Source organism: Vicia villosa, linkage group LG5 (assembly GCF_029867415.1).
Source record: "Vicia villosa cultivar HV-30 ecotype Madison, WI linkage group LG5, Vvil1.0, whole genome shotgun sequence".
NCBI lineage: Eukaryota > Viridiplantae > Streptophyta > Magnoliopsida > Fabales > Fabaceae > Vicia > Vicia villosa.
Window position 1 is genome coordinate 131698907 of NC_081184.1, and position 144179 is coordinate 131843085.

The window sequence follows — 144179 nt, forward strand, 5'->3', positions numbered from 1 at the left end:
CAATACACGTAGCTTTGGCATCTGACAAACCCTGAAAAGGAAAAGATGGCAAACAAAAGAGGGTGAGTGCATTATCGGTTCGGAGGCAAACGAGGTTATCTCTAAAAAAACAAAAGAATAAAGAATTTAAAAGTAAATGAATGAAGAGTACTCAGCTTGGCATTTGCCCTGACAGGGTTGGTGGGCAAAGGTTTGCCTGAAGCATTGACTCTGACCATTAAGAACTGAAAGAAGAAACATCAAGGCGTGAGTGTATAGGCAGTTCATTGTCATTAAAAATAAATCCTAATTAAATAAAAGGCAGAAAAATATTTAAATAATTAAAGACTAAAACTTAGCTTTTGAATTCGACGTGGCGCATAGTCGGAGTGTATTGGAAAAGCAAACCTGAAAAGGGACACAGAAGAATAATAGTTCAGTGTATGAATGATCCTTGTAAACCCTGATTAGGGCATAAGTTAGCCATGGTTAATAGAACGAAATAATTGTTGGTTTTCAACCCAATTAATTAAATCGGTGAAAAATAAAATTTCGATTAAATACCTAACCCTAATATATATTTTTATCAATTAATAAAAAAAAACTTTGATAATTAAATAATTAAATTAATTCATTTAATCAAATAAAAGATATTATTAATATTTAAATATATTTTTATTGTTTTCTATTTTTATGAAAAAGAAGAAAATTATAACAATTTTTATGAGAAGAGAAATATTAAAAAAGAGTTTTTAAAAACAAAAAAACAATATATGAATCAATAAACTATGAAATTAAAAATAAAAAGAAAATTAGAAAAAAAAACTCAGCTTAGATTGGGTGTGATGTGCTTCTGAGGTCTCATGGTGGAGCGGTGTGCTTGGAAGCGTTAGATTGGCATATGTCCTGATCTGAGGGTGGAAGATTGAGGGTGTATCGCGGTTAAATGAGGTTGCGCGCACATGATCTGCAAGGAATGCTTACCATGGAAAATAAACAAAACATCTGTGCGAGGCAGGAATCGAACCTACCCCCTCGCACTTACGAATAGGGCGCTCTTCCACTAGGGCTCTGATGGTTCGCTGTTAATATAGTGAACTTAACATATCATATACACAAAGTAAACGATAAAATTTGAACCAAAAACTGCGCGCCCGCCCTTCTTCATCTTCCTCGTGGGTATGCTGGAAAATGCAGAGACTTTTACCTACGGTTCCGGTGCGTGGCCATAGCATTACCTCCTTCAAACCTGCAAATTAGTGCCAAAAAATACCAAACGACAGCCCAGAATAAACATAAACAATCATGCGCATACAATGGGACCATCAATTTGACCCAGAATCGCTACATGCTAGTTTTCCCCAAAATCATGAATACAAACCCTAGCCATGGTGAATACCTGTTCCTGCGCTCAAACTAAAATCGAAGCATACAGTAATGATATAAATCATGTTAGGAATACAACTGTATGATCAATTCATGCTAAAAACGTATGTAACTATGAAATCGAAAATCAAAAGTATGAAGGAAAAGAACACTGTTATTTCATGTTTCCAGATGCTTCGCTCGTTTTCAGGGGTATGGATCGGTTCAGAGGATCACTAGGAAGCTATTAGATACCTTTGCATAAGTGGAATCGGACTGGAAATTGGTTTTCCATCTCCTTGAATGTCACGTTTTTTCTCCTTCTCTAGGGTTCATGAGGCTGCACCAATTCGTCCCCTTGTATCTGCAATGTTTGTCCTCTTATAGGAGAGTGCTTTAGGGTTGATAAAAATAGAGAAAATCTTGAGTGAATCTCTAATTTGCCATGAGAAAAATTGATTGGAAATTTGTTTGAAAATTGATTCCAAATTTCTCTAATTTTGTTCAATAATTGATTCTCTCATTCCAATCATCACTTGGCCAATTTAAAGAATATATTTGATTGATTTAAAATTAAAGCAAATAATATTTCCTATTTATCTTACTATTTTATGAAATTTATTTATGATTTAGATGAGTAAAAATCATAGAATAATTAACAAAAAAAATAATATAAAATAGGGAAACATGTCCTTTGGGTCGTGCGTGGGCTCAATATGAAGATTAGATAAAGAGAATATGGGCCCATTTGGAAGTAATTGGATTTTTGGACCTTTTCTTGATGAACCATGATCAATTCTTGATCAAATGGTGAATGATGCTTCAATATGAGGATCTTGACAAAAAATCAGGAGTTTTGACTTTGCTTTGACCACAGTTGACCTTTTGGATCAATCGGTCGACTGTTGACTTTCTGAACTTTTGAGCGACCAGAACTTTGAGATATGTCTTGATACTTGTCATGGAGGTAATGTGAGACATGTTGAGCCATATGAGATGCTTGGAGGCCATTGATTCAGTGATTTTCCTTTGAAAGAATCAAACCCTAGTTCAGAGCCTTTGTATAGGAGAATGTGTCTTATGAGTTTTGCGCATTGATCTGATTTTGAATAGGAGAAAATGTATGGGCAAATTTTGGGGTATGACAGTATTCATACAGATAACCGAACTTCCTTAGGAGGGAAGAATGCCGTTGCTAAACAAGCTTACACTGATTGGGTGAAAGATAGAGTCAAGGAGCGCCTATTGCCTTTCCCGAAGGTTAAACCATTGTATGAACAACCACCTGAAGTTTTAACTGCCACCGTGCCAGCTGAAGACTATACCCAGGTACATGTGGAAAACATCCGGTTGCGTGAGAAGGGGCAAGATGCTAAGATAGAGTACTTCTTGGTGAATCAGAAAAGGGCTGAATTAGCACACGAGGTTAAAATGTTGAAAGGAGGATCTTCCAGAGTTCAAAAGAGGACTAGAACTGAAAGGGGTGAAAAAGCTACCGCTATCATTGTCGAGGATAACGAGAAGATCATAAAAAAGGCCATAAAAGAGGCAGAAGAGAAGCTCAAGCAAGAGTACAGAGAAGACTTGAAGGCCTACAAGCTCCAGTTAGAAAAAGAGACTAAATATCAGCTGAGGACTATGAAAAAGAAACTGGAAGATGAGACTACTCAGAGAATAGCAGTCGAGACACAGCTGAAAGGAAGTCACCTCCGCTCCGCTCGACTAACAGAAGAGAATGTCAAGCTCAGAAATCAAATGGCAAATATGGAGAATGCACCTGAGAAAGATTATCTCCCAGAATGTAAAGGATGTGACGAACTTAGGGAGTGCTGCAAGAAGTTGGATGGGCATTTGTTTCGCAAAGATGAGGTGATTCAAAGCCTTCTTAAAGGAAAAGATCGAGAAGCAACCAAGAAACTGTTTGATGAAACTAAGAAGTGGAGTGACGAGCACTTCAGACAAGGAGGACCTCTGTTTTATGTTCAGATGGATTGATGTTTGAGTTTGTATGTCTCGACCACCACCAGACTTGTTGGATGGGGTCTTTTATTTCCTTTGTTGAACTATCTTGTTGATGTATGGCTTGCCCAAGTTTAAATTTCTGTTATGAATGAAAAAGAACTAGTTTCTCTTGATACTTATCTTTTGTCACGTTGTTAGCTATTCTGAATCAATATTAAATCTTGGATACTCTGAAAATGGCACATCACGTCATACGCACACATGCACTCATGCATTCACATTATCACATTGCATTTTCAGGTTATTGTGCAAGAAACTAATTGGAGTCCCTTTCAGCTCAGATTTCTGCTTCAACGACAAAGCTGACTTCCTTTCATCCTTACCGCACCAGGAACAACGAGAAGAGAATCATGGACCAATTCGAACAGAATCAAGCTGCCCTCCGTAGGGATATGGATGTTATGGGGGAAAGAATGACCCAACTTATGGAGACTCTCCATGTCGTTGTCCAAGGACAAGAAGAGCTCAGAAAGAGCGTTGCTGGATTGATCAAGGATACTCCTACCAACTCTGCTGATGGGGGAGTAAAGACCAAGGAGATTCCTGTTGAGGGGATACCAAAGGTAGTGGACGACCACCATGAGGTTATTGATCTTGAACATGATCTTACTGCTGAGTTGACCGAAACTGCTAAGATGTACCAAGCTCTCGAAGAACGCCTTAAGGCCGTTGAGGTTGCTAAAACTTCGAGTTTCGATACCGCTGCTTTGAGCTTAGTACCTGGAATTGTTATTCCACCGAAGTTCAAGGTGCCAGATTTTGATAAGTACAAGGGAATTACCTGCTCGGAAACTCACATTCGTTCTTACTGTCGTAAGATGGCCGCTCACGCCGAGAACGAACCTCTGCTTATGCATTTCTTCCAGGACAGTCTCACAGGAGCCCCGTTGGAGTGGTATATGAAACTTGAGAGGGCCAATGTTAGTACTTGGGGAGGACTTGTTGATGCCTTCTTGAAACAATACCACTACAATACTGCTATGGCTCCTAGCCGCGCCCAACTGCAAAATATGTCACAAAAGTCTGAAGAATCTTTCAAAGAATATGCCCAGAGGTGGCGTGAACTTGCTGCTCGAGTTCAACCTCCTCTTCTTGACCGAGAATTGATTGATCTGTTTATGGGTACTCTGAAAGGGCCGTACCTTCAGCACATGGTTAGTAATACTTCTCCGTCATTCTCAGATGTGGTCATCATTGGTGAACGGGTTGAGAACTGTGTAAAAGCTGGTACCATTCAGGGTGTTACTAGTCCTAGCAACTCAAGTGGTAATGGTAAGAAGCCGTATTCTGGGTTTGTGAAGAAGAAAGAAGGTGAAACCAGTACTGCTTCAGTTGACCAAGGTCGAACTCCAATATACTCTGCTGTTCCACCTCCTTACTACCCGATGCCATATGCTGTTCCCAATCCGTATGCCCCTCAGGCATACGCTGCTGCATTTCCACAACCATGGATGGCACCCCAACAGCCTTTCGTACCACAACAACAAGTTGCTGCTCCTCAGAATCGTCAACAGAATCCTAGGCCCCAAGGTCAAAGAGCTCCACAAAGGCAGAGGTACCCCGATAGGCGTATAGATCCGATTCCGATGCCATATGCCCAGCTCCTTCCCCAATTACTTGCTGGTCAGTTGGTGCAACTCCGTGAAATGGGCCCTCCGCCTAGTCCTCTTCCTCCAGGATATGATGCTAACGCTCGTTGTGAATTCCACTCAGGCGCTCCAGACCATACGATTGAAAAGTGTAAAGCGTTAAAACACAAAGTCCAGGATCTTCTCGATGACAAGCTCATCTCGTTCACTCTTACTGGTCCTAATGTGCAAAATAATCCTATGCCTCCCCATGCAGGTACGACCAATGCTGTTGAATTGTGTGACGAACAAATCCTGGTAACTGATGTGAATGAAGTCAAAATGCCGCTTGCAATTGTCAGAGAGTTCTGTGTGAACTACATGACTTCTGTTTGCAGTGTTCTTCTAATCCAGAGGAATGTGCCAGATTGAGGGAAGAGATCCAGAAACTAATGGATGAAGGCGTTCTTAGGGTAGAAAGGGTTATCCCTGGTGAAGATGTGGCCACTTTAGAGATCCCTTACTATCCTGCTGAGGTATCAAAGACTCAGGACACTTCTTTGGTCATTCATGCCCCGAGTACTCCTCTGTTTATTCAAGCTCCGAGAACTCCGTTGGTTATTCAGGTACCAGATGCCTCTCTGACCTCTCCCACCTCATCTCTCGTTCCCTCTCCTGTGAGTAATTCTAAAGCTGTTCCTTGGAGTTATAATGCTGTGTATATTCGAGGGAAGAAATATGATTGTCCTCCAGTGGGTAATTCTAGCATCACTAATATTACTGGCACTAGTGGCATTACCCGCAGTGGGCGGATCTTTGCTGCCCCTCCTCCGCCTCCTAAAGAGACCAATAAAGAGACTAGTGCACAAACAAAAGGAAAGCAAGTTGCTGTTGATTCTCCTGTAACACGTAATGCACAAGAGGCCGAGCAACTCTTGAAGATCATTAAGAAAAGTGATTACAAAGTGATTGACCAACTTGATCAGACCCAAGCCAAGATCTCCATCTTGTCTCTCTTGGTACATTCTGAAGCTCATCGTGATGCTCTGATGAAAGTTCTGGCTTCCGCTCACGTAACTCAAGACATTACCGTGCCTCAGTTTGAAGGGGTTGTGACCAACATTGCTGCTGGTAATTGTTTGGGTTTTTCTGATGATGAACTTCCACCTGAGGGTAGGGCACATAACAAAGCGTTGCATATCTCCGTCAAGTGTCTGGATGCTGTGTTGTCTCGAGTTCTGATTGATACAGGTTCTTCTCTTAATGTGATGCCCAAGACCACCTTGTTTAAGCTGAGTATGGATGGGATTATGATGAGACCATGCACTATGAGTGTCAGAGCGTTTGATGGTTCTAGAAGGTCCGTAGAAGGGGAAATTGACCTGCCTGTCTTGATTGGCCCTCACATGTTCTATATTGCCTTCTATGTTATGGATATACGTCCTTCATACACTTGCCTCTTGGGTCGTCCTTGGATCCATGCTGCTGGGGCCGTGACATCTACCCTCCATCAGTGTTTGAAATTTGTTGTGAATGACAAGGTTGTTGTGATCACTGGTGAAGAGGATTTGATAGTCAATAATCTGGCATCGTACCGTTATGTTGAAGTGGAGGGAGAGATACAAGAGACACCTTTTCAAGCCTTAGAGATTGTGTCGGTCGATAAACTCCCCGTGGTTGAGAATAAGAAGGAACTCGGAGCACCCCTCTCGTCTTTAAATGATGCTAAGGCCTTCTTAGAAGCTGGTGCTCCCCATAGTGCCTGGGGCAAGCTGATTGATGTTCATGAGAAGCGAGACAAGTATGGCCTTGGGTATCAACCATCCTCTTCTACTCAGCTCAGCATAATTCCTGGAAAGAAGGTGATTCCCCCCATTTCTCAAGTGTTTGTCAGTGCAAGCACCAGTTCTGGAAGTCAAGTTCTCGCCGTGGATGATGATGATGAAGAAGATCTCTCCAAATTCATTTGCCATGCTGCGCCTGGACAGGAACTCAACAATTGGACTATCTTGGACATCCCTAGAGTCACTTTCATGGAGATGTAATTTTCTTGTTTCGATAAGTCATATGCTTCGCCCTAAGCATTTTGACCATTTGTATAAAGAAGGGCCCCCCATGTTGTTTCAGTTTGTTTAATATTGAATGAAAATCATATCTTCGCATGCAATTACTGTTCCATTTCTTTCACTTTTTGTTTTTTTTTACTTTAAAAACTTTTTCAAAAGTGGCAAAGCTTTCCTTTTTTTCCTTTTTATGTGTTGCATTCTAAGGCATAAATCATCCATCGTGCAGATCTGGCTCGAATTCCATCAAAAATGATAATGTTACAGTTCCACGTCCTGATATCCTTGAGAATCCAATTGACCAAGCTGATGAGGATAGTGGAGAAGATTGTGAAGTCCCTGAAGAATTGGCAAGACTTTTGAGACAAGAGGAGAAATCTATTCAGCCACATCAAGAAGCCATAGAAATCATCAACCTCGGTACAGAAGAAGTAAAGAGAGAGGTCAAGATAGGTGCCGCTTTGCAAAGTGAGGTAAAGGGGAGGTTGATTGAGCTGCTTCGAGAGTATGTTGATATCTTCGCCTGGTCGTATGAAGACATGCCTGGTTTAGACACGGATATAGTTATGCACAGGCTACCACTCAAACCAGAATGTTCGCCTGTAAAGCAAAAACCGCGAAGAACTCGACCTGATATGGCTTTGAAAATCAAGGAAGAAGTTGAAAAACAGTTGAAGGCTGGTTTCTTATCTGTGTGTGAGTATCCTCCTTGGATTGCAAACATAGTACCTGTTCCTAAGAAGGACGGGAAGGTACGCATGTGTGTTGACTACCGAGATTTGAATAGGGCAAGTCCGAAGGATGATTTCCCTCTGCCTCATATTGATGTGCTAGTCGACAACACTGCTCAGTATTCGGTGTTCTCCTTCATGGATGGTTTTTCTGGCTATAATCAAATAAAGATGGCTCCTGAGGATATGACCAAGACTACTTTTACCACTCCGTGGGGTACGTATTGTTATAAGGTGATGCCTTTTGGTCTTAAGAATGCTGGTGCAACATATCAACGAGCTATGGTGGCTCTTTTCCATGATATGATCCATAAAGAGATTGAGGTGTACGTTGATGATATGATTGCAAAATCCCAAACGGAGGAGGAACATTTGGTATACCTTGAGAAATTGTTTGCTCGTTTGCGAAAATTCAAGTTGAGGCTTAATCCAAATAAGTGCACTTTTGGAGTGCGATCTGGAAAGTTACTTGGATTCATTGTGAGTCAACGAGGGATTGAGGTCGACCCTGACAAAGTAAGAGCAATACAGAATATGCCAGCACCAAAGAATGAAAAAGAGGTCCGAGGGTTCCTTGGGAGATTGAATTACATAGCCAGGTTCATTTCTCATCTCACTGATACCTGTGAACCCATCTTTAAACTACTGCGCAAGAATCAAGATATCCGTTGGGATGATCATTGTCAAGAAGCCTTTGAAAAGATCAAGCAGTACCTCCAAGAGCCACCAATTCTCATGCCTCCGGTTCCTGGGAGGCCGCTCCTTATGTACTTAACTGTGCTCGAAGGATCTATGGGGTGTGTGCTGGGCCAACATAACGAGTCTGGTCGAAAAGAGTGCGCCATTTATTACCTGAGCAAAAAGTTTACCGATTGTGAATCCCGTTACTCACTACTCGAGAAAACTTGCTGTGCTTTGGTATGGGCTGCTCGCCGACTGAGGCAGTATATGTTGACTCACACCACTCTATTGATCTCCAAAATGGACCCGATAAAGTACATCTTTGAAAAACTGGTTCTTACAGGAAGATTAGCCCGATGGCAAATGCTTTTATCAGAATATGATATCCAGTATGTCACACAGAAGGCCATCAAAGGAAGTGTCCTTGCAGATCATCTTGCTCATCAGCCATTAGAAGAGTATCAGTCAATGAAGTTTGACTTTCCTGATGAAGATATCATGAAACTGGATGATAATGAAGGACCCGAACCAGGAGAGCGATGGACTCTCACGTTCGATGGTGCATCAAATGCTATGGGCCATGGTATTGGGGCAGTTTTGACTTCTCCTCGTTAAACTCACATCCCTTTCACAGCTAGAATATGCTTTGATTGCACAAACAATGTCGCAGAATACGAAGCTTGCATAATGGGCCTCGAAGCAGCCATTGATATGACGATCAAGATCCTTGAGGTTTATGGGGACTCTGCCTTGGTTATACATCAAGTAAGAGGTGATTGGGAGACACGACACCCCAATTTAGTTCCTTATAAGGACTATATCTTGGAGTTGCTGCCCGCTTTCGAGGAAATCACTTTCAATCACATCCCCCGAGAGGAGAATCAATTGGCAGATGCTTTGGCTACTTTGGCGGCTATATTCAGAGTTAGCTCCCCTAAAGAAGTGCCAGATATAAGGATCCTCCGTTACAAAGAGCCTGCCCATGTATTCCCTGCTCATTGTCTCACTACTGAAGATGTGTATGATGAAAAGCCATGGTATTACGACATCAAGAGGTATGTTGAGAAGCAAGAGTATCCCGAAGATGCTACGATTGGTGATAAGCGAACGCTTCGAAGGTTAGCATCCAAATTCTTCTTGTCAGGAGACGTCCTGTACAAAAGAAACTATGATTCAGTTTTGCTCAGATGCGTGGATAGACACGAAGCAGAATTGATCATGCGGGAAATTCATGAAGGATCTTTTGGAACTCATTCCAGTGGACATTCTATGGCCAAAAAGATCTTGCGAGCAGGGTATTATTGGATGACAATTGAAAGTGATTGTTATGTGTATGTGAAGAAATGTCACAAATGTCAGTGTATGCTGACAGAATTCATGTTCCTCCAACTCCTCTGAATGTCCTGACGTCGCCTTGGCCCTTTGCTATGTGGGGCATAGACATGATTGGACGGATAGAGCCACAAGCTTCAAATGGACACAGATTTATTCTTGTTGCTATCGACTACTTCACCAAATGGGTTGAAGTTGCTTCTTACAAGAACGTAACCAAGCAAGTCGTTACTCGCTTCATCAAGAAAGAGATCATATGCCGATATGGGGTTCCAAACAAGATCATCACTGATAACGGGTCCAATCTTAATAACAAGATGATGGCAGAGTTGTGTGAAGAGTTCAAGATTGAACACCATAATTCATCACCCTATCGGCCAAAGATGAATGGCGCAGTCGAAGCTGCTAACAAGAATATAAAGAAGATCGTCCAGAAGATGGTCAGAACGTATAAAGACTGGCATGAAATGTTACCGTTTGCTTTACACGGCTATAGAACTTCTGTTCGTACTTCAACTGGGGCAACCCCCTTCTCTCTTGTTTACGGTATGGAGGCCGTACTACCTGTCGAAGTGGAAATTCCTTCGTTGAGAGTCTTGATGGACGCCAAACTCGATGAAACAGAATGGGTTCAAACGAGGCTTAATCATCTCAATCTAATTGAGGAGAAACGCTTATCTGCTATCTGCCATGGCCAGTTGTACCAAAAAAGGATCAAGAAAGCGTATGACAAGAAAATTCGGCCTCGAGAATTCCACACAGGTGACCTAGTCGTAAGGAAGATCTTGCCAATTCACACCGATCCAAGGGGCAAATGGACTCCCAACTATGAGGGACCATACATTGTGAAGAAAGCATTTTCAGGTGGTGCCTTAATCCTGACAAAGATGGATGGGGAAGACGTTCCGCTTCCAGTCAATTCAGACTCAGTCAAAAAATACTACGCATAAAAGACCCGCTAGGTCGACGTACCTAGGCAAAAATAAGGGCATCCCGGCAAACCAAAAGGGTTTGGGCAAAAATTAGGGATAAAACAAAAAAAAAAGAGAATAACCCGCTAAGTTGAAAACCCGAAAGGGCGACTTAGGCAAAAAGGGGCATCCCGCTGGATTGAAAACCCGAAAGGGCGATCCAGGCAAAAGTTAGGGATCGAAAGCGAGAGGCTGCAGTCTGAATATCTTTCACAAAGACTACTATACGCCCTTGACAGAACGGATGGATCAATCCAACCATTACCCTTCTGAAGCAAAGCATTGAGAGGATCGAGGATATGGGAACTGTAGCAATATCAGTTTTAATGGAAATCCGAGCATTTTTCTTTGCCATTTTGCTCTTTGCATTTTTTATTTTCCTTTTCGCAACTACCTCATTTAGGAGTTGCTTCCTTGTACAGAAGCCTATTCACAGGCATTCCATCAATAAAATGATCTTTTGATGCAAAAGCTTTCTTTCTTTCTTTTCATTTTTTGCGCATGCGAGGTGTGATTTAATTCGTTATTAAACATTGCATTGAAAGCATGGGGGCAATAATCACAAATTCAAAACGAAACATGATGTTACATAAACATAAAAGTGCTCTAAGGGGCACCATTTGCACCCAAACGTTGTTTTCTGTGCAGGTTGCAGGTTCTAGCCGTCATCTTGGCTCAGGATATGTCACAAAGGTCGTCATCATCCCGCATGGAAGTTCCAGAGTATGATTCATCAGTACTGGTAAGCATGGGGCACCTGAAAAGGTCCATATCCCTCTTCAATATGGCAGACAAAGAATGGCCCCCAAAAACTCATGATTCCCCAAGCAGTATAGGATGTAAGGAAAGTCGAGCAAAGTCACTTCCTCCCCAGCAGAGCTGTATTCTAACCCTCCACACAGTTGCCAATAATCTTCGGTACTATGAGGTTTCCAAACGCCCATCTACAATGGCGCCTCAAGATAATAAGCAACGGACCCCAATGGTCTTGCTCCCCTATCACACCGATGCCTTTATTTGGCACTTTTGCATATAGAATCCATTGCATACAGCATTGCATCCTCAAAGCGTAGCATATCCATTAAAATGGAGCATTACGCCATAGAAAAATTCAAACATGCATACAAAGCATAAGCCAGATAATACAAATCAACAGTCAATCAAGACAATGATACATTCCCACAAAAATATTGTCCTTACAAATTCCAATTGATATCTGCTACTCCATTACAAACCTCCTCCACCCACGGTGCCGATGCTTGGTTTTACCAATCCCCAATCCCCAGTCTGAGTGCTTTCAATAATTTCCTTGTGGATCGTAGGTCCGTTGACCTTATCCTCATCTTTTTCATTCTTGTGGATCGTAGGTCCGTTGACCTTATCCTCATCCTTTGCGTTCTTGTGGATCGTAGGTCCGTTGACCTTATCCTCATCCTTTTTCATTCCTGTGGATCGTAGGTCCGTTGACCTTATCCTCATCCTTTGCGTTCTTGTGGATCGTAGGTCCGTTGGCCTTATCCTCATTATCCTCATCCTTTTTCATTCCTGTGGATCGTAGGTCCGTTGACCTTATCCTCATCCTTTGCATTCTTGTGGATCGTAGGTCCGTTGACCTTATCCTCATCCTTTGCGTTCTTGTGGATCGTAGGTCCGTTGACCTTATCCTCATCCTTTTTTATTCCTGTGGATCGTAGGTCCGTTGACCTTATCCTCATCCTTTGCGTTCTTGTGGATCGTAGGTCCGTTGACCTTATCCTCATCCTTTTTCATTCCTGTGGATCGTAGGTCCGTTGACCTTATCCTCATCCTTTGCGTTCTTGTGGATCGTAGGTCCGTTGACCTTATCCTCATCCTTTTTCATTCCTGTGGATCGTAGGTCCGTTGACCTTATCCTCATCCTTTTCATTCCTGTGGATCGTAGGTCCGTTGACCTAATCCTCATCCTTTTTCATTCCTGTGGATCGTAGGTCCGTTGACCTTATCCTCATCCTTTTTCATTCCTGTGGATCGTAGGTCCGTTGACCTTATCCTCATCCTTTGCATTCTTGTGGATCGTAGGTCCGTTGACCTTATCCTCATCCTTTGCGTTCGTGTGGATCGTAGGTCCGTTGACCTTATCCTCATCCTTTTTCATTCCTGTGGATCGTAGGTCCGTTGACCTTATCCTCATCCTTTGCGTTCTTGTGGATCGTAGGTCCGTTGACCTTATCCTCATCCTTTTTCATTCCTGTGGATCGTAGGTCCGTTGACCTTATCCTCATCCTTTGCGTTCTTGTGGATCGTAGGTCCGTTGACCTTATCCTCATCCTTTTTCATTCCTGTGGATCGTAGGTCCGTTGACCTTATCCTCATCCTTTGCGTTCTTGTGGATCGTAGGTCCGTTGACCTTATCCTCATCCTTTTTCATTCCTGTGGATCGTAGGTCCGTTGACCTTATCCTCATCCTTTTTCATTCCCGTGGATCGTAGGTCCGTTGACCTTATCCTCATCCTTTTTCATTCCTGTGGATCGTAGGTCCGTTGACTTATCCTCATCTTTTTCATTCTTGTGGATCGTAGGTTCGTTGACCTTATCCTCATCTTTTTTCATTCTTGTGGATCGTAGGTCCGTTGACCTTATCCTCATCCTTTGCGTTCTTGTGGATCGTAGGTCCGTTGACCTTATCCTCATCCTTTTTCATTCCTGTGGATCGTAGGTCCGTTGACCTTATCCTCATCCTTTGCGTTCTTGTGGATCGTAGGTCCGTTGACCTTATCCTCATCCTTTTTCATTCCTGTGGATCGTAGGTCCGTTGACCTTATCCTCATCCTTTTTCATTCCCGTGGATCGTAGGTCCGTTGACCTTATCCTCATCCTTTTTCATTCCTGTGGATCGTAGGTCCGTTGACTTATCCTCATCTTTTTCATTCTTGTGGATCGTAGGTCCGTTGACCTTATCCTCATCTTTTTTCATTCTTGTGGATCGTAGGTCCGTTGACCTTATCCTCGTCTTTTTCATTTCTTGTGGATCGTAGGTCCGTTGACCTTATCCTCATCTTTTTCATTGCTTGTGGATCGTAGGTCTGACGACCTTATCCTCGTCTTTTCCAATTCTTTGAGTCGTGGATCTGTTGATCTCACCCCGATTTCGAAAACATATCATTCCTAATTAACCACAAGCTCCACCAAGTAGCCAACCACACACATCCTTCCTTGCCTCTTTTTACTTTCATATGATTGCTAAAAGAGCTCCACCTCCAAAAGATTTCTTTAAACCCACCGGCCTTATAATCTATCAAACTAATCCACTCGATCATTTCCTTCCAAACCGAACCCGCAACACAACAAGATAAAAGAGAATGGACTGAAGATTCACCGACACCATCACAGAAAACGCAAGAGAGGTTGTTAGAAGAAATACCTCTAAAATCTAATAAATATTTTGTCGGTAACCTATTAATAAAACATCTCCACCCAAAAGCTTTGATTTTAAGCGGAACCTTCGACTTCCAAATCGAAACCAAAACCTCGTCATAAAGATTTGAAGGGCCTTGGGGATGGAATCTTCCGTTGAACAACTTGTAACAACTAGTGACCGAGAAGCCACCTGTCATACCCCAAATTTGTCCTACCCTTATTTATCTGGTTTACAGTCTCTGAGCATACATCCGCCTAGGTCATGTCACTGCATACATGCATATCATTGGTACCAATCAAAGACTAGCGAGAAAGAGCTTTTATGGTAAGGGATTTCCTGCCAAACATGAGGATCTGAGGTCTGGAGACATTCGTGAATCAGTGGTTTTCTCACCTTCAAGTCAAGGCATTGGTTGGGAAGTACAAGCTTGAGGTTCATCTGATTATCCTGAATTAGGGTTTCTTTGACCAAAGTCAACCAGTTGACTGTCTGGTCAACATTTAATCAGGAACGGATTTTATGAGTGAGAAGCTTTCATATTGACCATGTGGACACATTCGTTTGACTGGATTTGACTGGAAAAGATTTAATCGGGAATTTCATCAATAATCAGAGAGAACCAGAACAGTTGACTTTTGGGTCAAAATCAGAAGATTTATTCAAATATTGACTTTTGGTAGAAAATCAGTCAAGAAAAGTCAAAGAACGGATAAAATCAGGAGTTTGACAAAAAGTTGCCAAAAATAGAAAAATGACAAAAATGGAAAGTTTTCATACTTAGAAATTTTTTTTGCACTTCAAAGCTTGGTAAGCAGTCCACTTCATCATCAGTTTACACGTGGAAAATGGCATTTTTTGGAAAAATTCTCAACATCAAAGTTGTTCCCCTCATGGAGGAGAACAACTTTGTAATTGGACACTTTTTCATTTGAAGCTCGGATCAAGAGATATTGAGGTTTGAAGTTGCTGAAAATTCATCTGATCTAGGCCACAATTCAAGTCACAAACCAAGTCATGACCTGGCATTTCATCGAGCACATAGTATGTCAAATCTCAAGCCAATTTTAGAGCTCTACAAAAATTCCATGGAAGCAAACTTGGTATGCTTCCACTCTTTGCCATGACCTCTATGTAATAAAACAAGAATTGAGCCAATTGGTTGAATATGGAATCAGTTATGAATGTTCAAAGTCAAGCCCTTGCCATGTTACACACTTCCGGAAGCGCAAGCCAGAATCCTGAGTCACACGCATGCATTTGATCAAACACATGGTGTGCTGACTTTGAAGCTAATTGTAGAGGCCTATAAGTTTCCATTGAGGTCCAAATTGATATCAAACAGTTCCTTGCCACGCCCTCTTTGCAATGATTCAAAGAGTGGTGCAAGTGGTGTCTTAGAATGTGAAATGCATGAGTGCAAAGAGGGCACCATGAGTGGAGTACAAGAAGCAGTCATGAGCCTTGAATTATCCAGCTGCAGCATGTTATACGTACATTGGCTCACCAAGCATTTCCTCATATCACCATGCAAAAGGCTGCACACGTGAAAGGCATGAGAATGGTTACCACATGGATACAAACTTGCTCACTAAGCATGAGGAATGCTATCCTACATGAAACCACACCATAATCAATCTTGCACCCTCACCATATAAGCAAAAGTTCTTCACGAATTCAAGGCTCTCTCTCATTTTTTCAGTTTCATTCTCTCCTCATTTCACTCCCTCGCCATCGCAACCCTTTTCTCTCTCATTTTCTCTCCATTCTCCATCTCTCAACACTCACCACCAAAACCACCGTAACAACCCCCTTCAACAAACTCCTTCATCATCAATCCACCACCATCAACCTTCACTCTCCAAATTCAAACTCCATAACCAAAGCTCTACCACCACTATAACCACCCTCATTCTTCATCGTAACACCACCAGAACCAACCTCCTTGATACACCAGTCGCTTTCCTCATCATCACTTTCATCATGCACTTCTCAGATTCTTGAACAGGATCCAAGCGCCACTCTAACGTGTGGGACCTCTGAGCATTATTTCTGGAAAGGTGAATTCGATTCTGAAGCTTAACTCGCGTCACCTCGGTCTCGCGTTCATCGTAGAAGGAGCTGCGGAGCTTTACTCTCGTTCTTCGTTCGAGATTCGTCAACAGGTAAGTTTTCGGATCTTTCTTTAGCATCATAACGCCAACATGTGCATTTATAAGTATCTGAGCTGGTTGTATTCTCTCTGCGTTCTGTTTGGTGATTCCGGAGATGTGATTCCATCGTGTATGTGGTTCACATGTTTAGATTATGTGCTTTAGCTCTATGAATGCGTGTGAGTTTAAAATCGAATTTAGAATGATTCTTAGTGATTTTCTTGAAGTTAGGGTTCATGAGATTCGGTTCGGTTAGGTTGCTAGAGTAAGAATTAGAGGAAAACAAGGCTAGATCTGGAATCTATGAGAAAATCCGAGTCAGGTGTTGTTGCTTGTTTCAATTTCTGGGAGAATCAAGTATCTCCGGCGTGGTGAAGTCGCCGGAGAAGATGATCGGAAAATGGATCTCCGGCGTGAATTGTAGGTGTCACTAATGCCAGCGCTGACGTGTCCGGTGTGTATTTGGCCGTTACTCCCATTTTGCTGGAAAGGTTGGTTTTGTTCATGTGATAGGAACGTGAGGTGGCTAATTCTGATTGGCCACGGGATTCTTTTGTCTTATATGACTTAAATATAGCTTGACCAATTGATACATGTTTAGTATGGTTCTATGTCACGCTTATTTCATGAGTAATAGAAATAACATGCAGATAATGATAAAATGAAAGAAAAATGAAATGGAATCAGAGTGATTGGGCCACACGCTAGGGCCTTGGAAGAATTTCTAAACCGTACCCCCTGTTAGTTGATGCACCACGCATTCCTGGGTTGGGCTTTAGCGCCCATGCTTTATGCACCTCCCCGTAATCAGGCCCAAGCGTGCTACAACATGAATCCAGTTCTTGCTAACATTGCTAATACGCCCCAGACTTAGGCAGATTTTGCAAATGTTTAGAAATTGTATTTCCTCATAACTTTTGTTCCATAAATCATTTTTCCATGAAATAAAAAATGAACAAAAATATGTTTTAGATAGTTTTATGTGTGTAAATAATTGTAATGTTTTCTTAAGGATTTTTAGAACCTTCTTGCTATTTTAAATAAATCATTTACTTTGGTATGTTCATGTTTCCCTTGATTTCGCTAGGTTTTGCAAAATAATTTCGTTTAACACCTTAGGATCAGAATTCAACCACCAATTTTTGTATGATTGCTGTAGACTAACCCATGATGTTGTGTATAAAAAATGAACTCCTAATTCTTTGTTTTGATTGGTATTTGGTTAGTGTTGTTTGACTCGATTAACATGCGTTTCTAATAGATACTTGTGACGTTTGTGCTCTCCAATTGAAATGCATTCATGCAATAATGTTGGTTCCTTTTTGTACATATAGATAGGTATGTTTAGAGGTCCTAAGACCTGGAATTGAAAATTTTAAATCATGTTTTCCCATTTTACTCGATTTTTCTTTATCACATGTAAATAACTTGTTTTTGGTTGACGATCGCACCGTAACTTGTACAAATGACCCGTAATTTTGTGTGAAACTCCTTGGCATGATTTTGTGATTGTTTAGGCATCTAGTAGAGGCTATTTGCTACTGACTTGCACCATTTGATTACATGTTTCTAACTTCATTCACGATTTGAAACCGTTTAGCTAGTATTAACCTAGTGTTGTCTAGTTTTAGTTAGAGTTTTGTATTGCTTCATGCTAATTGACTAATTTAGATTAACATAGGATATTAGAACTAAATGAATGAGTTCGCTACTGACTTCAAGCCTAGATCATGTGTTCACTTTTTTTTGTTTTGATTAATTGATGTTTGTCCGCTAATTGGTAAGTAATGACGTATGCGATACTTTGGTAACTTCTTGTGGATATTTTTGTGTGATACCGTGGTGCTTTTGTATTTGAGTTGGGACATTCAATCCCTTGTTTTGCTACTGACTTGGGGCCTCTTTCTCCCCTTTCCATGCTTAGCCTCTCATTCCTTGCTTTGATGTTGCTTACTCCTTACTATTGCTTGCCATGTTCCCTTAGACTCTTCCTTCTTTGTTAAGAGGAATTGAGATAGGATAGTTATCCTCGACCTTAGGGCCATTTGTAGATTAGAATAACATAGATTAGATTTAGAAATAGTTCCCTATTGCATTCTTTTTCTTTTCAACTCTTTAAAACATTAATAAAAGGAAGATGCGAATCACATTAAGCAAGTGATAGAGAAATGAGTGGGATTCATTCCCTAATCTATTTCTCGATCGCTTAGTGGCATAGAAACGAGTGGGATTCATTCCCTAATCTGTTTCTCAGTCACTACTTAATGGGAGAGAAACGAGTGGGATTCATTCCCTAATCTGTTTCTCAAACATTAATTAATGGGAGAGAAATGAGTGAGATTCATTCTCTAATCTGTTTCTCAAACATTACATAATGGGATGGAAGCGAGTGGGATTCATTCCCTAATCTGCTTCTCGATCATTATACATTTTATGTGATTCGAATCGTGAAGTAAATTCCCCTTAAAAAATACCCAACCAAAAACACTTTAAAACACCTAACAATGGTTCAAATTAAAACAAAGTAGAGAAAGTGGTGAGTGGCCCGGTATTGGGAACTGTTCATCACTCATCTACCCTAAAAGACACAAACCAAGCATTTCTTTTTCTTTTGCCTCGTTGGCACCTAAGGGCAATGTCATTTCCGTTCGTACGCATCGTAGGTCTTCCCTTATGCAAGAACGTGAACGTTGACTCCGCCCAATTAAAAAACACAAAAACAAACAGAAAATCTTTAGCCGAGCTACGGTAACTCTGATTCCTGAAAAGGATACGTAGGCAGCGGGGTAGGGCCCGTGCGAGTACAATTCTTTCTTTTCCCTACATTTTGCATTCATTTCGCATTTAGACATAGACATAGTGTACACCCTTTAGATAGAAACAAACATAGGTGGATACCATCGAGTACGATGGGCGCGAGGGGTGCTAATACCTTCCCCTCGCGTAACCGACTCCCGCACCTAGATTCTCTGGTCGCAAGACCCTGTTCCTTCCTTTGTTAGGTTTTCTGATATTCCTTTCCCTTATGGGATAAATATATTGGTGGCGACTCTGTTCATTTTTTTCGCGAGCGTGCGACACCACCTACAACATTAGGCTTCCATTCCAACTTGTTCTTTATATCTGCTACAGGGGAGACTGCTAACAGTAGGTTGTGCAACACCGTCACCGAGCAGCATCTTTCTGGTAAAGCCATGACAAAATCCTAAAGTTTCACAATCTCCACAAGCCATCGAACTACCCTCCCATTCCGGCTATCAACACATCCTGTAACATAGAAAAAGAAAACAACAGAGGAAACATGTTCTTAAGAATACCCACATCCAACCAAAGCGAGTGCCAAAACAAAATAGAATAACTATTTCTAACGCATAATCTATAGTTTGAAACGAATATCCCCTTCATAAGCTTCTTCTCCACGGAATTAATATCCAACCACTAAGAAGTTTTGAAAATTTATTATCTTGGTAGCCCCCTCCATTCACTACCCGCAACTTAATGTCTCCATATCGCACCCTAAATATATTATACCATAACCCAGCTGATCCACTTAGCAGAGCTTGGGCGCGCTTATGCAATCAAAATTCAATAACCCAGCTGCAAGCGGACAAAAACATAGGCGAACTAACTTTTTGAATCCGCTTAGCGGAGCCAGCTTGCTAAGCAGATGCTGAAGACAAATCAGATATTTTGAGGTGTCCGCTTAGCGGACCTACTTTTTAGGAACTTGTGATTAGGCACATGAGATGATATTTTTGGGGGTTTTTACTTACTTTTAACATAACACACTTTGTAATAGAAATTAGGGAAAAGGAGAAGAGAGAAGAAAACCATATTCAAGTGTAATCTTCAAGATTTCTAAGCATCTTTCTTCATCTTTCTTGAGTTGGATGCTACTAAATCTTGGTTTGTTGCTTGTTTGCGAAGCTTCCATGGCTATGGAGAGCTAAGTTTCATCTTGTGTCAAGATTAGAGGTAGTTAGTTTGTAAATATATATTCCTTTTAATCTTTTGTGTATGAACATGTTAATGATTATTATATGGTGAATATTTTGTTATTCATGTCCTATTTGTTGCTTTGGATCACTATTGAGAGATATGTTTCAAATCTTGACCTAAAGGATATTCATCTATCAATAAACAAACTCTAGAGATAGATTTGTGAGTTGATAACCACTTGTATCGAGTTTTTAAAGATTATCATGTTGATTGTCGGCATGAGAGATTATATGACGGTTAATATGATAACATTCACGATATTGCTTTCGAGATAAACAGTATCGAGAGGATACGTGGTTGTATTAATCATTAATAGGTTCATCTACATGATCATTAGAGTACATATGAAGCAAACTAATGAACACTAATCTTGGCACAGTTTTCTCAAATCGTTTTCAAACCCTATTTTATTGTCTTTATTTACCTTTAATGCTCTTTACATCTAATGTTACCAAACTATTACCCCACCTTAGCTCAAAATACACTAAACTGTAGAACGGCGGTAGTATCACATCAATCCTTGTGGAAACGATAAAGGAAATACTTACCCTTTTAACAATTCCCAATGCCTCTACTCGTGGTAATATTACCTATATGATTTCGCCGCCTCCTTTATTTCTTAAACCTATGAAAATATTTGTTATTAGTATCCCATCGTTTAGCCACTCCATCATTGCTTTTTGGATAAGCATATTTTTCTTGATCTTAAGATTCAACCAAAACCTACTATTTGCCTTTATTTTGATAACTAGAACTTCCTCTCCAAAAAGATCAATATCATCTGCTACGTTCAACTCTCTAACTCCTTCCTCCACTTCTAAATCGATCTTACCGAAAACTATTGTGTCCCGCCATTTGTGCCTAACTTTAAGTAAACGAAGTTTCTCCTTTACAACATAATCACCTCGTCTAACTACTACCATTTCTTTCAACTCATTCTCGATGAAAGAAATGAAGTCCTTACTAGAAAACCATTCGTTGTTAAATTTAAACAGTTTAGGGCCCCAATCTTCTCTATCCACCACCAACCAAATGGGGCAATGATTCGAAACATCTCTCAAACTAATTAGTTGACCAACCACTCCCCAAGTACTTACAATATTTTCTGCCATAAGAAACTGATCGATCCTAATTTTCGCCTTCCCATCCCAATTATACCAACTATACTTCTTCCCTTTGCACGGGATATCAATCAACCCATTGTCTTCAATAAAAACTGAGAACTCACTTCATTCCGCCTTGCATACAAAGACCTCCCTATTCTCTCCCTCCTATTTTTTACTGCGTTGAAATCTCCTCCTATGACCCACTCCTCATCTTAAAATTTGTCTTTTAACTCCAGTAAATTTTTCCACAATTCACGTTTCATAGAGAAAGAACAGGCAGAATAAACATTAACAATGTAATAGAACGAATTTTTCCATCTTACCTTTACTCTCATGAAACCAGCGCCCCGAAAGTTGCACACCACCTCAACAATGCTGACTTTCCAAAGAATAAGTAACCCTCCTAATAAACCCTCTAATGCGGTAAAATAAAAACCGACTTCTTCCGACCATCAAAAACTCCTGACGATAGAGTTTGTCAACGACGCTAGTTGTGTTTCCTGAATGAGAAATATGTTCGCCTTCCCCTTAAGAATAATGTTACCAATTCTTCTTCTTTTGACCTTGCTTCCTCCTCCTCTTATATTTAGAGATCCAATAATCATTGGAACAAACAATTATTCTCCTTCCCTCCTTCCTTTCTCCTCTTATCTTCTCTATCCATATCCTATAATCTCTTTTTATAATCCCTCTTCGAATTCGACGCCACCACTGCTAAATTAGCTATAGCCTTCCATAGCATATCTCTCAAAATCAGACCGAAATTTCCCTAGAGCTTGTAATTTCATCTAAGGATATCTGAATCCACCGAGTTCTCTCCATGATAAGCCGAGTTAAAGTTATTCCCTCCCTGCTTCGAACCAGAAGGAACAGAAGAAAGAGGATTTAGAATCTTTTCTGGGCCTTCTAAAATACCAGGATCGAAAATAAATCGCTTGCTGGTCTTCAAAACTTTTTTTTGGGCCTCAAATTTTCATATTTCAAAAGCCCACCCACTTCCATAAAATTTTAAATTTTTATTTTCTTCATTGTTTTCTTTCTGATCATGTGGGCTCAGTATCATGCGCACTAATAGACTTAATACTGCACCTAACTCTAGTCCCTACAGAAGTTAACGAAGAATTCCTTTCTCATGTACTCCTGCATTTTCTTTTGTTCTGACTCGTCACCTCCTTAGCTAAAACCAACACTTCATCAAAAGTACCTAAGAGCATACACATCGGTGAGTGCTACACTAATTTCAATGTAAATGTGTAAGAGGAAATGAATATTTTATTATCCAAGGGGTGGTTTACCAATGCTACCGTAGTCAAAAAAAGTCACGGTGCTTTAATTGTTTAATTTGCCTTTTACATATACTTCTGAGTATGCAGTAGGGTAAGTGAGACCCAATTTAAACTTTTGTATGGATGGCATGGATATTTACAAAATGTAGTAGAGTGTCTTAAATTATTAAAAAATATAAATAATTAGATGGGATCCATTTAAGATACTAGATTGGGTGGCATGGATGTGGATGCTCTATCTCTTCCACGTTTTCCTCCTCTCTTGAAAAGTTTCTATCACATTCATCTGACATTCTCAAACCCTTATCAACATTCCCCGTCATTGTATCCTCCGCCCTATTCTCCTCCCGGGACTCCCCATCCTAAAACAAAGAAGATCTATGGCTTCCGAACTCCTCCTCCCCACTAAAACTATCCCCTTTATGAGTCTAATCTTTGTTTGAGCTTGACGAAATAGACGCCTTTCCTTTAATGTTAGATTGATCCTTAGATAAATGAAGAGGACCAAAAAATCCTCCCTCAAAACAAGTTGGAACTCAACTCCATCGATAACTACCTTCAAAATTTCTTTCAGAACAAAAGCAGCAGGGACTCTAACCAGAACCTTTGTTATGTCCATGTTAGTGCCTTTCAGCGTATTTTCATCGGCACAAATGTAAGAACCAAAAGAGTTTTCCAACTTCTCAAAGAATTCCAGACACCATGCGTGACATGGTACCCCGTAGAAACGAATCCACGTTACACAAACTTTGTCTACATCGCTCTCCTACCAATGTCTAACTTCGCGAAACCATTTTTCCACCTGGAATTTCCCTCACTAATCAGATCGAAGATCACACCTTCTTCCGCCTCTTCTAACAAACACAGATTCTCCCTTAAAGGAATCACCTTAATAGAAAAAAATCCTTCCATCTCAAAGCTTGTTTGTATATTGTAAGTCGACCCCAGAAAAATAGCCACACCAATGAATGTTTTCTTCAAACGATCTCTATCTTCTGCCTTCAAAATGAAATCTATCACAGGGGACTCCTCATGTTGGAATGCCGAAGGCCCATTCGAAATTGCTTCCGCAAACAATTTTGAACCCACAAATCCTCTCTTTGCCGCAAAAACTCCTCTGCCCCTCTGACAATCTTATTCCTTACGAAACCCTATATGCCTCCCATATTTATCTCCCGAACTCGTGCTCCTCCATTCCTATCAAACCTTGGAGGGTTGCCATGTATTTTCTTGCCATCAATGAGAATGTTATCCAACTTAATAGCTAACAACCTCACATTTTCCACGTTTTTTAACCTAGTGAAACCATATCTTTTACCCAACTTGTTTCTCCTCGGTGGAATCCCCACATCCACCGATGCAACCAAAGAGTTCATAAACATCATAAGCCCTAATCCTATCAGGGAACTCAGAGAAGTAAATAAAAGAAATCTGTTCTTCAGCCTCTTTCAAAACTCTCCTAACCGAAAATGAATCCCACACCTCGTGACAAAATTTCGGAAGTCCTTCTTGTTAACTGATTGTCACTCCATAAGAATAAGTAGAAAACAAAACCCAGAAGAACCAGATGAGAGAAATTAAGAGTGTTAAAGACCCCATGAATCTCCAATTTATAAAATGTTTTGACATTTTTAGTTAAGAAAGTAACACTGATGTATAATTTAGGATAGAATATAATGAATGTTAAAAAGAGGAGAATTTCTTTGGCCACCTCCCAACCTTCTAGCTCACCTCTGGTGAAAAATCCAGAATACCCCTGACTTCGAAAATGAACTTCCGAAATGCAAGAAAAAGGTGTTTTCGGAGATGCATCTCCGAAAGCGCCTTTTTTTTAAAAAAAATTTGACTTATTTCAGAAATACACTTCCGAAAACACCATTTCGGAAGTTCATTTCCGAAATACTGCGCGTTTTGCAGATTAAGCAAAACAGCCCCCTCCCCCTAATCATTTACCCTAATCTTCTTCCAAACTCACACCCCAAGAGATTTTTGTGCAAACCAGTTCCAAGCTACCTCAAAGGCTCCAACTACTTGCTCTATTACATTCAAAAGTCCTCAAATCCATTCAATCGGTAAGCATTTTGATTTTAAGATCTATGATTAAAATGTATATTAGGGTGTTTACAAATAGCAAAAAATGTATTAGGTTAGGTTTATACTGATATTTAGGATGTTTAGAATGTGTAGACATAGGTTTGATGTTTGGTTTTGGGGTCTGCCATGGGAGTTGCAGAAAACTCCATCGCAGGGGTGTTTCGGAAGTTCATTTCCGAAAACACCTCCATCCCAGTTTTCGGAAATGAACTTCCGAACTGTATCAGAATTTCAATTATTTTTGTTTCTTCTTTTGTCTCGCATATTAATCGATTTCAGTTGTTTACAAGAACATGTCAGGCAACCAACCAGCACGCATCAGACAGGGGAGAGAGTCTCAGACTGCGTCGGCTAGACGCGAGCGGGCGGCGGCGCAGCTGGCGTCGACCCAGGGACGGGGGCAGGGCCGGGGACGCCGTGTGCGAGTTCCCGTGGACGTGGGAGAGGGTACATCTGCTTCAGGATCTAGGAGTCGGCTGGCTCGTGTATCTTCTTCCCGCCAGCGAGAGGAGGAGGAGGAGGAGGTGCCATACCACGAGCCGGAGGGTGTACCGGATGTTGACCCTCCAGCCGGGGAGGAGGATGAGCAGAAGGATGGCTATCCGGGAGGGCCCTTTGACACTTCCGTGCTGATTCACTACCACGATCACGTCGCTTGGTGGATCTGGGAGGGAGAGGTATTTTTTTAATTTAACCGTTTATTTGTCACCATTTTTTATAATCTAACCGTTTATTTGTCGCTTATTTAATATATGTCGCTTATTTGTTTTTTTTGTAACAGGAGAGAGCCGCTGAAAATGGTCAACCACGCCCGCAAGATTTTCGGTCTGTTTAAACCAGCAGCTGAGTGGTTTAACGACCATGTGCGAGGTTCAGGGCTCAGCGGGCTCTGCATGACGGGGTACACCACGATCAGCACCGGCATGCAGGGGGCATTAGTGGAGCGCTGGCACAAGGAGACGTCCTCTTTCCACTTGCCGGTTGGGGAGATGACGATCACCTTGCACGACGTGCAATGTCTTCTCCACCTGCCGATTAGGGGGCCGCTGTTGACCCACTCCAAGATCCAGAGGGTGGAGGCCATTGAGTGGATGATGCTCTACTTGGGCATGGAGCACGAGGTTGCTCACTATGAGTGTGCCACGACTTCTGGGCCTCATGTCCGGTTCACCACACTGAGCACTTATTTTGAGCACCACCTGGACGCGGCTGCCGAGGCTGAGGGTGTGGGTAACGAGCTGTTCACAGAGTATCACCGCGGCTGCACTCTCCGGTGCTGGTACATGCATGTGGTAGGCGCTGCATGCTTTGTGGATAAGAGTGCCAGGTACGTCCACGTGGCCTACCTCCGCTACTTCATGGACCTGGATACCGTTCACCAGTGGAACTGGGGGGCAGCTACTCTGGCATATCTCTACCAGAAGCTGAATGAGGCCTCCAACTAGAGGACGAGGCAGTTGGTCGGATCCTGCACACTGCTTACGGTACGTTTTATTTTAATACATTATCGTATTTATTTATTTATTTATGTTTCGTATTTATTTTTAATACATTATCGTGTTTCTGTTTCAGAGCTGGATCATCTCCTACTTCTCCCGCATCCACGGCTTTCACATCGATCCTGCGTACGTGGACGCCATGCCCAGGGCCGCCAGATACGCTCTCCAGAGGGGGAACGATGCGGTGGGACCATACCGTCTGTACTTGGACCGCACGATGCACAACGACGTCACCTGGAGGCCGTTCGTCGACTACGCTCAGATTGTCCCCTTTGACGGCATTGCTCTATATTCAGGCTGGTTGGCATGCGGGACCGGCATCATGGTCCGGTATCTCCCTGAGCGGAGCATGCGTCAGTTCGGATTCGTGCAGCGGATACCTAGGTCACCCTTTGAGGCAGCTCCCGACACAGTGACCCGAGTGCAGCTCACTGCCATATGGGAGGACTGGCAGCATCATGTGGTACCGCAGGAGTACCGTCTCACTCGGGTCACACAGGACTGGCACAGTGAGGAGGGGTACGTCACATGGTTCTACCGGGTGTCCCATCCTTTACTGAGACCCGACGTTCCCGGCGCTCCTAGGCCAGCACATGAGGAGATCCTGGAGAACCAGCAGGCCGAGGATGACCACGCCATTGATCTCCTGCCGATTTGCCAGCGGATAGAGATGCTTGGGCGGGACGCCTTGGACCGGGGTGTCGTTCTTCAGGGCGGTCCAGATGCAGTCGCCGTGATGGAGGCGATCGTCACTGATGCGGGCCGTGCGGCGGGGTACAGGCGGCAGAGGAGGGCTCAGGGTGAGAGGGTTAGGCACACCCAGTAGTGGTCGGGTTTATTTATTTTTTGTTTTCGGATTGTATATTGCGCACACTATTACTATTTGGTTCGGCTTGTATATATTATTTGGATTTTATTTATCGTATTAGTATTTTCTGTTTATCTGTTGCTTATTTTATTTGGCGTTTGCGTTTAATTAAAATGCGAGACTGTTTAAGAAATAACATAAAAAAAAACACAGTTTCTGCATAATTCGGAAATAAACTTCCGAATTCACCCATGAGGTGTTTTCGGAAGTTCATCTCCGAAGACACCCCCCATGAGGTGTTTTCGGAGATGAACTTCCGAATTATGGAAATTTTTTTAAAAAAAAAACGCTTCGGAAGTTCATTTCCGAAGCAGGGGTATAATTAAGTGGTATAATTAAGTTAAGAATACAAAATTTGTATTTAAGTAATACACATCCGTGACATTTTTATTCATATTATTTTCAGCATAACTTTCTTAGTTTAATTTACAATATTGCAAACAAACACAACCTGGACTTTTGTTCAATCTAATTAAAAATATAATTCATCAGTATATGTAGTTTGTGTGTTCCATACTTGGTATTGTTACCATTTTAATTATTTGCACTGATTGAGTACACTTTTTGAAATTGATATCATGTTTTTGGTGTTGTTGTAAGGGACTCCCAAATCACAATTGAATTTTAATTACTATACTTAGTTGAAATAATATTCTCCAGAACAATATTTTACTTTTATTATCACTTTTTCACCCTCTACTATTCATTATTTTTCTAACCGTGTATGCGAGGCTAAGTCTCAGGTGGACTTCTCTTTTGGTGTAGAAATCAAAAAGACCGCTTATGCAAATCAATGAGAAAATCGACTAATGAAACTTAGAGAGAATTCAGGTTCCACTACTTCCCATTGAAAGAGTTTAGATTTTAACTTCTGAAGTTATCAAAGAAAGTGGAGATCCTAGAGAAGGTGGGGATATTTAAAATCATAAGAAGAAGGGGCCATAGAAATATTATAGAATATGGAGGAAGTTGGGTTTTAAAATTGTCTTCTCTTTTGAAATAAGAGTTCCTTGGTGAGAAGTATGAGTATCTAGATATTACAAGTGTAAGCCTAAATTGTTAAGAATTCCCAAGCAATGCAAAGATGCTATTATGTGGTCCATTGAATATCTAAACAACACACAATTTACATGCATGAAACTTTAAAGGAATATGACCAATACTTTGAAACATAAGTTGAATAGTGCCCCATTGTCACATCTCCTAATTGGCCTTTACCTTTTGAAATTATGTGTGATACATGTGACAAAACTGTTGGAGGTACTTATTGGCTGAATAAATTATAAGTTGTTGAATTTGATTTATCATGCAAGTTATGTTTTAAATGTGACAGAACTTAACTTTGATTATTAATAAATAATTCTTTGCTGTTGTTTATGATTTTGATAAATTTAGATATTACTTATTATGATCTAAAGTTATTTGTAGACGTTGGCTATGCTGATTTGAGGTATTTTGTTTTCTAATCAAGAATCAAAGCCACGATTACTCGTGTGAATATTGTTGCTACATGTGTTGGATCTAAAGATACGATATAAAAAGGGATCTTGAAGCTATATTAAGTCTCAATTAAAGTGTTGAATAAATGATGAATCAAACAAGGGATTTTGAAGTTTCAAAAATTATGAAAGAGAGGAAGTGTGAAAGTTTGTCCGATTTATGTATGAGTTATTAGTGTATTGTAAAGGTATAAGAGTAATTCTCAAATTATTAAGGCAACTCATACACTCACATGAGAATGTTTCTATACCTCTTATAATTTTCTAAAAGACATTAAAACCTATGTAAGAACCATCAAGGTTCATGTAGAATTGACCAAGAGTGTTCCTAATCATTTTGTCAATATTTATACATTTTTTACCGATTAGAAACCTAATCCAATCAACTAGAGCAAAGAAAAAATCTTCTTAATAGATTATAAATACTCCTATTCGTTTATGATTCATAGCCTTTGTATGGTTTCTATTTAAGGATTAGGGTTATCTTCATTTTGAAGCCCTGTATCAATTAATCCTCATTTCAAAATACATCCGAAAACGTATTTGAAACAGTACTTTATCACTTTTTACTATCCCTAATTTATCTTTTTTATTTTTTCACAAAGTTGTCTTAGTGCTTAGAGAGTGAAAAATATCTGAGAGATTCTTGTTGAGCTGATGTAGTGATTTTCTTGTAAATTTCTCAATAGGGATTTGTCTCTTGTGTAATATCTTTGAAAGAAGTTATTGTTTGTGAGTTTAATTAGTTAAAAAAATTGTTTGGCTCTTGAGATTAGCCTATAAAATTACTATTTAGTATTAAGTTTACCCGTAAAAATTTTGTTTGGTTCCGAAGTTCATTCTAGTCTAAAAGTTCTATTCGGTTATGAGATTAGTCTGGTGTAGAATCTCTTGTTGGGATTGGGGATTAGTCAAACTAAAATCAGTCGTTTGGTTGTAAAAATGTTCGTGGACATAAATCGCAAGAAAAGTTCACATCTCATCTCATATAGTGGAAATTTTCAAGAAAAAATTCTTGAGAGCAGGAGTTTATCATATGGTTAGGCCAAGTCTCTATAAATCGGTCGTGCATTTATTTTTCCCTTATATATTTGTATTTCTGTTTTTTATTTCATCTCTACTTCTCTTTGATTTTCTTTTATTTAACTGTTCTAATGTTTTATCTCTATGTGATTTATAAAATTAATTCAAATATTTTTATAGATTAAAGTTTTTATAATTAGACATTCTTTTTCAACTTACGCAAATCACCATCACCACTCGTGTTTGAAATCCCTTGTACAACACATCTTAGCCATTCCAAGTGAGCCTTTGTTTGCTAACTTTACAAACTACATTTAGGTAAGATTGATCAAGAAAGATTTATGAAGTCTCATGGGCCTATTAGACAACATTAAAAACACATTTAAGTATGTCTACCTATCGAATTGTTAATGGTAAAACTTTTCAATTACCTTAGAATAGACAATTTCTCTTCCCATCATTGTTATCATTACTATACGAGATGCATCCTTGAAAATTCAAAAATAGTTTGAGATAAATTCAAATATGCATATCTAAATTCACTAAATCTGTTTAATTCGGAAATACACCTCTGAATAAACTTAAGATTAATTCGGAGACGTACCTCAAACAATACCATTTGTTTCAATATTAACTATGTATTTTAATGATAATTAGTTATGATTTACTCTATCCATTTCACAATAGGTATCCTCTTTGAGATTTTCACACTTTTTTAAAAAATGATTAATTATGTTAATTTCAATGATAAAATGAATAACCTTATTAATAATAGGTTGTGGAGTAAATGTATTAAAATATAATAAATAAATGTAAGTTAGGTAGAAAGAAATAATAAATATCACATTGATATTTTAAATAGACAAATAATTTGAGACAAATAAAAATAGGAAAGATGACACCTATTATGAGACGGGGGGAGTATTATGCATGAGTTATTAATAGTAAATAAATAAATGTTTATATGTATAAGATAAAATATTAATTTTGGTCTCTTAATTATAACCTTAGGTTCATATTGATTCCTTAATTTTTTTTTGTGTCATCTTGATCCCTTAATTTATAAAATATTTTATTTCAGTCCTTTTTGTCGAATTAAAGAAGGATATAGCGAGTGATTTCAAAGTTTTTCGTCGCTAATTAGATAAAAATGACTAAAATAAAACATTTTAAAAATTAAATGACCAAAGTGACACGAAAAAAATTAAATGACCAATCCAAACTTAAGAATATAGTTAAGCAAGCAAAGTGAATATTTTGTCTTTGTACAATTACCTTAAAATAATTGAAAGATATATATTTTTTATTATTAAATGTCTAACTATCTTACATTAATATATCCTAATCCTAATCCTAATCTAAGCATTAAGAATTATCCACACTCTTGCATTCAGAATTATCCACACTCTTCAGAAAACAATCAAGGTGTCAAGTTTATGATCAAACTTAACACCTCTTCTAACATCGGCGTAATGGTCCATGTTTCTCTTTGGTGGTTGCGAACATTTTATTCTTTTATATCATAATTTTCTCTTTTTTTGTTTCTTTAGTCTTGTGACTTAAAAAATAAACCATGAATAAAATAAATACAAAAATACAAATTAAGACTTGATTGTTGTTGTATATAATTTTTTTTTTGGCATAAAAAGCAGAGACACTAACATAAAATATTTATTTATTAATTATGAAACAAAAAATAATATTATATGTATAAAAAAGTTTTTCATTGGAGAAGTATCAAAAGTTTTTTATGGTATAAGAATTCAAATGAGATGAGATGCAATGCAAACTAAAAAGAACTCGTGATGAAATAATAATTGGTTAAGTGGCATATGCTATGTAATAGTAGGGATACAGTTTACTTTAGGTCTTTTTTTTTTTTTTGCTTAATACTTTAGGTCATTTTTTGAAATCACATTTGCACTTTCTTTTTATTAAATATGCCTAATAACTATCTTACATTAATATTCAAGCATCCTAATCTAAACATTTACCACAGCTATCAACAATAACAAAAGCTTAGGTTGTTACATATGTTGTTGACTTCGATGTCGTATAAGGATACATGTGCAAAAGTACAGGGGTAAAACTTCCATGCCAAAAATTTGAAGCTCAACAAACATATATATTACATTCCTATAAATTACAATAGCTGTTGCCCTCTCAAGAGTGCTTATGATACAAAGTCTACAAGTGGTATATAAATTAAAGATTCATGTAACACAGAAGCTAAATGGCCTCTTAAAATATTACGTAGCCCACAAGTGACTAATATCATCACCTTATCAAAACATGAAAATAAAAAGAAAAAGAATTTAATGCAAGAGTGAACCTTGTTTATTAGTTTTGCTGTTGATGCACCGCATATTGAAGGCCTTTGCTTTTCTAATACGGCGAGAACTGCAACGCAAATGAGTCGCTTCGTTGAGTGTATAAGCTGCATTTTACTTCGGCTTTAACCCCAACTGCTTTAATTCTTTGATGATAAGGGAGAACTTGAATGTTTTCTTCTCTTCGCTTCAGGTTCTCCTAAATGCAAGGAAACAAAATTGTCTTCTTCAGGTTCATTCTTAAGTTCAGAGAGACTCTTGAATTCCGAGTCTTCTTTTAGGTAGCTTTGATGAACTGGAGATTTTCCTGCATAACTTGTCGGTATGAATTGGTGTTCTACATTTGGAACTGTTTCAATCTCGTTTTTTATATGAAATTCACAGGGCCTTAATGATGGTTTGACTATCTTAGATGGTTCTTCTTCTACCGGAACTTGTTGCATATTCAAACAAAATGGCTCAAAGCTCTCTTCAATCTTTTCTTTTATTGGCACGGTGGGAGATGATTCTCCATTAGAACTACCAATTCCGACAGTAGAACCGTTCTTGTGCTCGTGCGCCGCAGCTAAAATACAACCGAAGAAATGGAAAGTCAGCTGAGGGTGTTCAGTGAATAATTAACCGGTTTGGAAATTAAATGTTACAGAAACAAACCTTGGAGTGCTTCATTTGTTGTTACGAGATCTAGTTCAAGGAGATCAAGAAGCCTGCCAAGGTCAACACCACTTGTCCAATTCTCAGGGGGTTGACCAACTCTTAGTTTCAAACGACCCCGGTTAGCTGTCCCTCCCCAAATAATGCCAACGGGGCGTGGCTTCTCCCTATTCTGACCAGTTAATAGAATGAGGCTTCCACTGTCGCCTTCAAGATCAAATGTCTGCTGATTCTCACCGACGACAAGAAAATCAGTGAGAAAACAAATACCTTTCTCATCATTATACTCGAGGGCGTAGGCCATTATAGTTCCTGTAGTCAAACCAGAACTTCTTCCAACTTTAATCACTTGCCTACCAATAAGACTGTTGATTGGAGACTGCAAATCTATGACGTGGACTTCACCAATATCACCCACACCTCTTATAGATGTAATCACGTTGTTCATATTAAAATCTTCTGCGAATGGGATGAATGCACCATCAGCTCGCACAAATGTTTCTGCAAGATAACAAAATTTTGAAAACATTAGAAAGAGTTTGACAATCCATTGTGAAAAGATACTTATTCAAATCAAAGTAACATACTATTTGTCTCATTATAAGGAACATAAATTGCTACTAAGTGTAACATCTTCAAGAGTAGGAGAGAGGAGGGCGGAAGAGTTAGATTTAGAAGCCGATATTGGAATAGTCACATATTCGGCATTTATCATAGAAAACAAACTGGTCTGGTATTTGCTGTAGAGCAAGTGCAGAGCAAAACTTTTGGAGTATTCAGAGCAGATTTTATCCACCTCAAGAGCTAAACAGTAGTACAACACTTTCTCAATAAAATAATTATCTGAAAAAGGTAAATATTGTATTCCTCTTATTTACAGCAGGATTCTATTTCTTAAGGCTTTGCTTAGGAGTTTGGATGGGATGGGAGGAGATGAATAGAGAGAGAAAAATAGATAAATCTTGAACTTAGGGAAAGCTCTAAACAGGAAGATCTTTAACTTTACCGTAAAACCATACTTATTAAACCCAAAGCCTATGTCATTAGGATCAAAAGTATGAATTCTGAGCATTCCCTCAGGAAAAATATTAATGACGATTGCAATTTGAAAACAAGTTACCTGGGTTTGTTCCAGCAAAAATGCCGTACCAAAGATCATCGGTAATAAACGATGTTGCTCTCTCAACTGCACCAAGATATACACCGGGTCCAAGACTGGGTGGCAATGGATGAAACATCTTCTGGTTTGGATAGTCCAAATCAACAGCGACATGTCGATTTGTAAGAAAACCAACTTCTCGACTTCCTGTTCGGCTTCTAACTATAGCACCCAAGGTTCCATATGTTTCTTGACTTGCAACCTTCAAGGGGAAGAAATTAAAAAAAGTTACAAACAAAAAAGAGGAAGATTATCACCAAAACTTGCATTAGAAGTTGATTCCTGTGAGCAAAATAACCTGAGAACCGGAGCCAACACATGAATCGCTTCCCCTTAACCCATCAGCAAGCTCCGTATATAATTGTTCTTTAGGAGTTTGTGCAGGTGCACCATAATAGGAGAACTCCACGACATCCACGTCGCACCAAACACCTCCTGGGCCCTGTTTAGATAATTAAAAAATGATTTAAACTTCATCAAATAGAAAAGATTCATCAAAGATTAGACAAAAATATAGAGTTCCTATATGGCTTTAAGATGCTATTTTTACAGATAACTGTAATTTATAATCAGTTAAAGTTATCACTAATAAAGCAGTTGTCTTGTTTTCCAGCAACCTAAAAAACCTATCAATCAAATTAAATTACTAAAAGAAAAGAAGAAAATTTGTGTAGTGTATAATAGTGAATAATAATTGAATTGAAAAATGTAATAAGAACCACTAAAGCCATGTAGAAACCTGCAACATAGCCAGAAGAACCAAAATTCCCCACCTCAAGGGCAGCAGGTAGGCACTGAACATGGTTGAGCCATTGCCTATGAACTTTATGTGCAACAAAGACAAGAATCGCTGGAATATCAGTCAAAACACCTCCTCTGATCCGAAATCCAATTGCAGTGCCAAGACTGAATCGCCGTAATATCTTACTATGAAATGCCCTAATAGTCATAAGTTCAAGCAAGGTAGTAGCCTGTTGTCCTGTCGGCAAACGACCCAAGGTTTCAGGTAGCACTCCCTTTTGAAGGTTTCCAAAATAGTTGGCCCTGTCTTCTGCTGCGTCATTCCAGCGACTCAAGGTGGGCCAAGAAAAGTAGGCCGCATTGCTCTCAGAATGCTGAACACCAACTGCAAAAGTTTGCAACTGTACAGGGCTGGACGAAGGATTACGATGACCATAGTAGTTTCTTTCCAAGTCCAGGGATGACTCCTCCGATTGAGTTGATCCAGAATGGTGAACAACTCTCAAGTCCAAACGATTCCGATTCATCTGTCAGCTCTCCTACATCACACTAGTGTAGCTTCTAATCAAAAACTCAGATCCAATTACGCAAATCAAAATACACCATTTCATGTTATGCTCAAATTTAATTGACTTTTCAATCAATAAAAAAGCTTCAACATAGGTGGATAAACAAAACCTAACAAGAAATAGGGTTTCTGCAGAATAACAACAAACAACACAGAAAAGCAAAACCAAACCCGTTTTAAACTGGAAGCTCCAAATCAAAAGATAGGAAAAATACAAACTATATTTGACATATAGATGATTTAGCAAGTTTATCTGTTGCAAAGACCAACCCAACTCTAGAAATTCAATTTCAGTAACTCATATGAAGAGATACACATAAAATAAAAACTGTCAAAAATAGCAACACTTCAATAGCAACTAACTGAAAAATTAGTACAGTTTTTTAGCAAAATCCTCAAGTAACACATACAAACCAAATCCATAAGAAGAAAAGGTTAGGAAATTTACAAATCCTTGTACAGTATACAGAGGAGAGCCAGAAAGTGGTCTCAAAAAATGGGTATCCAAAACCGGAACAAACAACAAACAGTATGTGTGCAAGAGAAAAAGACAAATGAAACGGAAAACACGGTTTTGATAAAAAGTTGAATAAAGAAACAAAACGCAACCCATTAAAAAGGGTAGTGAAAAGAAGCAATCTTGCAGGTAGAGATGGAGAAAACTGACCGGAAGGCAATGTTGTTGGAGGTAGAAAAATGGTGTGGAAGAAGAGGAGGTTGAAGGTTTTCATGCCCTATGTAAATTCCCTTCCAATCATTTATCAGAATAAGATTTGAAGAGAAAAGGGAATCAGAGTTGGATATGGGGCATTCCCCTCTTTAGTGTTGTTGAGAAAGCAGTGAATCAGTGATAGTGATGATGATCATGACAATATTTGTGGATTGTGAAGAAGCATTCATTCATTAATTATTAATATATCTATATATAGAGTTTTTTTTGGGATAACCAATTTTTGAGTGTACAGGGATTGCATATAGGTTAAAAGTTCATGACCAAAATAGACATTTATTAAAATTTGGTTTATAGGTGAGTTCTGCACTCAAGTAGTTTTAGTCCCCTTCCGATGGTAGTTGTGAGGACCAAATCGTGGTCCTTTCTACTAAGTTTAGCGTGAATCACCACTAAATCAACTAACTATTGGTTATTATGTTGCAATTTTTTTTATTGATTTTATAACTTTTTTTATTAATTTATAGCAATTTTATAAAATACATTAAATAATACTACCTCCGTTTCTTTATATAAGAGACAATTCACTTTTTTAGGTTATTGAATGATCTATGTATCTGGTTTGTATATTGACTAGATGCATTATTTATTCAATGAATCTAGAAAAGTGAATTATCTCTTATATAAAGGAACGGAGGTAGTATTTAATTTATAGTTTCATATTTTTCTCTCTATTTTATTATAATTACTTTAAAATAACATTTTATGAATTTTAAGAATTTGATCTAATTATGAAAATATGGGTAGGTAAAGTAAACTCATCTTAGAATGTTCTTTGAGTTTAAAAACTTTTCATCTTTGAATTAGGGCACTAATTTTGTATTCGATGAAAGTATAATATGTAACAATCTCTTGTACTGCAGGGTTGTTAGATGTTTTTAAGATTTTTGTGTTGTTAGACCAAACTCAAGAAGAATAGTGAAAGGCTATATATATATATATATATATATATATATATATATATATATATATATATCAGTGTTTTTGGGTCAAAATGAGTTTTCTCTCAACCTTAGAGTTGTGGTATTTTGTTTTTGGGTCAAAATGAGTTTTCTCTCAACCTTAGAGTTGTGGTATTTATCTAATTCATTTTGGGTTAGAACTCTAGACTCCAAGTAACAATAATCATATTTCTCAAAAACGTAGGGAATGAGTGGTTATTCCTTTATTATTTTGAAGAACGTGCCCCTCATTTTTTACCGCCTATTAAGTTGTTACTGAGTATGGACATGCTGCTCCCCACGTTCTCACTAGTGGGCGAGTACCCCGGTCAAAGGGTGACTATTTTAGATTAGAGACGCTCGTTACGATAAATGGGCGAACATTGGAAGCAAAAAGTGATAAGAGACCTACTTTGGGCGAGGGGATAATCCGCTTACTATTAGTGAACAATGATTCGCCTCCTGCATTGTCTTTGTAAATATATGAGTATACAATCGCTCAAGCACAAGGCATTTTAAGTGGAAAAGTAATTTAGTATTCCCTTTTACGAAGTTTTAAGTGGGCCCGAGAAAGACTTCAAGCTGAGTCTCCCAAGAGAGATGTTAAGTTAATTTCCTCATGAGAGACTTTAAATTGAATCTCTTACGCGAGATTTTAAGTTAACTCCCTCATGTGAGACTTTAAGTTAAGTCCCTCTGGCGAAACTTTAAGTTTAATTCCTCAGGAGCGACTTTAAGTTAAGTCCCTCAGGCAAGACTTATTAAGTCCTTCAGGAGAGACTTTACGTTAAGCACCTCATGTGAGAATTTAAGTAAGTCCCTCAAGTGAGACTTTCAATTTTAGTCATTACTTCTTGTTCCGCAGAGACCTTTTCATGGTTGTCAAGTACTTATATTTCTCCTAAGGACGACAAGGAGTTTTTAATGGAAGTCTAGCATTTACATTGCCTCTTGAGGGAGGCAAGAATATTCCAATGGGAATCCAACTTTTATATTGCCTTTTAAGGGGGTAAGAATTTTCCAATAGAAATCGAGCTATTTAGATTCTCTTTTGAAAGTGGAGAGGATTTTCCAATGGAAGTCCATCATTTAGATTGTCTTAGAAATGAATTAACCTGATTTGATAACATTAACAATCGATTTTTTAAAAACGTTCGTACATTGGTTGGCCAATCGTTATCCTAAAAAAATAACAGAAAAATAACTAAATGTAATAATATCTTAGGTTAAATGAGTCTTATGTCCTTAGGATGAGTTACATGTTTAGTTCTTTGAGCTTGTAGGCTCCGTGAGGGAATTTCTGACATATGTGATACGGACCCTCCTAGTTGTGTTGCACTTTTCCTTGTTGGGCTGGAACCACCATTTTCCTGAGCACGAGGACGCCATCTTGCATTTCTCTCAAAACTACCTTCAAGTTGTACCTTATTATCACCCTTTGTTTAGTGTTGAATTCCCTAATGTTGGTAACATTCCAGGTTTCATCGATTAGGTCAGTTGTACACCTAAGTCCTACCTCGTTTTCCTCTTCATTAAATTGAGAATTCATCCAAGAGAGTGTGTCAAGTTTGACATGTAAGAAGGCGTCAATATCGTAAACCACGATAAATAGAGTCTCTAGTGGTTAAATATGGAGTGATGTGATAAGACCATATCACTTCATGAATTTGGTTGAGTTCACCTACAACAACAGTTTCCATTCTAGTATTGGAATGACACAGTTTTAGGTTCTGTACGGTAGTAGATGTATGACACATTTGTGTTGGTCTGATTCAAGTGAAAATGCAGTGCTTGGACCTGAGATTGTTCAGCAGACTACTGAGAAAATCAAGATGATTTAAGAGAACATGAAAGTGTCATAGAGTCGCTAGAAGAGTTATCATGATAAAAGAAGGAAAGCTCTTAAGTTCCAAGAAGGAAACAAGTGTTCCTAAGAGTCACTCTAGTGATAGGTGTTAGTGCTTTGAAATCTCGAAATCTCACATCGCATTTCATTGGTCCTTATTAGATTTTGAAGTGAGTAGGAGAAGTGGCCTACATAGTTTCTTTATCACCGTCTCTTTTAAATTTTCACACTGTGTTTCATGTGTCTCAACTTCGGAAGTATGTTCCAGATCCGTCTCATGTGGTTCAAATGGATGATGTGCAAGTGAGGGATAATTTGACTGTTAAGGCATCTCCCTTAAGACTAGAGGATCGAGAGGTGAAACACTTGAGAGGCAAGAAGATCGTCTTGGTGAAGGTTGTTTGGGGAGAGCCTACTTGTGGAAGCATGACGTGGGAGCTTGAGAGTCAGATGAAGGAATCTTATCCAGAGCTATTTCGTTCAGGTAATTTTCGAGGGGAAAAATTCTATAAGTAGGGGAGAGTTGTAACACCCGAATTCAATTAATTAATTTAATTTAATTTAGTTGCATTTTATTTAATTATTAAGTGAAGTATATGCTTTAGTTTATTTTTGGTGAGTATATGTGTAGTATATGGCATGTGGTTGGATTGGTGAGAGTAGTAAAATTACTTAGAGTTTTAATTCATTTTATAATGAGGAGAATAATTGACATAGTATAAGTATTAGAAAAATAAGGAAAATTAGGAATAATAATTAATTAATCGTATTTTGATAAAAATTTTATTTAAATTAAAATCAATAATAAAATAAGAGAAAATAGTAGAGTTGGAGCTGAATTGGAAATAAAGAGAGATTCGGGGATAAGGAGTTGAGAAGGAAAGACAAATTTAGGGCATAGTAAAATAATTTGAAACATGACAATTAGGTTGAAATAAAAAGAAGGTTAGGATAGCCTAAGTGTGTCAGTACGTGAAAGTGTGAACTTTTGGGAGAAAAAAAAGGCTAAAGATTATTCGTCACGTAGATGGTTGTATAGACGGTCTGGATGACGGCTGTCACCCAGTTGACAGGTTGACCATCATGTTGTCAGTAGGAGCGTTTTGAGCTTATGTTTCAGATTTTCTATGTTATTTTGTCGTGCGGTCAATATATGGTTCTGTTTTGGGTGTTTTTAAGTGAAGTTAATTGATTAATATATATATATATATATATATATATATATATATATGATTATCATAAATCAATTATGCTATTTTACGATGTTCTGAGCTTTTGGTGGATAATTATGTGATGTGTGCTTAATTATGATTATCCTGTTGTGGTGGTAGTCCAGAAGGGGGATTACGTGTTGTTGTAGTGCATGATTGTTTATAATTAGAAATATACTGTAAACATTGTTATTGTTGTTGCATCGATAATATGCCATGCATCGTATTGTGTCTTGTTGTGAATGAGGAAAGTCATAAGTTTAGAAGGGGGACGAGTGACTTAAGGTGTTACGCCTAGCGTGTGAATGGTGGTCCATCAGTGTCCCCTATGGCTGACAGATAATCCCACCAATATAGCATCCATTCAAACTTGAGTAAGAATCGTGGTTTTATTCTTCTTTGTTGGGGTTTCACCCTTTTGATCATTTGTAACATGCGTACCACTAGGGTGTATCATCTTATCGTGGGGAGAAAGGAGAGAATGTTGTACATATTGATTCCCATCGACCACACCAATGATCCTTCTGCACCAAATTTTTTAAATAACAAGTTTAAGCTCGATAAGAAGATGACGTCTGATGGTGTTTTGTCTTGAAATCCTCCCTCTTGACTGAGCACAAAGGGGGTACATACAAATAGGGGTGTACGTGGTGCGGTTTGCGTCGATTTTGAGGCAAAAACGTATATGCTCCATAGATACATTTACTTGTGAATGGTTTGGTTCAGTTTTAGATTATTGGTTAAACAATAGATTTTACCCGATATAATTTCATGCAGTTTAATTTGAATCGATTTTTAGATATCTAAATTACAAACTATTTTTTTTAATATTATAAAAGCACTAAAATTAATAAATTTAATATAATATTTAATATATAATATAATAAAAAGTAATATTATAAAACGAGAATGATTGATTATGGTTGAAACAAATGAAATATTGAAAATAAATACATTAAACTAAACTATAACTAGTATAAAAAATATCAACGAATAATAAATTATTGCATTATATCATACTAATAAAAAATAAATAACTATGAAAATATAAACATAAGGTTTGATTCTGTTTTGAAAAATCAATATGAAATACGATATGAATCCGACAATTTTCAAAAAAAAAAGATATCCTAACACATTCATATTTGGTTTTTTGAAGTTTTTTTCGATTTTTTGAATCGATTTGCGATTTTTATTTTAATACATTTGAGTGTAAATAAGAGAAAGAGTAATATTTTTAGGTTTTAAGAGTGTTTACCTTGATTTTACGTTTGCGGACCCATACAGAGGTTCAATTAGGATTTATGGAGACTAACAACTTTTATTTCAATTGTCACTGTCCAACTAGACAGATGTCAGAATATAATTTGTTATGTTATCTAAAGGTCTTCATTGAATTCTCAGCCTAGATCAGGTGTTCTTCTATAGCAAGCTCATACTTTCTTCAAAGGTCTAGAACATTATTTTGAGTGGTTGTCATAAGACAGAAGTTTCATCATTTGACGTCATTATCCTGGCATTATTTAGAGAATATTGTCATAAATATCTCCACCTTACTTAATTTCACGCTTTTGAGCCAAGATTCATGGATAAAACCAAATAAGAGACCATCATGATCAATTATATTGAGCTGTGTTTACCAAAATTCAATATCCTAATGAATTGATTTTCTTTCGAGTTTGGTACCCTCTAATTTTTATTAATTATTTTTAATTTATCTTTTTAATTTGATCAATAAAGAATAATATTATAAAATTATACATATTCTTTATATAAAATTTATACTAGTATTTTAATTTCTATGAAATATATAATATGACTTATATAATTATGAATGAAGAAAGTTTTTTATTTTAGATAGATTGGAGAAATTTGATGAGAGAAGACATGGGCACTTGAAAAACAATGTGTTGAATGGATACAAATTATATTTATGAATTCTTTTGTGTGGGTGGGGTTTTAGGGGCCATCCCTGTTTGCTCCCCAAAAGTTTCACATCTTTTCAAACAAATAATTCATTTCCTATAAAATATAATTCAAGCTTTCTACTGTCAAAAGAAAACAGCCTAGCCAAACCCACAAAGAAAAAGAAAAAAGTGAATCCCCTTATAGTTTTGTCTCCTCTTCTTTGTAGACATCGTGCTACTAGATGTTTTTTCATCCAAGTTTTTCTCATAATAATTAGAGTTTGAAATTAGACAAAACCAAATGTAATTTTTTTTTTTTTTGGTAGAAAATGAGAAATAGTTTCATTAAAAAAAAGCAAAATAATGACAAAATGATTGGATCAAATCAAACCAAACTGTTTTCTAATGTTCCAAATTCCAATTGAGGAGTCGATCTCAAGCACATATTCATAAGAGCTTCTCCAGCGGCAGTATCTTGAAAAGTTCTCCAGCCTGGCAAACGAGTAATTAATATTGAGAGCCATTGGAGTTGGCCACTTTGGCAAACCGTGGTTTCAATATGCAACGATGATAAAAGCAGCTTTTTATTAAAATAATAATAAATCTTAAAATGGGCCATTATTAATAGCTTTTTTTATTTTTTTTAACACTTTATTTGAATTAAATATTAATATATGAGATAAAGTTGTGGGACCCAATATTAGTTTTTTAGAGTTGCACCATTGGATTGAAAATTGAGTGAGTTGCTTCAAGATGATGTGGTGTAATGGGTCCCACAAAAAACCCAAAAATGGGTTGCACCATTGGAGGTGCTCTAAGTGTCCACGTTTCATTTCCATGTTGGTTTTGGAGAGGACCACTCTGATGTATTTTTTAGCTTCGAGTAAATATTGAGGTCAAATAAAAATCTTATTATAATTTCATATTTAGATATAAATATGTAAAATAGTTTTTTGTTTTTAATTTATATAAAAATATATCTTCATTCTTATAAGTATACCTCAATTTGTTTTTTTACGCGTGTTCTTATATAGAGATAATTGTGATAAACGATGTCAAGAACAAAGTATAATAGAGAATTAGGGAAGACAAGAAGATAAACAAGAAGAACAACAAGGATTGGCTATAACTGCTATTATTTCTTTTTTTCTTTAAATAAGATTACAAGTTACAAGAATAACAAATAACCCTCTCACCCTAAATTAGGATTTGTAGTATGCAATGATGAGAGACTAGTATGCTATTTATAATAAAATCTAACATACTAAACTAATAGACTTTTTCACAAATACCCATTACAAACCAACTTAGGGTACAAGCTAACTTAAACAATTGGAAATTGGACATCACAAACAAACCAAATTCGAAATACCAACATCCCTAGCATTTTGATACCCACATACTAGAACACACTTCGACTACAGTATGTAGGTCTTCGACACAATCTCTGTCGAACCATAAGCTACCATTCGACACACTAGAGTTCGATCCAATTCTCACAAATCTCCACCTTGGAACAAACTTTATAACATCAAAGAACAAACTAACTTTCTTCATGCAGATTTATCAATTTCATACAATGGAAAAACTTGCAACTCGACAATGTCTTGGTAATCATATCAGCAGCATTGTGATCTGTCAAAACCTTCAGCACTTGGACTTCTCCACGCTCGATTACTCCTCTGACGAAATGCAACCTCACATCGATGTGCTTAGTTTGCTCATGATATGCTGAGTTCTTCGACAGGTGTATCACATTTAACAACGATACCTCGACCTTGAAGTTTCAGCTCCTTTGCAAAACCTTCAAGCCACAATGCTTCTTTCACAGCTTCAGTTAGGGCATTATACTCCGCTTCAGTGGTTGATAGAGAAACAACCTTCAGAAGTGTTGCTTTCCAGCTAATTGTTGTGCCAAACATAGTGAAAACATATCCCGAAATAGATTTTCTAGAATCCATACAACCTGCATAATCAGAGTCGACATATCCTTCGATTACTGCTTTACTATCTTCACCCAAGGCTCCACCATAAATTAGGACCCTATTAGAGACTCATTTATGTATCTTAAAATCCACTTCAATGTTTGTCAGTGAGTCTTTCCAAGATTCGCCATATACCTGCTTACAAGGCTTACTGCATATGCTATATCGGGTATAGTACAGACCATAGCATACATCAAAGAACCAACTATATTAGCATATGGGATGCTATTCATACATGCTCTTTTGACATCAGTACTGGAACACTGATCAATACTTAGCTTGAATTGAGGGTTTGTTGGTGTCATGACAGGCTTTGAATTCGGCAAACCAAACTTTTCGAGAATCTTCCGTAGGTATGCCTCTTGAGATAAGCATAATTTTGAATGCTTTCTATCTCTTCGAATGTCAATCCCAAGAATTCTGGAAGCAGCTCCCAGATCCTTCATGTCGAACTCCTTATTGAGTTCAGCCTTCACCATCATTACATCTTCGACATTGTTGCTTGCTATGAGAATATCATCCAAAAAAGCAACAAAATAACAAATAAATTACCAGGTCGAAATCAAAAGTAAACGCAATGGTCGAACTGACTTCTAATGAAACTTATGTGTGTCATGAACTTGTTGAATCTCCTATTACACTGTCGAGGAGATTGTTTCAGCACATATAAAGATCTCTTTAGCTTGCACACATAATCTTCCTTCCCTTTTTCGACAAACCCTTCAAGTTGCCTCATCAGGATCGTTTCATCTAGATCACCATACAAGAACTCAGTCTTCACATCCATCTGTTCCAGTTCAAGATCAAACTATGCCACCGTGGCAAGCAACATTTGAATGGACCTATGCTTCAACACAGTAGAAAACACATCATTGAAGTCGACACCTTCTTTCTGAGTGAAACCTCTTGCGACCAACCATGCCTTGTATCTTTTTGACACAACTCCTTCGGTTCCTTCCTTAACTTTGAAAATCCATTTATAGCTAACTAACCTTGCTCCATCAGGTTTCTTGATCAGTTCCCAGGTGTGATTATCATGAAGAGATTTCATCTCATCATCCATGGCCTTCAGTCATTAAGTCTTATTTTAACTCCTCATAACTTTCTTGTAGTCTCTAGGTTCTTCGTCTAGAACCTCACTTGTAGATATTAAGGCATAAGCTATGAGATCTACATACCCAAGTCTTTGAGGTGGCTTGATGACTCTTCTTGACCTATCTCTTGACAATAGGTATTCATCGACAATTTCCTCAACTTCCTCAGCATCTTCTGCTTCTTCTTCGACTTCATCAGGGATATAAAATTCAGCATCAACATGCTTCACCTCAACAGGAATCTCTACTTGTTCCAGCTCTTCGTCAGATGTTTCTGGATTTAGACCAACACCATCAGTTTTCTTAAAAGCCATTTCAGCTTCATTAAAAACTACATCTCGACTGGTGATACTCTTCTTGTGACCTGGCTCTAGGCACCATAGCCTATAAGCTTTGACTTCTTCAAGGTATCCCATGAACAAGAATTTCAGAGCTCTAGGTTCGACCTTGTCTTGCCTAATGTGAGCATAGGCTACGCATCCAAATACTCTAAGTTTGTCGAGATCTGGTGGATGTCCCGACCAAACTTCTTCAGGTGTCTCATATCTAACGCGGTCGAAGGACATCTGTTTATCAGATATGTTGCTGTCAAAACAACCTCAGCCCATAAAACCTTCTTTAACCCAACACTAGTCAACATGCATCTAACTCTCTCCAAAATAGTTCGATTAAACCTTTCAGCCAAACCATTTTGTTGTGGAGTACCTGCAGTAGTTCTATGCCTTGCAATACCAGAGGCAACACAAAAACTGTCGAATGCCTCATTGCAAAACTCAAGGCCATATTCGGTTCTCAACCTCTTGACCTTCCTGCTGGTCTAATTTTCGACTAGAGTCTTCCAACTTTTGAAATTCTCAAAAGTTGCATCCTTAGTCTTCTGGATGAATACCCATAATTTTCTAGAATGATCATCTACTATGGATAGAAAGTACCTCGCTCCTGAATGTGATGAACACCTTGTAGGCCCCCAAAGATCAGCATGGATGTAATCAAGGGATCTATGTGTTCTTTGTTTGCCTTTTTTGAAATTCACTTTGCAAGATTTTCCAGGTACACAGGGTTCACAAAACTCCACCTTTTCGACTTTGTCTCCACCAAGCAGATTTTGTTTCCCTAATTTGACCAAACCCTTTTCACTGACATGGCCCAATCTCATATGCCAAATTTTCGTTTTCGACGAAGGTTTCGTGGATGCAACATTTGTCGAACCACTTACAACTTCAGCCTCAAGGGTATACAACCCTTGCTTCTTCACGCCTCTCAAGACTTCCGTCGATCCCTTCGTTACACGGATACTTTTCTCTCCTTGGAAAGCGTATCCTTTCTTGTCGAATTCACCAAGAGAAATCATATTTCTCTTCAAATCAGGAACATACCTGACTTTACTCAACAACCTTATTGACTCATCATAGAGCTTGAATTTCACATATCCAACACCTGCAATCTTATAAGCTTTGTTGTTTCCCAGCAATACAGATCCATCATCTTGATCACATAATTCCTCGAACAAGTCTTTGTTTGGAGTCATGTGCCAAGTGCAACCTGAATCCATAATACACTCCTTACTCGAGTCACCACTTGAAACCACAAGAACATCAGATGATTCGAAATCATCTTGAACAATGGTAGTGTTGCCATTATCCTTACCTCCATGATCTTTCATGCGTTCAGGCCACACCTTTCTTGTGTGACCATCCTTCTTACAATGATAGCATCGAATAATAGATAATTCGTTGCTGTAAGACTTCTACTGACTTTTACCTTTATTCTTGTCGAACTTAGCATCCTTTCGCAATAATTTTCCCTTAACAGCCAAACTTTCACCAACCATCGAAGGTTTACGCTCCTTTCGTTCATTCAAGTCCTTATAATACAAGGTTGATTGAACTTCTTCAAAGGTCAGGGACTCCCTTCCATACAAGAGAGTTTCTTTGAAGTGAGCATGTGAATGAGGCAAAGCACACAACAGTAACAGTGTTTTATCTTCATCATCGATCTTTACGTCAATATTTTCAAGATCAAGAATTAGCTTGTTGAACATATCCAACTGCTCAGCCCACACTTTGTCTTCAATCATCTTGAATGAATACAAAGCTTGCTTCAGGTAGAGTCGATTTAAGAGTGATTTGGTCATGTAGAAACTTTCAAGTTTCACCCATAACCCTGATGCCTTCGTCTCCTTTGATATCTGTCGAAGAACCTTATCACCAAGGCTCAACAAAATTGCGCTGTGTGCTTCCTCGATCATGGTCGTCCTCTCTCTTTCCGCTAACTCATCGTCCACAGCCTCCGCTCCCTTCAACGCTTCCATACAACCCTGCTGAACCAGAAGGGCTTTCATCTTCAAGCGCCACAGACCGAAAATGTTTACTCTAGTGAACTTTTCAATCTCATACTTTGTGGAAGGCATCTTCTCCACGCTCACCGCACCAATTTGTTGTGAAAAACGATGTCAAGAACAAATTATAATAGGGAATTAGGAAAGACAAGAAGATAAAGCAAGCAGAACAACAAGGATTGGTTATAACTGTTATTCTTTCCTTTCTCTTTAAACAAGATTACAAGTTACAAGAATAACAAATAACCCTCTCACCCTAAAATAAGATTTGCAGTATGCAACGATGAGAGACTAGTATATTATTTATAATAAAACCTCACATACTAAACTAATGAGCTTTTTCACAAATACTCATTACAACCTAATTCTCTCTCTCTCTCTCTCTCTCACACACACACACACGCACACAAACACACACACACAATATGTTCTTTTATATTTTAGTTCTTACGAAATTTGTCTATTTCAAAATTAGTTCTTGTAATGTGTAAAAATATTTATTTTAATAATTTATGCTACTTTTATTGGCGGCACAGAAATCAGTATTCATATATTATAGTGATCGGTTATAATATAAATATGATTCATGATATCCTTACACTAAAAAGATACACATGTATCCTACACCATATCAAATATGTGAGTGCTTTAGAATTATTTTATACTTGTAATTATTTCAAGAAATTAATAAAATATTAAAAAAGCAAAAACACCGTATATAATACGGTGTAATGTCACAATTAAGTGTAATATACAATATTTTTGCTTTGTTTAATATTTTATTAGTTTCTTGATATAAGTACAAGTATAGAATAGTACTAAATCATTTACATAATTGCTACAGTGTAGAATACATGTGTATCTTTTTAGTGTAAGAATAGCATATCTCTATAAATGAATACTAGTCTAAAATAAGATAACAAAGTCTAAAATCAAAGTAAGAAATAGAAAGCCCCACTTGCAAACTCACTGTGTGTATTTTTAACAGTTATTTAAGATTCGTTATAATTTATCGAGTAAAAAAATAACTTATAATTTATGGTTTCAATTGTGTCTAATTTAAATAATCATAAAAATAATTGGGTGACTAAATTTGCTAGTCTAAAAATTAGGAAACAAACCTATATTTTGTGAGAAAAATTTCCAAAATATATTTGAAAATATGCATTGGTTAAAAAAGATTTTTTAGAGAAAATGTGCAATGCTTTACCATTGATCAGTGTAATCATTCCTGAACAAAAAAATTTTAAATAGTTATTTTCCTTCATCAAGTAACATGAATTTCTCTATAAATAAAGATAATTTGTAGACTTAAAAATATACAAAAATCACCATATTTCAAGTGCAAAAAATTATATCTAGGTCATTCTTTTATTTTTCTAGTGCGCGAGAAAAAAATGAGAGAATTTTGTTCGATAAATCATCATTGATCAATATGCTTAATGTGAATGTGCGATTCATGTTAAGGTTTCCAAAGTATCCTGAAGGGGATTCGCTGGTTAACTCATTTGTATCCAATTTGCCTAAATTGGTGGGGTGAATCGAACCTAAAGCTTAGTGTAAACACACACTTTTGAATATATTATGTGCAACTTTTATCGTATCGTTTTCATTTTCTTCTTGTCCATATTCATGTTAAGGTTTCCAAAGTTTCCAGCGATGCATCTAAGGAAGCATTTGATCTTATATTCGCGCAAGACTCTTCTCCTCCCTTATTCTTCACCTTTCTTCTACTTCACACTCTCAAACTCTCTCAATCTCAAAAATCAAAATCCGCTAAAGTTGTTTTTTTTCTCGAGTTCGGCAGTAAACGTGTGCATCAACTATCAACATGTTCCAACAACTTCAAAACTCAATTTAATCGATAAGTTTTTGAGCTTTGAATTATTTTAGAGTATTTCCCGTAATAGAGTTTGAATAAACTTTTAGGTGTAGAAATCATTAGTTAGTTTTAGAAACATATTTTAGAGACAATGTAGGTATTATTTGATGTGTAAAACGGATGATTAAAATGAGGTTTTATAGTAGATGGAACAGTGACAGTCTGACAGATGCCATTGTTGTGTCATTGAAGTTTCAGACCTTCCGTAGGTGCATCTACAAAACAAATGAAACGTTAGGTTGTTCTGTAGATGCGCCTATGGAACAATCTCAATTTTTTGAAATGTTGGTTGCTTTCGTAGCTATATCTACGGAAGATATCCGTATTTACACCTATAGAGGTAATTTTTTTCCTTTTTATAACTAAATTATATCTAACTCAATTTTATTTGTAATACAATGCAGACATTATGTCCGACTAGTCCGACCGACTTATGCGTGGGAGGGTTGGACAACATACCTATGTGCGACGTGCACGGATGCAGGTAGTCTCACAGGTGACAGATGGACCTGATACATCTGTTCCAGTAGAGGTACCTGGTACACCGGTTCCAGCAGAGTGGCCTTGGGATGATGGTAAGGTTTCTCACAGACGCCCTCCGCCCGCAGACATCGGCAGAACACTTCTTTTACTCCTGTGCCACCTCCGACCGATGCTGGATCTCCCGTGCCACCTCTTGATGGTATTGACCCGTAGCACGAGGAGGCTGATGCGAATTAGGAACTTGTGGTGTACCTAGGTGGTCCATCAGATTTATCCCTGTTGACAGGGTATGCAGATCATACAGTCAGACATGTCTGGGACGGAGAGGTAAATTTCTTAGACTTTTTACTTATTAATTTTTTGTCCTCGTTAAAAATTTATTTCTAACTTTGCTTATTATTAAAGTATTTTCTTTCGAAAATTTCAGGATAGGCATCCGCAAAAGTTCTACAACCACAGCGGGAAGGTTACCGCTCTACAGTAGCCTAAGGAGTCGTGGTTCCAGGATGTCCTCCCAGTTTTTAGGCTGAAAGACCTCTGTCAGATTGGGTACTGCACCATACATAATGGGATGCTAATGGCATTTGCAGAGAGGTGGCACCCAGAGACGTCGTCATTCCATCTGCCTCGTGGTTCCAGGATGTCCTCATAGCTTCTGGGCTGAAGGACCATCGACAGTTCGGCTAATGTCAGATGATACCTCGCAACCCTTCCGTCTCCACTCCTATCGTCATTACTCGTCGATAGACAGATGAGGTCTTTGTAGACTTTGAGCATCACATGATTCCGGACGAGGCTTGGGCGACTAGGACAGAGGTAGACTGGAGGTTCGTCGACGGGTACATCACTTGGTATTTCACGGTGTCACACCCATACATGATCCCCACAGTAGTGGGATCACCATCCAGACCAGCCCATGAGAAGATCTTGCAGACTCATGAGTCTCAATTGGACCACACTGACGAAGTTCTTCCTTGCTGTCGTGAAATAGCTGACATGGCGCGGGCACGCATTGCTGATGGTTTCTTTCCTATGGGGTCTGATCACAGGCGTATACTGGATGAGATCATTCAGGTGGCAGATGAGACATTTTTGTACTGTTGACATCGTGCCATGACAGGTGGGGCACTTGATGGTAGAGGCAGAGTAGCCAGCAGACGACGTGGTGGACGCAGAGGCAGAGGAGGGAAGAGGATGTTGTCCATCACACACAGTAGTGATGCATGTGATTTTATTGATGTCTGTATTTTGATTTTGTATTTGATACTATTTGGATGATTTATACGATGTATTCTTTCGGTATAGTATATTCAATTGCCTTTAAATTGCACTACTTTGATGTACTATAATTTGATGTTCCATTTTTGTTAAAAATATTGGAGTTTAAGAGTGAAATGTAGTTGATTTGAAAATACAACATAAGGTTCCGTAGGTATATGCTTCCATAGATGTATTACGGAGAAAACTAAATTTTATTAAAAAAAAATTCCAAATATATATCAATGAAATCAGGAGGCATAATTAAATTTTTTAATTAAAATATATAAAAATATCAAAGATTCAAATTTATACAATTTAGAATAAACAACGACAACCATTTATCTCTGTCTCACACACTCTCTCTATCAGTGTCCAATCATCCATTATCCTCACATTATCTTCACTTTATTAGTCACATCATATTTTCATTTTCAATCATCAAATCATAAATTATATCATTCAATTCGTGTAAAATTATCATAGCAAAGACTTGTTTGTTCCATCTATATGTTTACCTACCAGTGCCTACCTACACGCATAGCTGTTATTAACAACCAAATATTTAGCATAATATTCAATTTTCATAATCTCTTTTCCATATAGTGATTAGCCAATAATCTCTCATTTATCAAAATTATTTATAATGTTAGAATTGAATGAGCAAATAGCTAGGCTGTATACTGTACCAGCAATAAGATATCCTAGGATATGCCTTTAAAGTTTTGTATTTGGCTATTTGCCATATATGAAATTTATATATGTTTATGCACTTGTCTTTATTAGGCTGATGATTATTTTGAACAGATTTTGTGAATCCAAATAGAAGAAAAGAAAAAAAAGTATATTTCTCCTTAGTTCTTGCTCAAAGGAAAAGTTCAAGAAAGCAATAATTGGAGTGGTAGAGATAGGTCCACCACAATCTGGTCTCTTATCACCGCATGCTAATATGGTCATATGCACTATCAATGGACCAATGGGATCTTAGGCTCGTCTCCTCTACCGTGTGCATTCATCGTCCACTTTCATGTGTCCACATTGAAACCAAGAATAATACTCTCCACAATTGATTTAGTAACACAATGTGAGTCAAATTCTTCTCGAGTATACTAGGATATAAGTCACCAATTCTCTAGACCGAATCAAAATAGACTAGAACACACTAGAAATGAATAATTGGATTTGTTCAGCTAGGGAAGGAGAGATATCGGGTAAAATTGTGAGATAAAATCTTCAACGGTGGAGTAAATTTTTAGTGCGGAGGATAGGAGAATGACCTGCGAGGTTAATTATCTAACGCTTAAGTCAGTGAGTGAGAGAATAAAAAGTAATGTGAGAGTGAAAATGAATTTGAATACTTGAAATGACACGTTTTCCTACTTATATAATATGAGTGGTTAAAACCATTCACGTGAGAGGAGGCGCGTTGTGTGGGGTGGTCGCTGGATCTAATTAGACAGTAATTTACGCGTCTGAAGGGAGGAATCTTTTGCTCTTTGTGGAAGGAGTGATTGCCTACTCCATGTGCTCTTCACTTGATGTCGCTTTTGAGCCTTTCGCTATGAGTCTTGCAAATAGTCCAAAATAAAATTTTATCATCATATTTCATTTTAATAATGTCACTAGTTGAAGATTGTGGAACCACAGACAAAAAAAAGTGCGCAAAGAATTTGAGATAGCTGAACATGCCAGGAACAAAAGACAACAGACCAAATGTGAGATGTCATGTATCACAAAATAGAAGGAACACTCATGAATGATCCGTGTAAGTAATTGAACGTGTTAATATTTTCTGTATGAAACAATTTATGGTCACCATAATAGTTTCTTCTATAAATTGTAAATTATTCCAGACACTCAATCAATCAAACAATTTTACACACTTTATCTTCCTTATTTAATGTATTTTTTAGGCTATTAAACGTCCCTACATCTTGTACTTAACACTCTCGAAAATAGTTAAGTAAATCATAATTTAGGACATAGTTTTTTCCTTTGTGTAATCCATTAAAGACAAAGGAATCACTGTGGGGAGCTACTACACTACAACACGGAAGGGCTTTAAAAGCGCTTTTTTTGGCCTTTAACAGCGCTTTAAAGCGCTGCCAAAGCCAGCGCTGGCGTAGGCTACGAAAGCGCTTTTAAAAGCGCTCTGGTAGACCCCCCTATAAGAGCGCTTTTTCCAGAAAAAGCGCTCTGGTAGACCCCCCTACAAGAGCGCTTTTTCTGGAAAAAGCGCTCTGGTAGACCCCCTATAAGAGCGCTTTTTCTGGAAAAAGCGCTCTGGTAGCCCCCCCTACTAGAGCGCTTTTCCAGAAGCGCTTTGGTAGGTTGATTTTCTTTTTCTTTTTATTTGATCTTTGGCAGCGCTTTTTGTAAAAAAGCGCTTTAGTAGGGGGGACCTTTAAGAGCGCTTTTTAAAAGCGCTGTCGTTGCTAAATGAGATATTTTAAAGTGCAGCCTATAATTTCAGCCTCCTAGATCGACCTGTAATATTTTCGACCTGTAATATGTTTTCAACCTGTAATATTTTCGACCTGTAATATATTTTCGACGATGTTATTTCAGCCATCAGTAAGACAATATATATACTATTATAATACCATTATAATATCCAAAATTATATATATATATATATATATATATATATATATATATATATATATATATATACATCATTACAACATCAATAATATTATAGTTCAAATCGACACAAATCCTACATGAAAAATTGCTTAATATAAAATTGACACAAATCTTCTTTGATTTCTTCCAACTTAAGCTTCGGGTACGCAGCAGCACGGAATTCGTCAAGGTACTACAAAACAAAAACATAATATGAATGATATATTTAGTTAAATGTAATAAATTATATGAAATTATCTTAAGTTATAAATTCATACCGTGAGCGGAATCTCTAATTGATTCGCCTGAAGGATTTCTTTCATATACCTCAAAACAAAGTATCCGCAATCGTAACTGTTTCGCTGTTGCGGACACTACATAGAAAAACAAATAAGATTCTATAGTTGTCTTGTTTTATCAAGTAGCATAAATATTATAAGCAAAATTGTGAAAAATAATGTACCTGCACTTGGATCCATGTAATGTTGTTTGATTTAGTCCGGGATACCTGTGCGTCCCGTTGACTTCGGAACACTTGTATTGATCTAATTAACAAATATATAAAAGCATATGTTTAGATCAATCTCACAAATAAGTAAATATATATATATATATACACGAATATATATTTAGAACGATCTCACTTACAAATCAACGATGTCCTTCATAGCCGGATAATTGGTCCATTCACCATTTACCGAATTCAGATAATACACGACTTCTCTTATAGGGTTGATGGCAAGCAGCAACCAGTGTGCTCTATAAATTAAAACAATAGGTTATATGAAAATTTTGCTATACACAAAAGAAACAGAGATTAGATGTACCAAGAATGAGAAACTAACCCTACTGATCGGGTATTATACGCCCAAAGATGCAGACTTTCTGTATTGCCGGTGGACATGAATCTATCGACTAAGTACTGTCTAACTGATTCCGGTTCCGAAGCAATTGTCATTCCGCTGCAATGGGCGGAAGACACGAAACGGAATCTGTTAGACAATGCAGTCCCGCGCAACACTCTGTCATACAACAACCTTAAATAAAAACATAATAAACATTAGATTATTTTCATTGAAATGTGTAAATAAATTATATTGTGGGACTAATTAAATAATATATCGGATGAGTGAATATTACCGGATGTATGAGTGCATATTACCGACGCCTAGTTGATCATGCCTAAAAATCTCTTCCAAGTCATCAATTGTAATATGTGACTTGAATTCAATACCGAAGACACTTTCATCCATATTGATTTCACGTAAAGCACCATCCTTCAAATCGGACATATCAACCATTGTTGCGAGTGTCGACCGGTATCGAGGCACAAAAGCACCGCCTTTTTTTGCCGCTTGCTTCGGAGGACCAGTGGGTGGTACGCTACGAACCTGCTGCGTCACTTGTTGTGACTCCCGAGGGGATGCCTAAAAATCATATAAGTTAGGTAAAATCATGCAGATTTAGATTCAGATTATATATTAACACTTTAAATGTACCTCTTTTAGTGATGCAACAGACTCCTCCTCCTGTAAAATTCCTTTACCCTTAATTGCGGGTTTTATAGGAGCAGTCTAAAATTAAAATGTAAAAAATAATTAATAAACGGTTTAGAATTGACATTCGAAAACTAAATGATTCATAATCGTTTTCAATATACCTCATCACTAATGGTAATGAGCTCCGAGGGCCATGCAACAAATGATCCTATTGCATCTCGCAGCAATGTCGTCTCTGAGACCATGTCAGGTACCGGTAGCATCGCATCATTATCTAATACAACATCCACCGATACTTTTAGGTGTCCATCCGGGAGCTGTCTATGGTGAAGTAAATCTCCCAAAGTGTTGTGCACTTTTCCCTTGCCAACTAGTCGATAATTCGGTGACGATAAGTATAGTTGGCAAGATGAAATGCCCTAAACCAATAGTAAATATAAAGTCATTATCATTAATAAAATAGAACAGTTTGTAAGGAAAAAAATTATAATTACCTCGGGAAATTTCCTTTGATAGTTGATACTAGCCTTATCACTAGTTTCTTTCACCGATGAAGTGTTGCACTTATCTCTCATATACATATCTTTATCTCTTTGCAATTCAGAGACTTGTGCTTGCAATTCCGCCAATTTTTGCAACACTTCTTCATTGGTAAGATTTGATCTTCTCCTAGGACTCTTGTAAAAAGAGGTTGGAGTCACACCATGACCCTTACCCCTCACCCGACCGGGATACTCAGGAGCATCTAGTGCTCTACTAAGTACGCTCCCCTCACCGGTGGATGCCGATTGCGACAAGGTCTCCTGTAATTCATTTACATTAAAAAATCATTTATATATTAAAAAACATTTGATTTAATTAAAGACACAGTATTATACTTACACATTCAGTAAAAACTCTCTGAACTTCGGGATCGACAGCTTGATTCTTGCCCACACGAGCTTCCCTCCACAACACATGTTCAGGAAGTGAGGTTTCCTCACTTTTAGTCTCCTCTAACTATGCATTGACACAAATGATAAAATCGTCAAATAAAACACATTTAGACAATTAATTAAAACGCATTTCTATTTACTTACAATTTTATCCTCCAAGCGTGCATATCCCAAACGCCCTTTTTTGTATGGATATGCGGGTTTGGATGCTCTCGCACTATTCGTGGCACTCCTTCTCCGAAAATCTTCATCTCTTTGCTTTACAAACTCAGCCCAATCTTTTTCATCAATGAAGATCTCATACTTTTTTGGCCGTCCCGGTGCCTCTTCAAGAAAGTTTCCATCTTTATCCTTAAGATAAGTGTTTGTCAAAAAAGCTTTCCACCCTCTATATCTTTTGCCGGCCAAACCAAGTATGTAGCGTCTACGATCATCTGGTATCTCAAAAGTCCTCTGCAAAAAAACATACGCATAATGTGTTAGTATAAGTAATTTAAACAATTTATCGTCAAGATAATAACAACAATTAACCATATATGATATATACCTGAAGCTCGTCCCAAATCGCTTTTTTTTCCGCATCCAACTCTAAACTTTTCAGATTCCATTTAGCTACGGATACCGGAATATGCATACGAACAAGTGTACCAATATAACTTGTCAACTTTGCAGAATTAGGACCAATTGCTTGTTTTTCAGAATTCCATTCCAATCGGTATACTAATCCTTGGTCTCTATGTCGAATGATTCCCTTCATAATGGTGATGCCTCGTGCAACTTCTTTTGCTTCAGTATCAGGTGGAGCATTTGTATCCGGAGCATCTCTTTCTTGAGCATCTCTTTCTTTTGAGTTTTCTTGTGAGTTTTCAGGTGGAGCATCTCTATCCGGAGCCATTGAACCTGTATCAAACAAACTAAAGCACATTAGTACACTATTAATAAGATAACAATCTATACAAGTCAAATGGAAGTCAAACCATGCATGTACAAGTAAATCGGAAACGAAATCGGTAATGTCTAACATTAATGTCAAATGTATTTTCATAACGGGGCAGCATTAATGTCTAACAAAATAAAGAGGAAAATACACTCAACTCCCTTTAGATTTAGCTAAATAACACAAACATCTTCTTTAACTTTCAAAATACAATAACCGTCCTCTATCGTGATATCGTGTTATTTAGAGAAATCGGAAGAATTAACTTATGTGAGTGATAGAGAGTTGAGCCTGTATCCAGAAGAAGAAGCAAGCAATAGAAATATAGTGACTTTTGAGGAACATGTAATTTATTTTTATGTTCCCCACCTTGCCATAATTATAAGACATAATTTCTTTTCTAATTCGTGACTTGTCGGAATTCTCAAATTCGTAACACTTATGTAAATTCTTAGTTTGGCCTCTCTCTTATGACTCTATAACTATAGCTTCATACTAATTATGATTGACAATTAAACAACACTCCTTTCATCTAAAATCTTCATTAAATATTATATCTTCAACAGTTGACATTACTAGCTTTTCATTTAGATACTACGTTAAAATAATGCTTTAAGAACACTCCTTTAAGAGTGTTCTCTTTTACATTACCATCTTCTCATTCTAGATTAATAGATTTACGATTTGAATCTTTAGATGATGGACTAATGATGGTTTAAGCTTCTATTCAAATTTAATTTTACAAAACTACTATTTTGCGAAAACAAGAGTTAATATTACACAACATATCAGTGTAATATCAGTGTCAGCCTTAGAAGTTAGAACAAAATTATCCATACAATTAGTAGAAGTTCCAACCATGAAATGAAGAAAAATATTCATACAATTATACAACATATCAGTGTCAGCCTTAGAATTTAGAACAAAAAACTACTTGGAAGACTAAATTCAGAAACTTATAATTATAACACTGCAATTCATATGGAAGACCAACCCAGAAACATTGATTACAGTTATACAATTTAGAATCGATGAAAGAAACTCATAGGTAGTGTGTATCGGAAAGCAAATAGTGAGCAACATAGTGGGAAGACTTTACCTGAACAGAAGCAGCAAGAAGATGTTGATTTTGACCAAGAAAACCCTAAAATCCCACAGAACGGCGTAGCAGCGGCGGCGGCGGCAGCGGCGGCTAGTTGGTTTGAGAGTGAGAGTGAGACGACGACGGAGGGACGGAGGAGTGGCTGAGACCACGGCGGAGGGAGTGAGAGCGAGGAAGCAGAGAGTGTGCGTGAGCGAGAGGAAGAAGAAGACGAGTACGGATGTTTTGTGTTTCTGAATGAAATAGCGTGTTTTAATTTTATGAAAATTTTAAAAAGGGCTACCAGAGCGCTTTTCAGAAGCGCTTTCATATGCCCCTTTATACCAGCGCTTTATTACTAAAAGCGCTTTTGTACCCACCCCCTATAAGAGCGCTTTCAAAAGCGCTTTCATACCCACCCCCTATAAGAGCGCTTTTAGAAAGCGCTTTCATTACCCCCACCTATAAGAGCACTTTTCTAGCGTGATTTTTAATTTTGTTTTTAGCCAAACCTACCAGAGCGCTTTTGGGCAAAAGCGCTTTCGTAGCTGCGCTTCTAAAACTTAAATTTGGCGTAGTGCTAGTTGATCTTGAACAAGGTTAGGTTGTTTTTACATTCGAAAAATTGATTTTCAAGATAATGGTGATTGATTACCTTTATGAATTCAATTTAGTTTTTTTTCAACTTCACTTATCATTGTCGATTTTATATTGATAAAAAAATATTAGGAAAAATACAAATTATTTTTTTAGCAGAATAGACAAGAATCACTAATAGAGTTGCGAAGAAAGATTATGTATTTTAATTGTGTGAATAGAGTACGAGTAGCCCTTACAATATTTTGAGTTAGTATGTACTGACATCACAACTTTTTCTAATTATATTAAACAAACATGATTGTCTCTTGACAAGAAAAAAATTGTTGTTACGGGAAGCATCCAAGTCATCCAATTAGAGAACACAATGACAAGCATATAGGTGATTTTTAACATGATTAAATTTAATATGTAAATAAAGTTTGTACTTTAAAATAATGAATAACAACACATTATTGTGTAGCCGTCTTAGCTCAGCTGGTAGAGCGCGTGGCTTTTAACCACGTGGTCGTGGGTTCGATTCCCACAGACGGCAAAATAATAAATATTTTTATATTTTTAATAGAAATTTAAGGGAGCGTTTGTTTCATGAATTCCAAATTTATTTTTAGGAATGTGACTTTAATTTTTTGTATTCCCATATTTGTTTCAAATACTTATAAATTATGTCTTGAAACTTTTTATTATTAAAAACTTAATTTACATTTGTTTTTTTTTTTCAATGTAAAAAGATGAGAATCTTATATTTTCATGGGAATAAGATGTAATCAGCAATAACTTCTCATTTCTATTTATTTAAATTCTTTGCCATTAGTTGTTAGGAGTTTCATAAGAACGAATAGGAAGAAAGAGTCACTATCACTCGCAAAACTACTAATGCTCTTATAACTCCCAAATACCCATATTTCTAATAGCTACTCATTCGCATGTTCAATATTTCTCATGAAACACAAATACATTTTAGACAATTTTCTATTATTTGAAGACTTTATCATCTTATCGCTCTCATATAATTCCCTAATGATTTCCATTAAAGAGGAGAATGAGAGAGAAAAATTAAAGGCCTATATATATGGATAGAGGATTGAGAGTTGAACTTAGTAGAGCTTAGAAGCAAGTTCACTATGAGCTTGAGGGAGGTTTAGATGAAATCTTGCAGGAGAAAATATCCAAAAAAATGGAAGAGTGAGGGGTGAACCCTTCTTTATAGGGATTTGAAATCTAGGCCTAGGGATAATTATGTACATCAGCGATTCAAAAAATGAAAGGCCTAGGCCTAGTTATGTTTGAATTTGTGGTATATAATATGATGGAATGAAATAGAATAAAGTGGTAAATAATGTAATTTTATTGTTTGGATTAGTAAATAATGGATAAAGTAAAATGAATGATGGAATATTTTTCATCCAATCTTCCATTTTTTATTCCATCCAATTTGCGGTATAGACAATAAAATAAAACATTATTAATAAAATTCTCAGACAATGAAGGGGCTCTATATCCATTCCACTCGCTTAATCTCATTTCATTATATTTCATTTTGTTTTGTTCCATCAATTCAAACATAGCCTAAATATCCCTTAATCTTACACGTAAGTTTTTTTGTTATTACCATTATAAATTTCTTGCATCCATAAAGGTTTAATATAAATTTGAATTTTGGTTTTTATACAAGAATATATTTCAGAATTTACATATTTTTTTTCCTTTAAATTCTTATTGTTTCCATAGTTAGTCTGTCAATCAGTCCAACTACATTTAACTTAGTCATATATCTTGTTTTTAACTTCACCTAAAACATTTTACTTCATCTTCTAACATCTCAACATTGATATTTTAGAATTCAAAATTAGTTCCAGATAATGATAAGTGCCATAGAGAGGAAATAATCTGTAAAAACTTGAATACTTCTAGCAAAGCTCTAATAACCTTTTCAGATGCAAATGAGGTAGTATATCTGTATGCATGATTTGATACAAGAAAAATGCTCATGACATACAGATTGTATCAGTGCAAGCCCAATTACAGATACATTATAACATTAAAGTATACACACACTATTTTATTCCTTCCTCAAAGGATGAGAGTTTCTGCAACATTTCAACAAAACAGTCCCTTAAAAGAAACTGAAGTTTCACATCCCTTATTACAAATTTGACAAACAAACAACCTAAGCAGAAAACTTTTCTCTGTCGTGAGGAGCAGAATAATCGATATTTGGCCCGACAGGAATGATTCCAAATGGATTGATAGAAGGATGACTTCCATAGTAATGTAACTTGATATGTTCCATGTTCACTGTTCCACTAATGCCAGGAACTTGGAAAATGTCTTTGGTATAATTGAAGATATTCGGGTATTCCCGCAGTAGCTTCTTGTTACACTTAAAATGAACCACATAAACCTGCAATTACAACCATACGACTAGTTACCCAAATATCAAAACATTGGAACTTAATGCTCATAGATTACCGATTTGCATAATACACACAGCATGAAACTTTCCTCACACATATCAGACACTTTACCTCGTCAAATCGAATGAGTGTGACAAACAAACGAATGTCTGCTTCAGTAAGCTTGTTGCCACATATATAGCGTTGCTTGCTTAGTATATCCTCGCATTTGTCCAAAGCTTCGTATAATCGGCTAACAGCCTGCACAAACAACGAAATGAACACACATTCAAATTTGTAATGAATGTAAACGTTAAAGTATGAACTACGCCTAAAATTTTTAAAGATACAGCTACATACATCGATGTATGGCTCCTGTTTCTTTGCAAATCCACATTTATAAACACCGTTGTTTATATCATGATATGTCCACTCATTCGTTTCATCAATCTGGGCTCTCAATTCAGATGGATACAAGTCCAGGGCGGGATTCTCTGCGATATTGTTGAATTCAGTATTAAACATGCGGATTATCTCCGAGCTTTCGTTGTTAACAATTGTCTTGAGTTTCTTATCCCACAGAACCTGTGCAGATCAAAATCCATTAGCTAACAATAAACATCTGTTGAGCAAAGCAGATCAGAAAAGATAAGAAAGAAACAAGTCCATTCTAAAGCGAAAAACCTACCGGAACAGTGAATTTTCCGGTGTAATTTGTACTTGCAATTTCGTAAAGCTCTCTAACACTCTTTGCTCCATTCAAGGGATCGGGTTCAGCTCCAAGAACCTCGGTATTTGATTCAGGAAAAACCCATCCCACATGTTCATCAGATTCTTTTGTTCTTCCCCATATCGGTTTAACCGCCTGTTAATTAAACATGCAACATATGAAATTTCTAGGATGAACTATTGAAAATTGAAATCATTCTACTAGCAAATATTAAGCAAAAAAAAACCTACGGACCGAGAAACTGATGGCTTTGTCAAGTCCTTTGATCTTCAAATAAGCCAGGCATCTGCAAGCCCAAGGACAAGCATATGATATGTAGAGATGATATCTTCCTGACTCAGCTGGAAATTGGGAATTAAGATCCCTCGAAACGAATTGCCGGAATGTGGAAGCAGATCTCGCGAATGCTCCCGAGTCGGATATCTCATCCAATGCAGATCGCGCCATTTCAACGATATTCTAATGCTAATCAAAAGAGATTTTAATCAAGAATCACAAATAGCACAAAAAATACTAGTAACACATTTTGTTCCGTTTCAACTTTCAGGTGAAGCTTTTATCTTTTGGACAAGTAATAAATATCATGATAAGTTCAAATTTGAACTTGATTATAAGAATCTCCAATTAATGATCATATATTGGAATCAATTAGTTAGTTAATTTTCTGTGGAAGTTGAAAATATCATCAACCCAATAAGAGATTTCATAACCTAATTATCAAATCAATTATACCCAGAAAAGCATATAATATGAATCTGTGATGAGAGCAAATAAAAGTCAACAAAATTGACATGCATTAATAATGAATTTTAACAAGAACATGGTTATTTATTGTTATTGCAACCTAAAAGAAAGAGAGAAATAGATGGTGCAGTGTTATTTCTTTACCTTGTTGTAGTTACAGGTGAAGCGGTGGGAGAACAAAGAGAGTGGAAAGGAGCTTTTGGGGAGGAGCAGTGATTTTGGACAGAACATGCTTTATGTAAAATACAAGTAAAGTAAAGTTCCAATTGTGAAACAAAGATAGAAAAAACAAATTTAACACTACCTGTATATTGGACAGATTCAGAATTCCATCAATAAGAGGACAAAAAAGTTAATAATAAATAATGAAAAAAATTAGGTCTTGATAATTAAATACAAATATTAAAACTCAATAAAGTGTTAATTGATTAAGTAGTTAGTAGATTAGGTTGATGAAAAGAGAATTATTCAAAGCAAGGTTGGCTAACAAAAGAGGAGTTGATAGAAGAATTTGTAGATAGTATATTATCTATTGGAGATTCCGGATGAGTCGGAACAACGGGAGCAACGCTCTAGGACACAAGACAAGAAATATCACATCTCCACCCAAAATCTTAAGATATCAATTATACGAGTCTACCTTTTTTATAAATCCAAAGAATTGAGTTGTATTAGCTTATACAAGTTAAGGAACCAAGTTGCTTTAGAGATCAAATTGATTGGCTCCGAAGGTAATTATTAAGTTACTGGACAAAGATGTATTTCAGCCTAAAAGAAATTTCTCAGGGAAACTTAGGAACATGAGAAAGTGATCGAACGTGGGAGCAATTAGCTAATAACTATTGATAAAGATCTCCCCAATGTTTAGGCTTCCGACATATACAACAAAACATATACAATTATACATTTACTTGAATAAATTAATATTAATATCTTGATCTTATTTCTTCATTGACAAATAAAATATATCAGCTACACCCAGTTCCATCAAAACCATTCGGTGGTGAACCACTACATATTAATACATTCTACAAGGTTAGTTGTAACATATGAACATTCCATAACTGGCCATTCTCTACAAAGCTTTCACTATATTGTAGTGCTTTTAACAGAGGAGTTCAACTCATTATTCATCTATAAATATACAACATAATTGTACAGAGACATGGAAAAAAGTATCTGTCCATGACTAGAAGACACCATATGAATAGCTGCATTATGACTTCAAGGCAACTTTGGGATAACTTGGCTTTTACAGTAACTCCAAGCATCGGATACATGTATAATTCATAAGCCTGGCCACAAGGCTATCTGGTTCTGGGATGAGAGCAGAAGTCAAGCTGTTCCAAAAGTGAAATGTCAATGACTCGCGTAGTATTTTTTCAAGCAAAACATCTTGTTGTGCTTTCTCCGACTCAGTTGCTGGTGCAAGGAAGTATCTGTTTGCAGGTTTATAATTCAGTTAAGGAACGAGAGCATAAAGGCAAAACTAAACAAAAAGACAAGGTAGTGTTATTCTCCAAAGTCCAAATTAGAATTGAATGCATCCACAAGTATTTCTAATCAACCTTATCTCAAAGTATATTCCTAACCAACTGAGAGAAATGTCAAGTTACCTTGTAATGTCCTGAGAATTGATGGGGAAGAAGATATGAGAGGGTTCCTCGTTCAAATCCAACCGTTTAATAGTGTTGTTCTCTTCTCCTACAGACTTTCGTGCAACCCTTGTCAATAGATCAGCTCCATTCCATCTCAAACTGTTATCGTCATATGTCATGTAAAACTCTTCCAAGCACTTCTTTATATACAGACTGCATGAAACAAAGAATAGATTTACATAATGTCCCATACTAAACAAATAAAATTTATTACATTTTCCCCTACCAATCTACCATTCAAATTCAATTGGTTATAAAAGGGCATTGCAGCACACAATTTAAATCATAAGGTTCATAAATTAATGTCAAACTTTTTAAATGATCTTTTTGAACCTATGCATATTTGTAAAATTGTCATTGGCTATATCTAACGTTCAAGTTCTCACTAATTAAAATTTCATATTCAAAATTTACAGCACCCATTTAACCTCATATTGATGCTAATGAACAAAATCTACTTTCCAAGCTCTACTCATGTAGGTTGGAAACTGTTTCTCATGAAAAGTGGTTTTCTTTGTTGTGAAGAGAAAAAATCAAACAGCATAGTCAACATAATGGAAATCTTGAATTATTAGCCAATAAGATTTCAGGAAAGTGTGGTATAGGTCCCTGATCCCCATACTCATAAGTGGAAAAATACAGAATACACAAGCTGTTGGAAATATGTGCAATTAAATGAAAGTCTCTATCTACTTAGGAAATGGAGAAGATTACGACTCAATCTCATACTGGAAATTGTTTCCAACTACAAGCCAACTAAGCCCCGTCTCATTAACAAATAGAAAACATTCTGGCATAATAGGAACCACACTAACAATACCTGTGCCTTCCAAAAGCCATCACAGCACCATTCAAAGAACTTCCAGCAGCATGTTCCTCTATTCCAACAGAGTTATTAAGATAAGAAATTGGCTTCAAAACTATGATATCAGAGTCGAGATAGATCCCACCATACCTGATAAAACAGAAAACAATGTTAATGCATTTTCCAATATGTTAACAAATGAATAGTATTTTCATTGCCGAATTGTGGAAAATAGAAAATCCACCATGTGAAATTGCAAATAAAGTTACGAACAAATAGTGAAATCTGTGTAGTGGTGGAAATAAGTCAATTATATAAAATGAAAAGACATGTTGCATACACATCACGGATAGGAGTCATGTTAACTAACTCTCAATTTTTTCTTAATTTAAAACTCTAAAATTCTATCCTTTTGCTGCCACGTCAGGTAGGAGAAACTAGAATAGCAAATGCTAAATCCCTAATAGCATTACTAGGATAGTGGCAAGGTTTTCATAGGGGATTTCTTAAAATCCGCTATATTTCAGCATCATAGCGCCGCTATTTGACAAGACTTCAAGGAAAATATTCAACTCCTACAGCAAAGCTGAAGTAAACACCATCCATCCACAAAATCAGCTTACAGTTACAACCAAGCAATCGATACCTACTAATACAAGCCAACACAACAAGGAAAACTTACTTATACAGAGCTGCGAGACGAATAAGCTCACTGTAATGAGTGGAATAAAACTTTGTCGTTCTCCACTCAAACCAAACAGAAGAAAAAATGTCGGCAGGTGTACCCTTGAGGAGCTGGTCAAGATTTGGCATAACAACCGCAACTTTGTAACTGAGAAAACAAAACCCTTATTCCTTAGCAAAAAAATGACCAAATTTAAACAACAAAAGCAACTACAATGCAGCAGAACATGAAATTGAAAAAACAACAAAAATTACCCATCCTTAAGAAAGCTATCTTTGAAGAAATCAAGCTCAATTGTTTCGGAGAAAACCACAACACATGCATCAGGATGGTGAAACAGCAAACTCTCGAGACCACGCTGATACCGAACTGTGAACATCCAAGGAGGTGAATTCCACACCATAAAAACCCTCATGACGCATTTACCCTTTCTGAAGAACGAATCCATGAAGTCATTAAACGATAAACGCAATGGCAAACCAGGAAAATAGCCCCAATTATTCCCATCAGCATAAATATGCTGATGACGATTCAGAAACTCAGCAGCATCACTATTATCATTCAAAGTCCTCCGTTCCGTTCCACCTTTCGCAACAGTTACTAATTTACCATTGTTATTAGTGTTCTTGCGAGGCGAAAACGAAAACGGAACTCTCTTGAACTCATTGATCCACCATTTATGGAGAATCTTGTCACCTCTAGTGAGTGTAGAGACACCTACAGAGTCAGGATCTTGAAGAAGAGGATTGAGCATTGGATTGAAAGCTTCGAAACTGGATTTCAACATTTTGTCTTTTCTGAGAAACACACTTTTCTTGTCAAACCATTCACCCCAGACTTCTCTCAGGGAAGATGATTTGAGAAGAAGTAAATCCTCGATTGATGTAATGAGTGTGGCTTTACGTCTGATGTTATCGTCTAGGGGAATGTCATCGGAGGTGAAGGCGGACTTGGAAGGATCTTCTGAGAAAATGGTGAATTCATCGGTGGTGGTGATGGAGTCTGAGAAAATGTGAGGGGATTTGAAGGATTTTCTGATGGAGGATGTGATGGGATCGAAGAAGTAAGAGGAAGGATTGGTGTGAAGAGTTTGGGATTGTTGTTGTTGCTGTTGTTGGTCGAGGTCGATGAAGTCGAGTTCGTCGATGGGATCGGAGGTGGAGAGATCGGAGTCGTCGGTGGTGTCGGAGAGGAGAGTGCGGGGGTTGGACGGGGTGTCTGAGTGGGAGAGAGAAAGACGAGAGTAGAGGAGAGAGACAGAGAGAAGGAGGAGGACGGCGGAGATTACGGCGCAGAGATAGGCGCCGTAAGGGGACCGCCGCCGGGATCGCAGCATTGTTTATTTAAGTCAGCTGGAGAAATGTCTAAGTCAGCTTGGGTGTTTTTTTTTCTCTGTATTTGGTCTGTTTTAGTCTTCACTGTCACTCTTCTTTCGTGCCGGGATACTGCCGCTCTTATGCCAAGTCACTTTGCATCATATTATCAGGCTAAAGCATTTTTGAGATTGTTATTCAAAGTAGCTATCTAACTAGCTACTAATATGTACACAATTTTGTTCACTTTACTTATGGTTGACTTAATGTGTCAATCCTTTTGAGGCTTTCTTCGGATTAAGGTTGGAAAATTAGGTTTATCTATAATCTCTTGCCTAATTATATCCATCAAAACTTTAGAGTCATTATAAACCATATGATTTGTGATTCTCTATTGTCAACCTAGTTCAAAATCATGCAATATTGTACACATTTTTGTAGTGAGCACATCACACAATCTAACTTTCCACGCTTATTCCATAACCCAATTTTTTAAGGAATCTCTTAATAATCTTTACACCCAACGGTAAAAGTAAAACACTTGCAAGTATAATCACAATTGAATTTAATTCAATATCAACAAACATGTTAGATCTCTTGTCAACTCAAATTATTTGTCTTTTACACATGATTTTCATTCTTGATCTCCTTCATCATATACATGACATTTTCTATTGGGTTGTGTTATGAATAAGGAAAACAAAATCACAACAGTAGCTCATGAGCAAGGACACTTGGCACAAGATCCATCCCCCAAGGAAATTAGGAGGGGCGCGACAAAGAAATTTCATAACAGAAAATATTCCAAGAATTTTATTAAATAGATCAAGGAATGACAATCACTTGCAGGAAATGAACTAATATTGACATCACTCTCTCCTTATAAGCCTTCTTAGCTTTTGTACTTCCATTTCTTCAATTGTATTTTAATTTCTCTAAAGTAAATTGTACTGTTGGTTGTGAAATTTAATACAGTTTATCACTTGGGGTTCTCTTGTTTTTTTTTTCTAAAATTAAATCATAACATTTAGTGCTTTTATCTTCTTACTCATGGTTGATAACACTCAGATGAAAGGGTAGATAAAAGGGTTGGAATCTGCTATATTAAGGAGATTAACGCTATTTTGTAGCAATTTTGTGAAAAATCTAACAACGACACAACGAGTATATGCATTTGAGAAACCTCAATAAAAACACGTTTTAATCCTGTGGAGAACCATAATACTTTATGGCATGCTTTTTAGTCCTTTGGCGGCGGATCTCGTTCTGGCAACTCTTCACCACCGTCATTTCAAGTGCATAATATTAAATTAGATTTTTCCATATTTGATGGATTTGAAGCAATTCCTTCAAATAGCCCAACAACATGGAATGATGCTCTCTGAAAAGAAAAGTCAATTGGACAAAACATAAATTGATTTTCTAGGAATGAATTTCTCCCAAGCAAAATATCAACCTCAGTCCCATATTGCTCAAGAATTGTTAAACTTTCCTAATGAAAATCTCAGAGTTAAGCAAATTCAGCAATTTCTTGGTATTATTATTTAGAAAATTTCTTTGCCAACCTCCCTACCTTCTAGTCCACCTCTGGTGAAAACCCCATACTACCCCTGACTTCGGAAATGCATTTTCGAAAATGCAAGAAAAAGGTGTTTTCGGAGATGCATCTCCGAAAACGCCTTTTTTCTTGAAAAAATTGTCTTATTTCGGAAGTTCATTTCCGAAAACAGTATTTCGGAAGTTCATTTCCGAAATGCTGCGCGTTATGCAGATTTATCAAAACACTCCCCCTCCCCCATTCATTTACCCTAACTCAAATCAAAAACAAGCAAAGGCGAAAATTTGTGCAAACACACTTCCAAGGCTGCATCAAGGCTCCAATCACATTGCTATACAACATTCAAAAGCCCACAAATCACTCAATTTGTAAGTTTTAAATTTGTTAGATTCATTATTCAAATGCATGTTATTTAGGGTTTCAATTGCATAAATGATATATGGACTGGTTGTTAGTAGTATTTAGGTTGTTTAGAAGCTTTTTGAATTGGTTTTATGTTTGATTTTGGGGTCTGCCATGGAAGTTGCAGAAAACTCCATCGCAGGGGTGTTTCGGAAGTTCATTTCCGAAAACACCTCCACCCCAGTTTTCGGAAATGAACTTCCGAATTGTATCAGAAGTTCAAATTTTTTAGTTTTTTATTTTGTCTCGCATATTAATCGATTTCAATTGTTTACAGGAACATGTCAGACAACCAACCAGCACGCATCAGACAGGGTAGGGAGACCCAGACTGCGTCGGCTAGAGAGGGTAGGGAGTGTCCGTTTTAATTTGCAAGTACTTTATTTTTAACGCCTTTGTTTATTGTGCCTGTTTCTTTGAAGTTTGTGTGCATGCGTTCTGACTTCTTTGATGGCGTGTCGCTGGTTTCCAACGTCTTTGTTCTTTAATGACTTGTCTGTTTCCCAAACGTTTTTGTCCCCTTTCTTCTTTTATAAAAGGAGGTCTCATGGACCTTTCTTTCTTCATTTTTACGCAGGAATGGGTGGCGCTAAGGGAAGAAAGGGTTCTTCAACCTCGTGCTCTCGCGGAGTGAAGGAGGTGAAGGAGGTGAAGGAGAAGAAGAAGGTTTTGACTGGTTCTGCTTCTCGTCTCCTGGGGGTCCATGGCTCGGACGTGCAGGCTCAGTCTTCAGGCGTGAGAGTCATGATCAACGCTGATGGTTCTGAGACTGAGTGGGATGAGGATTGGTATAATTATCTTCATTCGGAGGAGTTCGCTCGTCGGGCAGAATAACGTGTTTTTGTTTTGTTTGATGTGTATTTTGTAACGCTCGTCGGGCAGAATAACGTGTTTTTGTTTTGTTTGACGTGTTTTGTTTTGTTTTGTTTTGATTTCGGATTGTATCTTTCGCACAGTGTTTTTGGATTGGATTTATCATCTTAATATTTTCAGTTTATCTGTTGCTTATTTTTATTTGGCGTTTGCGTTTAATTAAAATGCGAGACAGTTTAAGAAAAAACATTAAAAAAAAACACAGTTTCTCCATAATTCGGAAGTTCATTTCCGAATTCACCCCCATGAGGTGTTTTCGGAAGTTCATCTCCGAAGACACCCCCCATGAGGTGTTTTCGGAGATGCACTTACGAATTATGGAATTTTTTTTTTAAAAAAAGCGTTTCGGAAGTTCATTTCCGAAGCAGGGGTATTTTGGGATTTTCGCTGGGGGTGACCCCCATAGGGAGGTGGCTAAAGAAATTTTCATTATTTATATCAGAGATTTCTTGTTAAAACTAGCACACGAGTCCTCTATTCCAAATGCTCAAGAAAAAAAACCCACCATGGGAAACAAAGTAAACTGAAGCAGTAAAAGCTTTGAAGAAGATCGCACAAACTCCACCTACCTTAAAAATCCTGGGAAATGGGAAAAGAATCCTGCAAACTGATGTCAGTGATCATTATTGGGGAGCCATCTTAATAGAAGAAATTGATGAGATAAAGTATTATCGTGGTCATGCTAGCGATCAATTCAAAGAATCTGAAAAACATTATCATACCACTTATAAGGAAGCTCGTGCAGTTAAAATGGGTATCCAAAAGTTTGACTTTCACTTGAGAGGCCTTCAGTTTGAAGACTAGATGGATAATTCCTCTTTTCCTAAGATCCTTGAATTTAAAAATGAGATGCCTCCAGATCCTCAAACTCTTAGGCTCAAATATTGGTTTTCCATTATGATTTTACTGTAAAACATATCAAAGGAAATCAAAATGTGATCCCTGGTTTACTTTACAGGCTTATGAAACTCATCCAGATCATTACTACCAAACACACTTTTTCTCTGATTCTTATGGTCAAACCCCTACCAACACATGCATCTACGACTAAGAATCTTCCTCCGGGGATAGATTTGTCCTCCTCACCATCCAAACTCAAAGAATATATAATAAATAGTCTTTTTTAATTCATGACTAAGAATATAAGAAGGAAACTACCATATCGTACCTCTTACTTCCCAAACACACCTTTTCTTCTACCATTCATAATAAACCCAAATTTAAATTTATAAAAAATCATTTATGGTATCTTTGGTGTGCGGTCGATTTATATATTATGTCTGTTCTTGACCCAATTGAAGTCATACATAACCACATAATGGATCCGAATAACCACAAGTCTTTAATCTGGACTGCTCTAGAATGGTATTCTCCATTGGGATGGTAGAGAATACAATTAAAACAAATCTGAGACGAAGTCAAGGAAAGAAGATTAGCCTCATAAGCTATTAGCAAACTCTACACAGTTTTCTTCCTCCACCAGCCATATGAGATAGATCTCATAACTAAGCTTCTCATTTGTAAGAATTATGTTGATCTATGGTAAACTAAACTATAACTAAGCTTCTCATTTGTAAGAATTATGTTGATCTATGGTAAACTAAACTATTGATGATTATCCTCCAAGTTTAAAAGTTACAAGGGAAATAATGGATTATGTCAATTTCATTAATCTTCATGATCATAAAGAAATCAAAGTCGATACTACCTACTTACGGAAAAATTAGGATACGTGAAATTGAAAAAAGCTGCTCGGGTCAGGCTTTGCAACAGAGACAAAATTCTCCAATGGAAGTAGAGCCATCGAAAAGTCGTGTGGAAGAAACCCTAAGGAAAATGGAGGATTACATGTGGCAGTATAAGTCTCCTCCTTATCCAGATTATTTTTTTGAAGAATACTTATCCGATCAAAATATGTCTCAAAGTCATGAGTCTATCTTTAAAGACTAATTGGACAAGTGTCTCTTATATGTCACAAGCATGTTTATGAATAGTGGTGTTTCATCTTTTTATGTAATAATAATACAATAATGAATCCATAAATGATAAGTGTGTCCGACTATATCATTAAGCCTAGATCATTACAATGATTACAAACTACAAGCTGTATTACTCGAAGGGGACAGTTTCCCCACTACTGATATATGACAGCCGAATAAGATCAAATAGAAACCACAAAATGGCTGAAGAAACCAACCGACATCTTGTATTCAGCAGCAACATTTCTTGATATTCAAGGAGAACCATTTGCCTATTTCTTCTTATCATGTAAAAGGATAAAAATTTGAAAAAAGCAAACTGCCAAGAAGAATATATGCTGCAGAGTATGCCCATACCAGGTATCCCCATCTATAGTACTTTGCAGGATATGTCATTATATATGAAGCAAACCAATAAAGAGGAGGGCTGGCAGACAAGAAACGAGTTGCCACCTGTTAAATGTGAAATTCACAGTATTAAATAATTGAAATACCTCGGCCATTCTGAAGCAACCAAACGATATTAAAGGAATTGACTAAAGATGTAGTGGGTAGTAAAAGTGGGAAGATAGAAAATGGAGGAATGGAAATGAAAGGGGTATCTACAATTTTTCCGTGTTCAAACAGTGTTGTTAAATGGAAGTCATGGCATGGCCGGTTTTTTGACAACCGCCATAGGCAATTTATGAAGGAATGTCCACCTTGGCGGTGCTATTACTATAGGCTGCAATGCATGTTTATATGGGGGAATGTCTTCATTCACGACCAAGGATATCCTCATGTCAAGTTATCTAAGCAACATTCAGGACCATGCCTCAAATATAAGATTATCTAACAAAAGTTTAAGATGAAAATCGTCTGTTTCTCATAGTAAGTAATATGGTAAACAGAAGCAGAAGTCAGCAAGACAGATGGAACTAACCTGTACATGCATGACAAGAAAAGCAGTGCCTGCCATGAATCCCAAGTGCAACACAAACGGGAGAACAGATGCAGACAAGTATCCCTGCCCTGCTGCTGGCTCGGACTCTATGGGAACATTAGAGACATCCCCTTTGATTACGTTTTTCCTCCTCCTAACATTGAAATGTTCTGTTATGGAGTGAATAGTGTTATGCAAAGATAGTGATAGAATACATATGCAAATGCAAGATCAAAATTCATATGTGCTTGAATCAATGCTGTGATGGCGGTCCATGACGGTAAGCCAAAATCCCGCCACACCGGCCACTTCGCAGCCCTGATATAGAGGATTATGGTGGGAAAACACACAATATCGGCTGATATTTACCATACAGCGAGCCCAAAAACAGCCACGTACATCCGCCATAGCGGTTGAATGCAATATAGAATAATGTATTAAGATTAAAGTGTAGCTTATAAGTGCAAGCAGGCAACAATTGCAATTTGAGAATTATACCTTCTCTAACAGAGGATTTCTCCACACTGCCAGCTACTTTGAACCTTGAGTGATCCTCTGACAAAAACACAACTCCACGGCTCTTTTCTTCGATAGTAGTGTCAAAACCGAGTGAGAAGAAGATCTGAGGCCTTGACTTAGCATAATGAACGACTGAGAAAAATGCCAGAGACAGTATTGGAGAGGCAAGAAGGAAGTTAGGCAACTGTTTCAGCTGAAAATATCTCAAGAAACCTACACCCCTGGACAACCATAAATTAACAGCATTCATTGGATCATCTTAATATTTAAACATACAACTATATAGATAGAATACAGAGTAAATGCATTAAATAAAAATGAAACATGAACCTAAAAATGGACATACCAATAATGACTTTGAATATAATTGTAAAGCAACGGTACCCTTGCTTTGCACCAAGGCCTTATTTCATCAGGAAAACGCCCAACACACATGTTGTAGTAGCCATAAGCCTGGAAGGCCATAAATGGAGCAAATATACATGCACTGCGTAAAGCTCCAACAAAAACAATCTGCAGTGCCAACTGGCAAAACAACCAAATCAATCAAGAAATATCATTTATAATATGGAGTGAGTAATAATGATCAATAATTTTTTTAATCTTTCAAGTAGACGCGGAAATCAATCTTAGAGCATCTGCCCTAACTAGTGAGTGCCTGTGTCAGTCTATAGCACATGATTAACAAGGCCAAATTAGTAGAAGTTTGAAACTATCCTTCCAAAATCATTTCTCAGAGACAAACAACACAGCCACTTAATTAAAATGTCATAGATGAACAATGATCAGAGAAGCAATAAACTCACAGTAACATTCTTGTTTTGAAACAGCGCATGATAAGCTCGGTGCATAGTCTGAAAACAGATATAGCCAGCATTGAGCACCCCATTAGACCTTGCACAACCAGAGAGAGCCAGAAGAAGAACGGCCAAATTATTTTTTCCAGATACAAAGTAGTACAATCCTCCCAGACTAAGAACAGCATACAAACTCTCTGAGTATCTACAATTCAAAGGAGAAAAAAAAAAACAAGACCAAACTAATCAATATCCAAATCACAAAGCAAAATTTAAATATAGTAAAACACAATGGAGAATGAGAATATTACATTGATGAATAAAATATAGAAGCAGGATTAAAGCAGAACAAAACCGTAGCTCGTAAAGCAATTTCAGGATCCTTCAATATAGCTATAGAAACTCTGTAGAAGTTACAGGAACAACAACATTAGAGCCAAATCAAATTCAATACAGCATTAGTTAACGTAATTCAATGGTATAGTGACAGTGAGTACCTGTAAAAGTAAAGAGCAGCGAGAACAAATGCGAGATTATTGATTACATAAGCAGAGATCGCGAAGAGCGATCTCTGAGGAAGGAAAGAAAAAAGAGTGGAAGGAGAGAGGAAGGAAATTGTAAGGGGAAGGAAAGGTAAAAATGCGTAGGATTGTTCGTACTCGTAGCCACATTCGGCTGCGCGAACGAAGTAAACAGAGTCCCAAACGATGCCGTTTTCGATGGCGGAAGCTATGGGAGAACGGTGAGTGTCGTTCGCGACGGCGGTGGTGGTGGCGGTGAGGCACGGAGGGTTTAAGGATGCGGAAGTATCGTATGGGGAAACTAGAGTTCGGAAGAAGATGATTAGGGTTAATAGAAGGATTCTTGAATATATTGCTGATTTTAATACCAATGTTTCGTGATTATGATGAGGGTTTGATGTTTGAACCATTTTGGAATTGGAATTGAGAACGAAGATCAAATAAATTATGAAGGTCGCATTGGAATTAGTTGTGTTTTTCTCATTATGAACAATGTTAACATGAACTACAATTATTTCCACTTTGTTTAATTATTAAAAAAAATATTACAATTGAAGTAAAATATTAATTTAATGGTTATGATTAGTGTAGATGCATAAGAATTAAATCCATCTCAAACTTAACTTTTTTTTAAAACTAGAAGCATAGGACTAAATTTAACTACCAAGATCCTTCAACCCATCCCAAACATAACATTCTCTATATCATGCTCTCTCAATTCTCATTAAATCGTAGTCCTCAACAATTTGAAGTTTAAGATAAAGTTGAATTTGAAATAGGGTATAATTTTATTTACTTCATAGTACTAGCTCGCCGCGGTTAAAAATCACAAAAGTCAATAAATTTTAGAAATGTATTTTCGGACGAATTTAAATTAAACACACTCAACGCTTTAATGAGTGAGGCACCACATGTTATCCAAAAATGTGTCACGAGATGCATCTTTATAATAACCATTATTTCAAAACTATGTTTTACGTTTACTAAGTTTTAGGAAGATGCATATTCGGACGGGTTTTAATTCATATACATCGCATTAGAACTTCCCCCCTTCCTTATTTATTTTCTACACTTTCAAAAACACTTCAAAGAGTTCGTGAGCAAGAGTCAATTAGGCCATTCTTCAAGCTTCAACATCAATTCTACCTAATTACAATCAATCCCAGGACATTTCATTCACTCCATTGAAGCTTTCGCACAACAACTCTCAATCGGTAAGTTTCTCATTTCCTTTCTAATTTTGAGTTGCGATGCATGTATTAGGTAAAATAAGATGTTTAAAATGCATTAGTTTGTAGTTACATTCAAAATAGGTAGTGTGTATAGACATGCATACATATTTGTTAGTATTTAGCGAATTTTGTGCATTTTCATGCAATCGCCCAATTTTGCGAGCAGGTTTTGTTCCATAGACAATGTGAATTGAGGTCATACTTTCTATACTTGGTTGGCACAATAATACTTGTGGACAAAAGTGCAACCTACATCGATGTAGTCAATCTGACTTACTTCATCGACTTAGAGCAGATCCACGAGTACAACTGGCGGCTGCATGTTTGGTTTATCTATACTCTAAACTAGATGAAACTTATCTTTAAAAGACAAGTCAGATGACAGGAAATTACACACTATTTACAATAATTTATTTGTAACCCTTACTTCTACTAATATTTTCATAACACTTGTGTTACACTTGTGAATATTATTTTATTAGAACCATTTTCAGGTGTGGATCATCTTTCATTTTCCATGCATATCCGACTGGGAACGTGAGATGAACAACACTGAAGTTTGGTCACGTGCTTGCGCCTTTGCCCCATATAGAGGGAATCAGGCGATAGAGCTGTTTTGAGAATTTATTGACCACACTGTAGCATATGACATATGCCTTTTCTCGTATGACAGTCCTCATGAGACGTGTCCCTTAAACGACATAGCCTTCTACTCTAGATGGTTAGCTTGTGGGCTGCGCGTAATATATCCACATCTGCTAGAGAGGGTGCGCCAGTTCGGGTTTCTTCATATTATTCCAAGACCTTCCTCCGTGTCTGCTCCTCCGATAGTCTATCACATAGATCTTTATCCCATACTTAATGATTTCTATAATCATCAGGTATCAACTAAGGCACACAGTGTGTCAGCTTCTGGTCATGGGCTTATACACAAGTCTACATTCAATGGTTCTATTAAATGTCACATCCTTACATGACACAAGATACAGTGTGAGCACCACCTAGACCAGTTAATCTTGAGATATTGGAATATTAGCCGGCTAGGGATTACCGCACAACGAACTTGTTGTCGGTTTGTCAGTGTATTGCAACGATTGTGAGAGATGCCATAGAGCACTATATTTTATCAAAATTTAAATGTGATAAATATTTTATGAGATTTTATTAATTTATGAATAATCCTATGAAGTTTTAAATCTTTTTTATAGTCTATGTTGCATGTCTTTAAAAACAATTCTAATTATAAATTAATATTTTAACACATAAATTTAAAATTTTATGGTGTATATCTGACACCATATAAAATACGTCAAAACTTAGATGAAATATTTTTGTAATAAAATAAAAAAATCATATAAGGTAAAATTTCAATTTGATGTTTAGAAAAGTATTTTCACATTTCTAAAGAATTATTATAAAATTATTTTTCTTAAACTTATAGCATCTTCCATAAAAAAAAACTATTTAATAAAAAATAATACATTAATTATTTTTAAAAAGACCTTTTATTTGATATGTCTTTGTATAATAAAATTGTTTAAAAAACCTTGACGAAGATCGGAGAACATATTTTGATATCTTTTGAAAAGGCTTGGCTTGATTGGGAAGAAACATATGTGGCAAAGAAAGAAACACAATTATTTATGCTCTTCAAGCTGAGCATGACCAACCCGTAAAGGATCAAAATATTGTTATGCCTTCCATCAATGTGGTAGGCCCTAAATACTTCTAGAACGTTATATCTTTAGGTCGTCTTTTGAACCTTGAGATCGAATTACAACTTTAAAGGTTAGATTGTCACAAAGAAGTGTGGGACGTTAAGCTCGTTTAAATGAGAGGAATTATATTTAATGTGGCCGCACTGTATGTACTTGGTAATCTTTCTTGTTTAATTTTTGTAATACTTAAATAATCTTTTTGTGGGTGTCACGTTTTTTACTTGATTCTTATAGGTTTTTGCATGCATTTTGGTCATTTTTAACATTATCTTTTTTGTATTTAGCGCAATTTTGAATTATTTATTTTCATGTCAATTTGAAAAGGGCTTATCTCAATCAAAGGGCGTGCCCATTCTACCATATATCCAATTTTTTCTTGAGTAAAGATGAACTACTTGAATAATTCTTTTGTTTCTGGTGGCTAATTGACAAGTGAGGTCCTCGTACCTATTGGTGTAAGTCCTAGAAGTCATTTATGAATGAATTTAAAACTTGTATCATATTAACCAATAGAAAGGATTATTTTGTTATGTTTGTTTTCAAAATAACAAATCCCTAAAATAGTTTAATATGTTTAATGGAACATTAAGTATAAACGTTTCATTATAAAACTATATGTGGTCAAGCTTTGTTGTAAAATCAGACAACAATAATATATATAAACTATTGTTAAGTTCAGGAACCCAAAAGGGATACAGTTGAAAAACTGGTGATTTTGAACAATGACATTAATCTCGTTTACGACGGTGCGGGGTGAACCTGCATGGTTAGCACTCCAACACCCAAGTCATTTCAAGAATCAAGATGAGTATAGAGAAAGTGGAGATCAGAGAATGTACCTTGTTCTTTGTGTGTGAACTGGTTTTATACTATGGGTCAAGTGGGCAAAATTTGAGATGAATTGTGCCTTAGTTATTTGACCCTCTGGCCAACCCATAACGATTACCCCCAAGACTTTGTCGGGAACTGAAGAAGACGGAGAAAGCCTTAAGTGGTGTTGGTCGGTCTCCAGGACGTTGTCTGATGTGAAATGGAACTGAAACGCCTAGAATCAATTGAAAAAGTGGCGGGAAATAAGCGCATTAAATGCGGTCCCATCATTGAGACATTTTGTAGCCTTCTTCTCACACGTGTTATGTGACTAGCTAGAGCATGACGCAATTTACAATGCACTCGAGTTGGCATATTTCCACGAGGGGAAATTTAGTCGTTGATCTTTTGACTTCTTTCTCTAGTTGGTTTGAATCCTTCAGTTTTCGTTGTTTATAAATAGGATAAATTAAGCATTTGAAAGCTTTTGTAACCCTTAGGCATTTGGAATCCATCTAGAATACTACTAGAAACGATCTTTAATGTTTTACTCAAAGCATTTGTTTTTTTTCCTCTTCTCATGCTTCACCAATCTCACATAATCAGTACCATCCTAACTTAAGCTTTTTTTGTTTAACATTTCTTGTTTTCTAGTCAGGATAAGTAATATTATTGTTGATCTGGTGAGCGATTCTGAAATTGAACCTTTGCTTACCTGTATAATCGAGATATCCCTTAATTCTAATCTCCTTCCTCTTGGTCACAATTGCTTGAAACCAGAAATCATACCCTTATGTGACGATTCTAACTCATAAAAGATATATGGGAATTTCTTGTAGGGAGGAACTTTTTCATCTGACTCACTAAAAGCTCTTTTATGAAATGTTGGCAGAGAAGTTAATTGCGTTGAGGTTCATATGCCATCTCCCGTCTTAATTAGGGAAGAGATACAAGCCAACCACAGAGGAGAGAGCGCACAAAGGATTATATTCAGCTTCTTCTAAAGACTGATAACTATGAGCCCAAGGACGCTGATGTGACGACCTATTTGGATCTTTGAGTCCAGTCAGACGCAACAGAGTATGATTGAGTGGTCATAAAAAACTGGGCACTTCATCGGTTATGAGCATTGAGGCTATTATAGATGCGGCTAAAATTGTGGTCGGCGATCCCCTGAAACTTTTACTTCTACATTTGCTTTTCGGACGGTTACAGCTCTTACTCCAGCCTCTGCTACTACCTCGGCTACTTAGACTTCTACTTTTGCACCTGAGATAGATTAACTAGTGAATGTTACGACCACTTTGACTGTGAATGGGAGTCGTCTTTATCCCCATTTCAACAAAGAGGGTCTGAGATGAAGATCGCCAATCCCCATGTGAAGAGGGCTTTTGAAGCAAAATTGTGTTGTTGGGGATGATGCTTTGAGTGAGGTATCTCCTTTTATGCGAATGTCGAACGTCTTTTCTTCTCCGCTTGATCGCACTCCGAAAGAGGTTGTCGCTATCGTCCTAACATAGCATTTATCCTTCATTCAAAATCTTTTTTTGGGAGGGGGGAGATGGAACTCGTCTTCGAGATTACTCACAGTATGTTCAGTGTTGCTTCTATATTCTCTCTTGTCTCAACTAGTCGGGGAGATGTTTTGGCTTCAGGTAATCCCACCAAAGAAATGGATACATGAAAAGAAAAATGTGAAGCCATGGAACTGAGGTGTTGTATCCTCCAGGAGGAGCTTGTTACACTGCAGGAGAAGGTTGAGGTTGTCAACTCTTTGGAAGAAGAGACAAAAATTCATGACTCTCCTTCTACTCTAGCTACTTTGGTGACTAAGCTGGAGAATACCCTAAATAGGTGGAGAAGCGGTATCAAACGAATGAGCATCAAAAACCTCTTATTCGGGAATACAGGGCTCAGGGCGAGACCTTGAAAGCTCTCCAAGACTAGGTGGCTGATCTAAGGCATGCGCTCTGTGATTCCCTTAAACAAACTTTGTAGGCTATGCTCCGTGATTCCCTTAAACAAACTATGTAGGTTATGCTCGGGATCCGTGACCAAGTTGTGAAACAAGCCCCGATTCCATAATTTTGACGGAGACGATGAACCCATCTCAGTATGCTCCCAACCCAAAGTGACTCAGGAAGGTGATCCTTGTACCCTGACTCCAGAAGCTTCGACTTGATTTTCTTTTTCCCTTACATTATTTTATTACCTACAAGCCGCATATAAGTTCTTCCATTTCGTAGGAATAAGTCTAGTAGTGCCAAATAACACTTCTCATTACTATGATGGTCATTACATTTATCATAATGATGAAGAAATAGAAAGAGAAGAATAATTATTGGATGATAATAAAGATGATTAACTCTTTATATTTTAAATTTCGCGGCAAGATTCTGATGGTATGTTCTATAATATGTTGTGAGTATTATTATATTACAATTACAATCCAATTCACAAATATTAATATTTTCAGTAAAGATTTATGGGTAAACCTATTTAAACAAGATATAATTATACCAATAAAATGTCAAAAATTGTTCAAATTAAAAATTATAACTAAAATCACTCGAAAAAATATCGAAGAACTATAATCATAAATGATTCCAACTAAAAAACCCGACATAATTAAACAGAACATTGTTCTTCTACATTGGAGGAATAGAGTATCGACTCAAAGCTAATAACATAGTTGTAGCTTTGGAACAGACAAAAAGCAACACCGGGAAAAGTGGGGTCTCCAAATACAATAAACTTGAGCAGAATTATAAAATGAAAAGAAAAAAAAATCAAGGGTCAATGCTTCAGCTATACCCTTGATTTGGATGACAAACGCTTATAACATCATCTATTAATTGGGGCTCATCAACAACTGATACTAGTCCTCACTTTCTTGGGTTACTCACTTTAGACAAATTATGATGCTTCTACTACTAACTACAACCTCTAAATCTATAAAATAAAGAAAAAAACTACTACCTCTCCAAACCATCAGTGAGATCTGTCAGCAATTCTCAGGACGTCTTCACATGATTCTGAACCTTCTACCAGTCATAGAGATTTGAGATTGCCACAGGTGAGATACTGACGCACACTCAAGTCACCTTTTGTTCACAAGTAGCAACTGGGGAGCATTGTCACTGCCGGAGTATTAAAAAGTAGACAGACTCTGAATATTGAGAAGTAGGCAGACCTGAAATAGTGAAAAGTAGACAGACCTGGAATATTGAAAACTAGAGAGACCCGTCTTTAACTTCGGTAGAAAAGGAGTTGTTGCCATCTGTTGAAATTCATTTTTCAGTATTACAATACCTCTGCCAGCACATATGATCTTATCTAAGTGGTACTCATGACAAGTTGAATGCAGTGATATGTGCCTAAAGGTACTGATTCTATATGCAAGCCTCAACGTGACAAGTTTCAATTGGAGCTTTTTCACTACCAGAGTTACCTAAATATTCAGATCCATCTTTAGCATCAATGGAGAAGAAGCCACAATCTTTTGGCATTTCGCCATCAGCATCAATACCTCTGTCAGCACATATGAACTTATCTGCATTATTTTCTTGACAGATTGCATCCAATGATTTTGTTTCCATGGATGCTGATTTTATACTATCCTTCATACACGAACCCTCCTCCTTGGTATGATAGCTCTCTTCTTTGCAGGAAGCTGAGGACAAAACCTTTAGGTGATTTTTGTTATCCACACATTCTGGTCCATCATTTAATGGAGGAAGGGTGCCAATGCTTTCTTTTTCTGGACAAATTCCACGCAGTGTCTCCAAAGATGCAGACTTTACGATACCCATCATGCATGAACCTTCCTTGGTATGGGGATTCTCTTCTTTGCAAGAAGCTGGGGAAAAAATATTTTGGTGATTTTTGTTATGGGCACATTCAGATACATCATTTAATACCGGAAGGGTGTCAACGTTTGCTTTTTCTTGACAAATTGCATGCAAGGATTCCATCTCCAGAGATGCTGGTTTCTTTTTATCCATCGGACATGAACCTTCATTGGCATGAGAACTCTCTTCTTTGAAAGAAGCTGAGGACAAAACCTTTTGGTGAATTTTGTTATCCCTACATTCTGACCTATCATTTAATGAACAAAGGGTGCCCACATTTGCTTTTTCTTGACAAATTGCATGCAAACATTCCATCTCCCGAGATGCTGACTTTACATTATCCATTATGCATGGATTTTCCTGGGTACGAGAACTCTCCTTATTGCAAGAAGCTGAGGTGACAACATTTTGAAAATTTGACTTTTCTCCCTCTTTACTACAGATAAATTCTGTAGCATGACTACTATTCTTGCCTTCAGAATGTGTAGGATCAATGACATTTTGCACTTCAGCCTCTGCTTTAACATCATAACCACACTGGCTCACCAGTGTACTACAGCTTTCAACAACATCTTTATGACTACAGATTCCATTTGGCAATGGTAGTTGTAAATTTCGAGAAGCGCCAAGGTCTTTCTCTTCAAAAGATGCACTCTTGTTGAAATTTGGTCGGATTAACTTTCTTTTCTTCTGTTGCACAAGCACCAAGTTCTCACTCCTTTTACTCTCATTGGAGCTTCTCTCAATGTCATTATTATGTTTTCTCACCATGCTTCGACGCTTGAAATTAACAAAATGTGCCTTATCAGCTTTTGTTTTAGGACTGCCTCCAGTCACAGTTGTGGAATCCATATTTAGATCTTCCAAGGCATTTTCCAAGCAATCCCCCTTCTTTTTTCTCTTCAGACTACTGATTTGAGTTTTATTCCTCAAACTTTCATCTTCATTGTGTTCCAAGGCATCTTCGAAGCAGTCTCTCATCTTCCTCGGACTACTCATTTGAGTTTTATTCCTCAAACTTTCATCCTTGTTGTGTTCCAATGCACTTTCAAAGCAATCATTCTTCTTCCTCTGACTACTGATTTGAGTTTTACCCCTTAAACTTTCTGCATTGTTGTGTTGACTGTGCTTTGGCTTTCTTTTTGTCTGACGAACCATTTCCATCACTTCATCAACGGAAGTAATGAAATCATATTCTTCATTCTGTGCATTGTTTCCCTTTACTTGTTTGCTAACATCCTGGACAACAGATAAACGAGAAAACACACTACTTTTTCTCTTTGGATGACCGTAATTGCTATTTTGAGAATCACTATAGCATCCAATATCATATCCATGATCCAATGGCAATGAATCAACATATGGATTTGGTGTTTCATTGTTTTTTGGTAGTGTTATCTCATGACTCAGATAGTTTTGCAATGACGTGGGATGAACATTATTGTCTACATATGAATTGTGGCCATGGAATAATGAAGAATACGGTTCATGTGTTCTTCTACTGTTTCCAATATCCGAAGGGATGGGAGCTGGTGAAGACTTAAAGGAAGGAATGGTGTTGCGTGCCTCGTATAAAGCAGATTCTGATGCCAACTGGTCAGAATTTCGAGCTTCGTTGAAAGGCGTGCAATCCCTGTTACTACCATACAATACAGAATTTGAAAAACAATCATCAATACTGTTCCATCTGTGACTGTCTTTCAGTTCTGTATGCATGAGTCGTTCCTTACTCACTAAATTCCTTCGGCAGTTGGTTGAAGGAGAAAATCTTTCTCCCATTGGTTCAGAATCACTATTAATTCCAAACGACGATAATTGTCTGAAGTTTAAGCCAGGGGCTTCTGAATTGTACAGGACAGAATTCTCGTCTCCTGGCGGTCTCATTGACTCAGAACCATGATCAATTCCAAAAGACGAGAAGCTAGGAGCTTCTGAATTGTACGGGATAGAACTCTCACTTCCTTGTGGTGCATAAGAATTGTTTAGATCAAATGGGTGAATCATAGCAGAAGTTGACCTGAGATGGTTTTCAACCAAAGAATTTTGTTCTAAATTAGGTTTGCTGTAGACAGGCAAATCGACATTGGAACCACGTAAACTAGGAATATCATCCGAAAATATCATCTCATTAGTCTTTCTTAGGTCTTCACCCATCAGCCGGTCACTAACTGATGACCTGCCATCACCATGAACTCTAATTTTGTCAGAAGGAAATTTGGAGTATCCATCTATGGTGTATGGCCTGATATGTGTATCGGTATAATCTTTGTTCTCGTAGGAGGAAAACCTGCTGTAATCTCTTATTGCCGAATAATCGCCAACATATCCGCTTGCAGTATCCAGCGGGAGCTTGGCAGCATAGTTATAGTTATCTATATAATCTTCATTGTTGCGTGCAGCAAGTCTGCTTTCATCTTTTGATTGCAAATATTCACGAGCATCTCCACTTCTATAATCCACTCCAAGTTCCGAAGACCTTCTCCGTTTGTTTACTAAAATATCATCTGCACCGAATCCATTGTAGCGTGGAGAATCTCTTGGGTAGTTATGCATCAAGACGGGTAAATTTGTATCACCCACAACATGATCATCTTTAACAATTTCGTCTAGCATTCCACGAGCAATAGATCTTCCACCTTTATTGTTGCGTGCTGCAAGTCTTCTTTCATCTTTTGAATGCAAATAATCACGAGCATCTCCACTTGTATAATCCACTCCAAGCTCCGAAGACCTTCTTCGTTTGCTTATTAAAATATCATCTGTACTGAATTCATTGAAGCGTGCAGAATCTCCTGGGTAGTTATGCATCAAGAAGGGTAAACTACCATCTCCCAAAACATGATCATCTTGAACTCTTTCATCAAGCATTCCACGACCAACAGATTTTCCAACTTTACCCACTGAGTAGCGTTCTGATCTCATATCTTCTCCTTTCGACATATGTCTCCTAGGAACCTCTGGTTCTAGCTTGTTCATGTTGAACAAATGTAAAAGTTTTTCAACCTGAAAAACAGCCCCAAAAAAGACTGATTTATATAAACTTTATATAAAAAAAGACATCAAAAACCAATCATGTACAAGCACGGACCTGATTTTCAGATAGCCCAAAGCTAAACTTGTTACTGGAAAAGTAATTCTCTCTGATTGCATGGCGGAATATCTTTTCAGGGAGTGGCTTACATTCCCAAATTGGAACAAATTTAACCTAAAACAAAAGATTAATGGAAAAGTAAGACAATGGTAAAAATTGCTTCTTGCACTCATAATCAAATGAATATTGCACACTCGCTAAAATTCATTAAAAAAAAGAGTAACCTGAGCAGGATATTTCATCCCTGTCGAAGCAAATGCGTTAGGAACAATATTGACACCTCCATCACAAGTAGCCATGAAAACACCATGAAGTAGTTTCTTCTCATATTCAAACAAAAACAAAGTTGTCCCAGCTTTAATCTTCTCAACAAACGGAATATAAGAAGACGGAAGCCCAAATAACCCACTCCTTAAACATTCTCGTTTTGTTCCACTGTTTGACATAAAGATTGCACCAAAATCCGGGTCGCTTCCACCAGCATTGTTGTATTTATCATTAAACCCCATCGATCCAGTGTCTCTATAACTCTATACTAAACTAAACTCACAAAATTACGAAGAAAAGAAAGAAAAAACACGCATACTTACAGTCGTAAACCCCAAATGTTCTTCACGTTTTTGACCTAATAACCAGTAATTTACCAAGTTTCAACTATTAATCAGAATCATTTGAAAAAATTTCTTATTCATAAGCACTTAAAAATCTGTAAAAACAAAGTACTTATAAATATAAACAAAAAATAAAATCTAAGACTAAGAAAAACAACTATTAAGAAGTTCTAAGCAATCGTTTCAATCAAAATCGATTGACCTAGTTCAAACAGATTTGACCTAAAATGCGATTTCGTTTTTCAAATTCGATTAAGAGAAAAAAAACTCTAAATATTCAAAAACACCGGTTACAAAAAAAAAAAAACTACTCCAAAATACGATCGCAACAAAAAAGCACCGAACAAATCAACAAATTTATAAGAAAAAGCGATAACAGCATTGCGCGATGAAAAAACTGTAAAGCGAGATTATCGGAACGGAACAACGGAAAAATATTTTACTATTGTATATGAAAACAGTAAAATGATAACGAAGATAATGCGAAAATGGTGTGTGATTGAGCAATGGTGAAAAGGAAGAGAAGAGGAGAAGAGAGAGAGAAAGGGGGTACCTATAGAAAAGGAGGAGGTGTTAGGTTTGGTGAGAGCGGGAAGGGAAGGAAGAGAAGGTCGGTTGGGTGGCAGCGTAAGAAGCGTGTAGTGGGAGAGTCGCTAAATAGGATTTTATTGTTGCGTTACGTTGCGTTATATAGCGAGTCATGGCAATTTTGTGATTTTAAAAAGGTGTGTTTAAAAATGTAATAAATTGGAATTTTATTTTTAAAATAACAAATTGCCAAATTGGAATCTTATTGGTTTAAAACCAAAAGATATTACCCATCGTTAGTTGGTCCAGTAGTGATTGGCGCTGGACTTGGTAGGGAGAACCACGGTTCGATATTTCCATGGAAATATTTTATTCCCACCTTGAAGCTTTGGAATAAAAATTGAAAAATTATGTGTTTGTTTAAAGGAATAAATTTTGTTCCTTGGAATATTTTTTTTGGTAGTAGAGAGGGCCTCAGCCCAAGACAAAAAAAAAGACTACACTAACATCTCATTAGGTGACAAAAAACTAGTGGCATCCTCCTCTAAAAATTTAAAGACAGACTCAGGAACAAACTCATAGATAATTAAATCTGCTCGGATTTCTTGCCCATTTTAGCGAGCTCGTCAACACATCTGTTGGCTTCTCTAAAAACATGCTTCAAACAAAACCAGCAAGTTCTTGATGCGAAGAATCAAGTTTCTAGATGCACTATTCTGCACCAAATCTCCATTTAAGGCTTTGCAAGCATCAAGCGAATCCACATTAACCTCCAATCTACTATAGCCTTTTGAAACCGCGATATTGAGCCCTTCAAAAATGCCCCAAAGTTCAGAAAAAACGCGCCAACAAACTTTGTAAAGTCACACAACCAAAGGCCAGTAGCATCACGAAATACGCCTCCACACCCTGCTATACCATTTTGATCACACGCTCCGTCTATGTTTAGCTTAATGCACTGAAAATCCGGCGGCTCCCAATGAATCTCAACAAGCACACGACCATTATGTAACAGTGTGTTATGCATTTTCATAGCTTCTTCATACTCCATATTTCTTTTCCTTATTTGTTGCACCTGATCAAGAGGTCTCTTATAATCTTCTTCGTGAATTTCTTTGTTCTAGCTCATAGCCCAAGAATCGCACCAGTCCTTATTCTCTATATTCCACATGTTCCTTGGAATATTAATCCCACGAATTATATTCTATTTATGTGTTTGGTAAGTAATTGGAGTGCCTTTGAATATTTATAAAATATATTTAATTATTTTAATAAAAAAATTAATAGAGTTAAATTATTTTATAGTGGGAGGTTATAAGTGGTTATCTCTTATTCCCATGGAAATGTAAGATTCCTACCTTTTGCATTGGAATAAAAATTATCTAATTCATGTGTAAATCTTATTCCCATGAATAAAAGATATCAGGTATAATTTAATAAAACTTGAAACAAACGTTTCCAACCTCACACATTCCTAGTAATAAAATTTAAATCCATAAAACAAACATACCCTATGTAATATTCTTTGGAATAAAAAATTCTTTGGAATAATTTTTTAAAACTTGAATCAAACATGAGAATATTGCATTCCCATTATCATATTTTTAGGAATATTTTTTACAACCTTAAAACAAGCACACCCTTAAAGAGGGAGAAAACAATGAGATGTGTTGTGTTTTTTTAGAAATATGATTATAGTAAAACATTATTATAATTATTATTAATATTATTTGTATGATTATAATAAAACCTTTCAAAATCAATTTACGTGATTCAGACATTAAATAGTGTAAATATTATATATTAAATAGCACAAATATCATATTGAATAATGCAAACATCATACATTAGATAATGCAAATATTTATTGGACAATTCAAACATTGTAAAAAATATTTATAAATAAAAAAATATTTATGTATAATTTAATTATATGAAAATATATTTATAATATTAATATTTTATTTATTGTTTATTTATTGTTTATTTTCTAATTATTCTTAATTATGAAAAATATCTTTATAGAACAACTCATATTTGTTTTCATTTTATATTAGCTACATTTTTAAATATGTGGAAAATTAATAAATAAATTTATAATTTAAATTAAATATTCATCTTGATTTTATAAACTATTAAATAGTCAATTTAATTGCTTATAAAAAAAGAAATTTTAATTCTTAAATTGTTATCTATATAATTAATAACAAATATCACTAAATAAATACTCCATCTAAAAATATATTACATATATATTAAATTATTATTTATAATAACAATTAAATCTATTGATTATTAGAATCCTATTTTTATGTTTGCAATTAATATTATTTTTATATCATATTTTCACATTTATGAAAGAAATTGATAAAAATAAATAAAATAAAATAAAATTTTAACAGGTTAATTTTATTGTTGATCAAAATATATTTATCTATACAATATACAAAATGATTGAAATATTAAAAAAATTTAAAGTTTAACTGGTCAAGTTCATTCCAGATTTCCATATGTTTTATTATGTATTCAATATCTTATAGACTAAATTACAGTTTTTGTCCCCTATTTTGTCTAATTCACAAAATTAGTACCTCTATTTTAAATTCAAACGGTTTTGGTTCTCCTATTTTAAATATAAACAATTTTAGCCCCTCTCTCATGTTTTTTCAGAGAAAATCGATGAGATTTTTTTTAACTTATATTTTTATCTACAAAGTTCAATAATAGGTTTATATACGATAATTTGTCAAGTCTTGCAAGTAATTTGTCATTAAAAAAAGTGAAAATATTGTTAATTTTAAATGCAAAAGTATGAAAGGGGAACCAAAATTGTTTAATAGTAAAATAGGAGACCAAAACTGTTTAAATTTAAAATAAAGGCACCAATTTCGTGAATCAATGAAAACAGAGAGACCAAAATTGTAATTAAACATATTTTATATATTATTTTGAACTTTAAAAATAAATATACTTAAACCTAACACGGGAAAAATATGTTATTTTTTAATTATGTATGCTACTACTAAGATATAAACGAGACAAATATTTATAAGTTAAAAGATACTAGACCAAAAAAAAACATAAGTAACGTATGAATTAAATGACATTAAAAGTATATGTTAATATAAATATTTCATAATTATTTTATGATCACCAAAACAAAATTAATATATAAATATATATTATTTTAATATTTTATTATATAAATATATACTATTATAATATTTTAATAATAAATACTTTATAAATTAAATAAATTACAGAAATGAAAATACAAATAATAATATTTACATACGAGAAAATATATTGTTGATCCAAATATTTGTATATATTAAAAAACTATATTTATGCTTCAAATATAAATAAAAATATGTTTAATTTTAAAATTATTTAATTTTCTTGGTTAAATAATTTTGTCTTTTTGTTTTTTCATTCATTTACAAATAACGTCAAAATAAATTTAATATTTATACGGGAAAATAATATGGTTGATCCAAATATTTGTATATTTGAAAAAACTATATTTATGCTCCAAATATATTTATTTATTTTAGGTATATTTATATTATTGTTTATATACTTAAAACAATATATGAGTTCAAATATGGAAGAAGAAAAATATGTTGTCTAGTAATTATTAATGTTACTAATATTTTTAATTTAAGATACAATATTTAAAAAAATAATAATATACATGAAAATACAAAAATATGTGTCACTTATCATTAACTTTAACTCATACAATTCAAAATATTAGTATCATGTTTCCTTTCCGACCCTAGCATCTAAGGATGACAATTGGACTCATCCCCAATGAGCACCCGTAAAAATTGTCATTAACGAATAAGGTAAAAACTCATAACATGGGCAGGGGTAATTACCCACTAAAATAAACGAGTATGGGCACGGGTACGAGTACCTTAGGTTTCACCCCGCCTCATACCTGCATAATGTAGATTTATATATACTTTTTATTATTATATATACATATATGCTTATTAATTTTATTGAATCCATCACTATTAGATTTGTATGCGCGTTAATACAAGCGTTTGTTAATTTTTTAACTCAACAATAACATCTTTAATTTTTTTTATTAATGTTGTTAAAAAACTTAAAATCACGTGATAAATTATAATTGATGATAATTTTTTATTAGAAATACGGATAAACGGGTATGGGTAATTACTAGGGTGGCAAACGGACATGCCCGCATCGTTTAGGCCCGCCCCGCAAAAGCCCACAAAAAACCGGGGCAGGCGGGCATAGTTAAGGGTGCATACCTAAATCTTGACCCGCTCCACAAAAAAATAAGGGTGGAGCGGGCTAAGCCCTCGAGCATTACACTTTTTAGGCTTAAAAATGCAAAAATTTATGTAAATGTTTGTGTCTGCAAGCCCGCATAAAAAACGGGGCGGGACAGTCACATTAAAGGGTGAGGGCCTAAATCCTTGGTCTGCCCCGCATTAAAGTCCAGGCAAAACGGGCATGCCTAACGGGCGGGGCCCGTTTTGCCACCCTTAGTAATTAGGTACCTATAGGACACGGGAACAGGCTCAAACATTGGTGCCAACGCGGATACGGGCTAGACTACGGGGATTTTTCAAACTGCGGGTAAGGGAACGGGTACTATAGTACCCGACCCATACCCTACCATTTGTTATCCTTACTAGCACCTGTCATTTGTTATGTCATTATCTTTTTTTGTTAAAAAAATAAATAAATCTTTTTAATGTATTAAGTATAACGAGATATAAATAATAATTAATATTATTAATAAGTTAGACATGATATTAGACTACAACTACCTATCAACAACATAAATGTGTTTTTCTATTATTTATGTAGTTAATAAATACAAAGTTTTTTCACTTATTCATAATAGTTAATAATAACGGGAACATCAAGATACTGAACAATATTTTAGTAAACAATGCAAAACAAAAATTATGTTTATATCCGGAAAAAAAATTGTTCCTTTAAAAATTATATATAAATTTGACTTTCCTTTATTACATTTTAAAAACAAATGCGTGTACCGTACTAGTACCCGTGCGAAGACACAGATATCACGCTAGTTTTAATTGAAGTTTGGTTTTTACTGTAATCATCTATAAAGTAATACTATAGATATATTGTGACGTACCTAGAGGTTGTGTGTAGGGTGAAATACTATAGATAATTTCGTAGTCGTCTTTACACACTTATGTAAGTGTATTATACATCTTGCTGTGAGATATTGATTCGACTATACATGACTACTATGTTTATACTTAAGTGGCACAATGTATCTATACGTGTTATGCCACTAATATGGATGTTTTATGGGTTATGAATCACATATAATGTTATTCAAGATTATGTATTGTTTCCGTTTGTTCCGATTGAACATTCGGTGTGTTTACATGTGTGATGGCTTGTACCGTACCGTGTGATCTCGATGATATATGCTTGAATCAGAGTAGGCCTAGGCTATTAGGGGGTAAATCGCATAGAATATTTGATACCGTTGCGATGTGTTTGTGAGTGCCTACAGGGCGTATCCCACTTGTCATAACACATCAGCGTTATCGGTATGTTCTACACACCTGAGCTACCATTGCGGTGTGTGTGTGGAGGTCTTATAGGGAGTTTCTCCACTTGTCGTAACACATCAGCGTGCTTGGTATGATGGAGAAGCAATGCCATGTAGGCAACATTAGTTTCGATTCACCTCTAGTGATGCCACGTAGACAAGATCACTAGGCTTTCGCCCGGTGGGCTTGTATTGTCAAGATGGCGCATTTGCACTAGTCGTAACACATCGACGTATAGACAAGTGATGGGGTCGGGACGCCACTTAGGCAATGTCACTGCTGTAACCTCTCTCGGATGGAATCCATTTGGGAAAAGTATATGATTCATCTTGCGGTATGCTTGTGCAAGTCTCTTGATGAGATGTACGGGTGTAACTCAACGAGGGTGTGGATTGCATAGTCTAATGAGCGGGTTGTAACTTACTCCTGAATTCCTCATACATGGGTACGGGTTTGCATATGATTGGTTTGGCTATGTGCTTGTTGTTGTTACCTCATTGGATAGGTATGGGACTTCCAATTGTGGTGTTTCCTTGTTTGTACTTGCACCTGGCCGTGAGGAAAACCCGGATTCTCGGTGAATCCATTTGATTGCATATTCCCTGTAGAACTGAGCGAACCCGTAAGATATGGAGACTCACTGAGATTTAGTAATCTCACCCCATTCCAATTAATATTTTTCAGGTGGTTCCAAACAGGATCGAGGCAAGGGTAAGATGACTTAGTTTCGAGATGGTATTTCTTGGCGATATGTTCTCTTGTAGTTTGTGATCTTTTGTTTCTTCGTCTTTTGTACTCCGGATATGTATTCGTACCTTGTTGGAGCTTATGTATTTTGGCCATGACAATTTAGTAATCTCACCCCATTCCTAGACAATGTATGTATCGGATGTTACAATATATATATATATATATATATATATATATATATATATATATATATATATATATATATATATATATATATATATATATATATATATGAACAATTAATCTTTATTTTATTGTATAATATTAAAAAATTACATTTGAATATGTTTTTGTTCTCAATTTTTAATTATTTTAACCTTTCCTCTATTTTAAAATTCAACGATTTTAAAACTCGATATTTTGAGATCTCAATTTTATCATTTTTGAAAATTTGTTGGTCCACTTCCTTGTTGCATATATTTTTTTTAAGCAAGGATAACATATAAGGGAGAACTAAGGGTTCTTCAATCTTGTTGCATATATGACATTAATAGTTAAGATAAAAAATTTATTTTTAATAAAGTGATAATGATAACTAAAATAAAAAAATTATTAATTAATATGTATAATATTATTTAATAACATTAAAAATAATCACATTTAAAAAATCAAAACTACATTATAATTAATAATATTTTTGACATAATAAATTAATGATAAATAATTTATTTAATTTTTATAAAAAAAATAATTTGATAATTAATTAGTTAAAATCTCAAAATAATTTTTTTACAGAATAAATTAATAAATTTATTTAAGTTTTTATAATTAATTAATTAAATTTCAAAATAAATCTTTTAAGTGTGGGGATTTTAACCCTACCCTTTGACTCACTTGAATTCACTCTCATACCAACTATACAACTATAACTAGTAACAAACTCGTGTGCATGCGCACTGGTTCTGATTTGGTACGCACATTTGTTTACTTAATATATTTATTTAAAATAGAAGGTTGAAGAAGAAAAAAAATATTTAGATCAATAATAGATTTTTTCGTATATAAAAATAATTAAATCAATAATAAATTTATCTCGTATACCAATTTTGGATCATAAATACTATTTTTCGTATATTATATATATATATATATATATATATATATATATATATATATATATATATATATATATATATATATATATATATATATATATATATATATATATATATATATATATATATATATATATATTGAATCAAATGTAAAGATATATTAATTCAAAAACGATTATGTACAAAGGTGATCAAACTGATCCAACCCCTCATAACCAAAACATTATAACATCAAATAAGCTATGTGATGTTTAATCCCTTTGAATTGCCATCCTCTATACAGTATACAATCTATTATGCTATCAATTGTATTACTATAAGTGTTATTTCCAAAAACAATATCATCTCTTTGATGTCAGATCCCATAGATAGATTCTGCAAACGCCAATTTCAGTACCATGGCTCGCCACCCTTTCTTCCTAGAATACTTTAGCACCCAGTCAAGCTCCTCTTTCCAAACTTTCGGTTGGTGATCCACCTCTAACCACTGAAGCACTCCTTTTCAGATGTCTTGAGTATACCTGCATTGAAAAAATAGATGGTCTATTGTTTCAGTATCCAGCTTACATAAGCTGCAAATGTCTTCATTGGTTATATTATATCTCTTAAGTCTTTCCTTAGTAGGGAGCTTTCCATGACAAGTCATCCAAGTGGCATGTAGTGCCCTGGGCCTAGCAGCATTATAACTAAAAAGTTGTCTCCATGCAACTCTGTTCATACCAGCATTCATGGCAGTATACATTTTATTCATATTGAATCTACCCTTATTCACCATGTTTTCCCACACTTGTGGGTATTGCATCACGTATATAAAAATATTTATATCAATAATAAAAAAAATTCCCCGTATAAAAATATTATTTATGTTTAGGTATTATTTACAAAAATATCTAGATCAATAGTAAATTTTCATATATAAAAATATTTAGATCAGTAATAAATTTTTTCCCGTATACCATTTTTGAATAAAAAAATTTTGGATCATAAATAGCATTTTTCGTATATAAAATTTTTAGATCAATAATAGATTTTTTTCTGTATACTGTAACACCCTAAATAACCCTCGCGTATTTTATAATAGAAATCAGAGTAATTTAAAAAGAATCTAAAACATTTAGGATGCTACTTGCAACATCAAACATGCTCATAGAAGATTACGTAACACCTACTTAATTCAATATACTTAATTCCGAAAATTAATTAATTTATATCGCAGCAGAAACACAACAACAACAATAATTAGTTTAACTCTTCAATCCTGAGTTATAGCAACAATAAATCATACTTAAACATCAAATATGAAATAATTCAACAAATGGAGTTCTACACACATTTTACTCCCAACTTAAACATAAAACATAAACGAATATTGAATCGCCAGTGTTACGTATCAGAGCAAACACAGACATTCTAAGTGAACAAGGATTAGCAATCTCTTCTACTAATTGCAGCCACGGACTACTCTTGAGTATCTGCATGTTACCCACGTAGAGACAACATTCAAACAAAAGGGGTGAGATATCATAATTATATAAAGGAATACATAATAATAAGCGAGTAACAAGTTATTATAATTATATCACATATTCCAACAATGCACATATCCACACCACTAACATAAAAACATAACATTAATGTATTCACACCATCAACACAACAATACATCACCAATGCAATGCAATGAGACTCAACAACTTGACTCAGTGCATCTGGTACCAATTTGTGAACTCTCAGGTTCACCTCCCGATGCCCACCTAGGATCAAGGCTCTCCTAACGAACCTCCTTCCAAAATCGTTACACAGTAAGGTTTCACTAATCCATCACCATAGGAATTAGCTACTTGTACCCACTCCACACAATGGGATTGAGGCTCACCAAATGCGGCCTCCGCCAAACACCATGAATGCATGCAACATAATACATGCAACAACAATAATATACATATTGACCTTCACCACAATCAGAGCACTTCACTAATACTGGACACCATGCAACAATCACATGCTATAAATAGTAAGCAACAACAATCTAATAATATAGCAAGCAACAACAATATAATGGTATAACAAGCAATAACAATATGCACATTGACCTTCATCATAGTCAGTGCACTTCGCCACCACTGGCCACTATGTATTAACACTTGCCACAACAGCACTACCACGATGTAGCAAACAGTAACGAAACATTTGCATACATTCCACAATGTAACATAACACACTATGTGTTTATGTATCACAAGCAAGTTATATGTGGTTATCATAACACAACACACAACTACAAACCAAACAGCACCATCACATGACCCAATGTTTATTTTATGCACCCAAAGTTATTTTTAGAGAAAATTACACTGCGTTAGATTTGCAACGCTTCGAACAGAACTCAAAACGGACACCCGAAACTCAAGTTATGAATTGTTAAAGTTTTCAGAAAAAGCAAACATCGACATCTTACCGCAACATACACTAACACCACAAAACCTCATTACACACCAATGAAATTTAGTTCTAGAAACTAAAAACCATTTTTCTAAGAAAGTACATTGTATTAGCTTTCCACAAGTTCAAACGGCGCGTCAAACAGACACCTGAATCAAATTATATGATCAAAACATTGGAAGTTTCCAAAAAGTTGCAGTTTTTAAAGTTACGACATTTTTATCCAAAACCACTTAACCAGGCCTAAACCAGTGCCAATTTGATCCAAATTCACCTCTAAAAATTGTCTAACAAGAACAATACATAAAACATAATAACTAACAGTAGTCTATTAATTTTCCTCACGAATCAACTCGATGTCATGGACACAATAACCACACATCTGTACCCACAAAATCAGTCAATACATGACATATGAAAACAAAAATTTCAAAATCACGTGAGAGAAACAAATTTAAACAAACAATCAATCTCTGCCCACAAATCAGTATACAAACCCTTATATAATTAGAACCACACCCTTACCTTAGAGTTCCTGCGAGTTCTTCTATCTCTACAATGGTGATTCCTCTTTTCTTCCCTTGAACCCTAACTTTTCTTCTCTTTTTCCCCTATTCCACTTTTTTACGTATCAGTAAAAATCAATCTAAACTTTCCACACTTCTCCCTTTTTAATAGAAAACTGATTTCCCTCATTTATGTTATTTCTGTCCTAACCTCACAATCTCCACTTTACCCTTACTATTTTATTTTATTATTCTATTATTCTACTCTCAATTAAAACAATAATAATTATTATTATAATAACTAAATAATCATTAATTACTATACTATTGTTATTTTATTTAATTAATTTCTAATATAAATAATAATAACCAATAACACTCTCCCACAACCCTTATGTTTTTACACTTTTACTCACATACCTTAAAACAATTATTTCTAAGGCCACTACCCAACACCATAAGTAGTTCAAACATGCCAAAACACCAACCGCGCAATAAAATCACAACTATCAGATAAATAACTTACAAAAATAAATAAAATTAAATCGGGGCGTTACATATACAAATATTATTTTTGTTTAGGTATCGCTTACAAAAATACCTAGATCAATAGTAAATTATTGTATATAACAATATTTAGATCAATAATAGATTTTTGGCAAAATACCTTTTTTAGTCCTTTAATTTTATCTCGAGGTCCATTATGGTCCCTTAATTTTTAAAAGTGTCAATGTAGTCTCTTATGTCTTCAAACAGGGTCACGTTAGTCCTTTCTATTAGGTTTGTTAGTCAAAGTCAAAATAAAAAATCACTTGACGTACATTGGCGCTGATGTGGCATATGCTCATCACTAAGGTCATCAAAATTTCAAGAAAAATTCCAAAATTTTGCATTCGCCATGGATTCAAACTACGGTCATATTAAATGTTGGACTACATACTTTATGTTTGGACCACTTCACTTTTTTAAATTTAATTTACAAATTAAATATATATTGAAATCTTGATTATTAGTAAAAATAAGATATCCAACCCAACCAATATCAAACCCATAAACACTTTTAGCTTGTTCATAAAATCATGTACCTATTGGAAATCCACCAAAACCTATGATGAATTTCTATCAATCTTGATAAAAAAGATTGTTATCACCACACGTTAACAATGAAAAGAGAAGAGAAATTTAAAGAAGAAAAGATATTAGGATTTCTGCAGAGTAACTCTCTGCCCACAAACTATGGAAAACTTTATTACTCACCTGCAATTGCAAATTCTGTGAACACAACCTTTTTGACGTGATTACAAAATAATGAGGGTAACTCCCTATTGATAGATTTAGCCATTTAGGTTAGCTTGCTTCCTAAGCCAAAGCCCAAAACTATAAAAGCCCAAAATACCTATTTTGGAACTAAATCAAATCTAATTTATTTTAAATCTAAATTAAATCTATCTAGATCTAAAATAAATCTGTGTGTAACAAACTGTTTCTACACTTCTAAACAAAATAAATCTTTTTGACACAAGGAATTACAATTTAACACACCACCTAATTCATTGTGTCAAAACTATCTATATTCATCATGGCTCTTGGTCTTCTGAAGATTTCGACCAGCACGCCCTTCGTCATGATATCTGCAATCTGATTCTCAGTTTTGTAGTGTTCCAAGTTAATCATGCCACCTGCTACCTGCTCTCGAAGATAGTGGAACCTCATTTCGATGTGTTTGCTTCGACCAGGTGCTATCGGGTTCTTCTCCAGGTTGATAGCTGACATGCTATCGATCTTAATGGTATTTGCTCCATGATATTTACCTGTTATCTTTTCAACCAAGTTCACCATCAATGTTGCTTGACACGCACCAAGAGAAGCGACTATGTACTCTGCTTCGTACGATGATAATGCCACCACTGGTTCCTTTCTCGAACTCCAAGCAACTGGTGCACCACCTAGCATAAACACATAAAGCCCTGTGCAAGATATCATGACGATGGGCGTGCTGGTCGACAAACCCAACTGACTCTTAATGTCAAGTGTTGGCTTCTTATTTTGGTTAATTAACTTCTATTATCACATGTATTCCCTGGCTTCCCATTCTTCTAGAGTAATTCCTTCTCTATCAAAGGAATCAGTTGGGTTTGTGAAACATTGCGAAGAGAGAAAAGGTGTACAAGCTACATAAAGCCCTGTATGGACTCAAGCAAGCTCCAAGAGCTTGAAATAAGAAGATCGGCAATTTCAGGTGTACCACACTAACTTGCATTCTTTTCCTTTATCACCTACAAGAAAAAAATGCCATAGTCGAGGGTTCCTTTCAAATACCTCAGTATCCTCTTCGCTTCTGCTAGGTGTGATACCTTTGGCTTCTGCATGAATCTACTTACCATACCCGCATTGTATGCTAAGTCAGGCCTTGTGTGACAAAGGTATCTCAATGACCCAATAAGTCTTTTGTATTGGGTTGGGTCGACATCATCTTCATCTGATTCCTTCGACAGTTGCAGTCTAGGTTCTGCAAGTGTCAAAGTCGGGTTTCATTCTTCCATGTCATACCTTTTGAGAATTTCACTTGTATATCTTCTTTGATGCATCATTAAACCTCTACTACTCTTGTAGATTTTGATGCCAAGGAAATATGAAATTTTTCCCAGATCAGACATTTCAAATTCCTTGCTAAGATCGCCTTTGAAGTCTTCGATCTCTTTCTTGCAGCTACTTGTTATTATCAAGTCATCGACATAGAGACATATTATAAGCAATTCACTCTTGCTTCTTCTTACATATACTCCATGCTCAGTCGTGCACTTCACAAATTCCTTCTCCCTTTGGAAAATGTAGTTCTTCTTATTCCAAGCTCTTGGAGCTTGCTTGAGTCCATACAGGGCTTTATGTAGGCTGTACACCTTTTCTCTCTTTGCAATGTTTCACAAACCCAACTGGTTGTGCAACATAGACTTCTTCGTCTAAGGGTCCATTCAGGAATGCACATTTAACGTCCATCTGACACATGTGCCAATTGTTCATGTTCACCAGACCAATAACCAACCTGATTGTTTCAATCCTAGCAATAGGTGCAAAAACTTCATCGAAGTCAATTCCTTCCTTTTGAAGAAATCCTTTTGCCACAAGCCTTGCCTTGTGTCGAGTCACTTCACCTCTGGGATTCATCTTCACTTTGTATACCCACTTTACATTAATTGCCTTCTTGCCTTGAGGAAATTCGACAAGTGACCAAGTATTGTTGTCTTCGATGGACTTCAATTCTTCATTCATAACTTTCACCCACTTCGAATCCTTCAATGCCTCAGTTGCATTGACAGGTTTGACATCTGCGTAGAAAGCATAATGTACCAGTTCACCTTCATCATTGACTACATATTCTGATGTAATCACATATTCTTGCAACCTTGCAGGCACGTGTCTTGTTCTCTGAGGTCGGCTTGGGCCTGCATCACCTCTGACTTCTTCTCTTTCGACTTCAGTAGCTGGTTCATCACAAAAGATTCTCACCGAATCTTTCTTGACATTTTTCAGTCCAATCCCATTCTTTAAGCTCATCTATGATCACGTCTCTGCTGATCACTAATTGCTTATTCACTGGGTCGAACAACTTGTAACCTTCAGTCGAATGATATCCTATTAGGATCATTTGACTCGACTTGTCATCAAATTTTCTTCTTAACTGATTTGGCACATGTCTATATGCTATAGATCCAAATACCTTCAGATGACTCAAGATATGCTTCACACCAGACCAACATTCTTCTAGAGTAATTCCATCTAGCTTCTTTGTCGGACATCTGTTTAGAATGTATATCGCAGTCGACATAGCTTCTCCCCAAAATTCTTTAGGTAAATGCTTGCCTTTCAACATACTTCTCACCATATTCATAATGGTTCGATTCTTCCTTTCTGCAGTTCCATTGTGCAGTGGAGTGTAGGATGGCACCACCTCATGCACAATCCCTTTTTTCTCACATAACATGTCGAAGTCTTTCGACACATATTCTCCGCCACCATCAGTTCTCAGAACCTTGATCTTTCGACCACTCTGCCTTTCTACCATAAATTTGAACTTGGCAAATACCTTGATCACTTCACTTTTCTTCTTGATCAGGTAAGTCCATAATTTTTGACTGAAATCATCTATGAATGTAACGAAGTATTTAATACCTCCATTCGAATCCACCTGGATTGGTCCACATACATCAGAGTATATGACATAAAGTATTGCCTTCGACTTGCTTCCTGCATCTTTGCTGAAGTTGTTCTTGTGTTGCTTCGCCTGCAAACATTCCTCACACACTTCTCTTGGAATGTCGATTTCTGGTAACCCTGAAACCATATTTCTTCTTTTCATCTCTATGATGTCATTGAAGTTGAGATGTCTTAGTCGATAGTTCCATATCCATTCATATCTGCTAGCTGCAGTTTCAAGGCACTCGTGCTCCATCACATTGAGTTCAGTCTTAAATGTTCTATTCTGAGACATAAGAGCCTTCAAGATTAACCTCCCACTTGCATCGACAACTCTCATTATCTTGTCTTCGATCGACACCTTGTAGTTCTTTTAGACCAACTGCCCAATGCTGAGCAAGTTGCTCTTCATGCCTGGTATGTACAACACATTGGAGATTACTGACCTTTTTCCATCTTTCCTCATAATTAGAATGTCTTCAATACCTTCAGCTGCCAGAGTATTGTCATTTGCTAATTTCACCATGTTCTTCATTGAGGGATTTATGTTGACAAACCAATCTTTCCTTCCAGACATGTGTAATGAGCAGCCTAAATCCATTTACCATTGGTCCTTAAATTTATCTTCATCTCTTGTTGTGACCATTAGCAACATCTCTTCTTCTTCTTCTTCTTCATGTTGTGCAAGCTTTGCATCACTTTCTTGATTCTCATGCTTTTCTGGACAATCACTCATATAGTGACCATACTTCTGACAATTGAAACATTGTATGTGACTTTTGTCAGGCTTTCGACCACCACCTTTTCCTCTACCTGCAGCACCACCTCTTTGGTTGCCTTGGAATGAGGGCTTTCTCTGATTCGACCAATTTCCTTCTTATTGATTTCGACTAGTCGAATTGTTGTAGCCACCTTTACCTTTCTTTCCATTCCAACTTCCTTTGCCTTTCTTTTGCTGACTAAGCCTGCAGAGCCACATCACTCTTTGACTTGCCTACAACTCTTTCAGCCATTATTTATTCATGAGATTCAAGCGTCCCTTGAAGCTCTTCTTTTGTCAATTTCGACAAATCCTTCGACTCTTCTATGGCTACCACCACGTGGTCGAACTTAGGGGCCAAAGACCTCAAGATCTTCGAAACAACAGCTTTTGTTGTTAACGCTTCTCCACATATCTTGATTTGATTCACTAGTTTCGTAACCCTAGTGAAGAAATCAGTTATGCTTTTTCTATCTTCCATCTGAAGTAATTCATACGTTCTCTTGTGAGTTTGTAACCTCACCTCTTTCACCTTCTCAGCGCCTCCAAAAGACGATTCAAGTATCTCCCAAGCTTCTTTAGCAGATTCTGAATCACTCACTTTTTCGAAGTTGTCTAGACTCAGACATTGATGAATTATAAAGAGAGATTTATAACTCTTCTTCTTCTTCGATCCTTCATGTTCTTTCTTTTCTTCTTATTTCTTCAAGCTCTTCTACTCCATCCTTTACAATATCTCAAAGACCTTGACACCTGAATAGAACCTTCATCTGTTTGCACGGATTCTCATAGTTATCTACTTTCAGAATTGGTATATGTAATACCCCATTTCCCCAACGCGTAGTTAAATAAATAAATCAGAGTAATTTATAATATAATGATCATTAACAAATGAGATGCTACATCATACATCATAAAAATATTGCTCATTTTTAATTCAAGGATACATAACATACATATTTTAGACAAGAATCATACATCAACAAGTTATATCATACTCATTCATCTTCATACACAACACATACACAAGTATATTCAGTCATTATGCAGCAAAACCTTCGTGTTATGGCACTGAATCGACTTTAATGCATGTGGTACCAATCAGGGCATAAGCCCTTTCCAAAAATGCCAATGCTGGGAAATACAAGGCATAAGCCTTCAACAAACAGGGCATGATCCCCCAACAATGTGCCAAACCAGGCCAACACAAGGCATAAGCCTTCACCGAATGAATGCATGTAACATCGACCAAGCAACAACAGAATATATAATTCTCAGAGCATAAGCTCTCTACAATGTGCCAATCCTGCCAACAACAACATCATTATGAATTATAAATCAATATCATGATGCAACAAAATTTCATTCATCGTTTACACACATCAGTCAACAAAATCAACATCAAATACTCATTTCGGTATTCTTAAATATCAGTTTATAACGAACACTGAACTGCACATTTTTATAATCTTTCTCAAAAGGTCCTTAACTTAGTTCCATTAGTTAGGAAATATTTTTAGCTTCACTATGGTCGAAACGACACCTAAATCGGACTTACGGATCAAAAGTTATGATTCTTAGAAAAATTAAGTTTTCTGAAAATTGTCAGGTGTAACCGGTTACAGCAGGGCTGTTACCCAGTTACACATCACCGTCATTGTATTCGCTATTTGCTACGTTCAGCTGTAACCAGTTATAGCAGGGTGGCTACCCGGTTACAGCACCCCAGAATATCCAATTTGCCTATTTTAAAACGCTGTAACCGATTACAGCAGGGCTGCTACCAGGTTACAACGTAACCAGAATAAAAAATCTCTATTTTTGACAGCATCTTGCCAACCCAATTCCCTCTAACTCTCAGCCACTCTACATAATTGATAAATCCTCATTTTTTTACAGGTTCACAACAACATCTATATTCAGTTAATTGCACATACACATCTACCAAAACACAACAACGTCATTACATCAATTTCAATCACAATTAACAAACTTCTAACAACAATTTCATCAAACCTAACCTATGATAAATCCCTACATACCTACAATTATATCCCCCATTAGAAATTCGAAACCCCACCCTTACCTTAGTAATTTCTTCAGCGAAGATTCCTCTCTTTCAGGTTCTACTGCCTTCTCTTCTTCTTCCTCTATGCCCTAGCTTCTTCTCTCTTCTTCTCACTTCTACGATCGGTTCAACAAAATTATGTTTTCACTTTTGCTTGTTTTCCCAAATATGGCCCTTAGACCTCCAATATGGTATTCCACTTATGCCCTCACTTAACCACTTAAGATTACTATTAAGCCCTCCACATCTCTACACAACCTTATTTTTATTTAAATTATTATTATTCTCAATTAATATAGTATTTCCACTAATTAATTAAATAATAAACTAATATTTAACCATTTGCTAATTATTATCTAATTCTTCTAATTGTTGATTAAATAATACTAGTGATTACTTAATTTCTTCTACTCTTACATCTACCCTTTTCTAAGGTAACTACCTCATTCTAAGGGTATAACAACACATCAAAACACTCAACAACACATATAATTCACATCCCCCCATAATTAATAAATGGAAAAGCAATTTAAATAAATCCGGGCATTACAGTATACTTATTGGATAATTTTCATTCCCATAATTCACCACCATCGTGATTTTCTTCTTCTTCCCTTGATCGATAAATCGGAACTCTTGATACCAGATGTTGGAAATCCACCAAAACCTATGATGAATTTCTATCAATCTTGATGAACAAAATTGTTACCACCACACGGTAACAATGAAAAGATAAAAAAAATTTAAAGAAGAAAAAATATTAGGATTTCTGCAGAGTAACTCTCTGCCCACAAACACAGAAAAACTTTATTATTCACTTGCAACTGCAAATTTTGTGAATAGAACCTTTTTGACTTGATTACAAAATAATGAAGGTAACTCCCTATTTATAGATTTATGTTAGCTTGCTTCCTAAGGCAAAACCCAAAACTATAAAAGTTCAAAATACTTATTTTGGAATTAAATCAAATCTAATCTATTTTAAATCTAAATTAAATCTATCTAGATCTAAAACAAATTTGTGTGTAACAAACTATTTCCACACTTCTAAACAAAACAAATGTTTTCGATACAAGGAATTACAATTTAACAGTACCTAACTTTTAGATCTTTAAATTTTAATCAATAAAAACCTAAATCAACAAAACATTATTTATTTTCAGGTTGGATATTTTTCCATTGTTCATGAATTTGGGTTTTTAGGTTAGTTCTTATAGCCATTTGTGTTTGCATCTTCACAATTATTTCACAAGACAATAATGTTGGAGATGTAAATAAGAGAACGTAAGAGAACATTTGTTTCGAAAATTTCATACTAGACAATTTCATTGTTGTACTAAAATCAACCCTTTCATTCATCATGAATCTGCCGGCGCCACCCTCTCGATGTCACTACAACGGCGAACAATATTATTTATAGACGGTATCAACCTTTCACATTTCAAATTGCAGCCTTAATGAGCACAAACGAAACACGGTTTCTATTGGTTTTGAATTTGAATTTCAATCAAAACAAAAGAGTTTCCACATAGATGTGAAAACTGATCATGTTTATGTAATTTCTAACTACAAACTATTTACAATATGAATCTGAAAAAATCACTTAACCCAAATAAAAAAAATTGTAATTTTTTTATGCAAAATTGCCATGTTAACTGTTGTAACATAATCAATCATTTTTTAGAATAATGGAATAACTTAAAAAGCATAATTGACTCGTTTATATCTCAAAAAGTATAAGCAGGAAAAAACAAGAGTACTCAAACTGTACATATATAAATGGCATGTAAATTTTGATATATAAAACATTTGAAATCATTTAGCAAAAGACAAGTAAGCTTAAATGGTGAAAAATTGTCTCATTATCCTCTTAAGCATGGGTTTACCTTTCTTAATTGTTTAAGATTAAAATAAATAAAGAAAATATGTGGAATTTGTAATATGTCGCGTCAATGGCACGCGTGTAGAAATAGACGCCGTTTATAAGAATTAGACGGAAATGACCTAAATGAACCTGTTTGAAAATATAAGGGACTACATTGACATTTTTAAAAATGAAGGGACTCAAATGGACCCCGAAGTAAAATTAAAAGATCAAAAAAAGATATTTTGTCTAGATTTTTTCTTGTATACAAATATTATTTTTATTTAGGTATCGTTTACAAAAATAAATAAATCAATAGTAAATTTTCGAATATAAAAAAAATAATAACATAAATTTAAAATTTAATACTATTGATATGCTTTTGTTTCTCTTAAATTTATTTCATTATTTTTTATTTTCATTCATTGATACATTTTTTTAAATTGACATTAAATCCATTAATTGGTTGTTCCATTATGACTAATTACAAATTACAGAAAAGGTGAGGTGATATTCCAAGATAGGTGTCCTTTTATCTCATGATATTCAAAATTTTATCAGAATGTTATTTTCTTCCAAGATAGGTGTCCTTATCTTCTGCCACCAACTTCGTTCGTGGCTCTTTCTTACCGGCTCTCACGGATTTCTCTTATCAGTGTTATCACCCCACTCTTAGACCATGTACAATGGGTGTGTTTAGTTGAACTCAACATGCAAAATCTCTTTCAATGGGTGTTTAGAGTAGTGTTGAGTGTGAGGTGGAAGAGAGAGGTGTTGAGAAAACTCAACACAATTGAGTCTGACACGTGGCTGTTTGTGACTGGCTGGCCAGATTTTTATCCATTTAATACTTTGAACTCAATTATTTCGTTGCAAATTATTTTTTTTATTTTTATTTTTTTTTACCAAAATTCATGATTTTTTTTCTCTATAAATAGAGACTTGGTTCATTTGATTTGGACACAGAAAAAAAACCAAGTTTTTCACTATCTTAATCTTATTATTATCTTTTATTAGTGTTTATTTTGAAGTTAAGTATCTTTTTTTAGTGAAATTGAATGTTTCATGATTGAATTATTTGTGTGTTGTATTGCATTTTAAATTATTTGTATCGTACTAATTACGTTACTTATGTGTTGTATTGCATTTTAAATTATTTGTAACGTACTAATTATGTTACTTGTGTGTTGTATTTTAATTTAATTTAATATGATTTGTATCGTATCTAATTATTTAAATAAATTTTGTTTTTATTACAAAAAATTAAAAAATAAATTGTTAAGTATTTATTATTTTAATTTAATTTTAATCGATAATTGTAATTTTATGTAATCATAAAAATAAAAATAAATTTTAAATAAGAATATGAAAATAAAAAGTGGTGGGGTAGGGTGTTGAGTGAAAAACCATTGGAGAAGGTAAAAGTTGAATGAGTGTTGAGTTATTAGGTGGAAGAGAGAGAAAATGATGTGGAGTGTTGGGAGTTGAAAAAGTGGGTGTTGAGTGTTGAAACCATTGTAAATGGTCTTATTATGGGAGAGGATTGAGTGACTTTGTAACTTTAGTGTATATGAAAATAATTAACATATGTTATCGTTGAGAGAGAATGATTGATTATGAGAGAGATAGAGGGAAAGTTACAAAGTTACCAAAGTTGAAAGTCACTGAAGCCCAACCCATCTTATCATAGTCCAAAATCATAGGTTTCAATAATTTTCCATTTTATTTCTCTTTCTTCAACATCCATACACTCTCTCCACATTCATCAGGTTCTTCATCATGTTCTTCATCCTTTATAAATAAAATCCCAAAATTTAACCTCTCAAAATTTACTGCTGATTAAGTTCTTAGCAAAAATTGAATTATATTAGAATTAAGTATTGAGAGAAGAAAATATAAATATAGAACATACAGTACTTACCTTGATAACAAATATATCTTTACACCATTGAGCACAACTTCATCTATTTCTAAAAAATCTTTCATCAAATGTCTCTTGATATGAACTTGCAGCTGTGGTGGTAAAGTCGAGTTAAAAGTTTTTCAATCAAAATTATATAAATGGAGATATATAAGACAAGAAAGGAAGATTGAAAATCCTATTAATGAAGTCTTCAAATGTGGTTATTTTTAAATATGAAGCATCTTTACATAATAAAATAAAATATTGACAAAGAGAATTAAGAAAGTATGAAATATAAATGATTTACTAAAAATTTATTTTGATTGGCTTAGCACAGAAGGTTTCCCTTTAAGAGTCCTAGCATCGTAAGAGTGGAAGAACTTTTAGAGACAGCCACTGTTACGTCATAAATGGCTGGAACAAATGAACGCATATATGACTTACAACCAAAACAAACCCTGATCGGAAGAAAAACAAATGACTTGGAAAAAAACAAAAAAAAAAGGTAAGTGTAAAAATTGGAATATTATTACTACCTGTTTGAGAAAAAAAATCTTCAGATCTGGTGATAACATATGAAAATGCAAAAAATAAAGCATTTAAACACAAACATGAAAAATTAAAGAGGTGAAATCTTTCATCGAAAAATCAGCAAAAATGCATATGCTAATGACATGCAATAAAATAAAAATTTTAAAAATGAAACCTTTGTTGATGTTGATGGCGACGGTTGAAGAAATTCAATGAAGAAGAAAAATTTGAAAAATATAAAAATGATATGTTAGTAAATGGATGAAGAAGTTGTTGTAGAAAAAGAAAAACAACAGAGAGAAGTGAGAGGAAGTAGAGACAAAGAGAGAGAAAATAATGTGTTTAATAAGATATTTGGCAGATTTTCTAAGTGAGAGAGGAAAAGAAGACTTGTTAGAAGTGACAAATTTGTTGCATTGAAATCCGGAAGTAGTTGTCAAATAAAAATCAAACAATTGCTTTGAAACTAAATTTTATACAATCCATTAAAGTTGTCAACAAAAACAAAGGAATCTTTAATATAAGAAAATTAATGGCTCTGGAAAACACTAAAATTAATCTTTCTTCTTTACCCTCCACATCAGTGATTTGGGGGTAAAATGTGTCCAAAATTTACTTTTTGTAACCAATTTGTACTTCTGGTTTCAACTTAATTTTAGTTACATATAATTGTTCTATTTTGCACATGCTTTTGGAATTAGTTGTTGAAATGAGACAAATAGTAACTTTGGCAAAGTACACATACATTGAAAAAGCAAACTTTTTGTTTCCCACTTCCCCATGCGTATACCAAACACTTTCTAGGCATTTCAAAATTTGAAACCAAAAGTTTGTAATCTTATGGAAGCGTGCCACTTTTCACCATACCTGCTAAGGTCACTTCCTGAACCATTTTATGTACCAAGAAAGCATCCATATCAGTTCCCCAAATTTCTATTATATCACTTCCTCTTGGTTTTGGTTTATCCTTTCTCTGCCTTCAAGAACTTCAACCGCTTCTTCTCTACTCATTTCTTCCTTGAACGATTTTCGGAACCGAAGATATGGCAAGACTGTTTGAGCAAGTGAAAGACATTAATGACTCAAAGGAGCTGTGGAAAATCGCTGTTCGAATCCATCACAAATGGACCGTTGTCTCCAAGAACAAGGAACATTTTGAGATGATACTGTGTGATAAAGAAGTAAGTTTTGTTTATGTTGCTGTTGTTAAATAATGTTTTAATGGTTTGTTGTTTCATTTGCCGGTTGTGTCTCTGTGTTGTTGGTTTTTGTTTTCACAAATTTTACGAAACCCTAATGTGACGTGGTTTACAGAAGTTCATGGTTTTTGAAGATGATGGTATACAAAAGCTTCCTTTTAGAAGTTTAAGTTCTAAACATAGTTCATGGTTTTTAAGTTTATGGTTTATGTTTGTTGTTTCCTTTTTGAAGATTGAGGTTCCGAAAATTATTTCATTTTAGAAGTTGTTTTCTTTGTGGTTTTTAAGTTTATGGTTTCTTTTTTCAGAATTTTCAAACCTTTCACAAAAAATAGGTTTTCTATTTTGGAACTAAACATTCTTAACAGTACTTGTCTTTTCAGTTATGGTATCCTAACATCTTCAGGTTTTCCATCCAACACACTTTTCTTTTTGAGATGTAATGTATATTGCAGATTTTCAATGCTTTCATGTATCCCATGTTTGATTTTGAAAGACTTCATTTTTTGCATTTCAGGGATGTGATATACAATGTAGAGTTCCTACTGTGTATAAACAAGCTTTTGATTCGGTGTTGATGGTAAATAGCACGTATACAATATCTAACTTCCAGGTATCCTTGAATGATCTGTTGTTCAAGCCTACCGAACACAAATTCCTGTTGACTTTCACTGGTGGCACTTCTGTAACTGACATAAAAAAGCATGACATACCTCCTAAACCCCTGAACTTCACACGTTTTGCTGATATTCTAACTGGGAAATGGAAAAAGGATGTTTTAATAGGTCTGCAATATATTTTCTCCTTTTATTAATCTACTTTTAAGCATTCAAAGATAAATATTATAGATGGTATTTCATGATTTGCTCAGATGTCATAGGAATGGTCTCAGAAATTAGTTACACCCAAATTCAAGCTGGAAATAAGAAGCAACATATAAATTTGGTCTTGAAGGATTTATGGTACGTATGCAATATAGGTTTTTCATACCATGTCTGCAATTCTTTTATTTTGACATTGTGTTCTTTATATGTGTAGTAATAACATCCTTAATTGTACATTGTGGGAGGGATACGCTATGCAGTTCCATGAATTCCATAAACAAAGTAAAGATCTTTCTTCACCAACTGTTATTGTTTTGCAATTCGCAAAAGTCAAAGAGGAAGGTCTATTGTCTTTGCTTTCAAATATGTATTCATGAATTCAATTTCAACAAAACTACAAAATTAGTTAACATAAATATTTATATCATAAACCATAATACAACTACATACAACAAACTTTGTCAGGATCCCAAAAGCATAAAATTACAATGACCAGCCCCTTCTAACGCAAAAACATAATACCAAACAAAAGTCACTACACTTCCGCCCAAAATAACATACATTCAACTGCAAATATAAACTTCCTATGGACTGAAATTCAGTCTTAAGATCTAGATAACATACAAAAACCCAAACTATGCCAGCAGCCATCAGCTTCAACCTTTGATCACCATGCATTTGGTCTCTTCAACAATTTCACAACAAGTTTGTCAGCAGACCGCTTAATGGTAAACCCAAGAACATCTCTTCTCCGGAGCCTCTTTTTCTTAGCGTACTCGTACTAACCCTTACAAGTATACTTCTCCCTCCATTCAACCTTCCCTTTTCTCTTGGCACAACGGATAACTACATTGTACGTGTCTCTGTTGTCTCCATCAACTAGGATAATCGACTTCTGGTTCCAATGCAACCATTCCTTAGTGACTTGGCGGGAAAAATGCTACAACAAACATTAACAACATTGGGTTACGATAGATATAGATGGAACAGACAAATATTTTTCCATAAATATTTATGTACACAACTAATACCATAACATTCTTGCTTGAAATGTATCCAAAATCTATCTCCTTCTCCCATTTATATTCACTTGCCTCTTCTTTGTCATCGGAACTACAAAAACAAGATTTCACACAAAACACTTTATTATACATCATGTATTCATATGTAACTTAAAACTGTCTACAAACACATGTTTCTGAAAACAATAAAACTACTGAATGCATAAAATCTGAGCAGTTCAATGTATCTGTTAACTACATAGTAACATTTTCAATCTCATTATACCTTGCATGCACTATTGCACATCTATAATACATCATGCAAATTTCATCAAAGGCAAAACAGACATCAATTTACGAAGAACATGATTTCTTTATTTTTCCATACAATGCAGGGTAAGTGATGTCATAAAAACTCTTTTTTACCTGCTACTATCAAAAGAAATACTAATGTACGACCTACTAGGATTGGCTTTCTCAGTGGAAACACCGATGGTCACGCCCTTCAAATTATTTCCTCCTATCTCACCATGGCGCGATTTTGGATCTTTCAGTGTTAATGGACTTTTGCCTTTGTCCGCGGCTTTCTTTGACACAATAGCTTTCGTCTTCGTATTCATCATCTGACCATCATCCTTGGTCCTACTTGAAGATCTGACGAAAAAAACATACATGAATGCAAGGAAATAGTCAATATGTGTCCAAAATTAATAAACAGTTTGTCGGTGTAAAAAACATCCGACTAACAACAATCATATGATTACACTATCGACCCATACGAACTCGACTTACCCGACGAAGCTCAAACCATCAAACTGAGCGGCCATCTCGCCCAACGATATTCTTTTTCCACCGAAAAACATTTTTGACTCTAAGCAAAAGCGTTTTCGTCTAACCAATATCAAGCGTTGCAACTTTTTTATCGTTTCTATCCTTAACTTATATAACTTCAATATGGGCTCAACATAATACATCAATATTGACCCAATTTACAAAACAAAATTAATATTCCAATGCAATAACCCTACCTTTCAGCCTTCCTATTATAAATGCCCAATTAATGTCACACGTTTTAACCTTTTCAATTTTTAACCGACTTTTAAAATAATGTTTTTACCACATTTATATTCTAGCTTATTTAATTGAGATTAAAATTGATCAACATAACTCAATAACAGTTAACAAAATATTGTCTTTATAATTCAAATTCTATTAAAATATCAAATAATACACTTGCTTGATATAAAAGTTAACAAAATATTGTCTTGGAAACTCCAATTCTTTAAAACTCCAATTCTATGAATATATCAAATATTGTGTAAATATAAAATACCGGCCACATCTACAAACTGTCTATATGAATTTTTTCTTTATTTATTGTATAAATTCGATTTTTTTAAAATATTTTATTAATTAGCTACTATTAAAAGTAAACAATTAATAACTTATTTTCAACATCCACCCTTTCTTTTATTTTTTGTCTTTTTTATTGTTTAAATGAAAATTCATTTCTTATACAACAATGCGCATCGAAGACCTCAACCCGTGCGTATGCACGGGTTTCCCGCTAGTTTGAACTTTAAAAAAGTAATGGAGTCACTTGTCATGTTTTTGTTGATTTATAATGAGAATAATAGATACATTATATTATTACTAAAAAGTCCTTGATGTAGTGTAAATATTATTAACATTAAAGGATAATATATGGTATTTGGTAGCATCTTTTTTTAATGGATAGATAGTTGAAATCTTGAGTCGAAGTACAAGATGTGCCTAACCCTGCAACATCTTTTATACTTATAAGAAAAAACAGTAAAATGAACACATCCCATTTAAGAGAATAGATTGTTACAGAATTTGGTGAAATGATCTAGTAAAAATATGTTACTCAGTGCGTCCAACTCATAGGATTCTAAAATTAGTTATTTCTTCTGACTTCTAAGGCATGAAAATTTGGGATGATGTCCCACCATATTTTGTACGCCCAAAGAAGGTTGTTAATGTGGTCCTCATGCAAAACCTACATCATTGATTGGTGAAACAACACTTTGGCATGACAGAAAACAGACTTGGCATCATCTGCGCAAGAAAGACGAATAAACAGAATATCACACAACTTTCATTATCATTGTCTATAATTAAACATTTTACATTGAAGAAAGACGAATAAACATAGTATCACACAACTTTTATTATCATTGTCTATAATTAAATATTTTACATTGAAGGTAATCTTACCTAACTTTTTGAGTTGGATAGATAAGAATTCACTAGTATTAAAACCTTACAAAAAATTTACTTCGTTTTTTCATAAAAATTATCTCACTTATATTTCTTTTATAGTTCAAAATAAAAACCTATTTACAATATCAATTCAACATTTATTATTATTTACATTATCTTTATTTATAAATTTTCATTTTACTTAAGTATTGAAATATCTATAGTTAACAAAAATATTATAGTAAATAATATTAATTTTATCAATAAAATTAACACATAATTTATATAAAAAACACGCAGAACTTAATTAAGATATATTTTATGAGATGGAAAGAACGAGTCTATATTCGCACCATCTTGATCTTTTACATGCGTTATCCTGATTAAAAGTTACAAAACTTATATATTTTAAATAAGAAAAAGGCTTAATGACATTTTGGTTATCGCATTTTGACAAACTCACAAAATTGATCCTTTTTTTTATCAAATTGAACAAAGAAGTCTCTATACTATCTTGTTTGTTGCAATTTTAGTCCTAAAGTCCATTTTCCCTTCCAAAAACGCTGTTGTGTCCAAAATTTAATTAATGTGGCCTAAATAAACACCTACGTAGCAATGCATATTTGGAAATGTTGTTCATAAGTTCATCAAATTTATTTTTAAAGTATGACAAAAAACATTAAAACATTTTTAGAAATTACAGTCCCATAATCCAGAAATTCCCAAATTGCTTTTCCTCTCTTCCTTCCCAAACGTAATCCCATGTAAAGAATATTCATCTTCTTCCTTCCTTCAATCAAATTTGTTCTACCCTGGGAGAGAAGGACAAAGAATAGAATCCGAAATAAGGTTGGAACCATGAGCAAAACAATCTATATTATTAAATCCGTAAAAATTAACGCATGAAAATAATATTTTTGCTTTGTTTAGATCTGAATTCGAGATCTCCAAGTTTTTTTGTCCTGAATTGTACTACTGTAAAAAAATAGGTTCCCATTTTACTGCAACAACAAAACCCAGAAAAAACTAAATCCAGAAAAACTCATATGTTGTTTCATCCGTCTTTCATTCTTCTATTTTTTTAATCAACCACCATTCTTTTTTTTCTTTGAGATTCCATTCTTACTATAAATAATAAATAAATAAAGAAAAGATTTTTTTGCTATTAACAAAAAAAATGCAGATTTCTGCTATATATATCTATATTTAAAAGGAAACGAAAACGAGATGTGAAAAAGAAGATGGATTATTCCAGAATAGGAAGAAGAAGAAAACTGATAAAAAGAAAGGGGAGAAAGAAGAAGTTGAGTGAAAACGAGGAAGAAACCAGATGAATTGGAGAAAATGGTTCGAGAATTATGGATTATGTAATCATTTTAAGTAAATATCAATTTTTCTTTTTAACTTTTTTTGTTTTAATTTTTGAAATGTGATATTTGTATTTTTTAAATAAAATATTAAAGTTTTAATGACATGTAAATGTTATTTTCCATATTCATTTACCACACAAGCGTTTTTGGAGGAAAATGGGGTTAGGACTAAAATTGCAACAAACAACATACTATAGGTACTCCTTTATTCAATTTAAAAAAAGGAAGGACCAATTTCGTGAGTGGGTTAAAATGCGAGGACTAAAAGTGTGATTAAGCCTAAGAAAAAAAAACATTTTACCAATATCCCAAAGGCAACCAGACAGACATAATTTTGTTAAAGTAAAAAACAATAGAAATGATAAGTTTAAAGTTTACTTTTGTTTATTTTTGATTTTGTGATCCAAAAAATTTAATTATGGTAAAAATAAAGATAAAAGTATTGGAGTGAAAGATTAAGAATCAGGAATAATGATTGCATTAGAGAATTGTTGCAAGCTAAATCTTATGAAAATGAATACACATCCACAATATTTCTGTAGCCTTCAATGTGATGAACGAAATGTTAAAAAGTGTGCAAAAAGAATTTGAAATGTTAAAAAGCATGATGAACGAGTTTCTGTTCCTTAAATTGGATAAAAAGAGGGTGTTTTGACTCTGAATAACAAGTTGATAGACGAACGAGATAGGTTTAAAGTGCACAACAGACCTGGTCGACAAAATAATGAAATCATCCCATGTTCGAGAGTTTTCCACGAAACATAGGGCCACCAGAAGATATAACTCCAAAGTCAAACCAAGAAATATGCATGAGGGCGATCTAGTCTTGAAATAAGTAGTTATACCCGCACATCAGGGAAAGTTGCAACCTAACTGGGAAGGACCATATCGCATATATCAGAAGCTCACACATGGAGCATACAAGTTGTAGGAACTAGAAAGTTTGCTTTTTCCAAAAACTTGGAACGTTCTTCATCTTATATAGTATTACAGTTAGAGTTATTTGTAATTCTCTACTAACATTATGTTTATATACCTTTGAATAATTATTAAGTGACTTGTTCCTAACAGGCACGTTCTTTCCTCAAAATGTTGTATGCTAGACTTCATAGCGAAGATATTTGTCTCCCTTCGAGGTAACATCTCGTTTGTTGGATGTCATAGTGAAGATCCTTTCCGCCCATCGGGATAACATCTCCCTTGCTGGACTTCATAGTGAAGATCCTTGCCGCCCCTCATGACAACATTCCAAAGTTACACTTCATAAAAAAGATCTTTGTCGCCCATCAGAGTAACATTTCTCATGTTGGACTTCATAGTGAAGATCATTGCCGCCCCTCGGGGAAACATATCCCTTCCTGGAGCTCATAAAGAAGGTCCTTGTCACCCCTCAGGGAAACATTTCCTCTGTTGGACTTCATAACAAAGATTCTTGCCGCCCCTCAGGGCAACATTTCCCCTGATGGACTTCATCGTGAATATCCTTTCTGCCACTCGGGGAAACATCTCCCTTTCTATACTTCATAGTGAAGATCCTTACCGATCCACAAGGAAATATTTCATGTATTGGACTTCATAGCGAAGATACTTGTTTCCCCATAGAGAAACATGGATACACCGTCTGGCTCCTCTCCTGAGGGAATGATAATCTCGTCAGTCAGGTTATATACAATTCTTTCTGGAAGACTTAAATTCTCCATTCTAAATTAAATCCTCTCCTGAAGGACTTAGTGTCTCCACAGACAGGATAAAACTTAAGGATCACACCTAAGAGGCACGACAGATATCCATCTTGAGCGACTTGATAACAAGTCTTGCTTAAGGATTCGATGAAGTCTCTTCAAAGTAGGTAAGACGCCTCGCTTGAAGGACTGGTAGTCCCGTTATTCGATCTATATACAATTATGTATGAAAAACTTAGATTCTCTAGGCTAAATTAAATCCTTGACTGAGGGACTTAGTGTCTCCGCAGGTGGTACAAAACACAAGGATCACGCCTAAGAGATGCGATGAATATCCAACTTGAGAGACTTGATAACAAGTTTTTCCTAAGGGCTCGATGGAAGTCTCACCCAAGTAGGTAAAATGCCTCGCCTGAGGGAATGACGGTCTAGCCAACTGAGCTATATACATTTTTTCTTGAATACTTAGATTCTCCAGACTAATTAAACCCTTACCCCAGAGACTTCGTGTCTCTTCATTCATATTTCCCAAGATATCTAAGATCTCGCAAGAGGAAACACCGGTTCTCAGGATACTCCCATAAGTCGTGATTGAAAACACTTCATCTTTTACCAAATGCCCCGTTCTTGAAGGACTGTGTAGTGTTATATTTGTGGAAGACCTTGCCTAGGGAGATGCCCTTGGACCTCCCTAGAAGAGTTGACAATAGAATGTCGCCCAAAGGGAGATATCACCTCGCTCTGTAGCTTTCCATCGCTCCTACTGGGAAACATGGGATAAGACGTTCCTTGGGCATGGAGAAAATCAAGGTCATTAGCTAACCCATGTCTCCCTTAAAAATAGTTATTCAACTGTCAACTATTGTTTAAGTGGGCGATGACCATTTCCAAATAAACCCTAGGTCATAGAGACTTATATAAATACATCTCCTCTTAAGGATAAGGGGCAGACCCTAAGTGATACATATTTTTTACACCCTAAATATCACAATACTCACTACAAACTTAATACACGTCTGCAATAATTATACGCATGCTACCAAGCATCATCGGGCATTAGTAGATCCTCTCACCTCACGTGAGCAAGTCTTCTAAGACACCTCAAAACACGCTCACCGTTGTGGGCAACCCTTAACCACCATATTGTGTTATAAACCTACTAAAGCCTCTGAGTCTCCTTGCCTTTGTAGGGAACACATGCACACATGTACTTTTTGACCAATACATAATTAAAATATAGTATTTTATGTATGGTCAGATTCTATAAAATATCAAGTTAAATACTAAAACAAAACTTAGCTACGTTTGAAAACTTATTAAAATAAGATGAAAAATTATGACGACCACCCAAGCAAGTCACCTCAAGTATGACGACCACTCAAGCAAGTCACCTACTTGTTTTGTACATATACTTCACCTTACTTTAACATTGGTGTTTCTTTGCAATTACACGGGTTCACCTCAAGTATAACCACTCGAACAACTCACTTACTTGTTTTCTACATATTTCTTTGTAGTTACACCTCTCTTCCTTGGAGAAGAAGCGTACGAGAAGAAGTCTAGGAGGAGAAAGTATCATATCATCGAACTACAAACAATGACTGGCAACTTATATCACATACTTTGGTGATCCACTTGTCAAGTTCACACAAGTGTAAAAATTCTTTTCATTGACAATGTATATGAATTAAAGTCTTCCTAAGCCTGTTAAAGTTTAAAGTTTTAAGAAATTTTCAAGTTTAGAAACAAAGGTTCAAGCCTCAATTATTGCAGTTTTTTTTTTATGAAGATCTTTAAGTAGTTTAATAAAAAGTAAGGAATGGTCAAAGAAGTTGAAGAAAAAGTAGTTTAATAAAATAGTCTAACAAAAGACTTTTGTGTAACGTTATACGATTAGGACAAGGTTGGTTGTTTATGGCTAAATTAGAATTGTGTGCAATTAGGGGTAGAAATAGGCTGGGCCGAGCTAGGCTTTGCCAAACCTGAGCCTGTTCTGTCAAAAAATGCGAAGCCGGAGTCTGGCTTGTACCCTGTCGTAGGCTTATTTTTAAACATGAACCTGACTTTTTTAAAGACTTGGTTAGCATGTTAGCCTACAAAAAAACATATTTGTTTTAGACATGTGTAAATAAGCAATTAAAATAATATTTAAAGAGACTAACTAACTAAAAAACCAAAAAATTAAAAATTTGTTTGCATTGACTTATTTTAACTTACCTATTAGCATAAGTTTTGTAAGAGTATTTGTTTAAGAGAACTTATGAAAACAATGTTCATGAGATGTTTTCTTCTTATTTTCACAAGTTCTTCAAAATAATCATGTTTTATTTATGTATTTTAATTCAAAGTACCAAACATAACATAATGATATTAAAAAATTATTCATATTTATTTAAATAGATTGGCCTGATAGGCTTAAAAGACTTTCTTTTGGGCCTGAGGCCTAACCTTTTAAACTAAATAGGCTTATAAAAAAAGCGTAGGCCTTTCCTATTTAAAAAAAGATGTGGTTTGGTCCGAGTCTATGTAGGCTAGTCTGTAGGCCCCTGCTATCGGTCTGACTTATTTCTACCCTTACTTGCAATCTATCGAGAGAGAATACATATTTAAGCATATTTCAAATTACCAATCTTTGCAACTATTCGTAACAAAAGATACCTTAGTTCTTTAAATTTTTTGCCAAAGGGAGAAAAATTAATATTAATTAAATAGTAAACTTGAGGCTAATTTAGAATGAAACAAATGATTAAACATTCTACTTAAACCTATTGTAATTTGGTTTCAAATTTGAAAGTTCCCCATTGTAAATTACACATAAGTTCTATTGTAAATCATCAAAAACTCTTGAAATTTATGATGGTTACAACGTGTCTTTCACAAGGTTACGAGGATTATAATGAAAATCTTGTATCAAAGAACAAGATGTGGCTAACCCTGCAACATCTTTTATACTTAAGAAAAATCAGTAAAATGAACACATCCCATTTAAGAGAATAGATTGTTATAGAATTTGGTGAAATGATAAGTAAAACATGTTATTCAGTGTGTCTAACTCATTAGATTCTAAAATTAGTTATTTCTTCTGACGTCCAGCGCATGAAAACTTGGGAATTGGGATATGTCCCGCCATAGTTTGTAGGCCCCAAAGAAGGTTGCTAATGTGATCCACATGCAAAACCTACAGCATTGATTGGTGAAACGGCACTTTGGCATGACAGAATAGAGACTTGGCATCACCTGCGCAAGAAAGACGGAAAAACAGAATATCACACAACTTCCATTATCATTGTCTATAATTAAAACCTTACAAAAATTTTACTCCATTGCTTCATAAATTTTTTTTTATCTCATTTATATTTCAAAATAATAGTCTATTTACAATATTACTATCAATTCAATATTTATTATTTTTCTCAGCTATATTTTTATTTATTAATTTTCATTTTGCTCAAATAACTATAAATCTATAATGAACAAGAGTATCAATAAAATTAACACATGATTTTAAAATTCTCCCATTATGAGTTATCTTTGACATGTTTATTTAAATTTTTTAATTGTTCGATTTTAAAGTTATCAAATTTACATATTTTAAATAAAAAACTAGATATTCATTTTAAAGTTAATACTCCTTTCCCATTATCTTCCAAAACTCAGCAAGATGGTCGTTACAAACTCTCGTCATGTTCCAATTTGTATTGTTAAGATCCAATTTCTATTGTCTTGTTTGGAGGATCAAAATCTAGCAACATGGTGAAACGGCATAATGGACTTAAATTATTTTGAAAAAAACAATGGATCAAAAACATTGAATTGAATATGAGAGAGTATAGTTGAAAAACATTTATATAAAAAATTGATAATTAATTTCTTCTCTTTAAAAAGTTTAAATCCATTATTATTTTTTATTTTGAGTTACGTTTTTATCGAAAAAGAAAGATATATCCCATCGACCGGAAGCTTTAAAAAGTTTAAATCCATTATTATTTTTTATTTTGAGTTACGTTTTTATCGAAAAAGAAAGATATATCCCATCGACCGGAAGCTTAACAATTAAGAAATGTTCGAGAGTGAAGAATGAATATGTATATGTTAATATAACTGGATAATAGAAACTGAGACAGACCTCTAATCGGAAAATTTAGTTTCTAAATTGATAATTGATTTTATATTTGTAAAAGTCAATTAATAGTATAACCATTAAAATATATATATTCTCCAATAAAAAAAATGTATTGCTTGTTGATTTCATTACAAATCTATGTTTATTTTTGCAATGTATTCCTGATTGATTTCGCTATATTCTTTGCATTCACCATTTTTTAAATTTGGTTTTGTATCAGAATAATTTTTATAAAATAATTTTTACCTAAATTTTAGACCATCTTTTGAAATAATTTCTCCCAAATTTTAGAACATCCGGAAACGTCCTTCCCGAATAACATATTTAAAGTTGTTTTGATTTTTTAGCATTATGTTTTAATATGTTCCTATCTCCTTATTTAAATATAAGATTCTAAGTTTTTTTATCCCTATTTATAAGATTCTCTTTAAATTTCAAAGTGTGATAATTAATTTTGTCCAAATTAAAAAAAAATCTACAAATTTATACTCTAATACAAACCTTAACTAACTCTTTTTACTAAGGACCAACTTGTAAAATTACATATATTTTTCAACAAATTTATTATGAGAATAACATTCTTAATTCTCGAAATATACATCGAGGTCTTAGACAGAGATATTATAAAATTATTATTGTAATGTCATCGGATTGTCTAAAACACAAACAAATAGTTTTGTCTAAAACACCTTTAAGATAGTTTTGTCTAGTGTGTAGTGTTCTTATTACATTACATCTTTTTATATAATCTCAGATAAATACTCTTATGCAATCATTAACTAATTATCTCTCATAAAATGCAAACTTATTAAAAAAATACAAATTGTCAATAAATTCAATGTCACAACCAACTTTTTAAATTTGTGATTTACTTGAGAGGACCTTATATAAGTTATATTTAGGCAAAACTTATAAAAAAAATACAAATTGTCAATAAATTCAATGTCACAGCCAACTTTTTAAATTTGTGATTTACTTGAGAGGACCTTATATTTAGGGATAGAGGTAGTATAATCCAGGACACACTGACACATAGAAGGACAAAATTCACAATTCTAACACTGACACATAGACCCTTGAAATAGCTGAAGAAAATATAAATGATAAAATATTATTGTTGGGGATTCTCTCATGTTCAATAGCACAGAAGATGTAATTGAAATAATTGAATAAGGAAATTCTCAAACATCAACATCACCACACCCTTAATAAAAATACTAAAGTTGGCAAGTTGGTAAAATTAACTAATATAATAAATATAAGTTTATAATTTTCCAAACACTAGAGAATTTTTGGATTAAGGTTGGGGGTAGAAATTGGAAAAGATTTAGAGGTTTGTAAGCTAACGTGAATACAAAAATGAAAATGCATGGGAAATGGTAAAAAAAATATATGGAAAATCTTAAAACCAAGTGATGAAAATATTGCATCAATGATTGTAGATGTTTTATAGTCACTTATTACGATTAAGGTTGAAATAGAATACAACAATCAATAGAGATCTATGACCTAACATGTATTAGGTACAATTTAGGCCAATTTTTTCTAAATAGATATGGTTTAGCATTCTTAATAAACTTTATTGTTCCTTCGATTTGCTGCTTTAGATAAAAACAACATGTGCAACGAGAGATTTTTTATGAAGAAGCGACAGGTGGGACAAGAAGTTACATCATGTGTGCAGGATTCATACTCAGTCTCGAAGACAAATTCGGTGAATAAATCTAAGTGTGATTAGGTTTGATTCTAAAATGCTATAGTTACTTGACGGAAAGATTTAGTTGTAAGAAATTTGTTGGGCAAGATGTCTGGATCATGTTATGTGACAACTGGACGCGTATTATGCACAAACTACATCATATGATTCTGCATTAGTTCTAGTACGACCAGAAAATCACTTTGGAAGAAGTTTGTTAAACCAAATCAATTTGGAAAACATTTTTGTTAATCCATAAATCTGAACAAGATTTAATTAGATACGGTCTAATTAAAATATTTGGATTTGGTTTAAATAAGGAGATTTGGTTTGATTGAATTTGTATATTAGATAATATTTAATTGAATATGCTTTGAAAGAATATTTATTTCAGATTCAGTTTATTTAAAGATTTGGTTATGCAAAACAACTTGGAATGTACAAGAAGTATTGGTGAAGAAAGAACACATGTGGGACACGATATTCTAGCATGTGTGCAATATCTGACCTTTGATAGCAGGTCATGGTTGTTGTTATTCTGAGCAAAAAATTTGATTGTGTCAATCAGATTTGTTGTTATCTTTTAGCAATGCGTTTATTAGATTTGTTTGGTATATTAAATAAGATCAAATCTAATTATTTAGAGAATTAATTTTGAATCAAAGCAAATCAAACCTTTTCTGTTAAAGGCTTTTGAAAAACAAATCAAAACAGAATCTTCTATAAATTTGGACGTGATCAAAGTTTATGCCCAATGGAGAAAAATCTAGATTGCATTGCTATTTAAGGAGACTCAAACCTAACGTTTAAAGGTGTGTACGTGAGTTGAAGATCTTTGTGTTAGGGTTTATATTTAAATATGGAGATTTAAATTTTAATTTAAATTGTAACAATCATATCTTATTGAAGAGATTTATGGAACAAATAATATCCAACAAATTCTGCATTATTTTTGGACGAAATCAAATCAAATACTCACGAAGAATAGCCAAAATTATTATCCTATTTAAGGATCTCATAACCTACATTGGAATTCAAGCATTCACATCGAAGATCTTAAAGTCCTAGATTTACAAGAGTCCTTGTTATTTTATGTGTACCACACTATGTTTCAATAACTTAGCATAATTATAGGTTTTTCTAATTGAATTGTAAATTCAACATCACTTATCTTGTTTGATTGATGTTGATCACTATGGTTTAGTGATAGGAACTCAAACATTAAATGGTTAGTGTTTAAGAGAAAAAGAAATTGAGGTAGTGTCTCAGGTTTAGGGAGAGTCCTAAATACAAAATCATTGGGTAGTGTTAGGAAGATGTATTGAATAACATATGGTTTGTTGTTGCTTGTAAGACTAATTGTACTAAACTACTAATAGAGAATTTCCTTTCCTGGTTGGAAGTCAATCCTCCAGACGTAGGTGTGTTGCGCTGCAAAAAATACTAAAACGCAAGGAACGCTCAAAATACAATAGAGTCGCCACCGAACTTAATTTATTTCAAAGGAAAGGAAAAATATCGATAAATCCCCTAAAAGAAAAATAAAACGGCCGTCGCAACCAAAAGTGGGTTCAGGAGTCAGTTATGCAAGGAGAAAGTCGGTTATGCAAGGGGAAGGTATTAGCATCCTTCACATGTATTGTACTCAACGGGATCCATTTTGTTAGTTTTGCGAAAGAGTGTTAGCTTGAAGTTACTTGCAATCGTCTACTTATTATGCGAAAAAGAAAGAAAGAAATAGTTTTTAGGGTTTCTTATTATTGTGCTCGTCAAGATTTCAAAATCCCGTGCCTACGTATTCTCAGGTACAATGGGAAAATCAAAGCCATGTAGTTCGTGGTAGAAAATCACAAATTTGTTGGTTGTTTTTAATGAACGATGCTTAGTCGCATTATAGTAGTTAAGCGTTGCTTGTTTGCTCGTGCATAGGAGGCTAAAGCATTTATTTGTATTATGGTAGAATGGATGCGCTTGGATCGCATTCTAACGGTTGTCAAGATATCGTGCGCAACATCTTTTTCCTGAGGAACATAATTTCACATCCTTAATTACGTTCAAATAGTAACAAGCAAAATCAATAAATCCAACAGTTTGGATGACATCTAAAAAAATGACAATCGTGTCATTACATCATACAAACAAATTGGAAGACACATGTGTCGCAACTCAAATCACAAGCACATGAAAATATGATGTGGCAACTTAGCATAACTTTTATACTACCAACTTACATGTGAGCTCCAATGGCAAGGAGGTTAGATATACTACATTGATATCACACATCATTTGAAAAAGAATATTTTCTTAAAAAAATTCAAAATTTTAAAACCAATTAGATAATAAAATAGTTAAGAGGTTGATGGACTTGTGCAATGGTATGATCCTAAAAGACTTAATCCAATTATTATACAAAGTGTCCATTAAGGAAGTTCATTTTTCAAGGAACACAATTAACCTAATAATGAAGTTCAAATGCAAAATGCACATGAGACTCGAGGTACTCACATTGATATAAAAGGATTATACATCGTGATAAGACACCACCGAGGTAATCATAGAAAACTAATACGCCTACAAAATGTGCATCTTGAAGAACTGACGTGCTCACTATTATGAGTTATGCAAAATATATTCAAATCAAATAAGTGCCACCACATATCTATAAGTCATTTAAGAAATCATAATTATCTATGAACAATCTTAGATATAACTGCAATTGATATAACAAATGCATGAAGCACATGCAGGTTCAATCACTCAAAAAATTCACCTACTTATTTTCTACGTACACTTCACCTTATTTTATCATTGGTGTCTCTTTGCAATTACACCTGTCTCACTTGGAGAAGAGGTGTACGAGAAGAAGTCGAGGAGAATAAAGCATCATATCATCAAACTACTAAGACTGACGTGAAGATTATATCACGTGCTTAGATGATCCACCACACAAGTTCATATAAAAAGTGTACAAATTCTTTTTAGAGGTTTGCTATCCTGACACTAGATTAACTACACCGTACATGCACACTGTAGTATTTCTAAAGCTTTTAAGTGTGGCACACCAGGCTAAGGAAAAAATAATACAAAAACAAAAAGTACATGAAATGGTATAAGAATACAGTGTAGTGTTAACTATAGGTGTAAGTTTAACATTTATCTTCTTTTTAAGGTCAATGTATATGAGCTAAAGTCTTCCAAAGTCTGATAAAGCTTGAAATTTTAAGAAATTTTCAAATTTATGAACAAAGATTCAAGCCTCGATTATTGCATGTTTTATTTTTTTTATGAAGATCTTTTAAGTAGTTTAATAAAAAGTAGGGAATGATCAAAGAAGTTCAGGAAACTGCAATTTAATAGACTAGAGTATAAAGCTTATATGAGTAAGACAAGGCTTACACGAGTAGGACAAAGATTTGGTGATTTTGAGGATAATTTAGAATGAAACAAATCATCAAACATTCTACTTAAACTATTGTAATTTGGTTTCAAATTTGATATTTTCCCATTATAAATTACACACGTTCTATTATAAATCATCGATAATTCTTGAGATTTATGATGGTTACAACGTACAACGTGTCTTTCACAAGGCTTTGAGGATTATACTGAAAATCTTAAGACAAAGAACAAGATATGGCTACCCCGGCCACATCTATTTTTATTTAAAGAAAAACAGTAAAATAAAAACATCACATTTAAGAGAAAAGATTGTTACCGAATTTGATGAAATGATCTAGTAAAACATGTTACTCAGTGTGTCCAACTCATAAAATTCTAAAATTAGTTATTTCTTCTGACTTAAAAGGCGTGAAAATTGGGGATGATGTCCCACCATATTTTATAAGCCCCAAAGAAGGTTGTTAACGTGGTCCTCATGCAAAACCTACATCATCGATTGGTGAAACAGCACTTTGGCATGACAGAATACAGACTTGGCATCATCTGCACAAAAAAAACAGAATATCACACAACTTCCATTATCATTTGTCTATAATTAAAACATTTTTGTACAGATATAATTCTAATTATGTTACATTTTTTTCCTACGATATGTATATTATAGATATGTATACTATAATACAAACATTAACTAATTCTCTTTACTAAGAACCAACTTGTAAAATTATATATAAAATTTATAGACGGAGATATTATTAAATTATCGTAGTAACGTAAGATTTGTCTAAAACACCGGCAGGTGGTTCCCTCTGCCTCCGCTCGCAAAGAGCGTACGAGAAAACTGAGGCGTGATTCGGGACAGTCCCTTCAGCCACATGCTGATAGGCCGCATCCACCACCATAGTAGCCACAGGCTCCTGAACTAGTACAGTTTCCAGGGGGCCATCTGACATGTCTCTCTCATACTCCTTTTTCACGAGCAAGCTGTTGCTCTTATATGACAAGCAAAAGTGCTCTCCTTTTTGCACCTACTACAACACTTTAAAAGCAATGTCGTTTTGCTGAGACCTTTAAGAGCCCAACTTCAAGGCCGAATCTGGTGTAGTGTTCTTATTATGTTGCATCTTTTTACATAATATCGAATAAATACTCTTTTGCAAAGATAAACTAATTATCTCTCATAAAATGCAAACTTGTAAGAAAATACAAATAGTCAACAAATTTGATATCACAATCAATCTTTTAAATTTGTGATTTAGAGAGGATCTTATATTTAGGGATAGAGGTAGTATAATCTAGGAAACACCGACACATAGAAGGACATGACTCACAATTCTGCCACTGACACGTAGACCCTTGAAATAATTGAAGAAAATAAATATGATAGAATGTAATTGCATGTGTCAGTACCGCATCGGCATTGGACACTGACATGTGTCAAACACCAAAGACACGTTCGATTGTGCTACAAAGACTATAAGTAAATGCATAGATAAAATCTTACCAGCAATGGCAGATAAACTGAAAGCAGAAGGGACATTTGACTCCACCTCAACAGCGGCTTTAGCAACTGCAATGCCAACAGACACGCTTTGCATAATATCTAATCCTGTACAAATTGACGAGAGTGTTCCACCAACCAAGCAATCACCAGCCCCAGTAAGCCTCACAACTGAAGCAGGGAGGGAAGGCAAATGCACAGCAAAGACACGATTGCTTCTATCATGTTCTGAAAAACCAGAATAACAATTAGGTGGACAGTTATGCATAACAGCATTGTATAATTGTCCACTAAAACTGCTCGAATTTGTTTTCGCAACGGGAATTTTAAAGCAGTTTGGCCCTCCTTTACTGCATAAAAACACTCCATTTGAGCCTAAGGTCACTAGAACCACTTTAATGCCTTTTTCTAGTAAAACCAATATTGCTGGTTTCAGTATTTGAAACAAAGATTCTGTTGATAGGTTGTCTTTTTTATGATTTTCTTTAAGTGGATGGAACTCGCCGCTACCGGATAAAGCATTTGCCATCGCAATAAGTTCATCTTCATTTGGGGAAGCAAAAGTTACCTAAACAAAGTATCCAGACATGTCACAGAAACAAATTTTGATACAATGAATGAGTTATATAAGCATGAGCAGCATCAAAATTGTATAAACTTAAACAAATGCCATGTGCACAGTGTAAATACATCTAAAGAATTTTCTAGTGATGCTAGCAGAAGGTTGAATTAATGCATAATGATGAATTCATTAAAAATAATAATGAATATCAAGAATCCAAGACAACACTAGAAAAGTTTGTGACAACACAATAGTTATTTACAATTACAACTATTTCATATTATTGTATTTCACAAATTCTCAAAATATATTTAAGAAAGAATAACATGTTTGAATGAAGCACGACACTCACATACTTGGCAATACTACTGATTCTTCGGGATTTAGTAACTGACACCGGCTCAAACCAGACAGGGCACCCCGTGTCAGCTGCCACTGAAAACAGCGATTTTTATGTAACAACCAAAAAGAAGCATTTGTAGTGAGTTTATAATGCAGTAGAGACAGAGGAGGAGAGAATTAAAAGAGTATACGCAATTTACTTTTACAAGAAGCTTCGAGGGAAGGACCGCTTAGATTTGCATCGACCATCAACACTGGAGCAGAAAGTAAAGTGCTCTTGAAGCGTAAAATCCAGTCAGGTGTCAAATATTTTTCCTGCAACAATGATTGAATAAGATTTTTTTTATAACTGATACTTGATTTTAAACATATGTAAGATTGTGAATCATATCTTTTAGCTTGTTTAAGTTTTGAGACTACTTAATTAGCTTAATACTTGAATGATCAACTTACAAGAGCTTCCACACTAGCAACACCAGCAGCTACTTCGCCATTAACATCAAATATATTGCATACGACTGGAGTCTCAATATCTTTATTCTTCAATATACCTTCATCAAATTCAATAATGTACAATAAGCCATTATTTTGCATTGTTGAAACTTATCCCAAATCTATACAAAGATGAGCCGCGAAGAAATAAGAGCTTACCTTCTTTTGATAGGCCAGTAGTTTTCCACTGTTCCAACAGTAGGTTTCCTAGAGCAAAAAAAGAAAGTTAGGACAGAATTTAGTAAGTTTCTTCCCTATATTTATTTGTCAAATATCTTTCTGGTCAAATTGTCTTCTGAGACACACATATCGTAGTAAGAATCAACCATTAAAGCTTCTTAACTGATTTTCAATACAAGTATATCATTTCACAACCTTAATAGGATGTAGTATATCAAAGCACTATAAAGTTAGATTCTTTATAATTTGTTAATTGCAGACATGAGCGAAGAAATAAAGTTTATGCTGAATATATCAATTTCATATGAATGGAACTTCATTCATTTCTAGGATTGGATATTTCAAGTCTGTTCATACTTCTGTCCAAAGACTATTTCCAATCCCGTGCTGCGGTGCACACTTTCTTTTCGTTTTACGTTCGAAGAAAAGTAGTACTAGTTTCGTGCTTTAAGACGAAGACTTAAATCCAAATTTAGATAAATAAATCAGACAAATGTTTCCAGCAAGAATAACTAACAAATTCTACTTTAGACCAACGAAAAATGCCATGAAGCGGCTCGTCTTAAGTCTCAAGTCTTCCCATGATAAATGCTAGAAAACAAAACTTACGATTTTTCAAAATAAAAAGATCTTACCAGCCATATCAAACCCAAGAGCACTAATCATGTATGGCTTAGCTCCTAACTTTGACATGCATTCTGCTACATTCCTAGCCACACCTCCTTCCATATAGAAGACCTGACAAAACAAATCTCCAGATTAAGATAGGCAACAAAAGAAAAAAAAGAAGAGAAAAAAATCAATAAACTAAGGTTAACAATATTGAGCTAACAACATCTTTCATTTGAACACTGGATTGTATAGTACCGAAATTTCAAATTGAAGACGTGTCAGAGTGTCAGCGACACGACAGTGACACTAGTGATTTTATACAATCACTTCTATTTTCTCAAATTATTACCGTGTCGGTGACTCAATGTCAGCATCGTGTCTGATGTCACTTTTATATTATATATATATATATATATATATATATATATATATATATATATATATATATATATATATATATATATATATATTGTTAGAGATTCAGGTATGATAATCCTGGATAACTTCGAAGAATCGTGTTCGTACACTTTCCGAACAAAGTATTTCGACCCTATTCTTGCATGGGTTCACGAAATTTTTGTGCGGATAATTCTCGATGTACAATCTGTTTTTGGAAAAAGAGAACTGATCAGGAATGTTGAGAGAAAGTTTAGTTTTTCGTCCGTACAAAACCGAAGCCAAATGACTCCTTATATAGGAGATCAATAACAGAAACCGAAAAGACACAGCCAGGGGCTCTGCCCCGCACCCCGCCAGGGGCTTCGCCCCTTGGAACCCCAACGGGGCGCTGCCCCGCACCCCGCCAGGGGCTTCGCCCCTTAGAACCCCGTTTCAATTATTCGTATTCAATTACACGTTTGGCTCGACGAGCGTGCACTCTGCACTACCCTAACTCGTTTCAAGTTTAACGCATAATTGCATCGGCCTATAGTAAATCACATTACTACTAAAATACATTGATGATACTAAAATCACCAATATATATATATATATATATATATATATATATATATATATATATATATATATATATATATATATATATATATATATATATATATATATATATATATATATATATATATATATATATATATATATATATATATATATATATATATTATTTGAGCTCTTAGGTTACACATGAAAACAAACAATAGTATCGATAAGATCAAAAGATGAGTGAGTCCACTACAATTGGTAGGTTTGATTCCTATGTTAACTAACCTTGCCAGGGGTAGTAGTTCCTGGATTTGCATGGATTGAAGGTGTGGCATGAATATCCAACACCATACCCCCAATTATCACAGCCTCCGGATCCTCATGCTCCGATTCTCTGCCACTTACCACAACCTTACAACGCAGTAACGAAACAATTATCAAAATCGCACAAATTGCGACGAGAAAGTAAAGGAAAGGATTAAACAACACATTGATATGAAAATGAATATCATAGTGTAATAGGTCACTCACAGGATGCAGAGAAGTATTGGCTTCATGACGAGGCTGCGGTGTTTCCCTAATGTTGTTCTTCATTGTCGTTGTTGATTTTTTTTTCCTTAAATCAAATTGAGAAAAATGAGAGGTATTTTGTTGGGGATGGGACAAAATGATCGATGAGTTCAGATTTCTTAGTTGAGACCATGAAAATGGATCCTCTCCTGTCCTGCTCCCTCTCTCATGCTATTGGTCCTGCTCCAATCTTAATTCATATATTAATTAATTTTACTTATTGAAAAAAAATATTAATTAATTTTGTTGACTCCATGTGTTAGATTTAAATGAATGGATATGATTGAGCTGAACTGTTATGCCACATAGAGCATCCACCCACGATGATGAATATTACGTGTGTACATGACTATTTAAATTTATTTTTCAAAAGAAAACTAACTAATAAGAAGAAGAATTATTAATTTCTTTTAATAGCAAAAAAAAAACTTATATTAAATTATTAAGAAAAAGAAATCAAGTTAGATAAAAAAAAACATCACCGATGCTTTAAAAGAGAGAAAGAGACACCAACCACTTCTAAAGAAAAAACAAAAACAATAAAATCACTTATAAGACAATTCAAGCTACAACAAACCGAGCACGTTAGACATCAAACTGCAATCAAAACCTACAACGACTATTTTTTAATGATCTAACCGATCAGGTTAAAGTGATAATCGATTAGACCAACAATCAAATTAATCAAATAATAATTCTGTTTTGGACATTCCTCTTGCCTACAAATAGATGCATCATTTTTCATTTCAAATATTTAGAAATGTGATTTAATACTTCCCTCTCTCACTCTCATTCTCTCTCTAAAGTTTTATTTAAACAATCTCTCACTAGATGCTATAGCCAAATCCTTTGTGAGTGGGGATATCAATGTAATTTTGGAAGGGTAGCGTTGTGAAATTTGCTAAGGAAATGTTCTTTATACATCTTGGTTGAATACCGTTCATTTAGAAGAAAAAAATATGGGGTTAGAAGATAAACAAAATAAAAACTTTGGTTGAGGATTGTGTGATGAATTCTTAGATATAGGTTGAAGATTATCCAACTTTGACAATCACCTATTGATTCTTGGTTAGCCGGTGAAACCAAGTTTGAGCTCATATATTTGGAGCTTGAAGTCTAACCACTACAAGATCTGTGTTCATGGAAAGAAAACTAACCGCTTCAATTCTTAGTTGGAAAGAGAGAATCACCACTTCACTTTCATTAATTTATTGGAGAAAAGGCACAAACGCCCATATCTGTCATCTAGTATTATTTGGTCGAAGATCAACCCCAATTTCCTTGTATAATGGGGTTCGTGAGCCTTTCCTACTAAAAGCTCTTAAGCGTTATTGGAAACTCTCAAGACCAAGTCTTGGGGAAAGGAATAGGTCCTTTAATTTTGACTGAACCTCTATAGATCTTTGTGTCCTTCTTCTTCCTTTATCTTTTACTTTATGTTATTTATTATCTGTTGCTTAAACATTTGAAAATGATCTTAAAATTCTTATTTAAGTTAATTTGCCAAAAAAATTCAAAACCATATTTTTTCAAATCACACAATTCACACGTCTCTTGTGTATGATGTCCCAAGTCTAATAAGTGGCATCAGAGTCTAACTCCTGTTTAAAGGACTAAACGTCTCAGAAGGAAGATGACTTCCTACTCAAAGTTCTATTTTTAAACCTCTCCACAACCTTTTTGAAAATAACAACTTTTATTTTATTGCAAAATTAAAATTAAGTTTTTTGATACAAAAAACAATAGTTGATGGTCCGGTCTACCATACTCATCAAATTAGTGATAAAGTAGTAGGAAAACCCTTTTTCCTTTTAGACCGAAAAGGATAGGCATAGATACTTTAATAAGAACTTTTAATAATGTCTTTTGGATGACAATGAACTCATCATCATTATAAAATCATCAAGAAATCGTGGAATTCTCTAGAAAGGATATATGAAGGTTCTTCAAAATATTCGACAAGAGAATATGAACACACGAGGCAAAGAAGAAGTAGATGCTAGCTTTAAATGTTTTTTCTAGATCGAGTCATATAGGAAATTTTATTAAATAATCATTTTACTAACAAATATCTAAGAATTAAGATTGGAAAATTAGTCCAACTCTTAAATATATAGATGGAAGCCTTCATGAATTTCAGGAAAAATCAAGAAAGAAGGAGATCATAGAAAAGATAAACAAGCTGACACTTAAAGATAAACAAATCCAAACCGAAGAATCGTCGTCCTCATCTTGATCCTATCATACAAATCCAGTTCAATCCTTCGAAAGATCATACTCAATCGTTGAACAATTAGACGAATGATCATTTTGTTCAAAAGAAAGACAATGAAGATGAAGACAGTTCTTCAACATTAGAATAAAGATGAGGAAAAGAAACATCAATCTTGGGAAGAATTATGAAAAACTCATCTTCAAACAAAGAATATGGAATATACAGACAGGAAGAAGTAAAGGTTGTAACTTTTGTAGAGAAGGAAAACTGACTATGGCTTATCGTCTCCTCCAAAGGGGAATTCTCTTAAGTTACCTTGAGATTTTAAGGTAGTACACTAAATAGAGATTAAAAAAATTAGAAAATTCTAATTGGTTCTCTATTGAATAATTTATTAAATTATTTAGTCAATTAAATTTATTTTCTATTAACCTATGTTTAAGTTTCAAGTTGGTATGGAACAAAGTGGTACCAAATACAATATGTAATCATACATTATCAAAGGAATTCAACGAAGAAGATGAAATTTTGAGATCAGAAAACTAAGGTCTCAAAAAAGGGAAGTTTCCATATTTTCACACTCGAAATATTTATGCTTTAAAATGAAAAAATTTAAAAGTAATAAACTTAGATCATTTATAACTAATGCACTTAGGGCCCGTTTAGTGCGCAAGATAAAAGACAGGATAGGATATCTGTATCATATCCTATCTCAATTCAGTGTTTGCTGACACAACAGGATAGGATAACTTAATCCTAAAATTTATCCTATCCTGCCTCACTAGTTCAAATTGTTATCCTGAATATGAGCTGGGTTAGAATCCGGCAGGAAAGGATAAGAAAATAATTTACTAATTTACCCCTATAAAATATAATTTAAAATAAAAAATTAAATATGACAAAATATAAATAAAAATTAATTTTATATTAAATTTAAAATTAATTTAATAAAATAAAAAATTAGAATATTTAAAAATAAAATAATTATTAAAATTATAAAAATATGAATTCTAATTTTATTTTTTATCAAATTAGATATATGTGTATTTGTGTTTATATATATATATATATATATATATATATATATATATATATATATATATATATATACACACGATAATTCATGATCTTTTTCAGGAAAAATTGAAATTATTTACTCAATAGTGTCAATGAATTTTTTTTAAAAAAAATATAATTGTTTTACAAGGGTATATATATATATATATATATATATATATATATATATATATATATATATATATATATATATATATATATATATATATATATATATATATATATATATAGACACGCGCGCGCACACACACACACACGATAATTCATGAACTTTTTCAAGAAAAGTTCAAAATATTTACTCAATAGTGTCAATGAATTTTTAATTATAATATTTTTTATCAATTTATTAATTTTAAAATATTTTTCAAAATAATTTAGAAAAAATATAATTATTTTACAAGTTTGCATGTGTGTATATATATATATACTATCTGTTATCCTGTGTCAACCAAACGCATGATAGGATAAATCTTATCATGTCTGTATCATATCCTATCCTTATCCTGCTTGATATCCTAACATGTCTCTATCATATCCTGCGCACCAAACGGACCCTTAAGTCTAAGAAAATATTATAGGACACCAAAGGTGAAACCTATTTATTTTATGTATACGCTCCAATATCTTTAAATTTAATTGGATACTGATATCGTCATCTAATCAAACAAGATTATTCATTCTCATGTCACATTTTAAATTATTTTATTTTCAAATAAATTAAAAATTTTAATTAATTCACATAAAAGATATGAATACCCAACTACTTATGATGAAGTTAGTTGATAAAAGTTCATATATTAAAAATAATTTAATAATAAAATACAGTTGGTGAATAAAAAATAAAAATTTAGTTAATAAAATAATTAAGTTGGTTAATAAACATTCTGATTTTAAAAATAATTTTTAGTAATAAAAAAATTTATTAATGAAATATAAAATATTAATTAATAAAATTATAAATTTAATTAATTATATAATTTTATACTGGTATTTTTTAATATAAAAAATTGAATTTCATTTTTTTTAATTATTTATTATTATAATATTTTATTATTTACGGTATTAATGAAAAGTTAAATATGATGTATATGTATGATTTTGGTGTAACAGTAACATTTTTGTTTAAAGTATTAGGTTAGTAGAAGAAAAAAAAATATTTGAAGGAGAGAAAAAGCTTTCGGTCACCAACCCCCGCAATATAAAAAGGGTGATCATTCACTGTAAGTGCCACTCACGCCCACATTCACATCAAAGAGAAAGATGGCTTGCCGGCAGTTATGGGCTTCAAGAGCTGCTTCGTACCTCAGGATCTCTGTCTTTCACCGAAGCTTCTCTAATGGTATGTAATCTCATTCTGTCACCTTATTCTTTCATTTGTTTTTCTTATTTAACTTAAGATCGTATTAATGGCATTTCATTTGCATGTTTTGGACACAATTTCTAGATTGTAGATCTCGATTCATGTTCTTCGAATTTTATTTTAGGGATTCTTGATTCTGCCATTTTTTCCTCCTTTATTTTAATATTATTATATTGTTCTACATGAGCGTTAATGGGTGGGATCGGGGGCTTTCAAGGTAGGGTAGGGTAGGGTAGGGTTGGAGTGGGAAAGGGGAAAGTGCACCAGCAATAGCTTTAACAATGCTACCCTTACCCTACTTTTTTTTATGTGATGCAGATCATGAAAGGTGGTGTAATAAATTCTCTGTGTTGCATTATAATTCTAGCCGAAACAAAACTGTGTTGACAGGCTCCGATTCTGATACCATTATCACCCTTTTTAATTTAAAAAATAAATTGTGGTTAATTCACACTGACCGCGACTACAACCAATGTCACGGCACCTGTACCGACCGAATCTGCGAAAGTCCTTATGCCACCGCAATGCTGACCACTCGCCGTTTTTTAGAACCTGTAACTTAGTTAGCAGTAAGATATTAGGAGAGCAACTTTACACACCTCGCATTTCAAAAACTCCACACATGATAGTTTTTGTTCTGTTTGACTGTAGCACAAATTGTGGCGACGAAAAATATACTTTTAGAACCATATTTGGTGTTTAATTTTTAACATAACAGGAAGAGGGTTTCTAGGGGTGCCAGAATTCTTGGGCTGATGATGGATAGTGTATACTGGAGCTTTCTCATTCATTTAGTGCATGTTTCAAAATTTGATGGAGAAAGGTTGTTAAGTTCACTTTCACTTTTGCATTTTGGGGACAAAATAAATTGTCGGGTAAATTGCTTTGTTTGTCTATAAACCTGTCCTGTTGGGGATAACTTTTAAGCATCTGAAATAAACTCCCAAGCAATATAAATGCAAGGGGCCTGTTATTCTTCTCATTATACTGTCTTCTCATTATGTTAACAATGATGCAAAAAAACAAAAACGACAATTGTTCGATGATTTATTTGATTTTGGGATAACTAAGCTACTGTCTCTTTTGTGTTATAACTACAGTTTTGAACAATCTGAAGTATGCCGATTCTCATGAATGGGTGAAAGTTGATGGAAACTCTGCAACCGTCGGCATAACTGATCACGCTCAAGATCATTTGGGTGATGTTGTGTATGTTGAACTGCCAGAAGTTGGAGCAGCAGTGACACAAGGGGATGCTTTTGGTGCAGTTGAAAGTGTGAAGGCAACTAGTGATGTTAACTCTCCCGTTTCTGGAAAAGTTGTTGAAGTTAATGAAGAACTCAGCAGCTCTCCTGGTTTGGTGAGTTTTATTTTATTGGCTAATTCATAATGAGCTTTTATGATAGAAGCTATGTACCGAATGATTATTTTTTATCGGTCAAGTGTTTTTATGTTTTCGTATGTTTCTTTGTGTAGGTGAACTCAAGCCCATATGAAAATGGATGGATAATTAAAGTTGAGTTGAGTGACAGTGGTGAGCTTAACAAACTGATGGATTCAGAAAAGTATTCCAAGTTCTGTGAAGAAGAAGACTCCAAGCATTAATGTTTTTTTTTCATTATCTTTGGGTACTTCCCATGGTGTAGATGAGATGATGTCAATTTGGAAGCTAAGAATTGCTTCTTCGTGTTTTGTATTTCTGTCAGTATTGACTGCTCTTTTTATGATTTTTGCCTGAGCTTCTGATGCAATGGGGAGTTTGATAATAAAAGAACCATGAGTAGTTTTTGTTGCTGACATAGTGTTAATTTGTTCATATGATTCCTATTTTAATTTGATGTCCTTGCATCTGCATTTGGTATTTCAGATGACCTTTTATTGGGAAAATGCCAACTTTAAAAAGGATACAAAGATGATTGTAATAACAGATAAAATGATTAAATAGTCTGTTTGCAAATACCTTTTAGTGTAATTCAATGACAACCATTCCATATCTTGCTTGGAATAACAAAATGCACTTGATGTAACAATTAAAGTCGATGTGAACTGTTATGGATTTTGTGCTGAATAGCAAAAATGTTCCCATTGGTTTTGTGGAACAATAAAGTAAAATCTTTTGGATTTTGAATAACAAAATTTTCTGATACTCGTCTTTATCTCCTTATTATGTCTAGTTGGATGAATCCTGTTTCTCATATACAAGATGCTACTTATTGGAGAAAATGAAAACTTTGATAACAATGTCAAAGCTTACTTAGTTTTTTGTCTGTTTGTTTGACAGTGATTTTGATGAAGTAAGGCTCTCTAGTCTCTTATAAGAATATGGGATAGGGAACTTAGACTAAAATCAATTTGTAAGACTGCTTTCATTAGCTAGATCTTCATAATGAACAACAAATGATAGATAATATTTATGGTAAACATACACATTACTTATGGTTTAGGTTGAAATTAATGCGTGTGTGAATTGAAAGTCATTTTTTTATATCAGTGCTCAGTTAAAGGCATGCAAAAAAAAAATGAACAAAATGTAAACTTTTATTTGTAGGTTATATATTTTGAAATATTAAGAGTTTTCTAGCTATTTTTCATTGAGTAAATAAATGTAGGAGGAACCATATTTTCATTTTTCATGTTACTTTGATATTATTGCCGCACTCTTTAGATTTAAAGTAATTTAGTGATTTTGTAGTATGCTTTATTACTAGTGATAGTATTTTTTATTATTATTTTAAGGGTAATCTAACATGTGTCATTATGGCACATGTTACATGTGTCATTATGGCACATGTTACATGTGCCCTTAGGCTATGTACAATGGTTTTATTATTCAACACTCTTCTTTTTCATTTTTTATACTACACATCATCTTCTCTTTCTTCCACCTAATAATTCAACACACATTCAATTTATACTCACTATAATGATTTTGTTTAATAAAATTCAACATCCTATTCCACCACCATTCACAACACACTAAAAAATTTAAACATTCAAAATAACCAATAAAATTTTACAAAGTATTTTGTGGACCCCAATCTTTCCACTTTCAACACCAATTAATACACATCACTTTAAACAACCTATTCAACACCCTCATTGCAAGGATTCAACTATTGAATTTGTTTTTCAACACCCCCATTGTACATAACTTTAGGGCACATGTTAAGAAACCTATATTTAAAAAATTTGTCTTGAATAAAATAAAAAATAAATTAATTATGTATTTGTAATTAATTCAATAACAAGTTCCAAGATAAAGTTTCTTTATTTAGATCTTAACATGTGCCCTTAGGAAATTACTATATTAAGAATTACCCATTCACGGTTGCAAAGTAATTTATTCAATCTCTATTGACTGGTTACCCAAAAGAAATACATACGGGTAAATTGAGAAAATTTAAAATACATACGGGTAAATTGAGAAAATTGAGAGTGACATCTAAAATTTAATTTTGCTAATTTAAGGAAATATAAAGTAGATTAATCTTACGGTAAATTCTTATCTACTCAACTTAAAAAGTTAGGTAAAGTTACATTCAATGTAAAATATCTTGGAAACAACCAAAAATATACTATTTAATAGTTAATTAAATAAGATAAAACTAAATGAATGTAATGTGATTGGTGGAAGGTACATTACCGATGGGTAGAGAAGTTGTCCCATAATCTTATATCTTTTTGATACTTATCTTTGATCTAGATATTTCATTTTAAATTTTTAAAGATGTGTATTTATTTTTAGTCTTAAATAAAATTTAAAGTTTATTTGCAACTATTATCAAATAAAATTTTCAATTTTCAATTTTCAATTTTCAATTGCTTTATAAATTTATGTTAATTTTGTCAACCTATTGTAGAATGAATAAATGGTTGCAAATATTAGAAACTATATCAGTTTAATTTATTTTTTAATTTTTAATAATGGAATTGCAAAAAAAAAAATCTGATTTTGTCATTGATATTTATTGAAATATGAGTGTTCTTCTTTTATTGAAATATGAGTGTTCTTCTTTTAGACATTATTATCTTTGGTTCTAGAGTAAATTATAATTCACTTTGGAAAACTCTATATTATTGTATTTAAGAAATCAAGAATCTTTGATTTGGAATAACATGCAATAAATGGTAAATGGTCAGAATACGTTTCTCAGTTGCATTGCATCCATAGCTAAGTATTCACAAATTACATTGTAAAAAGGGTAGTAGACTAGTAGTACATTGCACGCGTATCCAGATAATAAGTTCCGAAATGAAGGTAAAGCAGAGCAAATGGATCCTAACACCTCATATTCCATTAAGAGTGACAACAACTCTTCGTGAGGTAGGATGATCCCGGTGCTCACAAAGCCATATACCCTGAAACATAAACAAAATAATAAATAATAGTGTAATACTATTAATTGTGATGTTACATTTATCCAACATGAGTTTTTTTTTCCCTTGAAAATGAGACATAATCATGTAGTGCGAACATTTGCAAGTACTAAACAGTATATTCTATACCAATAATTAATTGATTATGAAATACATCTATCAATCACTAAGAATATGGCATCAATGAGGAATTACTGTGTCTGCTGACAATAATTTTTTTAAACACAAGATACATTTATTCAATTCCTTGAATGTACATGTACATGTGAAATGAATAAGATTCATTGTGGGTCATGATTTTTACAAGAACTTGGCCAGAAAATGAAATGAATAATAATGCATAGGTGTTAGGAGTCCTACCAGAGAAGAAACTTCTCCTAAGTAACTGATTACACAAATTGTCATGACCCCCACTTTCCCAACGTTACAAAATATATATTTGAAGCCCACTTCCTAAACTAAAGGCCACATCACTAACCGACTCCCACTCCCTCTTTTTGATTATTCTTGACTGATTTCCACTCCCTCTCTTTCATTATTCTTTCCTCTCCGCGTATAGACCCTCCTCCACACACACAGTTTGGGCGTTGCTTCAACCAACTCATCTCTTTGGGCCTCTCTATTAGTTTCTGTCGGGGATAATTAGGAATTATGTAAGTTATCATTATCAGTTAATTAGTTAGCTAGCTATAGTTGTTGCTGTAACATTGTCAGTTAGGAGTTAGGATGTTAGTTAATTTATTATTTTTCTGTTTGAAGATCCTTCGGTTTTAAGTGTAGGGAAGTCATTATAAGACTACACATTATATCTTTAGCTTTGACTGGAAATTTTCAATGTAAGGAGAGTATCTTCCTCGTCTATTTTCTATTCCAAATCAATAGGACTATAGGGATGAGTAATTCACTATATTCCTATGTTCTTTTCAATGAATTGGAACAATTGGTCCAACCTGCCGGAACCTCAACTGCCATAGTGAGCGGCTGAGCACCATGAAAATTCATATGAACGCCATAGAAAAATGGGCTAGCGAAAAGGACAATCTGATGCAACATCAAAAGACAGACGTGAAACAATTGAAGGACGAGATGAAGGCCAATATACAAGATATGCAGTGTGTCGCCAAATTATTACTGGAATTCAACAAAGAACCAAGATTGAACTCAGAAGTGGAAGAATCTATCAAGAATGGCAAACCAACAGAAGAGTGCTCAGGAAAAGAAGATTCAGATAAAGAGACAAGTGACAGACCACATTTTGGTTCAAGAAAGTTGAGTTGATATCTTTAAGAGGAACAGCCCTTTTGGGTGGCTGAACAGAGCAGAGAAATTCTTAGCAATACAGGAGGTCAACAGAAAGATAGACGCCATCCCGCACCCATCAGTATGGGAGGAGACGCCATCCCACGCCCATCAGTATGGTAGGCAACACCACCTACTGATTCCAGTTTTGGCAAGATAAGGTCAAGAGAGTAACATGGAAGCAATGTTTGGCAGCGTTGATGTGAAGGATTGGGGGAGAATATGTCGAAGGACGGTGTAGGAGCGCTTAGCCGCCATTAAACAACACACGACAACGTATACAACTGCATCCATGAGTTCTAGATCCTAATTGAGCAAGCCAAAACAACATTAGGAGAGCAATTACTAGGACTTAATGGCTGGACTTCATAAGAGCATATGCAATCTTATTTGACCTCGCAATCCCAGAAAACTGATTTGCGCCATGGAGATTGCGTTTGATGCAGAAAAGGCATTCAAAGAACCCATATTCAAGGGCAATTTCAATCGTCGCAACAGCAAGTCTAGTTATCGCTACCCAAGAAAAGGAGAAACCTGGGTGTTAAACCGAATGGGAAACCCATAAATTTTCCAAATGCGAACAACTCAAATTGTGGAGGACCCAGACTAGGACAAACTGCTGCAGAAATGGACGGTGTCGCTGATAGCCGGAACAGGAGTAAAAAAATCACCCTACTTGTAACACCTCTATCGTCTCAAAGAACACAGGTGCTTTCATTGTAGCCAACCGTTTGGTCCTGGACATCGTTGTCCAGAGAAGAACTTGAGGGCCATCATTTTGGCTTAATAATTCCAGAGTTCAGCGTGTCACTATTTAATAGAAGAGGCTTGCACCCATCCTGTTTTCCATGTGTCTCAAAACTGAAGTTGGCCATAATAAACAACCTTGTTGAGGCTGAACTTCCCGCAGAATTTCAGGACCATTTACCAGTTTACTATCCAATCCAAGTGCTAGGATCTCAGGAGTTAGGTTAGAACAGCAGGGGAAACCATTCAACAAGTTTTAATTTAATGGTATAAAAAAATAAGGATATTTGGGATAATAAGGATAATTATAAATTATGTAAGTTATCCTTCTCAGCTAGTCAGTTCCTGTTGTTGTTAGGGGGTAACAAGTATAATTAGGAATTATGTTAGTTATACTTATCAGTTAGTTTTTTTTTTACCAAAATCAGTTTGTTAGTTACTATTGTTGCTGTTAGGATGATAGTTAATTTGTTATTTTTCCTTGGGTCTGTTTGCGAATTGGTTTTTGGAGGTTTTTGGAGGGATTCGTCTATATTTTGACGTGTTTGATATTTTTAAAAAGTTTTAAAAACAAATATAATATATTAAGTTATAAAATCATATTGTTTTTTAAACATTTTTAAATCATTAAATATATATCAAAATAAGACGCAACCCTCCAAAAACCAACTCGCAAACAGACCCTGGACTTTATGTGCAGGGAAGTCATTATATAGGACTACCCTTTCTATCTTTATAGGCATCTTTGAATATTTTTAGCTTTGACTGGAAAATTGTCAGTGTAAGGGGAGTATCTTCCTCTGTGTATTTTTCCTATTTCAAATCAATAAAACTATAGGGGCGGATAATTCCTTTTCTGCCTGTGTTCTTTTCAATAGAACTGTAACAATAGGTTCATGAATTTCCATTAAAAAAAAAGAGCCAGCATACTCAAATTGAATAATAAATCTGGGTTTTAAAAGAATTTTTCAGTCCGTTGACCAAGAACATCTAAAGGTAAAACATTCCAGAAGTAAAATTGTGTTACCTGCCAAGTTCCCATGTTAAGTTTTCCATTTGTAATCGGTATCCTGAAAATACAAGACAATGGTAGATGATAAGATAATGATAGTTTTTCAGCATAATGAATCAAACTGAAATGTGAAGTATTTCTTACGTGAGTGCACAACCAAACATTGATGATTTAATATGAGCCGGCATGTCATCATGGCCTACAAAATTTCAAAACCAAAGAAAATTTGTCACTGGATAGTTGAAAAATACAAAAGATTGGGGGAAAACATGTAAATTATACTATATGGAAAACTAGCAGCAGCATTATTAATTTATTATGTCATCATGGCCTACAAAATTTAACTGCTTAGTAAGCAGCCAATAAATTAAACAGAGATGGGTTCATAGACCAGACCAGTACCAAACCAAACCAAAAATAATGTGGCAATTCAAAATTAATGGACAAGTACAAAAATCACATGGTTCAAATTTAAGAGAGTGAAGGATGGTGAGACTGGGTTCCCTCGTTGGTGCTGGATTCATCTCAGCGGAGCTATGTTTCAACACATCAAAGTTGGCTTCATTGCAAACTTACAACAATGGGTTTGTTTGTGTTTACTGATTCCTCTTTATACTAGGAACTATATGGCTGAGACTTAACACAACACTTGTCACCTCCTTTGCAAATGATTTACATAGAGATATTAGATGCATTTTGGAGCTGAGTGCTACAACTCTTAGGCTAATGTTTAGTACACTATTGAGCTTTATAATTTAGTTGCTGCTATAACTTGCAAAAAAAAGTAAAAAATTTCATTATTGAAGCTAGACCTACTCATTGTTTAAAGAATACCAAAACATTTAGCATGTAAAAAATTCATAAAATTAAAATATGGTTACCCTCTAGAGTGTGCTTCCAAGGCGCAGATGGACCCTGTAGAACACACAAAATTTACAATAACACATTATGAATAGCAAAGAATACTCCAATGAATCAATAAATGAAAATTGGTAAAGGGTAAAACCTCAGGAACAATTCGATTGAGGAACGTCTCGGTGTCATCGCGAACATCAGTATCGTAATTCTCATTGATTGTAAGTGAAGCACTCGTGTGCTGCACTGTGATTTCACACCACAAATTCCAACTTCATTTCAACTCAAATTCAAATTGAAAAAAAAAAAAGAATGATATTATTATTCACAAGCTATTATACTCACAGAAGAGATGAGCGAGACCGCACTTGAATCCAGAAAGGTCTTGCTCGATTTCTTTCGCTATCTGAAAAATAGTTAGGGTTTGATGAATGAGTAACAGAATGAAAAATGAAATTGGGGGGAAATATGAGTGAGATTGGGAGGAACCTTGGGAGTTACGAGATGACAGCCGCGTTTGTAAGGAGGGAGAGCGATGGTTTTCTGGGCCCACTTGGGTGCGGTGGATTCCGCCATGGATTCTTTTGTTTTCACGGTGGGGAGTTGCGACTTCACGCTGAATGGGAACTTTGCTACGCACAGTGGTGACACCTGCATGATTCGTAACAAACTATAACTCCAGAAAGGAAGAAAA

General features: G+C 35.2%; 9 protein-coding genes and 1 non-coding gene across 14 annotated transcripts in view; 3 read left to right on the forward strand and 7 right to left on the reverse strand.

The window, feature by feature from the left end:
* Positions 1-31737: 31737 nt before the first annotated feature.
* On the reverse strand, positions 31738-36010 carry LOC131602524 (protein NARROW LEAF 1-like). Of its 3 annotated transcripts, none has more exons than XM_058874658.1 (6): positions 35753-36010; positions 34550-35056; positions 34075-34218; positions 33738-33978; positions 32618-33118; positions 31738-32528 (listed from the first exon to the last, which is right to left on the reverse strand). In XM_058874658.1, exons 2-6 carry the CDS (start codon positions 35042-35044, stop codon positions 32104-32106), a joined length of 1806 nt encoding a protein of 601 aa, XP_058730641.1. In that variant the 5' UTR covers positions 35045-35056; positions 35753-36010; the 3' UTR covers positions 31738-32103. The 3 variants fall into 3 exon arrangements, with proteins under 3 accessions (XP_058730641.1, XP_058730639.1, XP_058730642.1); XM_058874656.1 differs by having other exon boundaries at positions 34550-35066; XM_058874659.1 differs by lacking the exon at positions 35753-36010 and having other exon boundaries at positions 34516-34726.
* A 22885-nt stretch (positions 36011-58895) lies between these two features.
* TRNAK-UUU (transfer RNA lysine (anticodon UUU)) lies at positions 58896-58968 on the forward strand. Its single transcript has one exon. It is a non-coding gene; the product is annotated as a tRNA-Lys (tRNA).
* Positions 58969-60435: 1467 nt separating this feature from the next.
* LOC131602527 (uncharacterized) lies at positions 60436-62637 on the reverse strand. 2 transcript variants are annotated; one of them, XM_058874663.1, is made up of 6 exons: positions 62448-62637; positions 61794-62018; positions 61518-61694; positions 61190-61414; positions 60962-61090; positions 60436-60837 (listed from the first exon to the last, which is right to left on the reverse strand). In XM_058874663.1, the coding sequence occupies exons 1-6, from the start codon at positions 62532-62534 to the stop codon at positions 60604-60606; spliced, it is 1077 nt and encodes a 358-aa protein (XP_058730646.1). In that variant the 5' UTR covers positions 62535-62637; the 3' UTR covers positions 60436-60603. The 2 variants fall into 2 exon arrangements, with proteins under 2 accessions (XP_058730646.1, XP_058730647.1); XM_058874664.1 differs by having other exon boundaries at positions 61794-62024; positions 62448-62605.
* A 586-nt stretch (positions 62638-63223) lies between these two features.
* LOC131602525 (uncharacterized protein At4g19900) lies at positions 63224-67002 on the reverse strand. Its single transcript, XM_058874660.1, has 5 exons — positions 65706-67002; positions 65449-65598; positions 64782-64916; positions 63920-64114; positions 63224-63742 (listed from the first exon to the last, which is right to left on the reverse strand). The coding sequence occupies exons 1-5, from the start codon at positions 66785-66787 to the stop codon at positions 63556-63558; spliced, it is 1749 nt and encodes a 582-aa protein (XP_058730643.1). The 5' UTR covers positions 66788-67002; the 3' UTR covers positions 63224-63555.
* A 4578-nt stretch (positions 67003-71580) lies between these two features.
* LOC131602526 (uncharacterized) lies at positions 71581-74824 on the reverse strand. 2 transcript variants are annotated; one of them, XM_058874661.1, is made up of 7 exons: positions 74312-74824; positions 74126-74218; positions 73824-74019; positions 73364-73542; positions 72997-73238; positions 72499-72668; positions 71581-72029 (listed from the first exon to the last, which is right to left on the reverse strand). In XM_058874661.1, the coding sequence occupies exons 1-7, from the start codon at positions 74743-74745 to the stop codon at positions 71862-71864; spliced, it is 1482 nt and encodes a 493-aa protein (XP_058730644.1). In that variant the 5' UTR covers positions 74746-74824; the 3' UTR covers positions 71581-71861. The 2 variants fall into 2 exon arrangements, with proteins under 2 accessions (XP_058730644.1, XP_058730645.1); XM_058874662.1 differs by lacking the exon at positions 71581-72029 and having other exon boundaries at positions 72502-72652.
* Positions 74825-80512: 5688 nt separating this feature from the next.
* On the reverse strand, positions 80513-86324 carry LOC131602528 (uncharacterized). Its single transcript, XM_058874665.1, has 4 exons — positions 86202-86324; positions 85262-85662; positions 85035-85151; positions 80513-84949 (listed from the first exon to the last, which is right to left on the reverse strand). Exons 2-4 carry the CDS (start codon positions 85544-85546, stop codon positions 81488-81490), a joined length of 3864 nt encoding a protein of 1287 aa, XP_058730648.1. The 5' UTR covers positions 85547-85662; positions 86202-86324; the 3' UTR covers positions 80513-81487.
* A 22544-nt stretch (positions 86325-108868) lies between these two features.
* LOC131605463 (uncharacterized) lies at positions 108869-110225 on the forward strand. Its single transcript, XM_058877814.1, has 4 exons — positions 108869-109006; positions 109542-109809; positions 109896-109986; positions 110063-110225. Exons 1-4 carry the CDS (start codon positions 108869-108871, stop codon positions 110223-110225), a joined length of 660 nt encoding a protein of 219 aa, XP_058733797.1.
* A 15196-nt stretch (positions 110226-125421) lies between these two features.
* Positions 125422-130735, reverse strand: LOC131602530 (pseudouridine kinase). Its single transcript, XM_058874668.1, has 9 exons — positions 130505-130735; positions 130259-130384; positions 129055-129157; positions 128399-128446; positions 128201-128298; positions 127948-128062; positions 127758-127840; positions 126847-127411; positions 125422-125885 (listed from the first exon to the last, which is right to left on the reverse strand). The coding sequence occupies exons 1-9, from the start codon at positions 130565-130567 to the stop codon at positions 125827-125829; spliced, it is 1260 nt and encodes a 419-aa protein (XP_058730651.1). The 5' UTR covers positions 130568-130735; the 3' UTR covers positions 125422-125826.
* Positions 130736-135010: 4275 nt separating this feature from the next.
* On the forward strand, positions 135011-136989 carry LOC131607383 (glycine cleavage system H protein 2, mitochondrial). Its single transcript, XM_058879395.1, has 3 exons — positions 135011-135174; positions 136296-136555; positions 136672-136989. The coding sequence occupies exons 1-3, from the start codon at positions 135096-135098 to the stop codon at positions 136798-136800; spliced, it is 468 nt and encodes a 155-aa protein (XP_058735378.1). The 5' UTR covers positions 135011-135095; the 3' UTR covers positions 136801-136989.
* A 2323-nt stretch (positions 136990-139312) lies between these two features.
* LOC131602531 (uncharacterized) overlaps positions 139313-144179 on the reverse strand; it is a 4895-nt gene continuing 28 nt past the window's right edge. The window contains exons 1-7 of the mRNA XM_058874669.1: positions 143975-144179; positions 143831-143891; positions 143637-143731; positions 143512-143545; positions 142775-142829; positions 142646-142688; positions 139313-139554 (exon numbers count right to left, since the gene is read on the reverse strand). The exon at positions 143975-144179 is cut by the window's right edge and continues 28 nt beyond it. Coding sequence (XP_058730652.1) covers positions 139483-139554; positions 142646-142688; positions 142775-142829; positions 143512-143545; positions 143637-143731; positions 143831-143891; positions 143975-144142 — 528 coding nt within the window. The 5' untranslated portion in view covers positions 144143-144179 and the 3' untranslated portion in view covers positions 139313-139482. The remainder of the gene's footprint in view (positions 139555-142645; positions 142689-142774; positions 142830-143511; positions 143546-143636; positions 143732-143830; positions 143892-143974) is intronic.

What these genes read in the sequence shown, in the direction of transcription:
- LOC131602524 (XM_058874658.1), bottom strand. Translation starts at nt 35,044, where the DNA reads ATGAATCGGAATCGTTTGGACTTGAGAGTTGTTCACCATTCTGGATCA. An exon ending in GCCTACCTGCTGCCCTTGAG is followed by an intron (nt 34,219 to 34,549) that starts GTGGGGAATTTT and finishes TTATCTAAACAG; the next exon opens with GGCCCAGGAGGTGTTTGGTG. An exon ending in GTGTTGGCTCCGGTTCTCAG is followed by an intron (nt 33,979 to 34,074) that starts GTTATTTTGCTC and finishes TTCCCCTTGAAG; the next exon opens with GTTGCAAGTCAAGAAACATA.
- LOC131607383 (XM_058879395.1), top strand. Translation starts at nt 135,096, where the DNA reads ATGGCTTGCCGGCAGTTATGGGCTTCAAGAGCTGCTTCGTACCTCAGG. An exon ending in TCACCGAAGCTTCTCTAATG is followed by an intron (nt 135,175 to 136,295) that starts GTATGTAATCTC and finishes TTATAACTACAG; the next exon opens with TTTTGAACAATCTGAAGTAT. An exon ending in TCAGCAGCTCTCCTGGTTTG is followed by an intron (nt 136,556 to 136,671) that starts GTGAGTTTTATT and finishes TTCTTTGTGTAG; the next exon opens with GTGAACTCAAGCCCATATGA.
- LOC131602525 (XM_058874660.1), bottom strand. Translation starts at nt 66,787, where the DNA reads ATGCTGCGATCCCGGCGGCGGTCCCCTTACGGCGCCTATCTCTGCGCC. An exon ending in GATAGCTTTCTTAAGGATGG is followed by an intron (nt 65,599 to 65,705) that starts GTAATTTTTGTT and finishes TTGTTTTCTCAG; the next exon opens with TTACAAAGTTGCGGTTGTTA. An exon ending in CGTCTCGCAGCTCTGTATAA is followed by an intron (nt 64,917 to 65,448) that starts GTAAGTTTTCCT and finishes CTGTTTTATCAG; the next exon opens with GTATGGTGGGATCTATCTCG.
- LOC131602526 (XM_058874661.1), bottom strand. Translation starts at nt 74,745, where the DNA reads ATGGTTCAAACATCAAACCCTCATCATAATCACGAAACATTGGTATTA. An exon ending in TCTATATTTTATTCATCAAT is followed by an intron (nt 74,020 to 74,125) that starts GTAATATTCTCA and finishes TTTGAATTGTAG; the next exon opens with ATACTCAGAGAGTTTGTATG. An exon ending in GAAATCCTCTGTTAGAGAAG is followed by an intron (nt 72,669 to 72,996) that starts GTATAATTCTCA and finishes ACTCCATAACAG; the next exon opens with AACATTTCAATGTTAGGAGG.
- LOC131602527 (XM_058874663.1), bottom strand. Translation starts at nt 62,534, where the DNA reads ATGTTCTGTCCAAAATCACTGCTCCTCCCCAAAAGCTCCTTTCCACTC. An exon ending in CCGGAAAATTCACTGTTCCG is followed by an intron (nt 61,415 to 61,517) that starts GTAGGTTTTTCG and finishes TGATCTGCACAG; the next exon opens with GTTCTGTGGGATAAGAAACT. An exon ending in CACTCATTCGATTTGACGAG is followed by an intron (nt 60,838 to 60,961) that starts GTAAAGTGTCTG and finishes TTGTAATTGCAG; the next exon opens with GTTTATGTGGTTCATTTTAA.
- LOC131602530 (XM_058874668.1), bottom strand. Translation starts at nt 130,567, where the DNA reads ATGAAGAACAACATTAGGGAAACACCGCAGCCTCGTCATGAAGCCAAT. An exon ending in GAACTACTACCCCTGGCAAG is followed by an intron (nt 129,158 to 130,258) that starts GTTAGTTAACAT and finishes TTGTTTTGTCAG; the next exon opens with GTCTTCTATATGGAAGGAGG. An exon ending in TCTTGGGTTTGATATGGCTG is followed by an intron (nt 128,447 to 129,054) that starts GTAAGATCTTTT and finishes TTTTTGCTCTAG; the next exon opens with GAAACCTACTGTTGGAACAG.
- LOC131602528 (XM_058874665.1), bottom strand. Translation starts at nt 85,546, where the DNA reads ATGGGGTTTAATGATAAATACAACAATGCTGGTGGAAGCGACCCGGAT. An exon ending in GGATGAAATATCCTGCTCAG is followed by an intron (nt 85,152 to 85,261) that starts GTTACTCTTTTT and finishes CTTTTGTTTTAG; the next exon opens with GTTAAATTTGTTCCAATTTG. An exon ending in TTGGGCTATCTGAAAATCAG is followed by an intron (nt 84,950 to 85,034) that starts GTCCGTGCTTGT and finishes GCTGTTTTTCAG; the next exon opens with GTTGAAAAACTTTTACATTT.
- LOC131605463 (XM_058877814.1), top strand. Translation starts at nt 108,869, where the DNA reads ATGGCAAGACTGTTTGAGCAAGTGAAAGACATTAATGACTCAAAGGAG. An exon ending in TGATACTGTGTGATAAAGAA is followed by an intron (nt 109,007 to 109,541) that starts GTAAGTTTTGTT and finishes TTTGCATTTCAG; the next exon opens with GGATGTGATATACAATGTAG. An exon ending in TTGGTCTTGAAGGATTTATG is followed by an intron (nt 109,987 to 110,062) that starts GTACGTATGCAA and finishes TTATATGTGTAG; the next exon opens with TAATAACATCCTTAATTGTA.